Raw genomic sequence first — 121,896 nt, 5'->3', positions numbered from 1 at the left:
TCACGGTACACCGTGATCGTTTTATACTAGTGCGCATGCGCACTAGTAAGCTCCTCTGTTCTGCCATTAGGTATCCGGCGCTCTGAGCATGCGCACTGCTGCGCTGCTCAGATGCTTCTGGCCGGAAGTGACGAGGGGTAGGTAATTCTCACAGGGTAGGTAATTCTCACGGAACACCGGGCCGCAGGTTGGACATGCCTGGCATAGAGCATGCGCAATAGGTAATTTTGTTTGCAACGTCTCTTCCTTTGCATTTTCACATGGGTTGCGTTTTCTGATAGAACAACAGTCAATTAACCACAGCTCATGGAATTCTGCTAGAGAACGGCTGATCAAACTGTGCCCAATATGTGATACATGAATAGAACCCTAACATCCCACAACAAAGATGGCACATCTAGGGGCCTATCACAGCTCCTCCTACAAACCGTGACTCGGAGCTGCTCTGCTATTGGTCAGGCGTTCGGCGCTTGTCAATAGGCAAGAGGGCGGGGAGAAGGAAGTGTACGTTTGGGTTGCCATATCGCCGAGCAGCTTCCGGTGCATGCGCTGTGCTGCCCGCGGTAGTGAGGTATGTATGGAGGCGCTTGTTGTGTGTTGTCTTACACACGGTGTGGTGTTCCGATAGTGAAGTGCTGTCGTTGTGTGTCGTACAGGTGTGATAAGCGATGGAAGCCGAGCAGAGCACAGAGGGCGGACAGAGCCAGGTAAATGTGTGTAATGCAGAGCAGAACTCACCCCGCCGTGTTCCCTGAACACTGCTGACCGCTGTTTTGTTTTACAGGTTTCGGAAAACCCCCATTCAGAATATGGGCTCACTGAGAATGTTGAGGTACCAGGCCATAGCTGCCTTGAAGCTCTGAGTGATCATATCCATTAGCAGTCCCTGTGTGTGCGCTCTGTGCTCCCTTGTAGTCCCTAGACACCCTCCAATCATGCATGGCCTACCCGGTGTTGTAGTTGTGTGGTTAGCAACGCTCTACCTTGTTGTTGTGATTAACCCTTACCTCCAAATCCTGCGCCTGCTATCCTAGGGTGTCCAAAACCAGAAATGTCATATATTGCAGCTTGCTAATTATGAGATGTGATGGCTGCATCAGTTTTCTTGGGCTTTTTTTACCCACTTTGTTTTAAGCTGATTAACCAGTAACACACTTCCTGTATAAGAGAGACCCAACTGGATAAAGGAGCACAGGAGGCACAGCAGCATTGTCTTGGGGGAGGGGGAAGTGTTAAATGTATTAGCATATTTAGATACACTTAACAAATTGAAGCCAAGCTCCAGCTCACACTTTAACCGGTTGCCGACCGCCGCACGACTATATACTGCGGCGGTCAGCCCCGGCCAGGCAGAGTGACGTATGGATACGTCACTCGCCTGTCACTGACTTGCGAGCCAATTGCGGGCGCGCGCCCGCCGCGGCTCGTTCACAGACAAGTCAGTGCGTGTGACCGACGGACTCGATGTCCGCCGGTCACACTACGATCGCTCCTGTGAAGGGAGAAAGGTGGAGCGGCTTATGTAAACAAGCCGCCCGTCATTCTCCCTGGTGTAAAAATGAAGATCGGACGGTTCTACTATGTAGGACCGTTGATCTTTGTTTTTACACCAATAGCAATGTCCCTGCACAGTTAGAATCACGCCCCTAGGACACACTTAACTCCTCCCTGTCCAATAAAGTTAACCCCTTCCCCGCCAGTGTCATTTTTGCAGTAACAGTGCATATGTATAGCACTGATTACTGCAGTAATGTCACTGGTAACCCCAAAAAATGTCAGTCAAGGGTCCGATCTGTCTGCCGCAATGTCGCAGTACCGAAAAAAAATCGCAGATCGCCGCCATTACGCGTTAAAAAAAACACCAAAAATGACAGAAAAATTCCCTTAGTTAGTAAACGCAATAACTTTTGCGCAAACCAATCAAAATACGCTTATTGTGAATTTTTTTACCAAACATAGGTAGCAGAAAACAAATTTTTACATTTTTTTGGGGGGAATTTCATATAAAAAAAAATGTGAAAAATATTGTTGTTTTTTCAAAATTTACGCTCTTTTTTTGTTTATAGCGCAAAAAATAAAAATCGTACAGGTGATCAAATACCACCAAAAGCAAGCTCTGTTTGTGGGAAAAAAAGGATGTAAATTTCGTTTGGGTATGGCGTCGCATGACCGCGCAATTGTCAATTAAAGTCGCACAGCGTCGAATCGCAAAAGGTGGCCCAGACGTAAGACAGCAAAATCCTCTAGTGGTAAAGTGGTTAAGCTGATTAACCAGTAACACACTTCCTGTATTAGAGAGACACAACTGGATAAAGGAGCACAGGAGGCACAGCGGCATTGTCTTGGGGGAGGGGGAAGTGTTAAATGTATTAGCATATTTAGATACACTAACAAATTGAAGCCAAGCTCCAGCTCACACTTTAAAAACAGTTACAGCAGTTTTGTTTTTCTTTTTTTGGATACAGGTTTGACATGAATAAATGCTGATCAGTTTAACCCCCCCCCCCATGACCATGCCCTTATGTGATATGTCATTGCATTACTTTAACTGACAATTGCGCGGTTGTGCAACGCTCTACCCAAGTAAAATTGATGTCTCTCCCCACACACACGCACACATAGCTTTCTTTTGGTGGTATTTGATCACCTCTGTGGCTTTCGTTTTTTGAGCTATAAACGATATATATATAATATATATTCGTAATCGACCGATTATCGGCAACGCCGATATATCGAGGGCGATATGCACTTTGCCCGATATATCGGAATCGGCCTTTTGATTTACTATTGCCGATTATTTCGGGAAAGTGCTTGTACCAGGGTGATGCCTGCAGCTAAAGGCATTACCCCAGTACCGGTGTCCAAAGCCGACGGTCGGCTGTCTTGTAATGACAACCGATGTGGCTGAGAAGCTGCTCGGTTGTCATTTCAAGGAGCAGGAGGGGACGTCCGTTCCCCCCCCCCCCCCCCGCCCTCCTGTCCCACCGGGAGACCCGGGCATCCTACCTTCACCACCGCCGTCTGACTGGGTCTCTATTTCTTTGTATTCTGCGCCGCTGAGTACCCGGAAGTGATGTCATGACATCACTTCCGGGTACTGGCGGCGCCAAATTCAAAAAATTGACAGCATTCAAAATAGCCAAACTTGGAGTTTTGAATGCTTTTAAGTGCAGAGGAGGGGTTTGGACCCCCCCAGATAGACATAAAAAAAAAAAAAAAAAAATATATATATATATATATATATATATATATATATATATATATATATATATATATATATATATATATATATATATATATATATTAAAACCTTGGATTGCGAGCATAATTCGTTCCGGAAGCATGCTTGTAATCCAAAACACTCTTATATCAAAGCAAATTTCCCCATAAGAAATAATGGAAACTCAGATGATTTGTTCCACAACCATTTTTTCGTAAGTCCATATACAAAGATTATAGCATTGCATGGTTGTGTAACCATAAAATGTCCATCCACAAATAGCCGCTTCCACAAGGGGATTAGAAGCGAAATCCAGGAGGAGCTACAGAGTATAAAAGAGAAGAGAGGCGCCTCTAAGTGTAGCAATATGGTTCCATTTAATGAAGGTACAACATTTAGCAACTCACATGGTTGATGAATAAAACAGGCACATCTAAGTATGCAGGAATCTGGATAAAGCTGTCCACATAGACTATCTTCTGCACCGCCGGCTGCCAGTCTGTAATCCTGACCGGGAAGACCACCCTGCAGTAAAGTGATCTGAAAGCGAGGGGCAGCATGGAAGGGATGACGTAGATGGCGGTGCGGAGGGCGGTCTATGTGGACAGCTTTACCCCGGATGCCTGCATCCTTAGATGTGCCTGTTCCAATCATCAACCATGTGAGTTGCTAAATGTTGAACCTTCATTAAATTTAACCATATTGCTACACTTAGAGGCGCCTCTCTTCTCTTTTATACTCATTTTATACTCAGCTGTGACTTAAGGCTACTTGTATATCAAGACATCGCTTGTATATCAAGTCAAAATTTATTTGAAAATTTTGCTTGTCTTGCAAAGCGCTCTTAAACCAAGTTACTCTCAAACCAAGGTTTTACTATATGTGTGTGTGTATATGTATGTATGTATATATATATATATATATATATATATATATATATATAGTCCGAAAATATCGGCAGATATCCAATGACCAAAATATCGGTGGTAAAAAAAACGATATCAGTCGATCCCCCCCCCAAAAAAAAAAAAAATTATATATATATATAATATATTTTTGCTTTCTAATACAAATTTAGGTCAGTATATGTATTCTGCTACATGGTTTTTGGTGAACAAAAACGCAATAAGTGTGTATTGATTTGGTTTTCTCAAAAGTTAGCTTCTACAAACTGGGATATTTAATTTTTATTTGTTTTTTACTAGTATTGGCGGCGATCAGCGACTTGTAGAGGGACAGCGAAAATTGTGATGGACAAATCAGACACTAAGTGACACTTTTGATACTTTTTTGGGGACATATGCACTGTTCCTTTTCTAATGATACGGGCTGGGAAGAGGTTACATGAGGGGTGAGCAAAGGGCTAACTGTGTCTCTAGGGGGTGTTTGCTAACTGTAGGGGGAGACAGAGTTCTGTGTTCCTGCTTAGCAGAAACACATGATCTGTCTTCCCTACTAACAAAATGGCGGTTTGTCTTGTTTACATAGGCAGACCGTTCTGCTTCTGTCGGGAACGGCGATCTGGAGCAGAGCGGTCTTATGCAACGTGTTTGCATAATATCACTATGCTTGGTCCTTCATGTTACTGCACAGAAGTGCACAGATTTGAATGAAGTGTTGGTACACTTCAAATAAAGTTCCTTTAGAAAAAAAAAAAAGAGCAATGTGATACAAATAAAACAAGCCTTGACCCACCACACTGCCCTGCAGCCTAAAACGCTATTCAGGCAGCAGTAGTTTGGGCAGCAGATCAGCGTGAACAGGCCTTAAATGTATCAAAATATGCTAGTTCATCTAACAGTTCTCTACCCCAGACTGACAATGCTGCTCTCCATCCGACGTGGGGGCACTCTCTAATGCAGGAGGTCTGTTAATGGCCAGGCACAGAGGGAAGGCAGCCGCAAAAGGAACTAATGCAGCCACCACATCTAATGATTGGGAACCTGCAATATATTACGTTGCTGGTTTTGATTTTAATACCGCTTTAAAGCTGAACTCTGGATAAAAGAAATGGACAAAGACTTTGTCTAGGGGGAACAGAAAAAGCAACAATACTTCTGTATCCCACGGGGATCCCAACGGGGGCTCTTCTCTCAGTGATCTAGGTTGTGGGCAGGCCTTCACCATTCTCGCTGCAGTGCAGGATTGCTGGTCCTGGGGTGTACGAAATGATGTCCGAGCATGCTAGTGACAGAACAGCAAACGGAAGCAGCTTCAGGGGTGGTGCAGCTCAGAGGTAACAAAATTGCCTTTTTCTCCAGTAGTCTGTCCAGGACAGCACAGGAGATATAGGCTCCACCTCCGGAGACAGGAAACGCAAAGGATCAGGTGAATACGGGGCGGACACCCACCATCTTCCCCAGTCTTTTGTTTCCTCCCCGGAGGAGGAGGCAGGTGTGGAGCTCTGCTGTACCTGTCATGGTCAGAGGGCCTTGAAGGAGGTCAGCGGTGGGGGCCCCCGGTGGTCTACGAGGCCATGTCTGGCGCATTTCCTCCTGAAGCCCGGGGAGGGCTATGTCTGATGCCTGCTATGATGGGGAGTCCAGTCTTCATACCGAGGACTTCCGCATCAGGGAGACGTGTGCGCAGGCCTTGAGTTCCGGCCTTTGGAGCGCATTGGAGGAGGGTGGGGCTTCCGGCGCATCACTTCCGGTTCCGGCTCTCACAGCGGTGATGACGCCGGAGCCATGGCGGTTTATTTGAACTGCTAAAAGTGCTCCAAGTCCGCGAGACTTCCCTGGGCAGAACGCAACGGCAGGATGCTGCAGGAGGAAGAGGCCTCTCTCATAGAGACTGCAGGACACAGCAGTGGTGGCGCCATCCCAGCCCAGGTAGGTGTCACAAGGGTAGGCTACCTACTAGGCTGGGAGAGGGGGGGTGAGTACGGGGGGTGAGTACAGGGACCCATAAAATGCTGTGATTTCCCCTGTTTGTTTTTTACTCCCCCCCCCCCCCCCCCCCCTCAAAGCGGAGTCCGGGCTAAAGAGCCTAGGAACTCTGGCGTAGCTTCTCTGGCAGGGGGAGGGGGTGGCTATTGTAGTTTATCCCCCCTCCTTGTTTTTTTCTGTTAAGGGTCTCACTATTTCCTTGTTTTTTCTCCCCCCTCTTCTCGTCTTCAGGCTCAGCCCAAAGACACAGAGAACCCGGCAGGGAGGAAAAGATGCCCGGCCTGTGCTGCTAAGTTTAAGGAGGGCTGGAATAAACCCCTTTGTAAACCCTGCATAGACAAGTTGGTCTATAAGGAGTCAACAGGGTCATGCAAGGAGTTAATCTCAGGAGTCCAAAAGGAGATGAAAGCGATTAAATCTATGCTGTCTAACAGAGACCCCCAAACAGCCAGCAGAAGCCCCCCTAGTTTCAGCCCCAGAGGAGGGTGTAGAAACAGAGGCAGAGGACTCGGATTCCCTTGAAGAGCTTAGTGAGGCAGCTTCTTCCAGGGAGGTCCTTGAGTTAGGGACTAAATCGCCTTGGTATAAGTTATCACTAGAGGAAGTTGATGCTTTACTAGGAGTGATTTATGAGACCTTAGAAATTAAAGAAGAGCAGGTCTCTCTGTCCCTACATGACAAAATGTACCAAACACTGAAAGAAACTCAGTCTAGGGTGTTTCCGGTACATGACACTTTGTCGAACTCCATTAAGAAGGAGTGGGTGGAGCCTGAAAAGAAGCTGTTTTTCCCAAAAAACTTAGAGGAGGTTTCCCTTTAACGAGGATCCCTCTTGCATTTGGAACAAGGTTCCCAAGCTGGATGCAGCCTTCTCAATGCGTCAAGTCTACAGACCTGGCCTTTGAGGATATGGGTGTCCTTAAAGAGCCTATGGACAAGAGAATAGAGGTTCTACTCAAAAGGTCATGGGAGGCAGTTGTGGCCATAGCTGGCTTTAAGTTAGCCATAACAGTGGTGGCCAGAAATCTGGAGGTTTGGCTGGACCAACTTAAAGCCCATCTGGAAGGAGGGACTTCCCTTAAAGAGATTCTGGATTCCCTTCCTATGCTGTCTAAAGCCGCCGGGTATATGGCAGACTCTTCGGCAGAATCGCCCTGGTGAACTCTTCACGTAGGGCCTTGTGGTTGAAACCCGTGGTCAGGGCACTTGGCGTCCAAGACAAAGCTCTGTGGTATTCCCTTTGAGGGGGACCTCTTATTCGGTCCAGACCTAGAGAAGGTCTTGGACCGAACGGCTGATGGGAAGAAAGCTTTTCCGGCAAAGTCCAAGAAAGCTCCAGAGCGACGTTTTTTTCATCCCCAAAGAACACAAGGGCAAGCTTCCAAGATGCCAACCACTAAAAAACAGTGGAGGAGAGGATAATAAAAGAAAAGTATTCTCTTTTCCTCTCCTAAAAAAAAAAAACCCTAAACCCCAATGACCGGGTCCCGGTGGGGGGAAGGTTGAGTCAATTCCTCCCACAGTGGGAAAGCGCGACCCAAAATGGGTTCATACTGAGGATTATCAGGGAAGGTTATCAGATCCAGTTCCAGGGTACTCCACCCGCAAGAACAGTTCTGACCTCCCCTCCCAGAGATCCCCTAAAGGCGTCAGCACTGCTGTCGCAAATCGGGGACCTTATGGACCAGAGGGTTCTTGTTCCAGTGCCCCAAGAAGAAACAAATATGGGTTTCTACTCGCACGTCTTTGTGGTGAAAAAGCCGTCGGGGAATTTTCCTCTAATCCTGAAACTAAAAACCTCTGAACAGATGGGCGACCTACAAGAAATTCTGCATGGAAACCATCTTTACGGTGAAGGCCATGCTCCCCCCCCCCCCCCCCCCCAAATTGCTTTATGGCTTCCCTGGATCTAAGGGATGCCTATCTCCATATCCCGATTCAGAAGAAGTCTCAAAAACTTTTAAGAATAGCGATAAACTGGGGGAGTGCTGTTCGCCATTTGCAGTTCTTCTCCCAGGATTTTCACCAAAGTTCTGGCAGAAGCACTGGCTCCCTTAAGACTAAGGGGAATCTCAGTCATTCCTTATCTGGACTACCTTTTATTTTTTGCCCACTCCTTTCCCCAGTTGCAAGAGGACTTACGGGGAGCTACCCTGTTCTTGGAGGACCTGGGTTGGTTAATCAACAGGGACAAATCCAACCTGATCCCAACACAAGAGTTGTGCTATCTGGGGTACAGGATAAATTCAATAGAGCAAAAAGTTTTTCTCACTCACTGTCCATCAGGACAGCTATGTCAGGCCTAGGGTTCCTTGGGCAAGGGCCCACTTTCGGTGTCTCCAGGCCAACATCCTAGAGTTTGGGATGGGAGACAACAATCCTTGGACAAGACCATCCATTTATCCCCAAAAGCCAAGCAATCGCTCTGGTGGTGGAGGAAAGAAGGGAACCTCTGGGGGGGCCTTCAGTGGTCCTTCCCAATATCCGTCCGGATAACTACGAATGCCAGTTCCTGGGGCTGGGGAGCCCACTGGGGAACAAGGATGGCCCAGGGAGCATGGTCCAGGAGGGAATCTCGAGAATCGGCAAACTGGAGAGAACTGCGGGCAATCTGGGAAGCCCTAAGATTTTTTTTTTTCCAAAGACCTGAACGGCCACCATGTACAAGTCCTATCGGACAATGTGGTGGCGGTCGCTTATGTCAACAAACAAGGAGGGACACGGTGCCCGTCCTTGATGCAGCTAACGGCGAACCTTTTTTCCTGGGCAGAAGCGAACCTAAGCTCTATTTCCGCAGTCCACCTAAGGGGTGTGGACAACGAGATGGCAGATTTTCTAAGTCGCCATCGGGTATTGGAATCGGAGTGGTCCCTAAACAGGGAAGTCTTCCAGTTGGTGACCCAGAGATGGGGCCTTCCAGACAGATCTGTTCGCCAGCAGAATGAACAACAAAGTCCCAAGGTACTTTTGTTTGGAGAAAGGCGGAGGAGCCATAGGGCTGGATGCCTTAGTTCAGGAGTGGACGTTTCAGCTGAGTTATGCCTTTTCCCCCATTCAAGCGGATTCCTCTTGTTCTAAAGAAGTTCATCCAGGAGGATACCACCTTAATCCTGGTAACCCCGTTTTGGCCAAACAGGCCTTGGTTTTCATCCCTGTGGCGTCTAGCAGTAGCCCCCCCCCCCCTCATGTTCCCAGAGAGGGAAGACCTGCTATCCCAGGGCCCGATACAACTGCCAAAAATCTAGAGAAGTTGGCGGCCTGGTATCTGAAGAAGGTCTTTTGAAGTAAAAGGACTTTCAGATAAAGTGATCCGCACAATTCTTTCTAGTAGAAAGAAGGTCACCCAGGCAATTTGTTTTAAGTATTGGAAAAATTTTTGTTCTTGGCTAAAAACCGATAACAGGGAGGTCGGTATTCCAGCCATTCTTGAATTTCTGCAGGAAGGTGCAGACAAGGGACTGGCCGTTAGCACTTTAAAAGTACAAGTAGCGGCATTATCAGTGTTTCTGGAAAAGTCCCTGGCTTTAGAACCTTTAGTGATGAAGGTTCTTCAAGGGATTATCCAGAATGAGACCAATTCCATTTAAGGTTCTTCCTGAATGGGATTTGTCAATAGTACTACAGGGTTGGATAAAACTTTCGCAGGACATAGACCTGTCGTTGAAGTATATTACCCTTAAGACAGCCTTTCTGGTGGCAATTTCTACAGCCAGGCGCATTAGTGAGTTACAGGCGCTTTCAGTTAAGGAACCTTTTTTTCAGATTTTTGAAGACCGGTTGGTGGTACGTACAGATCCAGGATTCCTACCTAAAGTGGCTTCCAGGTTCCACAGGGTCCAAGAAATGGTATTACCATCCTTCTATTCCTCCCCTTCCAATCCAAGGGAAGCAGAGTTTCATCTTTTAGATGTCAGGGCCTGTGTGTTAAGCTATCTAGAGTTGTCTAAGAGCTTTAGAAAATCCAATGCTTTATTTGTAGTGCATTCAGGGAAAAATAAGGGGCAGCAGGCTTCAAAGAATACTATAGCCAGGTGGATTAAACAGGCGATAGTCAACGCTTATAGAAGTTTAGACAAAGCGTGCCCTTTTTCTCTGTTGGCCCACTCCACGAGGGCGTTATCTACCTCTTGGGCGGAGCGAGCAGGGACGACACCAGAACAAATTTACAAAGCAGCCACCTGGTCTAGCTTCTTGACATTTATCAAGCACTACAGACTGAACCTTCTGTCTGCACAAGATCAAGCGTTTGGAAGGAAGGTCCTCCAGTCGGTAGTCCCACCCTAATCTGGTAAGTTCTCGTTGATCTCTCCTGTGCTGTCCTGGACAGATGACTGGAGAAAGAAAAACCGGAGTTAGACTTACCGGTAACTCTGTTTCTAGGAGTCGTCCAGGACAGCAGGGATTCCCTCCCTATATGCTGTTATAACCATGGGTGAGTGTTTTTTGTCTTGTTGCAGATGCCATGTCCGGGGAGTTGTCGGATAAAGACTGGGGAAGATGGTGGGTGTCCGCCCCTTTATTCACCTGATCCTTTGTGTTTCCTGTCTCCGGAGGTGGATCCTATATCACCTGTGCTGTCCTGGACGACCCCTAGAAACAGAGTTACCGGTAAGTCTAACTCTGGTTTTTCTCTTTCATTCATTGACAGACACAGCCCTGGATCTTCATCTGATCTGATTGGGTTATACTGCCCCCTACAGGAGTAGGACACTAGGCAGAAAGTCTTGCTACACCTATGGGCATTCCCAGGGGGTATACTCCCTCTCTCTGCTATAGGTACTCCGTTTTTTTTTTTTTTTCCTGCCTAGTCAGGAGTAAGGACCTAGTTTCTTGCTGGGATCTCTGGTCCTTGCAAAGGGTTTTTTTTTTCCTGTGAGATCTATAATTAACTGCAGGACTGGACAACGGGCTGGATAATCTAGATCCAGTGGTCATTCCAGTCTGGCTAGTGAGCGCGCACAGACCTCAGCTCCGTGCTAGTTTGGCCACGACATAGCCCCACTGGACAGGGGTTGGCCTGCGAGTTAAACGCCTTACGAGATCGTATACGACTGGGTCTCGTCCCGAGTCGCAGCAGTCCTGGCCAACAGCCCCTCCATTTTGATGGTGAGGGGTTCTGTCTGGACCGGTGCCTGTCTGGTTCCTGGTATGGTGGGTAGTCTTCCCTCAGAGGTTTTTGGGGTGGACGTGGGCCCATCTATGGGACAGTCAGACCTCCGGGTTCCCCTCCTTCCCGTCAGACACCCCCCTCATCCCCCTGGTGCTGACTCCTGGATGCTTTCTTTTCCTGATCACTGCTCATGCAGTGCAGATTCTCCTGGTGGCTTCATGCCTGATTTCTGCAGGGTGGTGAGTTTGGTGGGGTCCTCTCCCTCTCTCCTGAGGATCGATTGGTGCTCTTACTGGCAACGGGGTGGAGCTGCCAGAGCGGTTGGGTTTGTCCCTTAGCAGTGTGTAACTTTTTTGTTGGGTCCCCCTGGTGATTTATGGAGTCTTTGGAGCACATCTCCCCCACCTAATCCCCTCTCTGAGGCTGTGGGTCCCTACCATCAATTAATACACTGATGGCAGTCCTGGAGTCTTTTGTGTCCCTGGTAGAGGTGGCTTTTGGGCAACGGGCGGGCAAAAAGCGCCCCCTGCCTCATCTGTCTCATCGGATCCTGAATCTGATTCGGCCTCCACAGACGTGGGTCACCCTGATGGGTCTGCAACCACGCACCCTGAATCCTCAGATAGTGAGGATGATTCCTCCACTTCTGCAACTGCACGTGAAAAGGCACTGGTGGATGGACTGATTTGTATCTGTGCGTGAGACCTTAAAGATGGAGGATGCATGTACCCTTTGGCACTTACAAGCCATCCACAGCGGCAAAGGTGTTCCCTTTCCCCTCCTATTGTGACAGAATTGTCCTTAAAGAGTGGGGATGGCCAAAGCGTCCCCTTGGGGTCCCTAAGCAATTTGCTAGGCGATATCCCTATGAGGAGTCCCTTCTTAAGATGTTTCCAGATTAAACAAGGCAACCATTAAGAGTCCTCGGCCTTAAAAGCGGAGTTCCACTCAATTTTTTTTAACTTACTCCAAATACAATCCCCATCCTCAATTCGCTTTTAAATGGTAACTATTTTTATTTAATTTTTTTCTAAATACCTGTAATTCCTGATTTTTGTGGAACACTTCCTGCTTTGGCCGCCTAGGCGATTAGGTCATTAGGCGCTTCCCATGTACACCTGGGATATCGGTGTCATGTATCCCAGGAGTCCATGGGAGTCACCTAATAACTAAATTTCGCACTATTTTCTGAACGGAAATGACGCGAACAGGAGTTGCTATTGCAACATGTCAGGAGCAAGGAGGGCTGCGTGGTGTCATTACCGCGCAGGCGCGAGATCAGGAGGTGCATGCTGGGTAGCCAGCGGCACCTAATCCCGTAAAGAGATACAGGCGGGCTTCAGATGCCCTAAATGGACATGGACCCTGCCACCTTCTGATATTCAGGTACTTTTATTCAATTTAAACGTAAATAAAAAAAGACTAAATTAACACTAAAGATTGCGTATAAAGTGGACCAAGTTAGAGTGGAGTCTTTAAAAAAAAAAAAAAAAAAAAATCAAATTTGGGGACCGGAAATCCGCTTTAAGGACCTGGCTGACAGGAAGGCGGAGGCCGTGGCCCTCAATATGTACACTCTAGCTGGTTCAGCACTGAGGCCGATATTCACTATTGCCCTGGTGTAGCTGACTCTGACCAAATGGGCTAAACATTTGCGCTGTGACCTGGAGGGGAAATAGCTCCCCTCTGCCTTTGCTAAGCTGGCGGGCCAGCTGGTCCAGAGGCTGCAGTTTATCTGTGATGCCTATTTGGATGCAGCTCCTCTAGTGCCTCGGCTCTCTGTTTCAGCAGTGGTCCTTCGGCGTATCTTTTGGCTCAAATGTTTTTCTGCTTTTCTGCAGGCCAGACTTCTAAAAAAAGTCCTTTCAAGGAGATCGCCTGTTTGGTGCTACCCTGGATGACATTATTAAAGGTCTCACAGGGGGGGGGAAGAGTACCTTTCTTCCACAGGCTACCAAGGGCAAGGACCCTCACCGTAGATGTGGGCCCTCCTCGGCTCATAAGAAGTGTTTTTTTTTTTTTTCTCATTCCTCAGGGTCGACTGACGGGATCGAAGCCCTTTGGGGGGCCTCCTCTGGAGGATCCAAGCGGACTTGATCTGGCAAGTCAAGAGTGGGCTTCTCCAGACCCACAGGCAAGGCCCCTTCAGTATGAAGGTGTGCCCCACCCGTATCTAGGGTGGGGTTATCGTCTTTGCTGGTTCCCGGACCCGTGGACATCCCTGGTACAAGACAAGTGGGTCCACAAGGTCATACAGGCCGGCTACAAGATTGAGTTTTGATCTTGCCCTCCTGTAAGGTTCTTCCTTCCAACGTGCAGCTGTCCCTGGTCTGCTTACAGGCTCTTTTTGGGGCGACGCAAGACCTTTTACTTCAAAGGGTGATGGCTCCGACTTCAGAACGTTTTCAGGGGTTTTACTCAAACCTGTTTAGTGCTCAGAAAGGCAGGCAATGTGTGTCCAATTCTGGACCTCAAGGCGCTGAACTACTTTGTGCGGGTGCAGAACTTCAGAATGGAGTCCATTCACACGGTGGTGGCTTCCCTGCATCAGTGGGATTTTCTTGCCTCCATCGACAGACGCTTACCTTTACATTCCAATATGTGTCGGTCACCAGCACTTTTTTCGCTTTGCTGTGGGAGAGGAGCATTCAGTTTGGGGCCTTACCCTTTGGTCTTGCCTCCGCTCCTCGGTTCTTCACAAAAGTGTTGTCCACAGTGCTAGCATTATGTCAGTGGGGGATCGCGGTCCTGGGCTACTTGGGACGACCACATTCTGCGAGCAGAGTTCCCTACTGGGCTGGTGAAAAACCTGGAAATCCTCATACAGACCATGAAGGAATTCTGAAGATTCAGAATCCAGCTCAAGTCTGCCTTGGTTCCTTCCACAAAGCTACTAAACTATCTTGGGCTGACTCTGGACTCAGACTTAGCCAGAGTATTCCTTCCTCTGGACAAACCCCAGAAACTGCAGGCTGCAATTCGCCTCCTGCTGTCCAGCTGATGGTCATCCCTCCGGACTTGCATGCGAGTGCTGGGCCTGATGGTGTTGACCTTCGAGTAGGTCCCGTTTGCACAGTTCCATACGAGGTCCCTGCAAAGAGAGATTATGATCAAATGGAATAAGAATCCGCAGTCTCTGGACAACCAGATCCAGATGAGCCAGGGTACAAAAGGGTCCCTGATCTGGTGGCTTCCTTCTCCGGCAGGGCAAATCCTTCCTTCCCCTTGTATTGGACGGTGGTCACCATGTATCATTTACAAGGACATAAGCTGTGGCTTATGTCAATCAATAAGGGGGCATAAGTGTCCTGGCGGCTCTGGAGGTAGCCGGCATTCTCAGGTAGGCAGAGCGTTTTGTTCTAGCCCTTTCCACTGTACACATTCCCGGAGTGGAAAATTGCCAGGCGGGATTACCTCAGTCGGCAGGTGTTGGACCAGGGGGACTGGTCTCTTCATCCAGAGGGGTTTCATCAGTTGTCTCCGGTGGTGGATCTGTTGGCATCTCGGCTCAACAGGTGCAGAGGTTCGTGGCACTGTCACGGGATCCTCTGGCAGACGTCATAGATGCATCTTAGTGGCCCTGGACTAGCCTCGCCGGGTCTGGTACATGGTTCTGGTGCGGCGGGTCGCCGACATTCCTTGGAAGCTTCTTCTTAGGGAAGATCTGCTGTCCCAAGGGCTAATATTCCATCTTGCTTTACAGTTGCTGGCTTTGACGGCTTGGCTGTTGAGCGACAGGTGCTGAAGGATAGGGGTTTGCCTTTGCCTGAATATGTGATTCCGTTATAAGCTAGGAAATCTACTTCCAGGAAGATCTAACCATCGTATGTTGGAGACGTACATTGCAAGGTGTGAGTCTCTTGGGGTTCATCCTCGCTCCTTCTCGGTGGCTTGCATCTTGACCTTCCGTCAACAGGGGGTGTAGCAGAAATTGCCCTTGAGTACCATCAAGGGCCAGGTGTCGGCTTTGGCGGTCGTCTTCCAACGACCCTTGGCCACACACTCCTTGGTGCGTACCTTTCCTCAGGTTGTTTCACATTTGGTTCCTCCAGTGTGGTGTCTGTTGCCGCCTTGGGACCTCAATTTTGGTGCTTTCAATCCTCCAGAAGCCTCCCTTTTGAGAATCTTTGGGAGATTCCCTTGCTTACGCGGTCTCAGAAGGTGGCTTTGGCTGTGCGCAGGTGTCGGAACTGGCAGTGTTATCCTGTCATTCACCTTAGGCTCCATGTACACGGGACGTTAGAAAAAACGTGCTGCAAAGCTAGTTCTGACGCCGGGAAAAAGCAGCTATTAAACGTGCTTTCAGTAGCTTTTTCCATTGGCGTTATTGCACGTTTGGCCACGTTGCTTTTAGCAGCGTTTTTTTCTGCCTCCATTCAAAATCAATGGTTCCCTGTGGGAGCCGATTGATTTGAATGGAAGTCGCACCGTAAGCCGGATCAGAATGATCCGACTTGCTGTGCGACTTGCGCTGTGAGAATCTTGAGGGGGAACTCCATGCCAAAAATGGGGGGGGGGGGGGGGGCTGCGTGGGGGTCCCCCCAGGTTGCAAACCAGGCCCCTCGGGTCTAGTATGTAATTTGAGGGTAGACCACTCCAAAAAAACGGCGTGGAGTCCCCCCCCAAAATCCATACCAGACCCTTATCCGAGCATGCAGCCCGGTAGGGCAGGAAGAGGGAGGGGACGAGCGAGCGGCCCCACTCCCCCCTGTACCATACCAGGCCACATGCCCTCAACATAGGGGGGTGTTGGTGCTTTCGAGCAGCAGGAGCTCTGCACCCCCCACCCCAAAGCACCTTGCCCCCATGTTGATGAGGGCAAGGGCCTCATCCCCACAACCCTGGCCGGTGGTTGTGTGGGTCTGTGGGCAGGGGGCTCATCGGAATCTGGAAGCCCCCTTTAACAAGGGGGGGCCCCCCAGATCCCGGACCCCCTCCCTATGTGAATGGGTATGGGGTACACTGTACCCCTACCCATTCACCCCATAAAAGGCAGTGTATGTAAATAACGACAGGAGACGTTTTGGAAAGTTTATTAAAAATCTTCATCCGGTCTTCTCTGCTCTGGTCTTCTCCCTCTCCGTTCTTCTGCTGTCCGCTCTTCTGCTCTTTTGCCCTCAGCTTTTCTTTTTCCTCCGGTCCTCCAAAGACGATGTCTCCGGTGATTATGCTGGTCTCTGCAGCTTGTTATATAGCCATTAGGGACGTGGCCTCCCTATGACATCCCTGGGAGACTCCGCCCCCTTTTTTACAGATGACGTCATCTGTGACATAAGGGGGCGGGGTCTCCCGGTGATGTCATAGGGAGGCCACGTCCCTAATGGCTATATAACAAGCTGCAGAGACCGGCACAATCACCGGAGACATCGTCTGAGGAAGAAGAGCGGACAGTGAGAAGACCGGATGAAGATTTTTAATAAACTTTCCAAAACGTCTCATGTCGTTATTTACATACACTGCCTATGAGGTGAATGGGTAGGGGTACAGTGTACCCCATACCCATTCACATAGGGACGGGATCTGGGGGGCCCCTTGTTAAAGGGGGGCTTCCAGATTCCGATGAGCCCCCTGCCCGCAGACGCCCACAACCACCGGCCAGGGTTGTGGGGATGAGGCCCTTGTCCTCATCAACATGGGGGCAAGGTGCTTTGGGGTGGGGGGTGCAGAGCTCCCGCTGCCCCAAAGCACCTACACCCCCCCCCATGTTGAGGGCATGGGGCCTGGTATGGTACAGGGGTGGTGGGGCCGCTCGCTCGTCCCCCTCCCCCTTCCTGCCCTACCGGGCTGCATGCTCGGATAAGGGTCTGGTATGGGTTTTAGGGGGGGGACCCCACGCCATTTTTTCGGAGTGGGTCTACCCTCAAATTCCATTACTAGACCCGAAGGGCCTGGTTTGCAACCTAGGGGGACCCCCACACAGTTTTTTTTTTTTTTTTTCCCATTTCTGGCGTGAAGTTCCCCCCTCAAGATTCTCACAGCGCAAGTCGGATCATCTTGATCCGACTTGCAGGGCGCTTCCATTCAAATCAATAGGCTCCCATAGGGGAAAAAAAACGTATAACTTGGCTTAACGTACTTCATCACGTTCGGTCCTATTTTTGCGTTTGAAATGCCGGGGAACACACGTTCGAAAGCAAATGACTGTAAACGACCCTGTGTACATGGACAGATAAGATAACATGTAGGTGGGTTCAGGGACTTCTGAAAAAAACGCCCACCTGCTCCTAAACGGCCATTTACAACGTCCCGTGTACATGGAGCCTTACTTGGTGATTCAGAGATAAGGTGGTTCTTCGCCCCTGTTAGTTGTTCCTTCCAAAGGTTGTCTCTGATTTCTCTTTGAATGAAGACAAGTGTTGCCTTCCCTGTGTCCCAGGCCAAAACATCCTAAATAAATTGCCTTTCATGCCTTAGATGTGGTTCGAACAATGAGGGTGTTCCTAGCAGTTACGGTGTCTTTTAGGAAGTCGGACTCACTATTTGTGCTTACGAATGGGCCTCGGAAGGGGTTGTCCGCTTCCTCTTTGACCATTTCCGGATGTATCAGACCTATTCCATCAGGGGTCAGGTTCCTCCTTTCCCTGTGAATGTGCACTCTACTCGGGCTCTCAGTGCCTCCTGGGCCTTCCGTCATCTGGCACATCGGTGATGCAGGTTTGCAGGGCAGCCATCTGGTCGTTGGTGCACACTTTCACAAAGTTATGTAAAGTGTATGTGTTGGCATCTGCGGATGCGTCTTTTGGCCGCAAGGTTTTGCAGGCTGCTGTTTAGGGGTCCTGGTCCTTTTTTGAGGGTGTATTGTTGTTTTCAGGTGGGCTCCAGTTTTGGTTGAGCTCCTGTTTAGGCTTGGGAATTTTTTGCTGTTCCCACCCCTCATGTTTAAAACTGCTTTGGGATGTCCCGCTGGTTGTGTCAATGAACGAAATAGAAAATGGGATTTTTGACTTAACATAAAATCTTTTTCCTACAGCAGAGAGAGGGATTATACCCCCTGGGACTGCCCATAGGCATAGCCAGATTTTTTTTTTTCTTCCTAGTGTCCTACTCCTGTAGGGGGCAGTATAACCCAATGGTTAAGACCAGGAGCTGTGTCTGTCAATGGAAAGTCAGAAAAATGGATTTTACAGGAAGTCAAAAATCCAATATTTTTTGTTTTTTACAAAATTCCACATGTGCTACTAAAGGAATCCTAGAAAAAAAAAATATCAAAGTATATTTAAAATGCTGCTCATGCTTTTCTTTACATATGCAGCTTTTCTGTGCCTCTCCATAGAAACTGCTGGCATCTCAATCCCACTCACTCCTTCCTGCCATCTGCAGGATGGGATAGATGCTACAAGTGCCTGTCCAAACAGGGCATGTGTAGTGCGCTCTCCTCCTCTTCTCTAGTTGTAGCAGGGGATCAAGAGGCCAGCAGTTTCTTTGGAGAGGCCCGCCAAGGCTGCATATATAAAGGAAAGCAGGAGCAGCATTTTAAAATGAGGACCTCCTGTGATGAACTACTTATAGGATCTAGAAAAGCAAAGGTGGAATGTGTTTTTAAAAAGTTACTAAATTTGAACTTCAACCCTTGCAGTACTGGGGGAATGCAAGCATCAATTTGTTTTTTTTTTTTTTTTTTATATGGAGTTCAGCTTTATAGCTTCTTGATAATGTAGAATAGTTGCCTCGCTGATTCAGTTTCTCTTCTTGTGCAATAAAATACAATGGGAGTCCTTTATCAAAGTGTCCAAAGCCAGGACTGTTTTCCCCATACCTGCTAACCAGATTTGAGTGGTAGAAACTTAGAGAAGCATCTGAGTGGTTAAGGAACAGCAATAGTTGAGACAAATTGACTCATTTATCTTTTGTCTTAAAGTGAACCTATCACACTTTTGAATTGGTACTAAAATTTCATCACAATTTAAAATTCCTTAGTATTGCCTCTGCATTCGAACTGCTCAATATTCAAATTTCAAACCCATTTATAAACAAGTTTCCTGTTCTACATTCTTACCTCTGTTTCATGTGGATTACTTGAGTTTTTTTTCACTTGTGGTTTAGCTGCAGATGTACGTTCAAAATTGGACATGTGACTGGCTAAAACTACAATTCCCACTTTCCCATTTGCGCATTCCAGAATCAGCCTCTTAGAGAAGCAGCAACACAGATGAAATTGGTTTGTGCATCGCCTCCTTCATGCACTTGATATGTTGAGATGGAGACAGGGCATGGACAAGCTGTGAGATAAAAAGCAGCTTGTGATGAAGATCAGACATTCGTGGGCACGGTCAATTGTAGTCTACAGCAAGGATGAGCACCCAGTGTTGACAACCAGGATACACGGGGCAAGGTAAGCAACACGTAAAGGGAAAAAAAGAGCCTTTAGATACGCTAACATCTTATTTCAAAACCCAGGCAATTGAAAAAAAAAAATACTCTTGTAGTGCTGTTTCCTCACCCACACTGAAAGTGTTAAAGGAGAAGTACAGCCAAAGCTTGTTTCGCTGTACTTCTGTGGTGGATCGCAGGCGTGAAGATCGTTCTCAGCGGGCTGAAGCCCCGTTGTCCACTGACGTCAGCCGGGCCAGACTTGGGAAAGATTGCGACCATTTGGTCGGGATCCACCCACATGTCTGGACTGGCACCTGGCTCAACCTCTCATCAAGCTTTTGACCCCTGAGCTGGCCAGTTCTGCCCCTCCACAACCCAGTGCCCCAGTGAGCATGGGGGGTGGCAAAGCAGAGAGCCATTGACTGACAGTTACCAGTGCTCTGCTCACGGAGCACTGAGAACCGAGCGATCAGCGGAAGAAAATGTAGTGAATTTGACCTAAAGACAGCTTCTTGCAATTCTTTGCACAACAGAATTGGACTTGAAAAGGGAGAAGCTGCAAAAGGAGCTGGTTGGTTGCTCTGTGGTGCTCAGAGAGCATGCTGATAGAGAGAAAGAGCAGGATAATAGGAGTTCATCAGTGGTGGTTTTCTTATTCCCCAGTCTAGTCACTGTCTGGGGCGAGTGACAAGACCTGTAAAGCTGGATACACACTATACAATTTTTTTTCTTTAGATTTTTTTCCTTTAGACTTACCAAAACCATATAATATGAGGTCAAACCTAAACACTTTCAATTTGTATGCAATCTGGCAGGCCCTTGCACTACATAGAAAAGGTAAATCTGAATGAAATCTAACCACCAAAGTTATATAGTGTGTATCCAGCTTAAGTCTTACCTGCAGAAGACAAAAAAAAAAAAAAAAAAAAACAGGTCTCCTTCACTTCCAGATAGAGCATTGCTGTGTGGCAGAGGTGCATAGACCTCAGGACTTGTGACAGTAATACAAATCCTTTGTATTTGTAACAGTGATCCATCTGAGGCCAGAAACTGACACCCTTCTATTTCCCAACCTGTACTTGAAAAGTAGGCATGTCCGGGAGCTGCACAATAGCAAGGATGTAAGAATCCATTGCTGCAGGGCACCCCAGCATCATCAAATTATTGCACCATATACTGTATATGCATAATGCATATCTTTGCCTTTAGGATTATCAATACTTAGGCAGGCTCCCAGCACATCTTGCAACTAAATGTGAGTCGTCAAACTGTTGAGGCAACCGGCATTGTTTTGTGAAATGAGCCGTGAACTTTGTGCCAACACCTCTCAAACTAGCTGCATACTACAACCCCCTCTGGATTTCAGGGCCTCCTGAGTTACATAGTTGCAATACATTCTAAGGTCACTGGTACCCATTAGCACCTGCCGGTGCCTGCATTTTAATATACAGTGGGTACAGAAAGTATTCAGACCCCCTTACATTTTTCACTCTTTGTTATATTGCAGCCATTTGCTAAAATCCTTTAGGTTCATTCTTCTTCCTCATGAATGTACACATAGCACCCCATACTGACAGAAAAACACAGAATTGTTGATATTGTTGCAGATTTATTAAAAAAGAAAAACTGAAATATCACATGGTCCTAAGTATTCAGACCCTTTGCTCAGTATTTAGTAGAAGCCCCCTTTTGATCTAATACAGCCAGGAGTCTTTTTGGGAAAGATGCAACAAGTCTTTCACACCTGGATTTGGGGATCCTCTGCCATTCCTCCTTGCAGATCCTCTCCAGTTCTGTCAGGTTGGATGGTAAACGTTGGTGGACAGCCATTTTTAGGTCTCTCCAGAGATGCTCAATTGGGTTTAAGTCAGGGCTCTGGCTGGGCCATTCAAGAACAGTCACGGAGTTGTTGTGAAGCCACTCCTTCGTTATTTTAGCTGTGTGCTTAGGGTCATTGTCTTGTTGGAAGGTAAACCTTCGGCCCAGTCTGAGGTCCAGAGCACTCTGGAGAAGGTTTTTGTCCAGGATATCCCTGTACTTGGCCGCATTCATCTTTCCCTCGATTGCAACCAGTCGTCCTGTCCCTGCAGCTGAAAAACACCCCCACAGCATGATGCTGCCACCACCATGCTTCACTGTTGGGACTGTATTGGACAGGTGATGAGCAGTGCCTGGTTTTCTCCACACATACCGCTTAGAATTAAGGCCAAAAAGTTCTATTTTGGTCTCATCAGACCAGAGAATCTTATTTCTCACCATCTTGGAGTCCAGGTGTTTTTTTAGCAAACTCCATGCGGGCTTTCATGTGTCTTACACTGAGGAGAGGCTTCCGTCGGGCCACTCTGCCATAAAGCCCCGACTGGTGGAGGGCTGCAGTGATGGTTGACTTTCTACAACTATCTCCCATCTCCTGACTGCATCTCTGGAGCTCAGCCACAGTGATCTTTGGGTTCTTCTTTACCTCTCTCACCAAGGCTCTTCTCCCCCGATAGCTCAGTTTGGCCGGACGGCCAGCTCTAGGAAGGGTTCTGGTCGTCCCAAACGTCTTTCATTTGAGGATTATGGAGGCCACTGTGCTCTTAGGAACCTTAAGTGCAGCAGAAATCTTTTTGTAACCTTGGCCAGATCTGTGCTTTGCCACAATTCTGTCTCTGAGCTCTTCAGTCAGTTCCTTTGACCTCATGATTCTCATTTGCTCTGACATGCATTGTGATCTGGAAGGTCTTATATAGACAGGTGTGTGGCTTTCCTAATCAAGTCCAATCAGTATAATCAAACACACCTGGACTCAAATGAAGGTGTAGAACCATCTCAAGGATGATCAGAAGAAATGGAAAGCGGGGGCGTGGCCTGGCGCAGCATGTGAGAGGACGTGTGTGAGAGGAGCTCCGCCGGACCGATATCCTTCACCGCTAATCCTGCAGCCCTTCGGGCACGATAATCCTTCCTTCACCTCCCGCACACCCGCGGCACCGACCTCCGCATGTCTCCGCCGAAGAAAGGCTCTGAAGCTGCGGCAAAACTGGCTGCATTCCGGAGGCTGGAGAAGGAGGCCCCGATCCAAGATGGCGCCGGCCCGTCGCTCGTGGTGGAGGAGCCTGAGAGCCCTGCTACATCCAAGGTTTTGGAAGCGATTGCTACTTGCCAGACCATGCTGACTACTAAAATCGAGGAGGTGAAGGTAGATATATCTTTGATGCGTCAGGATATGCAGAAGCTGAGGGACAGAGTTGGTGAGGCTGAACACAGAATTAGTGAGGTGGAAGACTCCCTCCCCCCATTGCAAAGCTCCTCAGACAGGCTGCAGCAACAAGTACACCTTATCCTCCAAAAGCAAGATGACATGGAGAATAGGCTGCGCCGCTGTAACCTGCGGTTCATTGGCCTCCCGGAGGGCTCTGAAGGTGCTGACCCCTCATCCTATTTGGAACAATTGCTCACTCAGACTTATGGCAGAGAATCCTTTTCACCCACTTTTGTTGTGGAACGTGCACATCGCCTCTCAGGGCGCCCCCCCCCTCAGGGTGCACCCCCCCGCACGTTCATCGCTAAATTCCTGAACTATCGGGACCGAGATGCCATATTGCGCCTGGCCAGGGTTAAGGGGAACATTCCATTTGGAAATCACAAAATAGCGATTTTCCCCGACTTCTCTGCTGAGGTCCAGAGGCGCCGCAAGAGCTTTTTGGAGGTCAAACGCAGACTGCGTATCAAGAATATCAAATACTCCATGTTGTATCCGGCCCGTCTTAGAGTGGAGGGCGAGGACCGAGCCCACTTCTTTGAGGATCCGGAAGCCGCCATCTCCTGGCTAGAAGGACTGGAAGCTAGAGCCTGACCACCTTGCCCTGGCGACTTCATGATACTTTCTCCCTGATGGCCTATACCTTAAGCTGCTGCAAGGGTGGAGGAGGGGTTTTGTAGATCCTGTGGAACTCAAGACTTTGCATCCCCCTTCCCCCCCCCCTCCCCCCTCATTTTCCTGCACTATTGCTCCTGTGTTTGACCGGCGGAGCGCCCTAGCTCCACAGATGGAACTGATTTCTCTGTTCTCTTCCTATGGACTTCCACCTGCCCATAGGCTTTGCTACCCAGCGATACACCTGTTGGTTTTCGCCCCCTACACCCGCTAAGGCGTGTGTTTGTGCCCAACTCCCCTGTTGCCCCCTGCGACTTCTGCTGGACCTGGGCCCCCGGGCCCCCTTGTTTATTCTATTTGTATTTTGCTGTATTTTTGCTGCATACCTTGGGGGTCCCTGGCCTCCTGATCTTGCTCTTTCCCAGTCGCATGTGGGCCTGTTCTGGTTGAGGCACTTGTTTGGGAACATGCCCGCACAAGTTGGGGTTGGTGCAGGGCAGGGAGGGGGGATTGGGGTGTTACCATTGTTTATGGTTTATATTTGGTACAATCTCTATACTGTTTCTGTTTTATGCACATTGACCTCAAGTAATAATTATTTGCTCCTTTGCTGCCGTTTATCGCCGCTGGTGTGTGACCGTGGACTTGTTGGTTCCGCGGCCTTACTGCCTGAGATCCTGGGAGCCTCCGCTCCGCGCTCTGTACTACCCCTGCCATGGCCGCATTGAAATTGTTGACGTGGAATGTCAGGGGTATGCGTGATAAGATTAAACGAACGGCTGTCTTTAATGTCCTACGCCGTGTACGGGCTGATATTATAGTTCTGGTGGAGACACATTTGGAGGGCCGTGTACAACAGTCCCTCAAACGTCCCTGGGTTGGTTGGGTGCAGCACTCTGCTTATAGCTCACACTCCAGGGGTGTGGCGCTACTGGTGGCCAAATCGGTACATTTCCAGCTCCTAGGATCTCAGGTCGACCCAATGGGTAGATATGTTTTTCTCAAAACGTCAGTCTATGGGGAATTGATGCTACTGATGGCTTTCTATGTGCCCCCCCCTTACTCTGCTGTGATTATTATGGAGGGACTGGCGTTTATGGCACAGAGCCCAGGGGCCCCGGTGATCTGGCTGGGTGACTTTAACAATGTGATGGACTCGGGTCTGGATAGGTCCGGTGGCGCCTCCCAGGTGCCGCCGGGGTCGTCCCCGACCAGGTTCTCCCGATTGTTGGAGAGCTTTGGTTTGGCCGACTCTTGGCGCAGCAAATACCCCGCGCAGCGCGCGTACTCCTGTTTTTCGGCTGCACACCACTCTATGTCACGCATTGACCTGATATTGCTGTCTCGAACCCTGCTCCCCAGGTTACTGACGGCAGGCTTCGCCCCACGGACTCTGTCTGATCACTGCCCTTATTGGATACTGTTGTCCTTGCCCTGCAATAGACCTCCCCCGGCCTGGCGCCTGAATCCCGCCTGGCTCCCCTTGGTGTCGGATGGGAACGACATTGAGGGGACCTGGACACAATTCTTTTCTGACAATGAGGGCACTGCCTCTCCGGCTGCGGTGTGGGAGGCGTTTAAACTGTTCGCCAGATCCACTATGATTTCCAAAATCAAGGCTGTTAGAGCGCGGGCTGCCGAGGAGATCTCCAGGGCAACGACAAATCTAATTGAAGCTGAACAGGCCTTTATGGGGGACCCGACTCCGGCACGTGAATCTCAGTATAAATTGACCTCTAAAGTCCTTTCCCAACTTGACTACGAGAGGGCGAAATCTAAGATGTTTTTTCAGAAGCAGAATCTGTTTGCACATGGTGAGCGGGCGGGGAAACTCCTCGCATACTTAGTTCATTGTGAGGATAGGCCCCCGGTAGTTATTACTTTGAAGGATGACCTGGGTAATGAGATCGCTGATCCTGCTGCGGTGACACAGTGTTTCCGCTCATTTTTTAGTACTCTTTACACCTCTAGGGCTCCCGCTGACTGCACTGACATGCACGACTTTTTGGACTCTGTTGACTTTCCCACTTTGACACCCGACCAGTTGGCGACCCTCGAGGCACCCATCTCTGTGGAAGAGATTGCAGCAGCCGTGTCCAAGTTCCCTAGGTCTAAGGCCCCCGGCCTGGACGGCCTCCCGATTGAATTTTTCTCCCAATATTCGGAACTCCTTTCTCCTAAATTATTGGCTTTGTTTCAATCTCTATTCAAAGATGCAACCCTACCCCCTTCTATGCGGGAGGCGCTAATTGTGCTCATTCCCAAGCCGGGCAAGGATGTACACGCCCCAGAATCTTACCGTCCCATCTCTTTGCTCCCAGTAGACACTAAAATCCTTGCGAAAATTTTATCCCTCCGCCTTAACAAGGTGATCCTTTCACTCATACACTCGGACCAGGCCGGGTTCATGCCTGGGAGGAACACCTCATTTAACCTTCGCCGGTTATTTATGAATCTCCAGGCACGGCACGACGGAATGGGTGGCAGGGTGGTGGTCTCATTGGACACGGCTAAAGCATTTGACTCGGTAGAGTGGCCGTTTCTGTGGACCTGTCTGGACCGGTACGGCTTTGGACCTAATTTTATTAAGTGGGTCAAACTTCTATATAGCGCCCCGGTAGCTAGGGTCCTGGCAAATGGCTGGCAGTCGACCGCCTTCCCTTTATCCCGTGGCACTCGACAGGGGTGCCCCCTCTCCCCCCTGCTGTATGCCCTGGCCGCGGAACCTCTGGCGATGGCCATTAGAGCACATCCCGGGATTCGAGGTCTACGTAAGGGACCGTTGGAGGAGAAGATCAGCATGTATGCAGATGACACTTTGTTATATTTGGAAGACTCTCGGGAATCCCTACTCACGGCCCTTTCTTTAATTGAACGGTATGGACGATTCTCCGGTTTTCAGATAAACTGGGATAAGTCACAAATTCTCCCGCTTGACGAGAGCCCACAGGCAATCACCCCCGCAAGCCCAGCCCTACAATGTGTATCCCGCATTAAATACTTAGGGATTCAAGTGACAGCTAACTCAGCAGATTATGTCCCGGATAACGTTCAACCCCTGTTCCCTCTGCTTAAGGCTAAAATTCAAGTATGGTCCAAATTACCTCTGGGAGTGATGGGTAGAGTCAATTTAATTAAAATGATTCTCCTTCCCAAAATACTTTGTTGTATGGCACTCTCCTATTTACCTGCCACTCAAGCTGTTTAAGCAGATGGAATCACTCCTCAAGACCTTTGTTTGGGGTGCTAACCGGCACAAGATCTCCTGGCGCAAACTCAAGAATCCTACAAACCTAGGGGGATTGGCCCTGCCGGATTTTAATCTGTACTATCTGGCAGCTCAGTTGTCCCAGTTCTTTCACATAGATAAAACGGATAGAGAACGTTTTTTGACCCTGCTCTGCCCTGGGTGGGCTCATCCCCTCGGGGACCCCCTCCTAGTTATCCTTAGGGGTGTCAGGGGCTCGCCGGAGCCCTTGTGCCCCAGATCTCTTCTATACCACTATTGTCGGATCTGGGAGGTGGTAGCGTCCAGGCTTCGGTGCCCTCCATTTCACACATTCACCCCTCTGTGGCATAACAGCGCATTACGCGAGTTCCTTTCCATCCCTGACCTGTCGATATGGAGCGGGAGGGGTATTCTTCTCCTTAGCCATATCTCCACGACCACTGGTCTGCGGTCTTACGAGGCCTTGCAGGACCAGTTTGCGATCCAGGGCCCCATGCACTACAGATACTTACAGCTCTCCCATGCCTATAGATCTCAATTCCCTGATGGCCCTCCTGAGCTAGAATCGGTTACCACCCTTGAGATTGTTAAAAGTACAGCACCCAGTCACCTTATTTCCATGTTCTACTCTGAACTTCACACACCTTCCTCGACCACCTTGGCTTTTGCACTTAAGACCCGCTGGGAGCGCAGTGTGGGGGCCATGGAGGATGAGGAATGGGAGGATGCCCTGGAGACGTGCCGCAGAGTGTCGCCAAAACTGTCGGATCGCCTAACTCAGACCTTTATAATACACCAGGCTTATCTCACCCCACTTAGACTGTCCAAATATCACCCTGACTTGGTCCCTTCTTGTCCTATGTGTGGAGACCCTGACGCCTCCTTCTTTCATCTCTTGTGGAGCTGTCCCCAATTACAGACTTTATGGCAACAAGTAGTCACATTCCTCCATGACAAGATGGGGTCTCCTCTGCAACTCTCCCCTAAGGAGTGTCTCCTGGGGGTTTACCCAGATGGAGAAATGCCCAAATCCACTGTCATATTTCTTCAGGAAACTTTGTTTATAGTACGTAAACTGATAGCCAGGAGGTGGATGAGACCTACTCCTCCTACTCTAGGTTTGTGGATTAAGGAGGTTAATAGTGTCATCCCATTTCATAAACTTTTATATAAACATAGGGGGTGCCCTCAGAAGTTCAACAAGATTTGGGACAAATGGGTGCAGTGCCCTGATACGGCTCGGTAATGCAGTGGGTAACTATTCTATGTTGACCGCCCCTGGTAAATCAATATTTTCTGTTCGAGGGTTGGATCGACGGAGAGCCACTGACTACTGTTTTGTTTTTTACTATGTCTGTTCTGTCTCTCGGTGCTGATCATTTTGTATATTTGTATTTTTGTACCCCAATGTGTTATGAACCTGATTGCAGTTTCAATGCACGGTTTATTTTTGTATTGTACCAAAATTTCAATAAACCTCACTGTTTTGAAAAAAAAAGAAGAAATGGAAAGCACCTGAGTTAAATATATGAGTGTCACAGCAAAGGGTCTGAATACTTAGGACCATGTGATATTTCAGTTTTTCTTTTTTAATAAATCTGCAACAATGTCAACAATTCTGTGTTTTTCTGTCAGTATGGGGTGCTATGTGTACATTCATGAGGAAGAAGAATGAACTTAAATGATTTTAGCAAATGGCTGCAATATAACAAAGAGTGAAAAATTTAAGGGGGTCTGAATACTTTCCGTACCCACTGTATAAGGTTGGTTTTGGGTTTTTATATGTACTGATGGGTTTACTTTAAGACAAAATGTATTTGCTTTATTTATCTCCTCAGAAATGTTTTGGACTCTTGGAGGCTCAATGCTGTAACACTGGCATTATCTGCCCTAGTGATCATTTGAAGTAATAATCCTTTAAAACTTAGAAAATTGAGCTTTGCCGTGATACAAAGTAGCTTTACTGTCTTGATTTGGCCTTAGTTTTGTACCCTGGTGTGATTTTTATATATTCATTCTTCTGTAACATGCTTTCAAACTTTGTTCACAGGTAAGTTTCCAGTGGATGGATCTACTCTTCTTCTTAACCTTGTTGTGTTGTTTGTTTCTTTTTTTTTTTTTTTTTGTGCATTGACTTGATTTTTTTGTTTGTCTCTTGTTGGGCCTGTTAGTTCTTTGTTCGATGTCTTTTGTTAGGCGAACTGACATTATACTCCTTAACCACTTCAGCTCCGGAAGATTTTACCCCCTTCCTGACCAGGCCATTTTTTGCAATGCAGCACTGCGTTGCTTTAACCGATATTTGCGCGGCCGTGCGACGCTGTACCCAATAAAAATGTTTTTTTTCTCTCTTCGTTTTCCAGGATGGCCCAACAGTGAGAGATGATAGGCTCCTCCTGGAAACACAATCAATTTACAACTTGTTAAAAGGCCCCACCCTTCCCTCAGGCCCTCAGTTTAGATTGTGTTTCTTCCTACAACGGAATGTTTGTTGTGTTACTGACCTGCAGACTCTGTGAGTTGAATGGTACCACTGTAAGCCAGGTTCTGCAGAAGGCCACGGATTCCCTCCGGGGTCCTTACGAGCAGAGCTTAACCTGCTGCCTGTCCAGGCTTCTTACAGGTCGCCCACAGATGTACAAGCCGTTGGTCACCTGCGGTGTTTCCTTCAGGGCTTGTTTTCCGGTATCGGCAGCGCTCCTCTGCAAAAGATTTTGAATTTCTCGCCAGACGGGCGCTTCAAGCCTCGTCTCCAAACCGGAGCTTCCGGTACAACGTCACAGCCGCTACAAAGTCAGACGCGTGCGACATGGGCAAGAAGAAGAACGTGGAGGAGACGCCGGAACCACTTACTAGTGGAAAAGCAGACTCCAAGGCTTGTTCATACATCACAAGCCACAGCCAATCACAGAATCACGCCCCTAGGGACACACATAGCTCCTCCCTCGAAAAAAAGCTAACCCCTTCACTGCCAGTGTAATTTTACAGTAACGGTGCATATGTATAGCACTGATTACTGTAGAAATGTCACTGGTAACCCAAAAAGTGTCAAAAATGTCAGTCGAGGGTGCGATCTGTCCGCCGCAATGTCGCAGTACCGCAAAAAAATGACAAAAATCTTTCCCTTTGTTAGTAAACGCGATAACTTTTGCGCAAACCAATAAAAAATTCTTTTTTTTTTTTTTTTTTTTTTTTTTTTCCAAACATGTAGCATAAAACAAATTGGCCGAAAATTTTACATTTTGATTTTAACATTTTTTTTTTTTTTTTTGGGGGGGGGGGGGGGAAATTTCATATAAAAAAAAAAAATGTGAAAAATATTGTTATTTTTGCGAAATTGACGCTCTTTTTTTGTTTATAGCGCATGATCAAAAAAATCGCACAGGTGATCAAATACCACCAAAAGAAAGCTCTGTTTGTGGGGAAAAAAAAGGACGCCAAATTCGTTTAGGTACAGAGTCACACGACCGCAATTGTCCGTTAAAGTCACGCAGTGCCGAATCGCAAAATAGGCCCTGGTCAGGAAGGGGGTAAAATCTTCCGGGGCTTAAGTGGTTAATGCAATCAAAAAGTACAAAACTAAATGCTTACTAAATATCACACTGTGTCATACCAAATTTCTATTAGTACAGTGGTACCTGTGTAAGTCATAGAATACAAAGTGGTTAGCACCTCTGCCTGGCAGCACTAGGGTCGTTGGTTCAAATCAACCATGGCACTGCCTTCCTGGAGTTTGCATGTTCTCCCTGTGCCTGCGTGGGTTTCCTCTGGGCATTCCTGTTTCCTCCCACACTCCAAAGACATGCTGGTAGCCCCTGCCTAAATTGGCCCTACTAGGTGTATGTAAGAATGTGAGGTCAGGGACCTTAGATTGTAGGCTCCTTGAAGGTAGGGACTGACGAGCATTTTATATATATATATATATATATATATATATATATATATATATATATATATATATATATATATATATATATATATATATATATATATTGTGTGTGTATAGATATATATATATATATATATATATATATATATATATATCACTGCGTAAAAATGCTGGTGCTATATAAATAGCTGTAATAAGTATTGTACGATAGACCTCCCCTCCCCCCCATATAGTGAGTAGAAAAAAAAAAAATGAAAAATTCCCAGTTCAACTCACCAACCAGTCTGCTTAACTGAATGAGCCTAACAATTTGTGTTTAAAAACAGGGGTTTAGTTGGCACACACTTGCAACCACATGCGTAAGCTGCAGGGCCACTTCACAGCACCCTGTATTACTTGCAGTCCTAACTCCTTTACATTTTATGAGAGTCTCCACAATGAAAGCACATGCATTCTAATGGATAGAGGGCAGGTGGGCCTGGAGGTAGCCCAGTCCTCAAAGGCACCTTAAGCACCCAGCACATAGCACAATGGCAGCAAAGGCATCCAGTGTGTCCCTTCACCAGTATACATAAACAAACAAATTTACAGGAGTTAGGACTGTGGGTAATACAGGGTGCCGTGAAGTGGCTTTGTAGCTTAAGCATGCGTTTGCAAATGTGTGCTAACTAAACCCCTGTTTTTAATGTTTATTCAGTTAAGTATAATGGCCCATCTGTTGCCGGCACTTCCTCCTCTCACCTTTTTGGTGATACTAGCTGACACGGGAGTGGCCAGACTTTAGTGGCCTGAAAATAGGTAAGTATACAGATCTGTTGGGAGGGGGAACCGGACAGTTTTAAGAGTAGTTAGGGTTATCTCACCAATAAAATACATTTGTTTTTTGGCTGTAACATGACAAAATGTGTAAAATTTCAAGGGGTAGGAATACTTTTTTCATGGCACTGTATAGTGTCCCTTTATGAATAAGCACTTTGTGCAAAATGCGTCACAGGAACGGGTTCCCTAACTGAATGATTTTCCCCTCCAAAAAGGCCTATAATAGCAGAGACTTGTAGTTCCAAGTCTGTTAGAAGCGGGGCAGTATAGTGCTGAGCAGCCTGAGGTGACATGGTGGTAAGTAGGATATAGAGGTGCTGATGTTGACCACTCCTGCAGAGCACATTAACTACTACTTTCCTATCAGGAGGTATGACCTGGAGCCCACTTGAGCTGCCCCCACACATACGCATTCTGCCGGGTTTAACTAATGCTGGAAATAATCCCAGCACAGAACTGGGAGGCTCAGGTATAATACATGGGAACCAATGTACACCTGGAGCAATGCTCTGAGGTGCTGAAAAGGGAAGCAAATGGAGGAACCCACTCCTGTCCACCTCCAAAGTCCTACCTACCCACTACTAGGTATGCATTTGTCAACTCCAACTTATCCCACACACGCGGTCGTGTGGTAGTGATGCCATTTTATTAAAATGGAACTTTACCCATTTTTGCAAGGTCCCCTGCCCTGCTACCTCCCCTCTCTTCTTACACATTAGCACAAAATTTGAAAAGTAAAAAAAATTTTTTTTTTTTCCTCTCCTCTTCCTAAATCCCGATTCTGGCCAGGATGATCGCCTTCCATATATGCAGACATGCCATGGGACTCTGCCAGATCTCTAGCAGATGCCCCGCAGTATGTGTGTGTATACATGCACAACAACTTTTTAATTGCCTTTTGGGATGTGATGTAATCCTCCTAGGTGTCGTTTGGGAAATGTAGACCATGTGCATACGCCTCGGGTGCTGTCAGTACATGGCAAAGAATTCCATGTATGTGAAACAGTGACCACTTTTCTTTGGACTTGCTCTATATGTAGGATATTTCGTCAGGAATATGCTGATTTTATTTTTTTTTTTTGCCCACGGCCATGCTGACTACATAGGATTTTCTAACAGGCACATGCTAAGCATAGGGGACATACTGACCCCTAACAATTCAGTGTACTGACAGTTTATGCATTTATTGTTCTTGAATTCTGATGTTCTGTGTGGGTGCCATATTAGTTGTTTTCTGATGTACTGTTGACCTGCTTTTGTATTGCTATAATAAGTGAGCCTCTAGTTGGTTTCCAAGACTGCTTGGTCTGACTCCTATCACCACAGCTGATCATGGATGTGACATTCTAAAATGAATCAAGGCCCTGTAAAGGCTTTTCTCTAGTTGAATATAAACCTAGGGAAAATTGTGGAGGGGGAGGTTGAGGCCTTTGAACAAAAAGAAAATATAATGGCACCTTCCCCCATGTAAGTTACAAAGTGTGCAAAAAAGAGGGGGGTACAGATCAACCATGAAAATGGTGGAGCTGTAACCAAGGGATTTAAATGTGCCTCACAGAATATATGTATATGCGTGTATTTATACAAAATACAAGAGAAGATCTACATTAAAAAAATAACAAACAATTTTTATTTGATACAGTACAGAATGTTAAAATCTACATTGTTTGATCCAAACAGATCATAGCATTAAACAACTCATACAATGTTCACAGTAGTGCGTGACCGTTGCTGGAACTACGCGTTTCGCAGTGGGTGCTTTCTCAGGGTCCAGCAAAAGTGTCTTTACATTAGATCTGTGTAATTGACTCAATACTAATGGTATATAATATATTCATTAGAATTGTAAACAATAATACATCAGTAAATCTTCTTCAATAGAGTAATTTTAATACAGAGATTCATTTATTTATTTTACATTGCTTATTCATATCTGTTCATTTGCAGCTATTCTTTTAAACCTAATTAGATTATACAGCATGTTTCAAAAATACACCGATCTGTTTCTCTTTCTGAAATGGTATAGATAGTTCAATAAGAAGAAAAGGGCCATATAGTTGCCCAGTAAGCAAGCAAGAGTAAGGAAAGAAAAGGGACAAAGGAAAAATAGGGGTGGGGAAGGGGGGGAGAAAAGAAAAAACAGAAATAAACATACAGAAGGGATAGTTGAACAAACAGAATGTAAGGAATGAGTTACCAGACCACCCAAAGGGGGGGGGGGGGGCATATTGGAGAATAAGGCTGCCTCCTGATTAAAGATAAAATCAAGGGGGAAGCCCACCAAAAATGGAGGATAAGGGGCGGGAAAGATGGAGAGCAGGCGCTCATCTCAGATAAGATAAAAACACTGAGTATACAAATAATATTAATAAATAGTCTAGAGAGTCATTTGTTGTTAAAAAAAAAAAAAATATATGAATCTTACCCTTGTTTGGTGATCAAAGTAGAGAATGTAGAATATGCACGTTTTATTTTAAAATCAAAGAGTAGGAAGACTCATGCCCTAGGACCTTTTAAATACGAAAGGGGAGGGAACATCTGTATCAGCTCTCTAATTTGTTCAGTGTAATGTATAGAGGGATAGGCAAAAGATGTATAGGGTATGAAAGGTTGACATTTGAATGACCGAATGATTCCCATTTACTATTTATTTAATTAAGAATATATTATATCTCAATTTTTAATCTAGAATTTCATATACTAAATCATTCAGATTTTCCAAATGTCATTCTATGAGAAGACATGGTATTAAGCCATGTACGTTACGTTCTATTACTCAATATATAAGAAAATTAGATGAAAAAATCGTAGCATCAACTTTAGAGGGACTTACCCTGTTGTGTTTGTAAATATCTTGAAGTGAAGCAAAGTAAAGAAAAAAAGGGGGTGTATGTTGCCGATAGTACTGATTGTATTGATAGACAATCAGTAGAAGCAAGTATAAGTTAAGAGTGCAAAATTAGCATATGTAAATAGAGTGAATTGATATGTATATCCAGGGATTCTATTGGCAAGAGAGTCGACTCGAATAGATGTTTGTCCCAGGTTTCAAACATTGGTCTGAAAAGATAGAGATCAGGGAACAGTGAGTATTAGACTACAGGCATGATTCTATTTGTCACCAAACAGATGGAAGATAACCATTTTGCTTACCAGTATCCAACAAAGCTTGTTTATCTGGGACAGTTGCATCACAGCAGCCTGGATGTAGGCTTACCTGATTCTTATGTGTTGAACTCGTATTATATACCCTCCTGAAATGGCGCCAAACCACCCCTTCCTCCATGTCTCCCGCCCCCCCACCTCCGCCCGCCAAAAAACGTCCACGAGGTGGATGTGCGGGAGGAAGTTCCGCAAACCAGAAGTGACGAACATACGTCATAATAACATGTGACTGACGCTTTTTTCAGACTAAAAATCGGCAACAGGTAACTATCAGGCGCTTCCAATCAACATCAGAAGAACGGCAGAAAAGCAGCCAAACTGGGGAAGGCAGAAACAATGCAGAGGCATTCAGTATCCGCATTAGCAACATCCCTCAGAATAATAGAAATTAGATAGATAGAGATTATATATATATATATATATATATATATATATATATATATATATATATATATAATCTCTATCTATCACATCTAGGAAAATGCCAATCAGTATATTATATAGTTCGCTGTGCATGTTAAACATTACTTGGGGCTCCTACAGTGTTCATAACTTCATAGCTATTATATTGAGGATTAAACAAATTGGCTATTACACTTCTATATTAATCTATTCAACCTCTCTGATAGTAAGACTTCCAGTATGCAGGACAATGGACAGCATGGTACGCAGACCCACAGACAAAATTAGGGAACATGGAGGATGGGAAAAAAAGTAAAAAAAAAAAAAAAATTTTTGTAAAGTTTTATATGTTAATTTATTGTGTATTAAAGAGAAATGGTAAAGTTATTACTCCTCCAAAAAGGGAGCAAAATTTAAATGCTCATTTAAACCAGGGGCAACACAAGCGTTTAGAAGGAAAATCCAACGTGATTCTCTTTGTAAAATTATGTTGTCGAAAGGTCCACCTCTAGGTGCTTGGTGGGTGAATCCTTTCTAGAGCAAACTTAAATTTTGGGCACTTGTATTGATGTGTCTGGGCTATATGCCTCGCTATTGGACTCTCTAGGTCCCCATCTCGTGTATAGGACACATGGTCCTTAATTCTTTCCCAGAAATGTCTCTTCGTCTTCCCCACGTAGAATGCTGGGCATTCACATTTCCATAGGTAGAAGATGCCAATAGTTTGACATGTTACAAAGTGTTTTAATCTGAAAGGATGACCATTTGGAAGGGTTTGTTGAACTTTGGTGGCAATAAATTTGCAGTAGTCGCATAACCCACGTGGAAAAGTTCCATGGGGTAATTTAATACAGGGATCTGTTTTTTTGTCTTTTTGATAGTGACTCGCAGTCACCAGATCTTTGATGGATTTATTTCTCCTGAAAATCATGTTTGGTCTAGTGTCTACAAATTTACCTAGAATTGTATCTTCTGTTAGTAAATGCCAATGTTTGGCTATAACTTCTTTTAGTTGTTTTGATTGGGAACAATATCTGGTAATCATTCTGGTTTTATTGGGAGGAATAGAGGGTTCACCTTGAAAAAGCAGAAGGTCTCTAGGGCTATCCTTAGCTTTTCTATATGCTCTCTTCGTACTCTTTCTACTGTAACCTCTTTGTAGAAATCTAGTTTGTAATTGTGAGGCTTCACTTTCAAATGTAGTTTCTTCTGAACAATTTCTGCGAATTCTGCAATTTTGACCCACTGGTATCCCCTCTATTACATGTTTGGGGTGGCTACTATCGGCATGTAACAAAGAATTTGTGGCAGTCGGTTTCCTGTAAAGTGTGGTGGCTAGCATGTTATCAGGGTTTCTATAGATCTCTAAATCAAGAAATGGAATTTTGAATTGATCATAGACATAAGTGAAGTGTAGATTAAAATCATTTACATTTAAGGCTTCAACAAATTCCTTTAGGGTCTCCAGAGGACCCGACCATAGAACAAAAATATTGTCAATGTATCTTTTCCAAATCTCTATATGTTCGAGAAAACGAGATGGAGATTCTTGGGCAAAGGGCCAACGTTCCCACCCCCCCAGGTACAGGTTCGCGTAGGATGGGGCACACTTAGTCCCCATCGCCACTCCCTGTACCTGGAGGTAGTGGGAACCGTCGAACACAAAGACGCTGTGTGTTAGAATTAAAAATAAAAGATCTAAAATTTGTTTAGTTTTCTATGGTCGAGTCCTCTTTCGTTCAGGAATAGTTCCAACAGTTTCCACACCTTGTATATGTGGTATGTTAGAATATAAAGACTCAACGTCTATCGATACTAAATAAGTATCCTCTTCAATTTGAACGCCATCTATTTTTAAGAGCATATGCATGGTGTCTTTAAGATATGAGGGTAAAGACTCTACATGTGGACGTAGATATGCGTCCACATATGAGCTTGCATTTTGCGTGAGCCGTTTTTTTGGCGGGCGGAGGTGGGGGGCAGGAGACATGGAGGAAGGGGTGGTTTGGCGCCATTTCAGGAGGGTATATAATACGAGTTCAACACATAAGAATCAGGTAAGCCTACATCCAGGCTGCTGTGATGCAAATGTCCCAGATAAACAAGCTTTGTTGGATACTGGTAAGCAAAATGGTTATCTTCCATCTGTTTGGTGACAAATAGAATCATGCCTGTAGTCTAATACTCACTGTTCCCTGATCTCTATCTTTTCAGACCAAAGTTTGAAACCTGGGACAAACATCTATTCGAGTCGACTCTCTTGCCAATAGAATCCCTGGATATACATATCAATTCACTCTATTTACATATGCTAATTTTGCACTCTTAACTTATACTTGCTTCTACTGATTGTCTATCAATACAATCAGTACTATCGGCAACATACACCCCCTTTTTTTCTTGACTTTGCTTCACTTCAAGATATTTACAAACACACCAGGGTAAGTCCCCTCTAAAGTTGATGCTACGATTTTTTTCATCTAATTTTCTTATATATTGAGTAATAGAACGTAACGTACATGGCTTAATACCATGTCTTCTCATAGAATGACATTTGGAAAATCTGAATGATTTAGTATATGAAATTCTAGATTAAAAATTGAGATATAATATATTCTTAATTAAATAAATAGTAAATGGGAATCATTCGGTCATTCAAATGTCAACCTTTCTTACCCTATACATCTTTTGTCTATCCCTCTATACATTACACTGAACAAATTGGAGAGCTGATACAGATGTTCCCTCCCCTTTCTTATTTAAAGGTCCTAGGGCATGAGTCTACCTACTCTTTGATTTTAAAATAAATGTGCATATTCTACATTCTCTACTTTGATCACCAAACAAGGGTAAGAGTCATATATTTTTTTTTTTTTTTTTTTACAACAAATGACTCTCTAGACTATTTATTAATATTATTATTTGTATACTCAGTGTTTTTATCTTATCTGAGATGAGCGCCTGCTCTCCATCTTTCCCGCCTCTTATCCTCCATTTTTGGTGGGCTTCCCCCTTGATTTTATCTTTAATCAGGGGGCAGCCTTATTCTCCAATATGCTCCCCCCCCCTTTTGGGTGGTCTGATAACTCATTCCTTACATTCTGTTTGTTCATCTATCCCTTCTGTATGTTTATTTCTATCTGTTTTTTCTTCTCTCCCCCCTCTCCACCTCTCCCCCCCCCCCCCCCCCCTCCTCCCCTATTTTTCCTTTCTCTTTTCTTTCCTTACTCTTGCTTGCTTACTGGGCAACTATATGGCCCTTTTCTTCATATTGAACTATCTATACCATTTCAGAAAGAGAATCAGATCGGTGTATTTTTGAAATGTGCTGTATAATCTAATTCGGTTTAGAAGAATAGCTGCAAATGAACAGATATGAATAAGCAATGTAAAATAAATGAATCTCTGTATTAAAATTACTCTCTATTGAAGAAGATTTACTGATGTATTATTTACAATTCTAATGAATATATTGTATTCCCTTAGATCTGTGTAATTGACTCAATACTAATGTATAGACACTTTTTCTGGACCCTGAGGAAGCACCCACTGCGAAACGTAGTTCCAGCAATGGTCACGCATTACTGTGAACATTGTAGGAGTTGTTTAATGCTATGATCTGTTTGGATCAAACAATGTAGATTTTAACATATTCTGTACTGTATCAAATAAAAATTGTTTTAATTTTTTAATGTAGATCTTCTCTTGTATTTTGTATAAATACACGCTTGAATATAAACCTACTTTTCTCTTTCGTTCATTGAAGGGCACAGCTCCTGATCTTAACTATTGGCTTATACTGCCCCCTACAGGAGAAGGACACTAGGCAGAAAAAAAGTCTGGCTAAGTCTATGGGCAGTCCCAGTGGGTAAACTCCCTCTTTCTGCTGTAGGTACTTAGTTTTTTTTTTTTTTTTTCTCTGCTTAGTCAGGAGCAAGGACCTAGTTCCTTGCTGGGATCTCTGGTCCTGTAATTTATTTATTTTTTTTTTTCTCTTCTTGTGAGATCTACAATCAACTGGGCGACTGGCTGGATAATATAGATCCAGTGGTCATCCCAGTCTAGCCAGCAAGCGCGCGCAGACCTCAGCTCTGCACTAGGTCGGCCTCGACATAGCCCCACTGGGCGGGGGCTGGCCTGCGAGTTAAGTGCCTTGCGAGATCGCATATGGCTGGGTCTTGGCCCGTGTCGCAGCGTTCCTCCTGGCCGACAGCCCCCCATTTCGATGGGAGAGGAGGTTCTGTCTGAAGCGATACCTGCCTGGTTTCTGCTATGGTAAGTGACTGTTACATCTCCCCTAGAGGGTTTTGGGGTGGACCGTCGGACCCCTGGGTTCTCCTCCTTATTGTTAGGCACCCCCCTCATCGGTCTGGTGGTCTCTGGGCCATTTCGCCCATCCCCCCCCCCCCCCCACCCTCCTTTACTGATGCTGTGGGGTGGCCTGGTCCACCGCCTGGGGTGGGGGCAGGGTGCTGTTCTGGCGATCGGCTATGGGCGAGGGGGTGTTGTACCTGGTGGGGGCTCCTGCCAGGGGGCCCCCTTCCTGCCGGTCCCATTTTCTGAGGCCTAGGGATCCTTCCTGGGTCCCTGTGAGCCTCGTGGTGCTGCCTGGGGCCACCATTTTGCTGTAGCCTGTGCGCGCTCAATACATAGTGGCCATGTTTGTGTAGTCTGGCAGCCATTTTGCGGTGGTTTGCTTTTGAAAATAGCGGTGGCCATGACAGTAGAGCCCCGTGGGTGGCGATTTGGGCTGGTTTCCCTGGTGCTGACTCCTGGATCTTTTCACTTCCTGATCGCTCCACATGGAGTGCAGATTATCCTGGTGGCTGCAGATGCCTGTTTCTACTGGGTGGTGAATCTGGTGGGGTCCTCTCCCTCTCTGCTGAGGATCGATTAGGTGACCGAGTGGTGCTGCCGGAGCGGTGGGGGTGTCCCTTAGCAGTGTTTTTACACCTTTTCTTGTGGGGTCCTCCTATTGACTCATGGAGTCTTTGGAGCACATTTATCCACCTTATCCCCTCGGAGGCTGTGGGGGCCCTCCGGGTCCCATCCATCCATTGATGCACTGACAGCGGTCCTGGAGTCTGTGTACCGGGTGGCGATGGGCTAGCAAAAAGCATCCCCTGCCGTCTGTCTGCAACTGTGCACGAAAAGGTGCTGGTGGATGCACTGATTGTATCTGTGAGTGAGACCTTAAAAATGGAGGACGCAGCTGAAGCTGCAAGAGGGGCGTCGGTTCGCTTTTTGGCACTCGCAAGCCATCCAGAGCGGCAAAGGTGTTTCATTACCCTGCCTATTTTGACATAATTGTCGCAAAAGAGTGGTAACGGCCAAAATGTCCCCTTGTGGTCCCTAAGCGATTTTGCTATGCGATATCCCTATGAGGAGTCCTTTCTTAAAAAGTAGACTGTTCCTCTGTTGGTAGACCCTCTGGTCTCCAGAGCAACAATGAGTTCCCGGCCTTTAGGGACCCGGCTGACAGGTAGGCAGAGGATGTGGCCCACAATATGTACACTCTGGCTGGTTCGGCAGTGAGGCCGGTATTCACCATTGAGCTCGTTATCGTCTGGCGAAGTAGACCTACGTCGCCAGACATTCCTCCTCTCTCGGCGGCGCGCTCCCGCTTTATTCAGTCACAGCGGGAGTCGGGCCAGAGGAGGAGCGGCGGTGATCACCGCTGCTCTTCCCCGATCGTTGGGGATCGAGTGTGGAGATCGCCCGCTTGTGTAAACAAAGCGGGCGGATCTCCTAAGTGACAGGCGGGGTCAGATTGCAGGGTTCAGCATAGCTGAACCTGCGATCTGTGCCTGTGTCACCTAGTCTCCTCCCCCCACACACGTCAGTAAGCACCAGGCATACATTAACCCCTTGATCACCAATAAAAGTTAACCCCTTCCCTGTCAGTCATTTTTACAGTAACCGTGCATATTTATAGCACTGATTACTGTAGTAATGTCACTGGTACCCCCAAAAGTGTCAAATGTCAGTCAAGGGTCCGATCTGTCCGCCGCAATGTCGCAGTCCTGCAAAAAATCGCAGATCGCCGCCATTACTAGTTAAAAAAAAAAAACAAAGCATGAAAATGACATAAATTTCCCGTAGTTAGTAGCTGCGATAACTTTTGCGCAAACCAAAATACGCTTATTGCGATTTTTTTTTTTCCAAAAATATGTAGCAGAAAACTGGCCTAAAATGTTAAATTTTTTTGGGGGGAAATTTCATATAGAAAAAATGTGAAAAATATTGTTTTTTCAAAATTGTCGCTCCTTTTTTTGTTTATAGCGCAAAAAAGTAAAAATCGCACAGGTGATCAAATACCACCAAAAGAAAGCTCTATTTGTGGGGAAAAAAAAGACGTCAATTTAATTTGGGTACAGCTTCGCACGACTGCGCAATTGTCCGTAGTAAGTAATGCAGTGCCGAATCACAAAATATGGCCTGGTCAGGAATGGGGTAAAACCTTCCGGTCTTAAAGCGGTTAAAAATACGCTCATTGAGATTTTTTTTTTGTCAAAGGCATGTAGCTAAATACATTTTGGCCTAAATATATGGCTGTTGTTTTCCCTGCTTACCGAAGCCGCTGGTAGCAGGAAAAATTATCCGGCCCTTCCATGCCCCAGGCAGGAAGTCGAGTGAGGGTAAGATGGCCCCCACTCGACCCTATGGCCTTGGAGGACCGGCGCAACGTCATACATGGCTTCCTCTCAACAGCCTTAAAGGGCCTTTTTTTTTTTTTTTTTTTTTTTTTTTAAATAACTTGCTTTTAAGGGTAGATGTGAGATCAAAGATCTATTCGAGCCCCAGATCTCACATTAAAGAGGGCCTGTCCTGCTTATTTCTATTACAAGGGATGTTTACAATGTTTAGTAATGAAAGTGATAAAAAAAATTTCAAGTGCCCCGTCCCTCTGAGCTCACGCGCAGAAGTGAACATGCACGCAGGTCGTGCCCACATATGTAAACTGTGTTCGAACCACACATGTGAGGTATGGCCACAATCGTGGGAGTGAGAGCAATAATTCTAGCCCTAGACCTCCTCTGTAACTCTAAAAATTTCTACAGGTTACCAGTATAAACGTTGCCTGTGGAGATTAAGTACCAATGTTTGTTGCCATTCCACGAGCATGCGCAATTTTTGAAGCATGACATGTTGGGTATCTAGTTACTCGGCACAACATTCTTTCACATTATAGAAAAAAATTGGGCTACCCTACTGGTTTTTTTTTTTTTTTCTTATATTGTTTTTTTTTTCTTCGTTTTTTTTTTTTCAATTCAAAGAAGTGTATTTTTAATTTTTTTTTCCATAAAAAATTGCGTTTTGTAAAACCGCTGCGCAAATACGGTGTGACATAAAGTATTGCAACAATCTCAGTTTTATTCTTCAGGGGGTCTGCTAAAAAATGTTTGGGGGTTCTAAGTTATTTTCTAGCAAAAAATACTGATTTTTAACTTGTAAACAACAAGTGTCAGAAAAAGGCCTGGTCCTTAAGTTAAGGGTCTCACAGGAGGGGGTGGGGGGTGGGGGGGGGGGGTAGAGTACCTTTCTTCCGCAGGCTACTAAGGGCAAGGACCCTCGTCGTAGACGTGGGCCATCCTTATCAGCTCATTAGAAGTTTTTTTTTGTTTTTTTTTGTCCCTCTGGTGACTGACAAGGGATCAAAGCTGTTCAGGGACTCCTCTGGTGGATCCAGGTGAACTTGGTCTGGCGCAAGTCCAGAGCGGCCTTATCCAGACCTACAGACAGGGCTCCTTAAGCATGAAGGTGTGCTCTCACCCGTATCTGAGGTGGAATGTCTTCGCTGTTTTTTTTTTCCTTTGACAGCTGTAAGTGAGCAGAGAACGGCTCCTGTAAGAATCGAGGAAATGCCATTTTAGGATTGTGAGGGAGGGTGAATCGCGATTGCGAATTATTTTTTTTTTCTTTTACGATTAATCGTGCAGCTCCACCTGTCAGTCTTTCCTTGCAAAGGTTGTCTCTGATTTTTATTTGAATGAAGACCTTGTGTTGCCGTCCCTGTGTCCCAGGCCAAAACACCCGATGGAAATTGCTTTGCATGCCTTGGATGTGGTCTGGGCGATTTTAGGTTGTAACTGGCAGCTACGGAGTCTTTTAGGAGTCTTCTTTTTTTTTTTTTTTTTTTTAGTCTGCGACCATTTCCGGATGGATCAGACAGACGGTGGTTCAGGCCTATTCCATCAAGGGTCAGGTTTTTCCTTTCCCTGTCGAGGTGCATTCTACTCGGGTGCTCAGTGCCTCCCGGACCTTCTGTTATCAGGCGTCAGTGATGCAGGTTTGCAAGGGGGCCACCTGGTAATCAGTGCACACTTTCCCAAAGTTTTAAAAAAAGTGGGTTGTTTTGGCATCTATGGATGCTTCCTTTGGCTGCAAAGTTTTGCAGGCTGCGGTTTAGAGGACCTGCTTCTCTTTTGAGGGTGTATCTTTTCAGGTAGGCTCCAGCTGTTTTTGATTGAGCTCCTGTTTACCTGGTTGGCTATAGTTTTACCCTTGGGAATTTCTTTTTCACTGTTCCCACCGTTCATGTTTTCACACTGCTTTGGGATGTCCCAATGGTTAAAAAGATCAGGAGCTGTGTCCGTCAATGAACGAAAGGGAAAATGTGATTTTTTTATTTACCGTAAAATCCATTTCTCTGATGTTCAATGATGGACACAGCACCCACCCCTCTGTGGTGTTGTAATTATTCTGACACTGCTTGTAACTAAACTGAGTGCCTATAGCAGAGAGAGGGAATATACCCCCTGGGACTGCCCATAGGCGTAGCCAGACTTTTTTTTTTTTTTTTTTTCTCTCTGCCTAGTGTCCTACTCCTGTAGGGGGCAGTATAACCCTATGGTTAAGAAGATCAGGAGCTGTGTCCGTCAATGAACATCAGAGAAATGGCTTTTACGGTAAGTCAAAAATCCCTTGAGAATCTTCGACAGTAAATTGTTCACTTCAGTTATCCAGTCAAGCAAAAGAGAAGTAAAAATGGATTTTTCACATAGTTGTATAATTGAAGTAAATGTGTACTCATTTTTACTGTGTAAAGATTTCCTACTGTAATCTGCCTCAGTCTGTAAGTTTGATTTTAATTAGTTGGCCAATGTATTTGTAGTTTTTCAGTTGAAAACCATGTTAACCTTGTTCATTTTTAAATCTTATGCTTTTATTGTAGAGAATAGTAGAAAATGAAAAGACAAGCACAGAAAAAGCCTCCAAGCAGAAGGTGGATTTACAAGCCTTGCCCACACGAGCATATCTTGACCAAACTGTGGTTCCAATACTTTTACAGGGTCTTTCAGTGCTGGCAAAAGAAAGGTAAGCTTTTAACTGGGTTTCATTATATTATAAGGTTACTGTGTTTGATATATACAATGGGAATAGAATCTCTCCACCTTCGTGAGCAATATCATATACAATTGCAACATGTCATATTGTAATTGAATGTTTAAAAAATTCCTTTTCAATCTGCAGCTCTGTCATTTTCTGTTGAATGCAATGCAATATGTCTACCTGGTGGTGGTCTGAACACAGAACGCCCTCCATATGTAATTTCCTGCTTTTGTGATTGGCTCGCTGATTTTCCCAGAAGTCTGCACTAAGATACAAGTCAGATTTTAGGCATGCCCTGCAGCAAAAATGTCATTTTTGGTAAGATTCTCCCAATAGGAAATCACCTCTAAAGGGATGCAGGCCCAGCAGCTTTCCTCATTCGAGCCCTGCAGGTGCATCACTTGGTTTATCATTACGAAACCATCCCCATTAGACTCATTTCTGCACATAGGCACAGACGGAGGGATTTCTTCAGATTAACAAAAGGTAGGAATCTGCATCAAAGTTTGTCAAAATCCTTATAATGTACATAGATCACCCAGAGGGTGGCAATGTTGTGTAATGTTGTGTGTTTTTTTTTTTTTTCTTTCTTTCCTCTTCCTCAACAAAAATGGAGTTGCACTTTAAAATCACATTTTGTTGGTTCTCAGCCTGAAATGAAGACCGACACAGTTTTTGTTTTAACCAGCAGCATTTACTTAGTTCAACTTATAACACAACATCCAAGTGAAAGATATAACACCAGCATGTCAAACAATAAAAATAAAAAAAATTCAAAAACGGGCTTACTGAGTTGGAAAAGGGATCAATCAACCCCTTGTGTCAGTGTTTTGTTGAACCATTTTTTTCTTTATCTACAGCCTTTAGTTTGTTAGGATATGTCTCAACTAACTGCACATCTAAACCTTGCATTACAGTATTTGCCCATACTGCTTTGCAGAACTTAAGTCCAGTTAAACCCCAGAAACGGTCATCATCAAATTTTAAGTCTGGGCTCTGACTAAACCATGCAAGGACATTCACCTTTCTCTGTCGCTCATTGACAGACGCAGGACTGATATCTTGATATCCGTAGGGTTATACTGCCCCCTACAGGAGTAGGACACTAGGCAGGAAAAAAGTTCTGGCCACACCCATGGGCAGTCCCAGGGGGTATATCCTCTCTCTCCCTGCTATAGGAGGTCAGTTTTTTTTTTCTGCCTAGTCAGGAGTAAGGACCTAAGTTCCTTGCTGGGATCTCTGGTCCTGGCAAGCTTTTTTTAGATAAATCTTTTTTTAGTTAGCTTTTTTTCTCCAGTTGTTCCTGTGAGATCTTCAAGCAATTATGCCGGATCTGCCGCCCAGTGGTCACCCCAGCCGGGCTACGAGCGCGTGCAGACCCAGCTCCGCGCTGGGTCGGCCGCGACATAGTCCCGCTGGACAGGGACTGGCCCGCGGGTTAAACGTCCCGCCGAGTCGCATATGACCGGTCGATGGCCGAGTCGCAGCGTCTCCTTTGGCCGGCACCCCCCCCCCCCACTGGGCGGTGAGGGGTTTTGTCTGGAGTGGTGCCCGCTCTGTTCCTGTATGGTGAGTAAATGCTTCCCCCCTCCTCATGGCTGACTCTGGGGTGGACCCGGGCCCCTCCCTGGGATGGTCGGACCCACACTAATCTGGGTTCCCCTGTGCACCCTCTCCCCCCTACGGGGGGGGGGGGGGTGTTTGTGTGTGTGTGTGGGGTGGCTCGCCGTTAATGCAAGCTGCTAAGGGGCGGGGGGGTCCTCAGTGCGGACGGCTGTTGTGCGGGGGGCTTCCTCCCTGGCTTCCCAGGGCCTACCTGCCGATCGATCATCTGTTAGTGGATGTGGGGACCCCCCCTTCCCACCGCAGTGCGCGAGGCCGCCATTTGTTTGGAGTCCCTCGTGGCTCATGGGGGCGGCCATCTTGGTACACCCAGCTTGTTTTGTTTGCAGAGCTGGGCAGCTGTGGGAGTTACTGAGGGCGTGAGGGGGCGGAGCTCCTCCCTAGACCCGGGAAGATCGCTCCACAGGACTTCCTTGTCATGCAGACAACGCTGAGAGCAGTTTTGTTGAACTCTGCATCGTGTGGTGAGCCTTTTGGGGGTCTCGAGGCACACTGTCTGACCATTGAGGGGTGCTGCAGCGCTGGGTGACATTTTATAAAAAAAAAAAGTTTTTTTTTTTTTTTTTTTTTTTTTTTTCTTCTTCCAATTTTGTCATTTTTTGTTGACTGTTTCCCCTGGTGTTGCCATGCACCCTGCTGCACATGTGTCCCCACCTGATCCCCTCGAGGTGGCCGCAGGGCCCTCCGATTCTCCGCTCACCATTGATGCGCGTTCTGCGGTCCTGGAGTCATTTCTGTCCCGGGTGGAGGTGGCCTGTCAGGGACGGGGGGCTAAAAAGCGACCCCCGCCTACCCCTGTCTTGTCTGATGCCTCAGATTCTGATCCTGAGCCAGTCGCTGCTGCTGCGGGTTCCTCCTCTGGGGCTGCTGTCTTGCGCCCCGTCTCCTCTGATAGTGAAGATGACCTTTCTGCCTCCGCCATAGCGCAAGACAAGGCACTGTTGGATGCACTGATTGTGTCTGTCCGGGAGACCCTAAAACTGAAGGTTGAACCTGCGGATGCAGCTCATATGGAAGGTGACTTTGGCACTCGCAAGCCCTCCAAGGTGGCGAAGGTGTTTCCCTTTCCCAAATGCTTTTACATCATTAAGGAGGAGTGGGTCCGTCCAAAACGACCCCCTGGGATGCCCAAACGGATTGCTAGGCGCTACACATTTGAAGAGTCCCTCCTTAAAAAATAAGGCTACTGTTATCCCGTTGGAGGAGTCCTTTCGGGATCCAGTTGATCGTAGGGCGGAATCTGTGTCCCGTTCCATATTCTCCCTGGCAGGGTCGGCCTTAAGGCCAGTGTTTACCATTGCTCTGGTTTCACAGAGGTTGACGGAATGGGCCAAGCTGTTACGCCATGACCTGGAGGGGAGAAGTCTCCCCCCTGCCGTGACGGATTTGCTGGAGCAGATGGTGCAGGGGCTACAGTTTGTGACGCCGCACTGGACGCTGCTCCATTGCTGGGGCGTGTGTCGATCTCGGCGGTGGACCTCCGGCGCATGCTATGGTTGAACTGCTGGTCGGCGGATCAGGCTTCCATAAAAGCCTTGACTGATCTCCCTTTTCAGGGGGATCGCCTGTTTGGTGCTACCTTGGATGAGATTATCAAGGATCAAGAGCACCTTTCTACCACAGGCTAATAAGGGTAAGGAACCTCGTCACAGACAGGGACCTTCCTTTTCAGCTCACAAGAAGTTTTTTCGCTCCTCCGGGACGGGCGACAAGGCGAAGCCCTCCAGAGCCCCCCCGGGGGGTTTCAAGAGACCCTGGTCTGGTAAGCAAAAATCCGGTCCTTCCAGACCTGAGGATAAGACCGCTTCAGCCTGAAGGTGCGCCCCCACCCATATCAGGGGTAGGGGGGGGGGCGTCTTCGCCGGTTCCCGGACCCGTGGCTCTCCAGGATTCAAGACAAATGTGTTCACGAGGTCATACGGTCGGGATACAAGATGAAGTTTCGATCGCTTCCACAGGCGCGGTTCTTCCCTTCCAATATGCGACTGTCCCCGGATCACCTAACTGCTCTGTTGGGGGCAGTGCAGGACTTGATGCAACAAGGAGTGGAGTCCATTCGCACAGTGGTGGCCTCCATGCATCAGGGGGATTTTCTGGCGTCCATAGACATCAAGGATGCCTATCTTCACGTTCCCATTTACGCAGGACACCAGCGGTTTCTGCGCTTTGCTGTGGGAGAGTACCACTATCAATTTGGGGCCTTACCCTTTGGTCTCGCCTCTGCTCCCCGGGTTTTCACAAAGGTTTTGGCCCCAGTTCTGACGCTGTTGCGGCAGCGGGCATATCGGTTCTGGGCTACCTGGACGACCTCCTCCTCTGTGCGGAGTCGCCGCAGGCTCAGTTTCATACGCGGACTCTCCAAAAGGAGATCCTTCTCAAATGGAACGGGAATCTCGATTCCTTGGACAATCGGATCCGGCTGAGCGAGCGGACCAGGGAATCTCTGGTTTGGTGACTTCGGTCTCTGATGCTCAGTCAGGGGAAGTCCTCTCTTCCGATCTATTGGACGATTGTCACCACGGATGCCAGTCTATCCGGGTGGGGAGGGATGCTCGGCAGGCTGTCTGCTCAGAGGCTCTGGTCCCTGGAAGAATCCAGGTTGCCGATAAATGTGTTAGAACAGAGAGCGATCAGGTTTTGCCTGGTTCACTGGACTGAGCATCTTCGGGCAGTTCACATTCCGGGCGTGGAAAATTGGCAGGCGAACTTTCTCAGCCGTCGGACCTTGGCTCAAGTGGAATGGTCTCTTCATCCAGAGGTGTTTCACCAGTTGTGCCTTCATTGGGGCACCCCGGACGTGGATCTGTTAGCATCTAGACTCAACAGGAAGGTGCAGAGGTTTGTAGCCCGCTCCTGCGATTCTCTGGCGGACGCCGCAGATGCGCTGGTTGCTCCGTGGGGGCAGTATCAGCTGCTGTATGCCTTTCCTCCTCTCAAGTTGCTGCCGAAACTTCTTCGCAAGATAGAGGCGGAGGGAATTCCAGTCATCCTTGTGGCTTTGAACTGGGCTCGTCGGTCAGGCTGGTCGCAGACGCTCCTTGGCTACTTCCTCTCAGGGAGGATCTGCTGTCTCAGGGACCAATCCTCCATCCTGTTTTACGATCGCTGGCTTTGACGGCTTGGCTGTTGAGTCAGGTGCTGACGGACAGGGGTTTGTCTGTTTCAGTTATTCCTACTCTGATTAAAGTGAGGAAAGCGACTTCCAGAAAGATCTATCATCGCACATGGAAGTCTTGTATCGCGTGGTGTGAGTCCCTCGGGGTTCCTCCACGTTCTTACTCGGTGGCTCGGATATTGGCCTTCCTGCAACGGGGGGTTGAGCAGAAGCTGGCCTTGAGCACTATGAAGGGTCAGGTTTCAGCATTGGCGATCTTCTTCCAGAGGACACTGGCTACTCATTCTTTGGTGCGGAATTTCATCCAGGGGGTGCGGCACCTGGCTCGTCCGGTGCGCGCGCCCTTGCCGCCCTGAAATCTTAATTTGGTGTTGTCGGTTCTCCAGAAATCTCCCTTTTGAAAATATTAGGGAGATTCCCTTGCTTACCTTATCCCAGAAGGTGGCCTTTTTGGTGGCTATCACTTCTGCACGCAGGCTGTCGGAACTTGCTGCGTTGTCCTGTCGTTCCCCATATCTGGTGGTTCATAGGGATAAGGTGGTTCTTCGTCCGAATCAATCCTTTCTTCCTAAGGTGGTTTCCGACTTTCACTTGAATGAGGATATTGTGTTACCTTCCCTGTGTCCTAAGCCCAGTCATCCTCTGGAGTTTGCGTTACACTCCTTGGATGTGGTTTGGGCGATCAGGGTGTACTTGGCTACTACTGACTCTTTTCGTAAGGCTGATTCACTTTTTGTGATCACGGATGACCCTAGAAAGGGGTTGCCTGCATCTGCCGCGACTATCTCCAGATGGATCAGACAGACGGTGGTGCAGGCTTATTCTATTAAGGGTCGGGTTCCTCCGTTCCCTGTTAAGGCGCACTCTACTCGGGCTCTTGGTGCTTCCTGGGCCTTCCGCCATCAGGCGTTGGTGCTTCAGATTTGCAAGGCTTGGTCGTCGGTCCATACCTTTACAAAATTTTATAAGGTTGGTGTGCTGGCGTCGGCGGATGCCTCTTTCGGCCGCAAGGTTTTGCAGGCCGCTGTTTGAGGGGACCTTTGGTCTACCTCGGGGGTTTTGTTTTTTTTCGGGTGGGTCTCATCTGCTTGGTTCAATGAGTCCTCTATTCTTCTGGTTGGCTCAGTTTTGGCCTTCTGGATTGGATTTTATTTCTGTTATCCCACCCCTCATGTATGGCACTGCTTTGGGACATCCCTACGGATATCAAGATATCAGTCCTGCGTCTGTCAATGAGCGACAGAGAACTGGATTTTTGACTTGCCGTAAAATCCTTTTCTCTTAAGCTCATTGACAGACGCAGTAACCGCCCCTCTATTTTGAGTTGGTATGAGTTTCAAAAGTCAAAAATTCAGTTTTTTCTCCTTCAACTACTGTGTGGTAATTTTTGCTGTGTGCTTTGAATCATTGCAATGTTGGAAGCTAAACCTTCTTCCCATTGACCACTTTCTGGCAGAGGGCAGCAGATTTTCCCCAAGAATTTGATGGTATTTTTCCATCTACCCTGACAAATTACCACCTCCATGCTTTGCTGTAGGAATGATGTTATTTGGATGGTGAGCTGTATTGGCTTTCTGGCAGACCTATCGTTTGGGGCTGAGGCAAATAATTTTAGTCTAATCTGACACCACCACCTTTTTCCATGTGGCCCCAGAATCTTCAAGGTATGTGTTTTTTTTTTTTTTTTTTTGGCAAAGCTTAGTCATGACTGCATGTGGCCTTTCTTGAGTGGCTTTTTTCTTGCAACCCTCTAATAAAAGCCACATTTGTGGAAAATTTGTGATATTGTTATATGCACACAATGACCACTCATAAATTCCTGCAACTTCTTCAGAGTGGCTGTAGGCCTCATGGTAGCCTTTCTGATCAGTTTCTTCCTGGCTCTTTCATTCAGTTTGGAGTGCCGTCCTGATCTAGGGTGGGTCTGTGTTGTACCAAATAACTTCCACTTCTTAATAGACTTCACTGTGCTTTTAGGCATTGATGAAGCCTTTGATATATACTTTTTTTTTTTTTTTTTTGTTTCCTTCTGACTTTTGCCTGTCCACAACTTGTATCCTTTTAGATCTTTCAACTTTGCATTGTCACCCATAGTTAATTGTTTGCTTCAGTTGCACTACCAGGGACTGAAATGCTCCAGGAAAGCTTCTTTTTTTTTTTTTTTCCCACGCTGAGCTAATCAAAATGTGACCACAGATGATCACCTTTGAAAGTTAAATGGTTTTTTGGGCCATTGAGAAGGTGATTAGCTACACCTGATTGAGTTTACAAGTCATTTTTTAGGAGGGGATTGATCCTTTTTCCAACTCAGTGATTCTTTTTTTTTTTTTTTTTTTCTGTCATTTTTTTCTGTCATGTTACAGTAACACTGAAGAAATTACACTTTGCTACAATGTAAAGTAGTGAGTGTACAGCCAATAACACACAGCCATTAATATCTAAACCGCTGGCAACAAAAGGGAGTACTCTCCTAAGTGACAATGTCCAAATTGGGCCAAAAGTGTCAATTTTTTGTGTGACCACCATTATTTTTCAGCACTGCCTTAAACCCTCTTTGACATGGAGTTCACCAGAGCTTCACAGGTTGCCACTGGAGTCCTCTTCCATTCCTTCATGATGACCTCACGCAGCCTTGTGTTCCTCCACCTTCCGTTTGTGGATGACCCATAGATTCTCTATAGGGTTTAGGTCTAGAGACCTGCTTGGTCAGTTTATCACTTTTACCCTCCGCTTCTTTAGCAAGGCAGGGGTCATCTTGGAGGTGTGTTTGAGGACGTGATCATGTTGGAATACTGCCCTGCGGCCCAATCTCCGAAGGGAGGGGGATCATGCTCAGCTTCAGTATGTCACAGTACATGTTGGCATTCATGGTTCCCTCAACAAACTGTAGCTCCCCAGTGCCGGAAGCACTCATGCAGCCCCAGACCATGACACTCCCACCACCATGTTTGACTGTACTCCTTACCTGGTTGCCGCCACATATGCTTGACAACATCTGACCCAAATAAGTTTATCTTGCCTTTGCTACTTATTTTGAAGACTGCTGGCATGTAATGCTGGTCATGCGGGTAATGCTGGAGGAAGCAGCGGCTGCAGTAGAGCAGAGCCGCTGCTTCCTGTACGGCTCCTGTCACCGCCGGAGTGCATTTCATATTACTCTGCCTGTGACGGAGCCGGAACTATACAGGAAGCAGCGGCTCTGTCACTGACTGCAGACATCCTAAGTCTCCCGCGGCAGCTGGAAGATCGCATAGCAATTGTGGGTGTCTGTGAGCTGCCGGCGGTGGGCCGCATTGCCTGTGGATCCGGGCTGCGGGTTGGATATGCCTGATGTAGAGCATTCATTTTTTTTTTTTTCAGATCCTCAGAGTTCTTTGCCATGAGGTGCCATGTTGAACGTCCAGTGACCAGTATGAGAGAGTGAGAGCGATGACACCAAATTTAACACACCTGAGACCTTGTAACACTAACAAGTCACATGGCACCGGGAAGGGAAAATGGCTAGTTGGACCGAAGTTGCACTGAGTAACTACAGCTGGATAAAACAAAAACGGTGTTTGTGTTAATTTCCATGGTGGTGTTTTTTTTTTTTTTAAAAGCTAGGTTATATGCCAGACTGTGTGCCATTTGGTCTGGTCTAGAATCTGGGATTATTGCGTATACGTTTGTTTAAAGCAGAGCTCCATGTAAAAGTGAAAGCTCCGTTTTGTCTGCCTCCAACCCTCCTCTGCTGCCATTTGGCAACTTTTTGGGGCGGAGGAGCGAGCGGGTACCTGGTTTTGCTGCGGTGAACTGAGCCGCATGTTCGACCCCCCCCCCCCCCCCCCCAACCTTAGTGAAGATGGTGGCGCCAACACCCAATAGCCGATTTAAAGATTCTGCTTGGTTGAGGTCACCACTGGATGCCTGGACAGGTAGGTGCCCTAATAAAAAAAAAAAAAAAATCAGCAGCTAAAGTATTTGCAGCTGCTGGCTTTTTAATTTTTTTTTTTTTTGGGGGGAGCTTATAGCTCCTCTTTAAAAACACAGTGAGTGGAATTTACGAAGAATGGAGCAGCTGTGCATGGCAACCAATTTTGCTTCTAGCTTTAGTTTCAAAGCTTATCTGAACAAGGTGGTGTTGGAAGCTAACTGGTTAGGTTACTTTGCACAACTGCTCCAGATTCGGTCTACTCTCCTTTTGTTAAACTCCAGAAAAGTGTTCTTTCCCTTGCTCTTTTATAGACTGGTACACTTTCATTGACAAAACAAATATGTATTGCCATAACATCTCTACATGTTACGTTATTATGGTTTTAAATTTTAATTTTGCATTATATAGATTTTATACTTTTAGTTAAATATATCATTGTGTGGGGTGTTTGTTTTATTTATTTTTTTTCTTTACAGACCTCCAAATCCAATAGAATTTTTAGCATCTTACCTCTTAAAGAATAAGACTCAATTTGAAGACAGAAGCTAATAAAGTTTTGGGATTCATTCAGACACAATGCATCATGCCCAGCAGCAAAGAACTTATTCTCCTTTCAACATTATTGGACTCCACCAAAATATTTTTTTCAGCTGTAATTGGTTTTATTTCATCTTTTGACATTTTTTTTTTTCCCCCATACCCCTGTGCGTATTTTGTTTTTTCTTTTAACATGTAAAATAAAACCCAACAATGTTTAAGTTTATTAGGCAAGCTTCTAGATTAGTCATTAACATTTCACATGCCGGTTCGATGCCAATAGATGCATTGCTTATAAGCTCCCCCCCCCCCCCCCCCCATCACTTTTCCTAGAAATCCAATAATGAGAGTTCAAATTTCTTGTCACCTGTCTTTAACAAGATGTCCCCTAGGGCTACAGCTACTGTGTGTGTTGGTGGATGTGGCAGACATTTTATTACTTTATTACAGTCAGGTCCATAAATATGGGGACATCCACACAATTCTGATCTTTATGGTTCTATGCACCACCCCAATGGATTTGAAATAAAACCATCAAGATGTGCTTTGACTGCAGACTTTCAGCCTTAATTTGAGGGTCTTTACATCCATATAAAGGTGAAAGGTGTAGGAATTACAACAGTTTGTATATGTGCCTCCCACTTTTTAAGGGACCAAAAGTAATGGGACAATTGGCTGCTCGGCTGTTCCATAGCCAGGTGTGTGGTTTTTCCCGCATTATCCCATTTACAAGGATCAGATAAAAGGTCCAGAGTTCATTTCAATTGTGCTATTTGCATTTGGAATCTGTTACTGTCAACTCTCAATATGAGATCCAAAGAGCTGTCACTATCAGTGAAGCAAGCAATCATTAGGCTGAAAAAAACAAAACCACCCCATCAGAGAGATAGCAAAAACATTAGGCATGGCCAAACCAACTGTTTGGAACATCCTTAAAAAGAAAACGCACCGGTGAGCTCAGCAACACCAAAAGACCCGGAAGACCACGGAACACAACTGTAGTGGATGACCGAAAAATTATTTTCCTGGTGAAGAAAATACCCTTCACAACAGTTGGCCAGATCAAGAACACTCTCCAGGAGGTAGGTGTATGTGTGTCAAAGTCAACAATCAAGAGAAGACTTCTCCAGAGTGAATACAGAGGGTTTACCACAAGATATGTAAACCATTGGTGAGCCTCAAAAACAAAAAGGCCAGATTAGAGTTTGCCAAACATCTAAAAAATCCTTCACAGTTCTGGAACAATATCCTATGGACAGATGAGACCAAGATCAGCTTGTACCAGAGTGATGGGAAGAGAAGAGTATGGAGAAGGAAAGGAACTGCTCATGAGCCAAAGCATACCACCTCATCAGTGAAGCATGGTGGTAGTGTCATGGAGTGGGCTTGTATGTCTGCCAATGGAACTGTTTCTCTTGATGATATGACTGCTGACAAAAGCAGCAGGATGAATTCTGAAGTGTTTCGGGCAATATTATCTGCTCACATTCAGCCAAATGCTTCAGAACCCATTGGACGGTGCTTCACAGTGCAGATGGACAATGACCCGAAGCATACTGCGAAAGCAACCAAATAGTTTAAGGGAAAGAAGTGGAATGTTATGCAATGACCAAGTCAATCACCTGACCTGAATCCGATTTGAGCTTGCATTTCACTTTCTGAAGACAAAACTGAAGGGAAAATGCCCCAAGAACAAGCAGGAACTAAAGACAGTTGCAGTAGAGGCAGAGCATCACCAGGGATGAAAACCAGCATGTTGTGATGTCTATGCGTTCCAGACTTCAGGCTGTAATTGACTGCAAAGGATTTGCAACCAAGTATTAAAAAATGAAAGTTTGATTTATGATGGTTAATCTGTCCCATTACTTTTGGTCCCTTAAAGTGGGAGGCACATATACAACTGTTGTAATTCCTACACCGTTGACCTGATTTGGATGTAAATACCCTCAAATTAAAGCTGAAAGTGTGCAGTTAAAGCACATATTGTTTCATTTCAAATCCATTGTGGTGGTGTATAGAGCCAAAAAGATTAGAATTGTGTGGATGTCCCAATATTTATGGACCTGACTGTATAAAGAATGATCAACTTCCAAATGTCTGGATAATTCTGGGAAAGTGAGAGGAGAGCGATATGGTATCTCAGGGCCCTTTCAAGTAACCTTTAAAAGCTCCTAGAAGTTGATTTTGTAGCGATAGTGAGGGAAGGATAAAAAAAGCAGAGAGAGAGAGAGAGAAGTGGCATTATGGGAAGGAGCATTGCAGAGATTCTTAGGACCATAGCTCATTGATGCGTAGATTGGTCTGGGTTGCAAAGATCCACTCGAAAGCGGTCAAAACTCAAGATTCACAAGTCCAAAGTTTTATGAAAGCTACACATCAGTAAGTTTAGCGGTCGTTTGTTAATGAGCATCCAATGGATTTCGGAATTATACTGCTGACAGAGTGAGGGAATCCCACAGCCACACATTAGCAAATGGCTATGATTTGTTTAGTGGCCAATAAAATATGGGTTGGTTGATTGATGTTTGGAAGCCAATGAGGTCTTGAATTTAGTGCTTCACTAGGGAGCATTGGGATATTGATGCCAAAGAAATTTCATACCATGTCCTAGACCTGGGCCCATAGGACATCCTCCCATCCATTTAAGTAGTGATATGTCCTGTTCAAGATGGCGCGCATAAAGCTAGGGTGTCTTGAAGTTTATATGGGAAATCTATAAAAAGGTACAAATGTTAATGTTTTAGGAGCTATACAACACAAGACATACTTTGCTTGCCTGGTGTGCATTCACTCTTGCTTACCAACCTAGTACAGAGTTTGAAGCCTTTTTTCTCCTATGTCCTCTGACAGTGGCAGCCCGTTCGGTATACCTTCACGAGTGGGTAATGGTGCCCTCTGCAGGAGTAAGCTAGGCAGTGAAGGGTTAATAAAAAAATTCATACTGAGACACACCTCTAGGGGGCCGTCCCTCAGCCATTATCCTGACACAGCTAGCATTGGTCTCCAGTTTCATGCTGCCTAGCGTCAGGAGTAGGTCTAGGTCTTCCTAGCTGGGACCTATGTCTTGGTTCTTTTGTTTTTTTTTTTTCCTTCTAAAAACTTTTGTTTAAAATTGTAAAAAAAAAAAAAAATTTATTTGGTTTTGCATAAACAAACACAAAAAACATGACAATTTCAATATTGTGCAATATGCGCAAATAAAACAAAAATACACAGGATATGGTTATCAAATGTAAGACAGTAACTCCAGACAGTCAGAAAAAATATCAAAATCTATTGTTAATATGAGGAACATGGTAGAAGAGCCTCTTAGACCCAAAAGAAGATAATATCTTGTTGAAGCGGGTACTAACTGTACAAGAAGGGAGGGAACAGCGGCTTCCCGACCAGGCCCCATCTTAAGGCGCCAACCTCTAGTAGAAAGTGAAGTTATCAGTCAGTTTTGTTACCCTCTAAAGTCAGTCCACATCTTCCATCTGTTATCGAAGGCTACACATGAGCCCTGATTAATTGCTAGTAGGCGTTCAAACAGGTGGTTGTGATTAACCGTTAATCTAACGTCTGATATCTTAAGTGAAGTTTAAGTGCCACTAATAATACATGACATACAACTTGTCTCATAGATAATGGAATCTTATCGATCCCAAGATTAAGTAGGGCCAGACCCATGGGAGGGTTTTTGTATAATCCCTGTTCAGGAGGAAATCCTTTTAAAGATAAGCTTCCAGTATCCCGTTAGACATGGACATTCCCACATAATATGGGTTAAATTTCCCAGCTGTCCACATTGTCTCCAACATTGGTCAGAATGATGGGGTGAGAATTTGAAGAGTTTGTACGCCACCTGTGAAGCAATTTAAGCATTGTTTCCCAATGTCCCACACATTTAGAAAAGCTATAGATTGAATCGCCCTCTGCCAGTCTGACTGAATATGATGAGTCCAGATCTTTATTCCATTTCTGAATAGCCACTGAAAGTTGGAATTCTGATTTCTATTGGAGAGCATTATAAATAAGAGCGATTCCACCTTTCTTGTGTGTTGAAGCCGTGAAGAAAGCCCAAACAAGAGGAAAGACATAAAACGGATAAGGGGTATTTTGACAAATATTGTGAAATGCGAAAGCAAACAAAATCTAGCCTAGGAGGGAGAGAAAAATGACTCTGCATATCTGACCACTTGCGTGTATGGCCATCTGTGTAAAAATCTTGAACATATTTGATCCCATGGCTGAATAGAAGTTTGGTATATAGAAAGGGTATTCTGGATTCTAAAATTTGTATTGGTATAGGTGGAATAACGATAGGGGGGTTCTCTATTGGCACTGGTCATAACATGGCGCCATGCCATTACCGAAGCTTCCATGGGTGGAGAAATGGAGGAAGTATTTCCAGGGACTAAATGATCCATATAAAGGACTGATGCCAGATCCGGAGCGTTGCAGAATGACATCTCCATGTCTACCCATCGAGGTCTATCTGATAACTTGAACCAGTAGCCCAATTGTTCTAAGATGACCGCTAACCTGTAGTCGTGTAGATTCGGGAGCCCCATACCTCCTGTTTTCTTATGAGCAATAAGATGTTTCCTTGCGCACTATCACAGGCCCTACTTCCCTTGGCTGCTTACTCCATTGCCTGCCCCCCCACTTTGCTGTCCCTCTCCCCTCCCCTCCCCAGCAAGGTGCCTGAATGTCTGCTTCTCCGCCTTCATGCTTACTGTGGACAAAGAACACACTCCTTGTTGGCCTCAACGGAAGGACCTCTATCCCAGCCTCCCAGTGACTGGCTGACCCCCACGGCGCCCAATCCTTCTTGCGGAGTGTACAGTGTTCATCCCCTTGTTCCACCATACCCGGCAGCAGGACCCTCAGTAGGTGAGCCTATTACCACAAGTGCCTCCAAGGAGACCTGCCGAGGTCCCCTTTGTCAGCACTTGTAAAATAAAAGGGGGAGGGGTTGTCACAGGCCCTACTTCTCCCCCCTTCTTTTCCTTTTTCCTGCACCCCAAGTACTTTGCCATCTTCCCCAGCATGGGATTCTTCCCTCCCCCCTGGCTGCTCACTCCATTGCCTGCCCCCCCCCCCACTGTGCTGTCCTTCTCCCCTCCCCAGCAAGGCGCCTGAATGACAACTCCTAAGATATTTAGCTGAGTGAGAGTCCCTCCTGCGTTGTTCATCTCTGATGTTTGTAAGAGTGTGTGTCACTGGGCTGCGGCCGGACAACACAGACTCCCCTATTGGTTCCTGCGGGCCTCTTCAAACCTGCCTGCCAACCTGGATTTTGGATTTACCCTGTCCCTTCCTACAACCTGGATTTAGGATTTATCCTGTACCTGCCTGCTGGTAAGTGGATTAACACTGGGCCTACCAGGACTTTGTCACTTCATTGTTTGCCCTGATCCGTGTGTGACCCAATCCCTCGCTGGCCAGGACTTTGCCCGTTCTATCGGGAGCCCCCTGTTACGGACTACCCCTGTTATCTTAAACTCTGTCCTACCCACGTTGGGTCTGACCCTGGGCACCTTTGTTTTGGCCCCTTTCTTTGTGAGCCTACCCGCTACCATTCAATAAAAGGCTTTGTCTGCACCTCCTGCTCTCCATGTGCGTTCTGTCCCACCTACACTTCCGTTGCATGCACCTTGGTTTTTTGTGTAGCCAAATGAACTGGGTTAACAATTTTGTGAGGGTCGTTATGTACTTTTTCGGAATGGGGATGGGAAGGACTCTGAAGAAGTACAGGATCTGTGGGAGGATATACATTTTATATGCCGCTATTCTACCTACCCATGATATAATAGAGCGTGTCATGTTATTCAGTTGCGAGTGAATTTTAGTGATCAAGGGTTCGTAGTTCGCGCGGGCCATTAGGTGTATTTTGGGAGTTAATGTGATCCCCAAATAGGGGATCCCGTCCTGCGCCCAAGTGAATGGGTAGGAAGACTTTAGCTTGAGTTTCACTTTGGGGGCCGTTCCCAAGTCAAGAAAAAGAGATTTAGAATAATTAATTTTATAATAGGATATAGAACTGAAAACATTGAGTAAATCGGTCGCTGCTGGTAGGGACTTTTCTGGTTCGGTCAAAAGGAGGATCATGATGTCATCAGAAAAAAAGGCTGACCACATTATTCTCCTCTCCAATCTGGAAACCAGATATTGAGGGGTGCTGACGAATGGACTCAGCCAGTGGCTCAATCATGAGATCGAAAATAATGGGCGAGAGCGGACACCCTTGGCGAGTACCATTAGAAATTAGGAAGGATTTAGATAGGAGCCCAGATGTGTATACTCTGGCTGATGGGCAAGAATACAGGGCCATTATAGCAGACTTAATTTCCCCACATAACACCATGTCCATGTAATGCCATTCCACCCTATCGAACGCCTTCTCTGCGTCAAGGGATAACAGAGAAGGCGTTTGGGAGGTCTCTGCATAATGTATCACATTCAAAATTCTTCGGGTTGGGTCCAAGGGCTGCCTCCCCTTTACAAACCCTTGTTGGTCATTCTTGATCAAAAGTGCAATAATGTCTCGTAGTCTAAGGGCAAGAATTGTTGCATAGACTTTAACGTCTGAATTTAAGAGTGGTATGGGTCTAAAATTAGCCTGCGTAGTTTGCTCTTTCTCGGGTTTGGGAATAGTTACTACGTAGGCTTGCAGCATTTCCTTGGGAAAGGCAGAAGAGGCAGCCGCTCGGGCAAAAACCGATGACATATTGTAAGATTCTGGTACCTTCGGTACCCTTATAGGTCATTTCCTTCTTCATATTGCGTCCCACCTTTTCAGCTAGGTGGAACGCATATACCTTTAAGCCGCATGACGTCATCACTAAGCGCCGCTCTGAGCGGCTATTTCAATCGCCGGCTTCTCTCTCACAAGTTGTTCGTTTAAACCGCATGGTATACAGCCTTGTCTTACGCTGCCGGAGCCTCCAGCTATTGCCATACCTGGATAGACCGGAACCTCGCTATTGATCCCGTATCTCGCTACCCGATCATTCACTCATTACCGGACCCTTCAGCTTACTAATCTAACTAGTGATAAGTACCCCACAGGGGATTCCTTCCTATCAAACTTACACTATCTACTTCTGCATACTAAGGACTGTTACTATCTATGCATTACTATTTCTATCATCTGCACTGTTACATAGATTGCTAGCTCTTGAGTCTACTACCATCTATATCCTTGCACTAAGTTAGCCTCTCTTGTACACTCCATCTGCTGTCCCCTACCACCTGTTATTGCACATGATTGCTAACCTATCTACCATCATCTACTACTCTCCTGAACATTACTATTGAGTACTCATCATTGCTATCACAACTCACGCCTGTCCTTTCAGCACATCACCTCTATACTATCATATACAACCTATCACTCCAGGAACATCTTATTGAGTGTTTGTATATTGTATGCTGAAGCAGGCTGGCCACAATGATGAGTCTGGAGAGTTGGACATGGTGATTCAACACATCTCTGCACGACTACTGAGTGGAGATTCTGCAGCTGCAAATCCAACTCTCTAAACAAACGCTAGAGCGTTACACATATGAGGAGCAAGGATCGTAGAAAAAGATTTATAGTACTCGTTGGGTAGTCCATCAGGACCAGGGGATTTACCCTGTGGGAGAGATGCTATAACTGCAAATTTCTTGCTCTGAAATTGGGTCACTCAGTAGTTGCACCTGATGCGGGGTCAAAGAAGGAAGGTTAAGAGTATTCAAAAAAATCTGAAATTTGGGATTCAGTAGTGTGAGACATAGTATTATCGTCTCTTAAGTTGTATAGGGTACCGTAATATTTGGCAAAGTGGTCTGCTATATCTTGGGGATTATGAATTTTTTGTTTAGATAAAGGATGTATAAGAAACGCAATCCTGTTTTTAGTTCTAGCGGTTAGCGATTAGCCAGGTATTTACCAGCTCTATTGGCATTAGCATATGTTGTGAGTTTCTTTTTTTTTTTTTTAACACAAAAAGGTGCTTTATTGAAGTAATTAAAATACAACAAAGAAAAATTTCAACATACATTCGTGGACATATATATCGTAATACAGGGTTATATAAGTAATTCCGGGGAGATATGAAAGAATAAAATACAGAGGCATAGTATTCACAATAGCCCCGTAACCCCTAAACCCAATAAAGGCAAACAATTTCAAACCTATCTTCAAAAAATAGTAAATTATTACATCCGTATCAGAAGAAAGAGATAGTCCAGGATGCAATATAAGTTATTGGGCATCGTAGATAGTAGACGTTGAATTATGGCTTTAGCTTCATCTCCCTGACGAGGGTAAGATAAGGCCTCGCCAGGTTGGTGAAGTGTAGGTGAAGAAGAAGAGACAAGAAAGAGAGACAGATAGACAGACATGATAAGGGAGGGGCAAGGGAAGGGGGGGGAGGGAAAAAAGGGGGATGGTGTAAGGCCTTCAGAATGGGGGGATATTGATCAATAGGCACACCGAGTGCGCCAAAAGTCCTCAGGTGCAATGGTCGAGTGGTCATCATCCAGTAAGCATCAAAGGGGGAGAGTTTCTTAATGCAATTACTTTACAAGGAGAATTTTAGTGCATGGTATTCCTGTGAAACAGTGAATAATTTCCAATTAGCCCACAGCTTGTGAAATGGATCATTTCTTTCGTATTTCATAGCTACTGTCCTTTCCATTTCATAAAGTTGGTCAAGTTTCATGATCCAATCTCTAATTGAGGGAACATTGGAAGAGTTCCAGTGCAAAGGAATTAAACTCTTGGCACTGTTCAACATATGCCTAACCAAGGAGGACTTGTATTCTTTATATGAGAATGAATTTATATGGAGCAGAAATGTCAATGCGTCATGATCTAGTTGGTTCCCTGTTACATGCTTAATCCAATGGGAAATTGACATCCAGAAGGGCTTGATCTCAGGACAAGACCACCATATATGTAGAAAGTCGCCTTGGTCAGTATTGCAACGCCAACATCTGTCTGAGGCATTGGAGTACCATTTTTTAAGGGTCGCCAGTGTTCTATACCACTGAGTTCTGACTTTGAATGCATTCTCTTGCAACTTCGTACTAATTGAACACTTGTACGAGAAAACGCATGACTTCCTCCATTGAGTCTCAGAAATATTTTTTCCGAGCACTTTTTCCCATTTGCGTTTGTAGGGGTCAGAAAAGTTTCTAGTTGTGGCATTAAGCCATTTGTAGGCCAGTGAGGTAACTCCCCTTTGTGGGGTTTGGTGCAAGCAGTACCTCTCAAACTCAGTGGGTTCTCTAAAGAGAAGTGCTCTGGTCTTGTTGTTTTGGAGGAAGTCATGGATCTCCAAGTAGTTCCAGTACGTCAGAGAGTGGTTTGGGGAACACTTTGTTTTTAGCGACTCAAAGCTCAGAATTTTACCATTACGGAAACAGTCGGCAACATATAGCGGTGTCAATTTACCATTAGTAATCCTCAACAGAGACTTATTCTGAAGTCCCGGCGGAAAGTCCGGGTTATTAAATAGGGATGTGAGTGGGCTAGGCTAGGAGAGGATGACAAGTTATGTTTTGACATGCATTTACGGAAGAGATCAAGAGTAGGGTATATCAGGGGATGGGCTCTAACTTCTTTTGGGTAGGACAGATGGCTGGACCATAGTAGATGTTGAGTATGAAAACATGTCCAGTACTTTTCAATGTTTACCCAGTCCTTTATTTTGTTGTGGCAATGCCAATCAATAACCCTCGTAAGGTGAGTGGCTATGTAGTACTTGTAGAAATTTGGTATACCCATCCCGCCTTCCTCTCTGCTTCGTTGTAGGTAGCCAAAATTGATTCTTGGGTGCTTATTCGCCCAAATGAATTTTCTTTGAATGTTAGTTAGTTTCCGGAAGAAGGAACTGGGCAGGTGGATCGGGAGAGCATGGAACAGATATAATAATCTAGGCAAAAAAAAATAACCCCTGAGGATTGGGACTTTCAACGGCAAGAACCAGGACTTGAGTATGAAAATATATAAATTTATATATTTTCATACTCAAGTCCTGGTTCTTGCCGTTGAAAGTCCCAATCCTCAGGGGTTATTTTTTGTTCCATATTCATTAGGGATGTTGGCAAGATTCCAGGTTTAAAACACAGAATCCGAATTTATCTTTTCTAATAATCTAGGCAAAACCGCCATCTTAATGATTGCAGCTCTCCCGAACCACGAAAACTTGCCTCTATCCCATCTCCTGAGATCATCAGTCAACTTTTTTAATAGCGGGGAGAAGTTAGCATCGAACAAATCTTTGGGGTCGGGTGTGAGCTTTATCCCTAGGTATTTCAAAGAGTGCTGCTCCCATTTATATGGACAGTTAGCCCTGGTGAGGTTAATCATGTGGGTGGGAAGTGTCAGGTTCATTGCTTCAGACTTAGAGTTGTTGATCTTGAAATTGGATAAGTATCTGAAATGATTGAATTGAAAATTAAGATTGGGTATGGAAATATGAGGTTGTGCGATGAAAAGGAGTAGATCGTCCGCGTATGCAGCTATTTTGAATTCTTTTTGGGGTAATTTAATTCCTTGGATAGAGGCATCCATGTTAATGGAACGAATCAGGGGTTCGAGGGTTAGGATGAAAAGGAGAGGGGAAAGGGGGCAACCCTGTCTAGTACCATTTTTTAATTCTATTGGATCAGAAAAGACCCCATTCACTTTTACTTTGGCCTTAGGGGACGAGTAAAGAGCTCGAATCCAGGCCATTGCATTATCTCTGAGGCCCAGGTGTTCGCATGTGGCGAAGAGATAATCCCAAGCAACGCGATCGAAAGCCTTCTCCGCGTCCATAGACAGGAGAAGGCCCTCGAATCCAGCTCTGCGAGCTCCGTGTATCAGATTAATCGCTTTAATGACATTGTCTCTGGCCTCTCTACCAGGCATGAAGCCCACCTGGTCTGGTCCAATAATTTTTTCTAAAAGGGGTCTCAACCTGTCCGCCAGAATTTTGGCCAGGAGTTTTAAGTCGGTGTTAAGTAGCGAAATGGGTCTGTAATTGGCGCAAGAGGTATCATCTTTGTCCGGTTTAGGGATCACGGTTATGTGGGCCAGTAAAAATTCGTTAGAGGGCGTGTGATTATTCTTAATAGAGTTTAGGGCATTAGCTAGAGAGGGGGCAGAAGATCAGCAAATATCTTATAGTATTGAGAAGTGAAGCCATCTGGGCCTGGACTCTTCCCGGGTTTTAGGGATTTAATTGCCATTATAATTTCATCTACCGTAATCTCCTTCTCTAGGTTATTAAGGCTTTCCTGATCTAGTGTTGGCAGGCCACTTCCTATTAGGTAGTCTTTGATGGCTTGTGATCTGTGGGTTGTAACATTCGCAGGTTTATTTTGAGCAGGAATATTATATAAATTAGCATAAAATTCTCCAAAAGTGTTTGCTATGTCTTTAGAATCTTGTAGAAGGTGACCATGAGTATTCTTAATACCATAAATGTTGTTGGCATATTGTGTCTCTTTAAGTGCCCTGGCTAGGATTTTCCCTGATTTGTCGCCTTGCTCATAGTATAGGGACTTTTTGAAGAACAGGATACGCTTTGTGTTGGTATCCAGTAACTCTCTTAGTTCTTTCCTCGCGTGAAGAAGTTCTTCTTCCGCTTGTTGTGCCAAAGATTGCTTATGTTTAGTCTCAAGGTTTTTAATTTTAGTTATCAACTTGGTCTTAAAGTGGAGTTCCACCCTATTTTTATACTTACCTCCATCTTCTCGCTCCGGGTCACCTGAAAAAGAAATGGATAATCGCATATTTTTTTTTTTTTTTACTTACCTCGTAGCGAAGAAAATATACTTACCTTACTTCCTTCTTCCTCCTTCCTCGGCCGCGGCCCGTCGTCACTTCCTGGCTCTGCAATGATTCCTGGGAGCTGGACGTCATAGCTCCCAGGAATCATTGCGCCTGCACCGGCCCCGACGTCAGTTCTGGGTCGCGAGCGTCATCCCCTTCTAAACAGCTTCTGGGCATGCCCAGAAGCTGTGGAGGGATGACGCGCGCGACCCGGAAGTGACGTCGGGGCCGGCGCAGAGCATCGTGGGACCAAAGAAGGCGGAAGAAGATGCCGAAGAGGACGCGCTGGCTTCAAGCTGCCCACATCTGAGATGGCAGCGCTGGACAAGACGTTTGCAAGGTAAGTATTTGTCCTAACAGGTAAGTGCAACCCGGGACAGATCAGAGGCTAGCCATTGTGGAATGCACTAGCCCTGACTGTCCCGGGGGTATTAAAAAAAAAAAATCCAGGGTGGAACTCCGCTTTAATGTCCTCCCTTTCTTTTTTCCTTTGTGCGCCAATGCGGATCAGCTCTCCTCTGGACACTGCTTTATGTGCCTCCCAGACAGTCAGGGGAGGGGTCTCCTCTGAGGTGTTTTCTGTGAAATAATTTTTCAAAAGTAATTGAATATGGTTTTGGGTGGGAGTGTCTAGTAGCAGAGAAGGATTCAGACGCCAAGAGCGATCGCATTTCCACCTAGAGGAAATCTGCATGTGTAGGGAAACAGGTGCATGGTCAGTGACAGAGATGACTCCTATCTCCGATCTCGTCGCCTCTGCAAGATCTCTTTGTTTGATAAAAATCATATCAATCCTTGTGTATCTTTTGTGCGGTGCAGAATAATAAGTATAATCTTTTGCGGAGGGCTGAAGCGTTCTCCATACATCTATGAGGGTGACAGATTGTAACAGGAGTTTTATTTTTCTAAGGATGGTATATGAAACACTAGATTTACCCGAGGAGGTGTCAATCAGGGGGTTAAGGGGTATGTTAAAGTCCCCACCCAGTATCACACAACCCCGAGCAAAGCTTTTAAGCTCCGTGATCAATTGGACACAGAAGGTCAAATGCGCTTTATTTGGGAAATACACGTTCACTAAAGTTAACGGTTTGTTGTTCAATATACCCGCAAGAAAAATGTACCTCCCGTTTGGATCTGCCAGGTGCTTTTCATAAACAAAAGGTGTGTCCTTATGCAGGAGGATTGCTACCCCTTTTGTTTTAGCAAGTTCGTTGGTTGCATAATAAGCTGTGGGGAAATACCTATTAGTCATTTGTGGGTGTTCTGTTCTTTTAAAGTGCGTTTCCTGGAGGTAAACTATCTGCGGTCCGCTTTTTTTTAAGTTCGCCTAAGATTTTCCTCCTTTTCTCTGGCGTATTGAGACCATTCATGTTGTGAGAAATCAAAAAAGGGTTCTTACCCAAATGTGAGTACACCATGATGTCCGTCAATGGGTCCCCTGAGTCGGGAATCTGAACTTAGCGAGGCCTAGTGGTATGGGACGAATAAAAATCTGATTAAAACAAAGGTGGATTGGGGGAGAGGTAAGTATGGGGAAGTGGGAGTCACACGAGGGTAGAAAGAAAGTAAGAAAAGTAGAGATAAAGAGGAAAGACTCTAGGTGGTGCGATGTCAAACTGGACCCGCAGGGGTTCCGTTGAGATCGCTGTTATAGAGGATAAAATACAACAGTTCAATAATGTGAGAAAAACACTAACTATCCTGGTGAGGTCGTGGAAGACAGTTCAAGAGATTAATCAATCTAATATACGTATAAAATGTAAAGTGTTCAGTAAACGGACTGAAAACAATCCGTGTCTCCAGAATGTGAAACGTAAGGAAAAGAAAAAAACAACAATTATGGTAACAGAACTAGAAGGCAGCAGCATTTCTCTGGCGTTAACCACTCATAGTATGAGAATGCTATAACAGAGTAAACTTAGGACACTTATAGGCATTGTAGTTTCTCAACGCCCCATTTTGTCAATGCCCAGTATAATACACCCCTCAGGCACCATTAGGGTGGGGTACAGCCATATTCGACGTACAGTAAACATATGATTTCTACAACATAGCTGCATAGCCTGGTATGAAATACTCAAATATATCAGCTTTGAAAAAAAAAAAAAAAGGACTTATGGCAGTCATTTTGTCCATCACCCCTGTCAAAAGGACCTAGGCCAAGAATCCTGTCAGGTGCTTGCTATTCTATAAGGTTGTATGAATAAAGGCCCTGAGCAGCCTCTGTCTTTGGATCTAATATCTGCCATTATCTCAAAGACAAGTATAGAGTCTACTTTCTTTAGTTGTAAAGGGTAGTTGCCCGTTGAGTGACAGTGCATGGACAAATTCAAACGTATATTTAGGCTATCCGTTAGGTAACTTCACAGTGTCCGAAGACCCTTGGGGAAGTAAAAAGAACCAGGTTCAAACTCAGTGATGAAATACTGTATTGACTTCAGTTTCAGGGAAACTGATTGAGAAACAAACTTGTGAACGTCTGCTGCCCTCAAGTGGCCAAACCATGAAATGAAATAATCGTATAACATGAAAGATCTCGGGCAAGCAATGTGAAAAATTCAAACAGGTCAGACATGGGCCGTCTGTATTAATATTAACTGTAAGGCATCTGTGGGTATTGAAAAAAGAAGGAAAACATTTTGTAGAGCATCTAGTAACCCATAGACGTAATCCGCAGTGAAGGAGAGATAAGAAAGTAAAAAGGTTTCTCAAGGACGATCTCTGGCTTTAGGATTTTTCGGTGTTTTGGGGGTTTTGGGTGAGGCCCCAAAAAGCGAATCCAGTTCGCGCCTCCTCTGGAATTTCCCCCGTTTCTTATGAGGAGAGCGGGGTGGCGGAAAATCATTCCCTTCATGTGAATGGCCCGGAGAGTGGGGCAGCAAGAATTCAGCATACCATTCGGGTAATTCTACTTCGCCAAGTCTTAAATTTGCGCAAAAATCTGGCAGGTCAGCCGGGGTGCGGATTAAATGTTGCCTCCCTCCATGCGTGACTTGTAAAGCAAAAGGAAATTTCCATTTGTATTGCAGTTCCTTCTGTCTGAGGACCTCCAGCAATGGTCTAAGTGCCCTTCTATTCTTCAATGTTATAGGGGAAAGGTCTTGAAATAGCAGTATATTTTGCTCGTTAAATAAGATGCGATCGTTCTGTCTCGCCTTCATTAAAATTTCTTCCTTCAACGGATGACTCGAGAGGCAGCAAATTATATCCCTCGGGGGGGGGGGGGGCATCGTCTGGAGCCTTGGGGCGCAGTGCTCTATGAGCTCTCTCAAAGTCAATGGGGGATTCCTCTGGTCTTTCAAGCAGGCTGTTAAATATAGATCTTAGGGCTGGCTTGATCTGCTCTCTAGCAACCGATTCGGGAATCCCCCTGACACGCACATTATTTCTTCGACCCCGATTGTCCAAATCCTCAATTTGCCTATTCATGGCTATGAGGTGCGAGGAATGGGAGAGGGAGACGTCTTCCAATTTTTTAATGGCTCTGTCTCTGTGTCTACCCGCCTTTTCTACAGCAGACATCTGATCAGAAAGCCTGTTGATGTCTGCCTTCAGATCGATGATTGCAGCAGCGAATGAATTCTTTATGTCTGCAGCTATTGCAGACATGCTTTTAAAGTTTAGAGGGGGATCTGAAATTTCAGGATCTCCTACCGTGTCCTCAGTATCTGCCACAGAGTCGGTGTCGTATTCTCTCTCATCCTCCTGGGATGCAGCCCGCGCCATCTTGTGTCCCTGAGAGCCTCTTCTGCTGGATCACTGTGAGGAGAAGAAATCCGGTATTTGCTTTGCAGCGCTGCTGGTTCCGGACCTGGAGGGTTTGGTGCTGTGTCCAGGTTTTGTCGTTCTGCCCATATTTGAGTGCTTCAGTGCCAGAGATGGCTAAGGAGACCGGATCGTTCTCGGAGCTCCTTGTTCAAGCGGCCATCTCCTGCCCGTGCCAAGCCACGCCCCGTCGTGAGTTTCAATCGTCTAAGGTGCGTGTCATACTTCTGCGCAAGATGGAGACGGAGTTCCTCCCTCAGTCGCAGAAGAGTTTGTGAACGTGCCTCTGACGATTTCCGTTTGTTCTGTTGTTCTAGGGTATGAATATCATCTAAAATCGAGTCAAGGCGAGAGTTATAGCATCTCCATAATCTGGCCCCCTGTTGCAGCAACATGCCCCTAATATACGCCTTATGGGTATTTCATAAGGTAAAAGCATCAGAGGTGGAGGGGGCATTGAAACGGAAGTACTCAGTAAGGTTAGCGGATAATTGCTTAATACATTCAGGGTTTTGCAATAGTTTAGTATTACATCGCCAAACTAGATTGGGATTACCGCCCTTCGGACCATCAGAAATGGAGATCAAAATGGGTGCATGGTCAGACCAAGTAATATCAAAAATATGTGATCTTGCAAACTTTTGGAGCAGCCATTTGTCCGTTAGGAACAGGTCTATTCGGGAATACGAGCTGTGTCTGGGAGAAAAGAAGGTGTAGTCTCTCTCATTGGAATGGTTGCATCTCCAGACATCAAATAGGTCCTCTCTGTGGAGCAGACTACCAAGTTCCTGGTGGCCTATAGAGGGGCCTTTGGAAGCATCCAGAACTGAATCAGGTACAGCATTGAAATCTCCGCTAACAATAATTCCACCGTATTTAAGACGTATTTTTTTGAAAAGCTTATTGAGGAAACTTATCTGGTGGACATTGGGAGCATAGTGGGATACAATCGTGTAAGGTTTGGAGTTGATATCACATGTCAGTATGGTGAATCTTCCATTTTCGTCAATGGTGGAGCTACGAAGGTGGAAACTTACTGTATCTCGCACTGCAATTAAGACTCCTTTTGTTTTATTGCTCGCACAAGAGAGGAAAACATGGGGGAAGTTGTGATTAGAGCAAATGGGACTTTTAGAGGCTTCAAAATGTGTTTCTTGAACACATAAAATGTCCACTTTATGTGCGAGGGCTTCTTGCCACATGGAGCGGCGTTTGGCGGGATGATTTAATCCCTTAGCATTAAGTGATAGGCATGTAATCATCACAGAAAAGATGGATCCAAGGCATGCAGTGGGAGATTTCTCATCACTGTTGTCTGGTAGATGTGTAGTTGAGTGTCAGGGCCTGGGTCACTTGGGATAGATGTTGACTAAGGAATCCCATGTAGACTGGGTAAGGTATCCTGTGTTAAGACAATGAACAAAAACAAAAAGAGCAAAGAAAAAAGCAAAATCAAAAACAGAACAGAACGGGGCATATACTGACTGATATTCTTAGGAACATGGGGTATGGTGGAAGAACCACTAAGAGCTGCTGAGATTAGGTGGAATGTTGAGGAGTGGAAGAGGGCCCCGCTTCATGTCTCATCCTGTGTGGATGTATTGAGATGTACTTCTAGGTTGGATGGGAATGAAGTTTGGAGAGGAAGACATTTCAGGTATTATGTCCCATTGCCGTAGGAAGGCGAGACCTTCATCCAATGTAGAAATAGGGACAGCAGTACCATTATGTGATATAAGCAGTGTTGCGGGGTATTTTCACTTGTGAGAAATTTGGTGATTTCTCAATGCCTTGGTTATACTAGCCAATTGTCTCCTACGTTGAAGAGTGTGGTGGGATAAATCGGGCAAAATCTGGACAGATGTGTAGGCTGGGGGTCTCTGATCTATTTTACGAAATTGCTCCATAATGGCTTCTTTTGTTTTATAATAGTGTACCCGCAAGAGGATGTCTCTAGGGATGTCATCAGCCAAGAAAGAAGGTTTGGGGATTCTATGCACTCTGTCCACAATAAGATCTTGTTCAGAAAGCGAAGGGACAATCGCACGGAACATCTCCTGGACATACTGAGGAAGTTGGGACTGTAGAACTGTTTCTGGGACTCCTGAGTTTTAAATTGTTCCTACGGGAACGGTCCTCCAGGTCCGCCAATTTATCTTTTATACGTAGTATGTCTTCTGTTTGGGCACTATGGGCATCAACCAGTGTATTGTATGAAGTGGAATATTCACCCATGGCCTGTTCCATTTGGTCAACTCTCACCTAATTCATATACCTCCTTGCGACATCTTGCGACTGAAGCTGTAAGGTCATTATGAATTGAGTCCCCAAGGGACATTAACATGTCTTTCAGTACTATGTCTGAGACCGGCTGGCCCGTTGTAGGGAATCCAGCAATAGGGTCAGTGATGGAGGTTGCTTATTGTTGCTGAGGTAAAACACGGCTAACCTCCATGTCAGGGTCCCAAGTGTCACCTGCTGTGGGGTCTATTCTCTGGCGGGACCTTGCAGGGCTCCTAGTAGATGGAGTATTGGTCCCTGAATGAAAACTCCCCTCACTGTGTGGGGTGGGATGTGTGTGAGCCCCTAAATTAGCAGTAGAAATTTGAGTTACCTCAGGACCCTGTCTTTGCAGGCCGCTGCCATTTTGAGGCCTGTGGAGCAGTCCTGAGCCAGAGAATGGCGGCAGTTTGTGAGGCTGACTTTGCCCTCCTTTCCTTCTCTGCGGCATTCCTGAGGGATGAGGGAGGCTCACTGACCTTTTTTGCCGGTTTGTAGGTAGGTGGGAGCCCTCTATGCGGCAGATATCTCAGCGGTCCGGCTGAGCTCTGTGATTAAGCTGCCATCACCGAGCTTGGAGCCACGCCCCCCTTAAAACACTTTTTTCTTTCAAAATTAGTCTTTTATTTTCTCTTTCACTTACTATCGCTAGCTACAAGCGACAGCAGAGCTGGGCCTCGCACTGGATAATCTAGATCCTTATGGAGTCCCAGCCTGCCAACGAGCATCGCAGGTCATTTGTGCGTCCAAGCTTCGCAGCGACGGTGCCCCTGAGGACGGGAATGAGCCTGCGGAGATCCATCTTCACCGGGATGTCTCCACTTCGAAACGCCCGTGTGTTGCTAGCATCCCTTCCTGGCTGACGGAACCCCTACTCAGGGTGGGAGGTGTTCCGTATTGGAGCGGAGCCCGCTATCCGTGGTATGGTGAGTGATGCTACCCTCGTGTCCCTGGGACAGTTGTCTGTGGGGTGTTATGTGGGCCCACTCCTGGGGGATGGCAGAAAAAGGTGGTCCCTGTTGTATTCCCCCTCCTGGCCGTTTTGTGCGGCCCCTACCTCCCTGCCCCCGCTGGGGGCGCACTGTGGTATACACTATGGATGGGGGGTGTGGGGGCTTAGTGCATTCCCCGGATAACAAATTCCCCGCAGACCTGGTCGGTGTTTAAGGAACCCCTGAATCCTCTTCCATGGCCTCCTTATCTGCTGCACTGGCGACTTTGGCATCCAAGGTGGATCTGCTGATGTCTGAACGCACTACTAAAAAACGGCCGATGCCCTCTTTCTTCTGACTCAGAGCCTGATTTGGTTGCCACAGACAACGTCGCCCCTGAGGGGTCCCAGTCCTCACATTTGGAGGGGGAGGAGGAGTCCTCTTCTACTGCGCCGCTGGAACACGCTATAGTGGATGCACTCATTAGCTCCGTCAGGGAGACTTTAAATATTGATGATGAGCCCACCCAGTCAGGTAAGCGGGTTTCCTTCAGTTCTCGCAAAGCCCAGAAGTCGAGTCAGGTTTTTCCCTGTCCAGAGGAGTTTCACGAAACTTTGAACCACCAATGGTGTTGCATCAAACATATGCTGGCTGTGCCTAAGTGGTTTAAATACCACTATCCCTTTGCGGATCCTGTAGACAATCTTTGGACGGTGTCACCAAAGGTGGACCACACTGTTTCTAAGTTGAATAAATCCACATTGATGCCTGTGGAGGACTCCCCGGTATTTAAGGATCCGGCAGATAGGCGCGTGGAGACGCTTTCTCGCCACATGTATTTGGTGGCAGGCTCCTTGCTAAAGCCTGTGTTCGCTTCGGTGATGGTTACTCAAGCTGTCACGGAATGGTCCAAGGTGCTTAGGCGCACCTTAGTGGCGGATTCGGCTTCTCAGGCTGCCCTTGACATGGTGGATCACATGGCACAGGCTGTGATTTACCTGTGTGATGCGACCTTGGATGAGGCTCCTTTAGTCGCAAGGTTGTCTGCGGTTGGGGTCGCAATCCACAGCATTATTTGGTTAAAAAGTTGGTCGGCTGAGCACGCTTCCAAGAAGATGGTGTCTGATATCTCTTATGTGGGTAATTGCCTTGGATGAGTTGATCAAAGGTCTTATGGGTACAAGATCGAGTTTAGCTCTCGCTCCGCAGACAGGTTCTTTCCATCAAATCTCCATCTGACTCCCGATCGTTTAAGGGGTCTCAGAGGAGTGGTGCAAGATCTTCTCTCCCAGGGTGTTATTGTACCAGTCCCTCAGTGGGACAGGTTTCGCAGGTTCTATTCCAACCTGTTCATGGTACCCAGAAAGGAGGGCAAGGTGCGTCCAATTCTGGACCTAAAGTCGCTAAACCGCTTTGTGCGGGTAAAAAAGTTCTGGATGGAATCCATCTGGTCTGTGGTGGCATCATTGAGTCCAGGGGAGTTTCTGGCCTCCATCGACATAAATGATGCGTATCTGCACATCCCCATCTGCGAAGGTCATCAGCGGTATCTCCGCTTCGCAGTGGCAGAGGAGCATTTTCAGTTTGCGGCATTTCCATTCGGTCTCGCTTTGGCTCCCAGGGTATTCACCAAGGTTTTGGCTTCGGTGCTGGCTTTGCTGCGCATGAAGGGGATTGCGGTCCTCTGTTTTCTGGATGACCTCCTGTTAAGTCATGGTTCACACGTTCCAGGAGTTCGGGTGGGGACCATCAACTTTCAGAAGTCGGCTCTGACCCCGTCAGTTCGCCTCAATTACCTGGGGATGGTCTTGGACTCCACTTAAGCAAAGGTTTTTCTCCTGGAGGAGAAACTTTGGACCCTACAGGGAGAGATCAAGTCTCTCAGGGACAACTATCTATCCTCTCTGCGGGCCTGCATGCGGTCTCTGGGTCTGATGGTTTCGGTCTTCGAAGCCATCCCGTTCGTTCAGGTTCACACGAGAACTCTGCAATTAGAGATTCTTGCCAGGTGGGACAGAAAACCTCAGTCGTTGGACAGGAGGATATCTCTGAGCCACCTCACAAGGATGAACCTTTCGTGGTGGCTCCTGTTGCCAGCTCTGACACAAGGCAAGTCTTTTTGGATTCCTCTGCCTGTGTTGTCCCAGAAAGTTGCCTTTCTGGTGGCTATCACCTCTGCTCGCAGAGTGTCTGAGTTGGCCGCTCTGTCTTGCCGCGCTCACCTTATCTGGTAGTTCATAGAGATAAAGTGGTCTTGAGACCCAATCCATCTTTTCTTCCCAAGGTGGTATGTGCCTTCCACCTAAACGAAGATATTGTCTTACCTTCGCTTTGTGCGAAACCCAAGCATCCCAAGGAATTTGCCTTACACTCCTTGGATGTGGTCCGGGCGATCAGGGTTTACCTGTGTGCCACGGAGTCTTTTAGGAAGGCTGATTCCCTGTTTGTCCTTCCTGAGGGACCTCGGAAGGGTTCAGCTGCGTCCACTGCAACCATCTCCAAATGGATCAGACAGACTATTTTTCAGGCCTATTCACGAAAGGGTCAGGTGCCTCCTTTCCCTGTGAGGGCTCATTCTACTAGAGCTGTCAGTGCCTCTTTGGCGTTTCGCCATCAGGCTTCTGTGGCTCAGGTGTGCAAAGCGGCGACCTGGTCGTCCGTGCACACTTTCACAAAATTTTACAAACTTGATGTAATGGCATCCTCGAATGCTTCCTTTGGCTGCAAGGTTTTGAGTGCGGCGGTTGTTTGAAGAGACGTGTTGTTACGTTTCTTTTCTGGGGTGTTTTTTTGTTCTGGGATAGTGCCTGTTGAGCTGCTGTTGCCCTGTTGGCTCGTTTTTTTTTTTTTTTTCCGGCCTGGTTGACACGTTGCCTTTTTTTTTTTTTATTGGTTGCGTCTTCCCACCTCTCACACCTGCACTGCTTTGGGATGTCCCACTCGTGAAGGTATACCGAACGGGCTGCGACTGTCAGAGGACGTTGGAGAAAATAGAGTTTTTGTAAGAACTTAACGTAAAACTCTTTTCTCTGAGCCCTCTGACAGTCGCACCCCCCACCCCCCCCCCCTCTGTTTTTTTTTTTTTCTTTGGGGTTGATGCCTTCCGGCATTGCTTGCTACGAAACTGGAGAACAGCGCTAACTGTGTCAGGATAATGGCTGAGGGACAGCCCCCTAGAGGTGTGTCTCAGTGTGAAGGGTTTTTTATTAACCCTTCACTGCCTAGCTTACTCTTCCAGTGGGCGCCATTACCCACTCGTGAAGGTATACCGAACGGGCTGCGACTGTCAGAGGACTCGGAGAAAAAAGTTTTACAGTAAGTTCTTACAAAAACTTTTTTTTTTGTGTATTCTATTTACATAGCTTCTGATCCTTCATTAGGGCAGTGTGGGGCATACATTTAGTTTAAATTGCACTCACCTGAAAATATTCTATGACATCTGTTTAAAGTAGAATAAAACCCCACATTTTTGTCAAATTTTCATCAATCTTATCCTTTTTCCTCCAGGCCTTTTTTATTTTTTTTTTTTTTGAGCTGTTTTGGCCTTCTGAATCTGCCAGTGCCAGCTTTCTCTCCTAACTTCACTGCCTGCTGCAGTAAAAGATGCTGTTCTGACGCACAGTCAACTAGTTCTGTGATCTGGGCACTCTTGTCTGACAACCGACCCAGATACTATGTTTTGTTTTTCAGCACTGCTTTAAGAGCACTGAAATCTAAATCCACCATGACGACGTAGTTCGTCTGCTTATTCTACCTATAGGCATGTTTACTGTCAGGACATGTACAGGCAGCAAAGCCTGATTGGCTTCTACTGCTTCTGTACAGGGTATTCTGTGAGGCCATCAGCCAAGCTGGCCAAATAAACTATTTATCGTCCAATGACAGACGCAGCCTTATCTTCATGAGCTGTGTGGGTTATGCTGCCACCTGCAGGAGTACTCTAGGAAGTACGTTAGTACAAAGTTTTTACAATTACACGCCCAAGGGGCTGTCCCTCCAGACATAACCCTCATAAACACAGCCGAGCACATCAGTTTGTTTCTGCCTAGAGAAGGAGTAGGACCTAGTTCCTGCTGGGACTCCGGTCTCAGTTTTTTTTGTATTTTCAGAATATTTTTTTATTTCACTTTACTCACTTACTAGCTAGTGTTCAGGGAAGAATTTCCTGGTGATCTGCAAGCAAAGATGCCGACTGGGACTTCGCACTGGATAATCTAGATCCTTATGGTCCCCCAGCCTGGCCAACGAGCGTGAGCATGAGCAGCCTAGCCAAGACGGTCCCCCTTTTCCAGATAGGGACAAGCCTGCGAGCGAATGCCTCGGCGGGACAAGATGACCTGGAATGCCCTGAGTCACGGCGTACCCCTCGGCTGGCAGCACCCCCATTTCGGGTGGAAGGCAGTCTGCCCGGAGCGGAGCCCACCCGGTCCATGGTATGGTGAGTAAATGTGCCCCCCTTGCCCCTGCTGGCCTTGGCGGGGATGTGGGGCCTCTCCTGGGGATAATGGGGTTGTACTTCCTGAAACATCCCCCCTGGCATGCCATGTCTGTGTGTCTACCCCCCTTTTCCCTCTTCCTGTGGGGGCTATGTGTTTGGGGTGCCTGGGGGGGATAGCATGGTACCTTGGGCTTGCTGGTTCCTGTTGTGGATCCTGAGGCCTTCACAGTGTCGGTCCCTGGCATCATGGCTCGCCGTGGGTGCCGCCATTTAAGTGTGGGCAATATAGTTTTTTCCCCATAGACTTGTATAGGGCAGCTATTTTCCCTGAGCTTCCCATTGAGACTATATGGGCAACCATGTTTGTGTAGCATTTGTGCTGCACTGAGCAGCGTGACCTTTCATTCAGGCAAGATTACTTCCTGTGCTCTGTTTCCTGCTGCTGGCTGAGGTTATTTCCTGTCTCTGCATGCTGCTGAAACGATCAGGAGGACTTTTCTCTGAGGTGGTACAGTACTGGGGTCCCTGCAGAGATATCTCAGCATGCTCTGCTGTTAGATTCGTTTAAAGGGGATCTCTGCAGACCACTGTGATCTGTGGTGGGAACCACGATCGGCGCTTCTTAAAGCGACAGTACTCTGTTTTTTGCAACTTGCAATATGGAGTCCCAAACTGTGAATTCACCCTCAGACCCACTCTGTGCGACTCCCGGACAGTCCGGATTGCAGTCGCTGGCCGCGATTTCAGCAGCTCTGGAAAGCCTGGCGACAAAAGTTGATTTAGTCATGAAATAGGTTGATAGTCAGAAACTGCCGCTGCCTTCTCCATCTATGGAGGTGTCCTCTGATTCAGAGGATGGTGAGGTTGCCCCGGATGCTCCCCTTCCTGAAGGGTCGCTATCCTCGCAGTCAGATGGTGAAGAGGACCTGTCCTCTTCAGCCGCAGCACGGGAACGTGCTTTAGTGGAGGCCCTGATTATTTCTGTACACTTTAACCACTTGCTGACCGCTACAAGTACATATACTGCGGCGGTCAGCCCCGTGCAGGCAAAGTGACGTACCTGTACGTCACGTGCCTGTACGTCACGTGCCTGCGAGCCAATAGGGGGCGAGCTCGCGCCACCGGAGGCACGCTCCCGCCCCCCGCTCGCTCACTGGGATCCCCTCGCGAGTGACCGGCGGACCCGATGTCCGCCGGTCACTCGCGATCGTCAGTTACAGAGGGAGAAAGGCAGACGGCTAATGTAATCAAAGCCGCCTGTCATTCTCCTTTGTGTAACTGCAGAGATCATACGGTTATGCTATGTAGGATCGTAGATCTCTGCTGTTACATGAAAAGCCACATCCCTGCACAGTAAAAAACACGCCCCCTAGGGACACACTTAACCCCTCCAATAAAGTTAACCCCTTATACAAAAACTGAAAAAACACTGCGCTTTAGGAGAAGCAGCTAACACCTGAAACAATAGTACAAGTTCCAAAAAAAATAAAAAATAATAAAAACAGAATGGTGTAGCGCTAAATTATGAATGACAAACACTTATACTGAATCAAAGTATGATGTCAACATATACAGTCCAAAAAATTAACACTGAAATCCACAAAGGAAGGTATTGGCTGAAACAGATTCCTAGAAAAGGGAAAGCTCCAAACAAGGTGTAGATCAGGTGTGCCCAGGAGTAGAAATTAATCCACCAGACAATATAGTGAGAGATGGCTCCTTACCAAATAGCTCTTGCCACTAGATTATAGGTGGCTGAACGCTCATATGAAAGAGAGATCCTCCAATGTAGTGGAATGGCCAGGCAGGAGCATAGGTCACTCTCTCCGGGGACAGCCAATTATAGGTCACAGGGATATCCAGTGTATAACCATGGAAATAAAAAGGGGAAACACTCCCATAGTGCATTACCAATGTATAACTTTAATAAAAAGGGATGCACTCACATGTAAAAACTTTGTATGTCAGTGGAACAAACAATGACATGCAGCCGCAGCGTTCCTGCAGAACATTCCTCCTCGGATCATAGGTCACCCGGCAGTATGGTGGAGAGCTAACGCTGATGATCCATCTAAACACCAGGGGACCAATACGAACTCTCGCGCCATCAGGATAAACCACTACATGTTTCGTGATAACTCACGTCCTCTGGGGGTTGGTCCTAGGCGGCACTGTGCGAGGTCAGGGGTTTAAATTGGCTAAACCGCCATATTGGATACTGGCAGTTTGCCCATAAACCACCCGAAATGAGGAAAAACACAAACAAAAATACTCAGGGACAATAAAAATATAAATATATAAATACACTTCCATAAGATCACTACCTGCTGCTAAATGCATCCATATGGTCACGCAAACGGGACCAGGGAGAATTAAGTAGTCATGACAACATACCAATAGATAAGCAGCAAAGATGATAGTGAAGAAGCCTCAAATATTAAAAAATTGTTAAAAGGGTGAACAGATCCAAAAGGATTGATACCCTCTAAAATGAATGTGAAAACGGACCTACCTGAAGGTAAGACCCTGGAGGAATGTATAGGCAATCGGACGCTGCGACATCACAAATAATGGGACAAACATAAAAAATACATACAATAAACGACAAAAGATATATATATATAATGAAAAAAAAAACGCAGAATAATAAAAACGCAGAAAAAATAAATAAAAAAATGCAGAAAAAATAAATAAAAAGTAATAAAACAAAATAAAAAACTACAGAGATAAATCAAGCATTATTAATAAAACAATTGATGTCCCAGTCGATATTTAAACCGAACGGAGCGAAAGAACGCATTTCAAAGATCCAACTGGTCTCAAGGCGAGAAATCACCCTAACTAAATTGGTGCCCCTCCAATTAGCTGTAATCCTGTCAATGGCCAGGAAAGAGGTACCCGATGGATCTTTGTTATGACATTTGTCAAAATGTCTCGATAGACTGTGACCTTTAAACCCTCGTCTGATATTGCCAACATGCTCTGAAAGGCGAATGTGCAGTTCTCAGATCAGCCTTATACTTACTGGTAGGAATAGATGCCAGTGGGATATAGGTGGAGCAGTCTGAGAGGAGTCTATTCATCTCTTGGATATACTCACTCTTGTCCAAAAGGACAATACCACCACCCTTATCCGCAGGTCGGAACAATCAAGTCCTTCCTTTCACAAATCTGCTTAATGCCCAAACGAAGAGTGGAAACAGATTTGGACCTGGGGATTCTCAATTTTTCTACGTCTTTTAAGACCATTTCCTTAAAAACTTGCAAAGACGAGGCCGTATTGGCAGGGGGGTTGAACAAAGAAGCATTTGTTAGATTAGTATGCTTAAAACCAAGGGAAGCGGTGTTACACGTGGAGAGGTGCATGGGATTAGCCAAGAAATGCCTTTTGATCCTGATCTTACACACAAACTTATGGACGTCAATATACGTCTCTAACTTATTAAGTTGGCGTGGAGGTACAAATTTCAAACCTTTGCTTAGGACCCTTTCCTCCTCCGGAGTTAGAGTCACCGAGCTTAAGTTGAAAATACCGTTTGTATCTAGTATCTTCTCCTTTTTATGTCGGAGCCTCCTCACCAATCTGGTGTCTCTTTTCCCTCGAACCCCCTTTTTATCTGGGAGTTTTTCACGGGAAGAAAATGTGGCTGTTCTCTCCCCCTATTGTTTTGTGGGGTATTGTAATAATCATCCCCGTTGGAGACCGGATAGTTAGACTCATTGGGATGTCTAGTCATGACCCGATCGTCATCCCAAGAGTCACGTCTCTGGTTACGTAAGGGAGTAAATCGATTACGTAACGGAATATTTTGATTTCTTGGTGTAGACCTAACATTATTAGCACCCCTTTGGGGGGCTTTGGGCCTGGTAATATATCCCTGATTACCATGGTGAGAAGGTTTAGATCCCTGACCCCTAGCTGTGTTCCCTCTATTGGAATAATCAACCTGATGATCATCCCTAGAATGATATTGTTGGTCACCATTATGCCTAGGATTTTTCCTCCGTGGTTTGCGCTGTCTCTGTTTACGTGGCGCATAACCAACAGGTCTAGCAGTTGGTGCAATAGAGGTAGAAGAGGGTGGTGGGGCTTGACCCCCAGTCCCAGTGGATGTAGATGTAGAGCCTGTTAAGTTGGTCTCTTCTTTATTAATCTGCCAATTAAAAAACAACATTAGAGGAGTAATCAACCATATCACGGTTGTACTTTTTCTTTTTCTTAGATCTTTGATCCATCTCCTCCTTCTCCAAATGCTGTTTCAACTGGTCAGATTTAGTCTTATATACATCCTGCTCCTTAAAAGGATCCAATTTCTCCTTAATTGATGATATTTCATCATTTAAGGATTTCAGTTTAGTTAACCCCTTCCCTGCCAGTGCCATTTTTATAGTAACAGTGCATTTGTATATCACTGATTACTGTAGTAATGGCACTGGTACCCCCAAAAGTCTCAAAAATGTCAGTCAAGGGTCTGATCTGTCCGCCGAAATGTCGCAGTCCTGCAAAAAAAAAATCGCAGATCGCCGCCATTACTCGTTAAAAAAAAAAAACAATAAAAATGACAAAAATTCTTTCCCTTAGTTAGTAAAGGCAATAACTTTTGCACAAACCAATTAGAATACACTTATTGGGATTTTTTTTACCAAACATATGTAGCAGAAAACAAATTTTCCTAAAATGTAAAAAAAATTTGATTTTTACATTTTTTCTGGGGAATTTCATATAAAAAATGTGAAAAATATTGTTATTTTTGCAAAATTGTCGCTCTTTTTTTGTTTATAGCGCATGATCAAAAAATCGCACAGGTGATCAAATACCACCAAAAGAAAGCTCTGTTTGTGGGAAAAAAAGGACGTCAATTTCATTTGGGTACAGCGTCGCATGACCGCGCAATTGTCCGTTAAGTTCACTCAGTGCCGAATCGCAAAATACCCCCTGGTCAGAAAGGGGGTAAAATCTTCCGGGGCTTAAGTGGTTAACTTCCCTTGCGGTATGATTCTTTCGGATTTTAGGTGCTGAAAGCGGTACCATTATTTTGCATGTAATTCTTAAGAATGATCAGCCCAAACCAACTATTTATATATGATTTCTTTTTTCTGTGCGTTCTTCTTTACAACATCCCGGGTATGATAAAGTTTGAAACACAAAATCCTAAATTATAATATAATAAATAACTATAAAATAATAATAACACTTTTTTTCCAAAAAAATAACACTTTTTATTCAATAAATTATAGTAAATAACGTAATCAAAAACACTGACTTTTTTTTTTGTCAAACAAGGATGCAATATTTTTTTTTTTCCCCAAAAAGGATGCAATATTAGTGGTCATATTGCTTCAATAAACGTCCCGGGTGTGGAAAATTTTGAAACCGGGTACAGCGCAAAGTCTAACGTCACATTCTGGACAGTAGTACCGCGTTTCTTTTCTGATTTTCCGTCCGGTGTCGTCGCGCTTGGAACAGCAAACCACAAACATCCTTGTGGGTGCAGACTTCTTCTCCGTCGGTGGAATGTGGTCCATAAAATGACGACCGGTCAGGCGTTCGGATCTACTTACTGTTGGTGTTTGGTGCCTGAGAAATATGAGCTCAGCAATTTTCCACACAAAGTCTGCATGAACCACAGGCCTGTCACTCTTCTTTTTTAGGAGAATGAATGCATTCCACAAACATTGTTCCAGGAGGTGCCTGAATATTTTTTTATAATATTTTTTCTGTTGTTTCCTCATTGCCGGATAGAAAGTCATGGCCTGGTCAGCTCTGTCCACACCTCCCATGGTGTTGTTATAATCCAGGATCAGTTGCGGTTTCAGAACATCTTTTCCCCCTTTTGTATGTACCATGACAGTAGCGGTGTTGTGGATGGTACTCATCAGGCAGACATCTTTTTTTGTCACGCCATCTCAGTGCTAACATTTTTCCTTTCAGCCAGGCAACTAATCCTCCGGGCTTCAGCTTTTTGTTGGCAAAGCTGGGGGGCATGTCACGCCGGTTAGCTCTGACGGTCCCATACTCCTCTGTCTTGTGTTGTAGGAGGAACTCAAACAGTTATGGGGATGTATAGAAATTGTCTGTGGTGACACAGTACCCCTGATTCAGCAGAGGCTCAATCAGCGTCAGAACTGAAGCGGTTGCCATCCCATAGCTGCTGAACCTTTCATTGAACTTGGTTCCTCTCCCGGTGTATAGGACCAAATTCCAAATATATCCAGAGCTGGTTTCACACAGCATAAAATATTTTATTCCAAAGCGTGCTCGCTTGGACGCAATATATTGTATCCAGCTGAGTCTCCCTTTATAGGCCATTAGACTTTCGTCTATACAAATGTCTCTTTCTGGGACATAGGACTCCTGGAAATTTTTCAAAATTAGTTGGTAAATGTCCCAGATCTTTTTGAGCTTCAGAGCTGGATGAGAAGTCTCATCAAATTCGACAAAGTGCAAATACTTCACAATGAGCGAAAATTTGTACTCCGACATAACTGTGCCAAAAAAAGGAGTGGCCAATAATTTGTTGGTGGTCCAATACCACTTCTCCAGGGGTTTCCCCACCACTCCCTGCAGAATAATTAGGCCCAGAAATGTCCAGATGTCCGCTCTGGTCACGGGTTCCCACATCCTGCTCTTTGAAAACCGCCGATGCGCTGCGGCTTGTTGCTCCTGATACCGATTGGTTTCCGCAACAATTTTTTCGATAACCTCATCGGTCAAAAAAAGTTGCAGGCATGCCAAGGGGTTGTCCTCCTCAAAATCCACTTTGATACCAGGTGCTCCGGTAAACGGGAACCTTGGGGGGGGGGCTACGTGCTCCGTACCGCAGTCGATCACACACCAAGTCCCCACATCGCTCGGCACAGTCACAGCATCATCACTGAAATCACTTTCTGCGCCGGATGACGAACTTCCCCACAAATCGCTGTCACTCCACTCTGCAAGCGATTCAGTATCGCTTTAGCTCTCGCCTAGCAGGTCATATACCGCTTTTGAGATTGCGGCGCGCTTGTTTGATGCCATGGTCGCTCTGCAGTGTCCAGACACAAGGTACAGGAAAAATGCAGGAAGCGCAATGGAGAAAGCACTGGGGGGGCAATCAAAGGTCAATTTATTTTATTTTGGCAATGTAATCCAATAGGATTAGAGTGTATCAGTGTGTTTGTGCATATACTTTTTTGAATTTGCCGCCGGTTCCACCCCCCTGCGGATGTCACGTCGCAGGAGACGGAAGCCGGGGCTCACAGACGATCAGGAGGAATCTCCGCCGTCGCTCACCGCCGAGATACATCGCTGGATCCCGGTGACAAGGTAAGTAAAACCTCTACCAGGATCCAGCGATCTTCCTAGCGGTACCCTGAGTGTGGCTCGGGGTTACCACTTTTGGCTCTAAAAGTTAACCCTGAGTCACGCTCGGGAATACCGCTAGGAAGGTTAAAATTGGCTGATGAGCCAACGTCGGCAGGGACGCGGGTGGCTTTTGGCTCGGATCTGGTGGACAGGCGGGTGGAATCTCTTTCCCACCATCTTCACACGTTGTTGGGTTCCATTTTGAAACCTGTGTTTGTGTCTGTTTTAGTCTCATAGATGGTGACGGAATGGATTAGGGGTTTGCGGGAGTCTTTGGACCCTGAAACTGTTCCTCCAGAACAGCTGGAACTGTTGAACCAGGTGATCCAGGCTCTGGTGTTCCTGTGTGATGAGTCTATGAATGCGGCTCCCCTGGTGGTCAGGGTTTCGGCCATGGGCATGGCCTTGAGACACATGGTTTGGCTGAAGAGCTGGTTGGCTGAAATCCCTAGCTGACCTCCCTTTTATGGAAGAGCTTTTGTTTGGCGACTCTTTGGATGAGTTGATCATGGGCTTGACTGGCGGGAAGAGTACTCTTCTTCCTTGATCCTCCAAGGGTAAGACTCCCCCGTACAAAGTGGGGTCCCTCTTTTTCTGCTCACAAGTGTTTTTTTTCGTGCCTCCGGGGCGCAAGAAAAAGGTAAGCTGTTCCGAGCTCATGGAGGGGCTAAAAAGCATTGGGGCAAGCCCAAGGCCAGTCAGTCCGGTGCTGCTGACAAGTCCTCTTCAGCATGAAGAGGCACCCGACTCAGGGGTGGGGGGTTCAGGATGATTGGGTTTGCAAACTGATTTGTTCCGGGTACAAGATCGAATTCCCAGGGGACAGGGGACAGGTTTTTTCAGTCAAATCTTTTCCTGTCTCCAGAGCGTTTGAAGGATCTGCAGGAGGCTGTGCAAGATCTCCTGGCTCAAGGGGTGATTGTGCCGGTTCCTCAGCAGGAACGATCTCAAGGTTTCTATTCAAATCTGTTCATGGTGCCCAGAAAGGAGGGAAAGGTGCATCCCATTCTGGATCTCAAGGCTCTGAATTGCTTTGTATGGGTGCAGAAGTTTTGAATGGAGTCCATTCAGTCAGTGGTGGCATCCTTGAATCAGGGGGATTTTCTGGCTTCCATTGATCTCAAGGATGTGTATCTCCATGTCCCCATTTTCGAGGGGCACCAGCGATTCCACCAGCGATTCCTCCGCCAAGTCCCCTGTGCTGGCCTTGTTACATCGGCGAGGTATCTCAATTGTGGGGGATCTGGATGATCTCCTGTTGTGAGCAGTCTCTCACTCAGATCTGTTGGGCAACATGTCTATCACGATTCAGACCCTTCAAGAATTCGGGTGGACGATCACGAAATCTGCTCTGACGCCATCAGTACGGGTCCCTTATCTGGGGTTGACTCTCGACTTTGCACTGGTGAGGGTCTTTCTCCCCCTGGACAAACTTCAGAAGCTGCAAAACGGAGTCAGGTTGCTGGTGGAGACTGATCAGTCCTCCCGGTGGGCTTGCATGAGGGCCTTGGGTCTGATGGTATCTGTGACGGTGGCGGTATCAGACCCCTGCCCTTCTCACTAACTCGTGACCGAGGACCAGGCAATCTCACACCCTGCCGTCACTTGCATAACAATGCCACTCTCAGCTGCACCCGACACAAAGATTTTCCAGCTTGCGGGACCACAATCTAGATGCCAGCAGCCTGAGTGCGATTGTCACCGGGCTAATTAAGCAATTAACCCTTTCTCTGCCACCACCGCTACGTTTGAGCCCAGCAGACGCTCGTAATTTTAGAAACACCAATTATGACTTTAGAATAATCATCTGTAACATGCGCTGTCACCGCAGACAGGAGTGTCCAGAGGATGTATTCTAGACAGTAGCGCTCTTCAAGAGACAGGTTCTTTGGGTAGTTTGCGTTAAGAGCTTAGAGACAAAATTAACACTTTTCAAAAAAAGGTTTTATTATAAAAAAGGTTAAAATTGGTGCAAATAAAAATATTTACAGAAAAATGGGTTAAAAAGAAATAGAGACACAATTCAGCAATGTAGAAAAATCAGATAAAGAATTTGAAATGAAGATACTTGCATTCAGCATGCTTGTATTATCAGAGTTCAGAAGCTGAGCCAGTTCCCAAAGTGATAGATAGATGTTTCTTCCTTGATGTTAATATGAGAACTGAGAACTGATCTGCTTCTCTCCTTTTTCTCTGAGACCACAGGGGGTGTCACCAGAGGTCCTTGACCAATAAACACAGTGGCCATGGGCGGCCCTAAGGCTCAGACAACCACCCATTTAGACAGATTTATAACATAATTCATATCTTCCAATGTCTACCAGTTGCCTTCTTGAAACTGATATATTCTTGTGCAGTATTGAATTCTATTTTCATAGACACCAAACACAGGTTATCTCCTAATAACCTCTGACCCGTAAGACATCTGACAGCTAGCTTGTCTTCCATAGCAGCGAACGTGATCATGTATGATCTTAATTCAATCTGTATTTTATTTCTCATCCAAATATATACTTTCTGATAATGTGTCATGTTCCTGTCTGCATTTATGAAATGGGTATAAATTGTTAATGTATGGGTACATCTCTAATTAACAATTTGGCTGTGGAATTTATGAGGCGGCTCTGGCCAGCCTTAGTGGACATCTGCTCAGATTATGACCTGGCCTGTACATCTGCCAGGGTTGGTCTGTGGAGATGAGTTCTTTGAAGTGCCAGTTCTTCGAAGTCGGCTTGTTTGAAGCCCAAACTTCCTGCATTCCTACATTAATTAGCTCAAGGAGGGGGCTGGGTGAATGAGTGTCTTTAAAACTGCTGGAGTGACACAAAATGGTTGCTTGATAAAAATGGTGTCCCAGTGCAGGATACCATTACAGTATCAACCTTCAAAGCAGTCCCATTTGCTCAGTCTCACTCGGGACCTTTGCAAAAGGAGATTCTGGCAAAATGGAACAGAGCTCCTTGGTCATTGGACCAGAAGCTTCGCTTGAGTCATCTTACAAAGTCGGCTCTTTCTTGGTGGCTCCGGTCACCTGGAGCTGAGAGCGATCAAATTCTGCCTGCTTCACTGGACGGGTTGGTTATACAGTTCTCCGGTTCGGATACAGTCGGACAATGCCACGGCCGTGGCTTACATCAATCAAGGGGGCACCAAGAGTGTCCTGGCGGCCAAGGAAGTGACCAAGATTCTGTTTTAGGTGGAACAACATGTCCCGGCTCTTTCCGCAGTCCACATTCCGGGGGTCTAAAATTGGCAGGCGGATTACCTGAGTCGGCAGGTGTTGGATCAAGGGGAATGGTCCCTTTATCCGGAAGTGTTTCATCTCCTGCGTGCCCGGTGGGGGACTCCGGAGGTGGATCGGTTTGCGTCTTGCCTCAACAGGAAAGTTCAGCGGTTTGTGGCCAGGTCTCGGGATCATCTGGCCAACAGCCAGTATTTCCTGATTTATGCCTTCCCTCCGCTCGTACTCCTGCCAATGTTTCTTCGCCGGGTGGCACCAAACTGACCTCGGTGGTCTTGGTACGCAGACCTTCCATGGAGACTTCCATTGTCGGGAAGATCTACTGTCTCAAGGACCGATCTTCCATCCTGCTTTACGGCCGTTGGCTTTAACGGCTTGGCTGTTAAAAGGAAGGTGTTGAGGGATAGAGGTCTGTCTGACTCTGTGATTTCTACCCTTTTGAAGGCTAGGAAGTCGACCCCCAGGAAGATCTATCATTGCACGTGGAAATTGTACATTTCATGGTGTGAATCGCTGCAGCTGCACCCTCGCTTGTTTTCTATAGCTACGATTTTGACCTTTTTACAAACAGGGGTTGAGCAGCGCTTGGCATTTGGTACTTTCAAGGGCCCGGTGTCGGCCTTGGCTGTTTACTTCCAACGTCTGTTGGCAACTAATAGCTTAATTCGCACTTTAATCCAGGGGGTGCGTCATCTGGCTCCTCCGAATAGATCTCTGTTGCCTCCGTGAGATCTTAATCTGTTTTTTTCTGTTCTTCAAAATCCTCCCTTTGAGAACATCAGGGAGACTTCTCTGCTTTCCTTGTCACAGAAGGTTGCCTTCTTAGTGGCTATTACTTCTGCTTGCAGAGTCTCTGCTTTGGGACGTCCCACGCAGCTCATCAAGATGAGGCTGCGGCTGTCAATGGACGATAGATAAAATAAGATTTTTGTAAGATCTTACCATAAAAATCTTTTTCTCTTATGTCCATTGACAGACGCAGCACCCGCCCCTCTGATGGGGATGTTTTTTTTGTCTTCACTGCTTGCAATTAAACTGATGTGCTGGGCTGTGTCTGTGAGGGTTAGGTCTGGAGGGACAGCCCCGTGGGCTTGTATATGTAAAAAATTTGTACTAACATACTGCCTAGACTACTCCTACAGGTGGCAGCATAACCCACACAGCTCATGAAGATGAGGCTGCATCTGTCAATGGACATAAGAGAAAAAGATTTTAAGGTAAGATCTTACAAAAATCTTATTTTCCCTCTACTAATACATGGTCGCTGTCAGTGGTGTATAAAGTATTTACAGCACTGCATTCTGACAGTGGTATGGGTATTTCTGTCCCATTCATTGAACAAAATAGTCGTGCTGAGCTCTGCTCATTCACAGGAAGCTTTCTATTTTATGAATGAATACAAGGCTTCCTCTGATTGGAAAGTTGAGAGGTTGATGTTGCACGTAATGGAAATAGTTTTTGTGCCAGCTTGACCCAAATTATTTAAAGTGAAATTGAACATAGAATTGAACTGAAACTCGTATCCCTCCTATAATCCCCTGCACAGCAGCACTAGAAGCCAATAAGGGTTTTCCTGCATGTACATGCCCTGACAGTAAACATGCTTACACTGGGGCAGCCACATTTCTTAGCAAAGAAAATATTTTTTTTTTGGGCCGCCTTGGCTCAAACAAACTATTTAAAGTGATTGTAAAGTCTTTTTTTTTTTTTTTTTTTAAAGCACAAACCTGTTATACTTACCCCCTCTGTGCAGTTGGCTTTGCACAGAGCAGCCTGGATCCTCCTCTTCTTAGGCCTGTCAGAATATTTATACTGGTCTGAATATAACAGTGTCTATTTATGTCAATAAGCAAAGATCTGTAAGGTAGGAGAATCTAAACTTATTTCCACAAATCAATATGTAGCGAATTATTTTTAATTGATTAATTTCTTTTTAAAAGCATATACCAATCTTAATGAATACAGTCTACAGTAAGGAATATATAAAAATATTTATTCACAAGACATGCATTCACAATAAATGATCAAAATGGAAATGACACAAAAAGATAACTTTACATAAAATACAAACTTCAAACAATCAATGCAATGTGATATGTAGCTCTATAATGAAAGTAAAACTAAAGTAAAATGAAAGCAAGATTACCTTTTCTCCAGGTAAAGCATACACCATAGGTAAGTGTTCTATATAAACAGACCACAATTGTCTGCGAATTGCTTATCCGAAAGTCACTCCACTGCAGATGGAGCGAGAATAAGCTATGCAAAACGAGAGATTAAAATAGCAAATAATGCGCTAAATCTGATATTAATAGAAATTTATAAAAACAAAAATCAGCCTTTTAGCGAAATATCTACTATGGTTTATACGGCTGGGATTGTAATCTTATTTATATGTAGTGTGGGGTGCGCTAAACAACAAATAAATAATGAATATATAACATATATCTATATGTGAACCAAATCAACAAAAGTAAATATATAACATATATCAATCTGTGAAGCCAATTAATAATACAAATCAATTGGTGCATAAACATAAAAGTTCATAAGTGTCCATAAATATTGTGCAGGTGAGTAGAATTGTATTCTATCCAAATAATACGTGTATCCACCACCGAGTGAAATTCATCCTTACCAAACGGAAATAAATAAGGTGCAACTATATTTTCTTGTGCTGAAAAAATATCCAATCTCCTTGTGAACAAACACCACGTGTAAATCACCAAGAATTAGCCTCTTACCAGATGGTAATAGGTATGCACTTGTTCAGTGAAACCACCGCCTTGCTTCCTCTTTAAAATCCTGAAGTGGGATGTAGAACCGCTCTACCTTTCTTTCTCCACTAGATGGCAACGAGTACCAGCAAGAAACACAGCCTCCTCCTTCTTCACAAGCTCACAAAACCACCGCGTATTAAAGGAAAAAGGAGGACTAATAGTGTATTACCCTTGAGATTTATTAAAAAAACTGTTGATATTGCACTTACAATTAGATGTCTTGTATTCAGCATAAACATAGGCATACGAATTCCTGCAAAGGCTTGCGGCCGGCTGCAGCACGGACCGCAAGTTGTGTGTGACGTGTGCGCCTCCTAATCTGACCGGTTTCTTCCCATAGGACTTCTACTGAGACAGGAGTACTGGCGCATCGTCACTTCCGCTTTATTTATACAGGTGGAAGCAAATTGTCTAACTTCCGGTGTCTGCAGAGCAGGTAGTATAAAAACATTGATCTATAGCACATCCTGATGACACAGGAAGTAAACACTTCCTGTCTGCAGAGCAGGTGTCTGCAGAGCAGGTATGCTTTGGAACTTCTGGCTGATAGCAATTTAAGGTAAATTACTTAAATATGGGTAACTTTCCTTATGTTAAAAGGAATGTATAAAAACATACTTTATTATTTGTTAAAAACAAATGTATAAAAACATCGATCTATAGCACATCCTGGTGACACCGGAAGTAAACACTTTCCTTCCTGTCCCACAACACACTGCTTTAGGAGCGTAGTGGGAAAGGGGTGACACTGGAAATATGTGTATAATAAAATGTATTGAACTATATTAAACCATATGCTCCAATACAAATTTAAAATAAATGTTAAAAGATAACTAAAATATAAAACCTGCCAAAATATATGTGGGGATCAACAGTTATTAATGTGTGCGTTTATGTCCCACTCTATGTTGAGTCCCCGGGGTCTGGAGCAGCCGAGCTCATATATCCAGAAGGTTTCCCTCCTGGATATAGACCTCCTCAGATTGCTCCCCCTCCAGTGTGGTGTATATTTCTCAATAACAATGATTTTTTAACCTCTTGGGATTTTTTCTGTGACATTGGGCGAAGTGTTGGGATACACTATGCCCAGGAAAAGCTTTGTGTATGTTGGTCAGATGTTCTCCAATACGTATGGCGGCAGTACGTATGGTTCTTCCAACATACTGGTAATTGCACTCACACTGTAAAAGGTATACAACCCCTTTCGTATGGCAGGAAATAAAATTTCTAATAGGGTACTCTTTACCTGTCACAGTTGAATGAAATTTATTAGTCCTGATAGTTTGGGCTTCTTTACACACTCTGCAACTCCTGCAGGGAAAGAAGCCCTTCATATCAGGAAAAAATTTTGGGATGGTAGGAGGATCAATGGGATTGGGGGCTACCAGATCTCGTAAGTTCTGTGCCTTCCTGTAAATAATAGGTGGAACTTCTGGTAGCATGGGTCCTAAAATTTTATCTTTCTGTAGGACTCCCCAGTGTTTCCGGAATACATGATTTAGCCACTTGTAGTTTTGTGAGAATCTCGTAATGAAAGCAAATTCAAACTTGGAACTGGTTTTTCCTGGGTTCTGAACTTCCTTAGGTTGTATCAAACTTCTTTGCTCAACTAACTCCAGGGTCTGAATTTCTTTCTCTAGCACTTCTGGTTTGTAGCCTTTTTCCAGAAATTTTTCTTTCAGGACCATAGCTTGTTTCCGGAATACTTGGCTGTCGGTACAATTCCTTCTGACTCTTCTGAATTGTGATTTGGGTACAGATCTGAGCCAGGCTGGATGGTGACAGCTGTCCAGGGCTATAAAGCCGTTCCTATCAGTCGGCTTATAATAGGTATGGGTGGAAAAACTGGAACCTACCCTGGATATGACTAGGTCCAAGAAGTTCACTGAGGTCTTGCTAAATTCATAAGAAAACCTGATCTTGTAATCTTATTACCCTTAAATATGCAATATAAAACATAAGGAAGGAAATAAACAATTGCTATATAAAGTCAAATAAACAGCAAGGCATAGTTACCACATTTAAGATGGCTGCTAGCTTCAAATGGTCGTTACCAGAGTCCTTAAGATGGATGCCTTCCCAAGATGGTGGCCAATGAGGGAGGAGTTTTGTTTGGCATCCCTCAAAGTTTTAGATAAATGATGGAGCAAGATGGAGTATGTTTTAGATGAGTATATAGATGGATGTAGTAGTGTGTATGTTGTAGGTGTAATGGGTGTTGTCAGTATGTGTAATAATGTGTCCCATTACATCTGGGTTCTCCTTTTTATATGGTATTGAACAAAGGACTATTAAAATTACCATAAGTTAAACCCAGAGGGAGGAACATTATCCCCATTGGTTGAGATATTCTACCCATTAACTGGTGATGTCATAGGCACACCTCTCCTAATAATCCAATATTTTGGATAATAAAATTAAATGATAATTTCTTTATATTTAAGAGTAATCATAAAAGCAATATATAAACTTGTCCATACTCTCAGTACATACATAAATGTCCATCTATATCTCCATCACTCATCTTGGCAATTATTGGATCTGGTAAGCCATTTATAATATTATATATTTAATACAATATATATATTTATATTGGAAAATACTGAATTCCCCCAGGACTGCATTTAGTAGTATCTCCAAAGGGGGCAGTATTGTACTGTTATTTAGATTCAGTATTTAGAACATACATTAAGACCACTATTTAAAGATAACCTCTGACCTGTTGGCTAGTGAAAGTCCATTAATTATTTGAATTCTGCCATTACTGTCAAACATAGTGTCTGGCTTGTAGGATTTATATGGCCATAAAAACTTAAACACAAACTTACATAAAATGAGGTAATTTAAGTGGAATTAGTATTCACTCCAAGTAAGATTACTATGTGTAAGAATATAAAACCAAAATGTGATATAACATTCCTAAATATATATGTATACATATACATATAATTATTACTCATATTTTCTTACATATGATATAACGTTTTAAAAAATATAGTTTAAATGTCTGATGAATACCTGATTAGAATCCCTGGTTGTAACTCTGACTTCTTACCACTGGGCAGGGGAACTAGACAGGGTTGCCCCCTCTCCCCCCTCTTATTTGCCCTTGCCTTAGAGCCCCTTTCGATCGCTATTTTACAAAACCCAAATATTCTGGGATACGACAAAGGTAATGAAACTTTTAAACTTAATTTATATGCAGATGACACCCTTCTATTTCTCTCGGATCCCTGCACATCGATCCCGAACTTACTACAATTACTAAACTCATTTGATGTCCTCTCAGGTCTTCATATTAACATATCTAAATCAATGGCCCTTCCGATCAATTTTACACAGTTAGTGGTGGAATCTCTGAGAAATCAGTTTCCATTTACGTGGCCCACGGACTCAATTATGTATTTAGGAATTCAACTAACTAGATCTTACGATTCTCTTTTTCAACATAACTTTCCCCCACTAGTGGACAAAATTCGAAACACCCTACAAACGTGGTCCTCATACTCCCTTTCCTTCCTTGGGAAAATTACCGCCATTAAAATGACCATACTCCCTAAAATCCTTTACCTGTTTAGATCTCTTCCAATTGCCCTTTCGAAGGGATACATCTCTAAGATCCAATCAATCATAAACAAATTTGTCTGGAACAGCAGGAGGCCTAGATATAATAAAGCCATACTTTATCAATCCCACAGCTGTGGTACTATTATATCTCATGCAGATTGTTCCAGTTAACCCAATGGAGTATCCATTCCCCGACTGCCCCTTGGATTAGATTTGAGAAGCAGTCAGTAGCCTCCTTTCATCTCCTGAGTATACTGTGGTCCACAGGTAATTGGGTGGGTCGGATTGCTACGCAAAATACTATAGTTTCAGACTCATTAAAACTTTGGAATAAGTTTAAAAAGGAGGGATCTCTGATCTCAAACCCTCCTCCGGGAGCCTCATTCCTAGGAGACCCCAGATTTGTGGAAGCTTTTGTCTCCCCTTCAGATTTTTCACAATGGATAGATAGAAATCTGAAATTTTAACAATATTTCTATCACGGAGGAGTATTTTTCTTCCTTTTACCCATTTTTCCAATTCATACAACATGCCAGATTCTGAGAAATCAAACTATCTACGAATTAGACAATTTTTTGAATCATCTCTCCCTAAGCCCTCCGGTTCTCCAGTAACAGGCTTTGAACATATCTGCTCTACAACAACCGGGGGCAGAGGTCTCATCTCTATCATATACAATGATCTTAACTCTCAATACTTAGATGTTAAATTATCATATATGCTGAAGTGGGAGACAGACCTTGATGTGGTGTACTCGGTTGGTGAATGCAATCAAATGTGGTCAAACTTGCGCAAATGCACCAGATCCCTTTCTATTAGAGAGACGGCAGTTAAGCTATTCACCAGGTGGTACTGGACGCCGGTCCAATTAAATATATTCTTTCCAGACACCTCCCCTCTATGTTTTCGTGGTTGTCCAGAACTTGGAACACTTTTACATATATTCTGTGGCAGGGTCAGACAAATATGGTCTGAACTGTTCAAGATTGTGGACAAGATGGCCGGTAGGAGTCTTTACCTGACACACTTCCATTGCATATTTTTCCAGAACATACATGATACACCCTCCCATTTCCAACAACTTGTCCACACGATCTGTGTTGCCGCTCACTGGACAATCGCTCTACACTGGAAAAAAAATTTTGTTGCCTTCTAACACCAAACACATATATGACCTTAAGTGGAACCCTTGGCTCACGTACAAAGCTTCACAAATTGATGCACCTCCAGTCAATCCCTAATACTATATGTTAGCATTAACCTTTACCTCAATATACCGTTTGTTCATTTCTGAGTCCTATTGACATTGATATACTTAAATATCTTGCTATTACTGATATTACTGTTGGTTTTTCTAAAAAGAAGAAGAGAACCTTTATTTTTTTGGATTCATATTTTCATATTTATATTACAAAACTATATATATGATGTATGGATGTTTTATTATGCATTGTATATTTTGTACCGAAACACTTTCAATAAACGTTTTTAGACAAAAAAAAAAATGTCTGATGAATACACTATTGTCCATTGTTAAATACAGATAGACTAATGTCTGGACATCAGTGACTAGTATGGTGTCTCGCTAATTGACTCTTATCTGATGAGATGTCCATGTACCACTTATTTATGATTTAAAAGAAATACAAAGATCTCAGTTGAATTTCTAGATTCTCTTGTAAGAGACATTTTGCAAAAGAACATATATGAACTTTCATTCACCTCCAAAACAAGATGGAAGCTGCACTGTTCAAAATCTATATGCATAAGATGGAATATACATGGCTTTTCAAATCCATTTTTTTTTCTATTATTTAATCACCCCAATAAACCTGACTGGCCCCTCGTTGCAGCTCCTAGCCCCTCCTATCGAGTGCCCCACACAGCAAGCAGCTTGCTATGGGGGCATCTGAGGTGAGCTGCAGCTCCGTGTATTCATTCAGACATGGAGCTGCCGTTCGGCCCCGCCCCCTCTCTCTCCTGATTAGCTAACTGACTTTGACAACCGCAGGAGCCAATGGCGGCGCCACGGCTGTGTCTCAGCCAATCAGTAGGGAGAGTCCCGCATGGCCGAGGGACTCGTGCACAGAGATGGGGCACATTTAATTATTAGGGGGGGGGGTGCTCGAGAGGCTACTACACACAAGGCTTTTTATCTTCATACATAGAATGCATGAAGATAAAAAAATCCTTACTTTACAACTCTTTTAATTCCTTCCTGCCCGGCCTCTTGTTATCCCAGATGAAAGTCATATGTCACACAAACTGTACACTCACTACTTTACATTGTTGCAAAGTGTAATTTCTTCAATGTTGTCACATGAAAAGATATAATAAAATATTTACAAAAATGTGAGGGGTGTACTCACTTTTGTGAGACACTGTCCCTGTCACTAACTATACCATGACTTAGATAAATGAGAACCTTCACAGACATTTAATATGATGTACATTCTCTCTGCGTCCAGTAGGAGTCAGCCTAAGATTGTTTATTCCAAGTAGTCCTGGAACCTTTCTTGACATTTTGTTAGCAAAAAATGTTTCATTTAACAAAACTGTCAAAAGATTAAATTAGGGAAATTTACATTGCAAAATAAAGACAGAATTTCTGAATTTTTTATTTACTTTACTATATTTTTTCATGATATGAATTATTGTTTTTGTAAAAATTAGGAAATATTATTAAAACAATGCAATAGAAAGTACACCCATGGTGAATGAGCATCAAGTCTCCCTCCCATCCTTCTCATGATAACTCATTGAGCAGCCAATACATACACATTAGGGTGATGTTAGATACAGTGTGTAGAAAAAGCAGGTGAACCCCTTGGAATTACCTGTTTCTTTTTGTTCATTGGTAGACACAGCTTTATATCTTCTTTGGCCCTTGGGTTATGCTGCTCTCCATAGGCGTAGGACTAGGTGGAAAAGGAATTGACTACACCTATAGGGCAATCCCAGAGGGGTATACTCCCACTTCCTGCTCTAGGACTTCAGTTTTTTTTTTCCTGCCTAGTAAGGACCTGGTTCCTTGCTGCGATCTTTGGTCCTGGCATTTTTTCCTTTTTAAACTGTTTTATTTTTTAATTTAATTTTCTGTTCCTGAGAGAACTACAATCAAGAGCCGGACTGGGCGACGTCCTGGATATTCTAGATCCTTAGGGTATTCCCAGTCTGGCCAGCGAGTGCGACCCAAATTTAGCTTTGCGTTAGGTTGGCCGCGATGTAGCCCCAATGGGCAGGGGCTGGCAGGCGAGTTAAACGTCTCACGAGGCCGCAGAGCCCTGGTCACGACCTGAGTCGCAGCGTACCTCTGGCCCATAGCACCTTCATACTAAGATGGTGCAGTAGACTGCCTGGAGTGGTGCCCGCTTGGTTCCAAGGTGCGGTGAGTAGTGTCCCCCCCTTCTCTCCTCTGTGGAATGATTGGGGTGGACGCGGGCCCCTTTCGCGGGTTTGTAGGCCCCCTATGTGCCCTTCCTTCCCAATGGTGCCCCCCACTAGCGGGGTCCTCCTGCTCTACTATCCTCCCCTATCCCCCTTAGTCCCCCCTCCCCCCCAGGGGTGGCTAGGCTATACTTTAGTGTAGGGTGTTATGTGGTGATGGGCTGGAGGGGGGTGGGAGTGCGCCACTGGAGGCTCACATTGACATTATTTCTGAGATAAAATATCCTGGGGAAAGAGGGGGGGTCCCTGTTAGGGTACCCCTGACTGACTGCATGTACCAGAGGGGCCATTGGGGGTCCCAGGAGTCGTGCAGCACCGCCATTTTCTTGTGGATGGCTGCTATTGAGCTTAGTGGGCATGTTTGTGTAGTCCGGCGGCCGTGTTTTTGTAGTTTCCCATTAAAGTCAATGCGGCGGCCATTTTCTTGTCGATCTGTGGAGCGGAGTTTGGCGTGGGCCTCTAGGGATGGTGCCTCCTCTTTCTTTTTCCTTTCTTATTCCCGCACAGCATGCAGCTTGGCGCTCTTTGTCCTTCCTGAGTCGGTGGTGGTGAGTCCCTGGGGGTGTGCAATCTCCCTCTCTCTGCTATAGCAGCGCTTGGTGCGCTGGGACCTGTGGTGCCATTCCTTCAGCGGTGGGGGATATATTACAGAGATTTTTTTCAGAATTTGCTGGCGGTCCCCGGATTAACCATGGAGTCCCTGGAACATGTCACCACCTGACCCACTCTCAGAAGCTGCAGGACCCTCTGGGTCACAGTCCACCCTGGAGGCCATGACGGCGGTTCTACAGTCACTGGTGTCCAAAGTTGATATGCCTCTTAAAAAGAGCCCAACAAAAAGCACCCACCCGCCTTCACCTGTATCCTCTGCCTCCTCAGATGCTGAAGTTGATTTGGCCGCCGCAAATGCAAGTCAACTCACTGGGTCTATGTTCGCGCACCCTGAGTGCTCTGAAAGTGAGGATGAGTCCTCTTCCACTACAACCGTGCGTGAAAAGGCGCTTGTGGAGGCACTGATTGTATCAGTGCAGGAAACGTTAAAATCGGAGGACACAGAAAATGCTGCGTCGGCTGCGCCAGTGCAATTTGGTACCCGCAAACCATCCAAGGTGACTAAGGTGTTCCCTTTTCCTGCCTATTTCGATGATATTGTTGCAAGTCAGTGGGGTTCCCCAAAACGCATGGTTGGGATACATAAGCTTTTCGCTAGGTGGTATGCTTTAGAGGAGTCCCTTTTGAAAAAACTGACAGTTCCTCCGGGGGTGGATTCTCACATTTCCATATTGAATAAAGCAACACTGCTACTGGTGGAGGACTCCCCGTCCTTTAAATACCCGGTGGAAAAGATACCTTTTTACCGTGGCAGGTTCAATTTTGAGGCCAGCGTTTGCCATAACCTTGGTCTCCCAGACCTTAACGGAAAGGCATTACCATAAGGAGAGATCAAAACCCGAATCATTCTTATGACTACTGTCACTGGAATAATGCTTCTGACAGGAGGCACAAGACATTCTAGACTGCCTCAATAACGCCATTTTGGAACTACGATACTCTAAAGTTTGGTTGTGGAAATCTTTTAAAAAAATATTTATACCCTTGAGCTGATCTGTTATCCAGCTCAAATGATTATCCAGCATTTCCCTATGTTTCTCCTAAAATAGGCGAAAATGTACGCTTTGTTCCTGATCAAATATTAACTGTTCCCTGTTTAGATTCCTAGTTCTGCAGATGGTCCGGCTTCTCCTTCTTTCTGCTGTCTGTTCCTTTTCTGGCCTTCTTGATATTGTTGGAGCTGTCACTACACTTGTGGTTTGTGTCATTGAAACATCACCTCCAACTGCGTTATCCTCGATGAGTGTTGTAGGAGGAAACGACAAAACTATTTCATTGTCAGACGATTCTTATTGCAAATCTTCCCTATCGGAAAAAAAACAGCAATGTGCCTGGATCAGCATTGGAATCTGTAAAAGAAAATGGCATGTTAGTAATGTGACAATTGTACTCAATAGTTTGGCTAAAAACACTTGTATGATATTTCCAATCATTCTACAAAGTTGTCTTTTAAAAAGTAAACTTATTGATCTCTCCCACGTTGTGTAATCAACAGTATTCTTACCTAGCTGTCCTACATTGTCCAATCAACAGTATACTCGCCTAGCTGTCCCACCTTGTCTAATCAACTGTCTTCTAAATAGTATACTTACCTAGCTGTCCCACATTGTCTAATCAACAGTATACTTACCTAGCTATACCACATTGTCTAATTAACGGTATTCTTACCTAGCTGTCCTACATTGTCTAATCAACAGTATACTTACCTAGCTATACCACATTGTCTAATTAACGGTATTCTTACCTAGCTGTCCTACATTGTCTAATCAACAGTATACTTACCTAGCTGTCCCACCTTGTCTTATTAACTCTGTCTTCTAAATAGTATACTTAACGAGCTGTCCCACGCTGTCTAATCAACAGTATACTTACCCAACAAACATTTGTATGGTATTGTTGCAAGTAAAAACGATTCGAACAATAAATAACAATTAAAAAAAATAATTTTTTAAAATAACCAGCATTACTCAACTTTGGAAGAAGACTCCGTTCTCTGTCTTGTGAAAGACCCTAAAGATGGAAAAATACAAATAAGTATTTTGTTAAAATACTCAACAACATTCATTTATGTACCTCCATTATATCCACGTTTGTAGACTGCTGCATCTGCAATATATATTAAAAAAAAAAAAACCCACACATTGGTTACAGGTATAGATCAGAGTATGCAGTGAATGTAGTGTGCAGTGTTGGAAGTAACTGCGTTTAAGTAAACGGCGTTACTTAACGCAGTTACTTTTCAGGGTAACGAGTAATCTATCAGATTACTCATTGTCTCCCTGTAACTCCGCTGCTGCTACTTCCGGCTGCGTTACGCCGTTACCGCAATTACATCTACCGCCACTAGATGGCAGTAGATGTAATTGTATTCCCCCTCCCTCTCCGAGTCCTCTATGACCGCTGTCCGCGGTCCTGGAGAGAGAAGAGGAGGTGACTCATCGAGTGAGTCACGTGACGTCACGTGGCGCTGTCTCACAGGCACCGCACGGCAGCAGCAGAACAGCGCGCCAGGCAGCAGCAAGAGGACAGGGGAGAGCGGGCATAGAGTCCAGTCCGGCGGCGATCCTACCCAGCCAGGCCCATTGCCGCCCACCCACACAGTGCCAGTCTGAGTCTGCCAGTGCCAAATAAAGTACAACAACAAGTACTAGTACTTAGTCAACCAGTGGCAGCAGGGCAGTAAGTGTTACAGACCACCAGCAGTCAGTTTTAAAACAATATTGTCCAGCCCAGGCCAGGAGGAGACTCCACCACCAGTCCACCACAGGGCAGTGGGCAGCAGCCAGCAGGAAGACCACCACCAGTCCACCAACGAGTCCAGTCCAACACACACAGCCAGCCCAGAGGAGGAGACAAGCAGGCCTGAGGCCTGCAGGAGGAAGGAGCCAGAGGGACCCGGACAACAGTGTGCCTGCCAGGCCAGAGGCCACACCACCACCAGCAAGCCCAGCACAGCAGGTAACAAAAAAAACAAAAAAACTCACAGACGGTCAGGACTCAGACCCCCCACCAGCCACCACCACCCACCCACCACACCACCACCAGTGTGCCACGTCACCACCAGTGTGCCAAGCGCCCACGCCACCAGCAGCCAGGCAGCCGCCCGCCACCAGTGTGTCGCCCAAGTCACCACAAGTGTGCCAAGCGCCCACGCCACCACCAGTGTGCCAAGCACCCACGCCACCACCAGTGTGCCACGCCACCACGAGCCAGGCAGCTGCCCCCCACCAGTGTGCCACACCCACGTCACTACCAGTGTGCCACACCCACGTCACCACCAGTGTGCCACGTCACCACCAGTGTGCCAAGCGCCCACGCCACCACCAGCCAGGCAGCCGCCCACCACCAGTGTGCCGCCCACGTCACCCCAGTGTGCCAAGCGCCCACGCCACCACCAGTGTGCCACGCCACCACGAGCCAGGCAGCCACCCACCACCAGTGTGCCACACCCACGTCACCACCAGTGTGCCATCTATGGCAGGCTGCAATCTATTGAGTTCGGTTAAAATAAATACCAAATGTTCTAAAATACTGTATATAGTGTTTTTATTCTTCAATCAGTTAATATAAACATCTTTGCTATTAAAGATGTTATAGAACGTAATTGCATTATAGAATATTAAAAAAAAAGTCACAGTTACTTTGCTGAGTAACTAATTACTTTTTCTATGTGGTAACTGAGTCAGTAACTCAATTACTTTTTGGGAGAAGTAATTTGTAACTGTAACTAATTACTTTTTTAAACTAAGATGAGCAACACTGGTAGTGTGCAGTATTGATGTGCAAGCAGAGTGACATACATGGTGGATGCTAACCCAGATTGACCTGTTCCCTTATTGCATAATATTGCTAGTCTAGCATTTATTGGGATAATTGTGATGTGTACATGTGTGGCCTCTGGGACATTCTTTTGTACAGTATAGACCACGTTGTCTTTCTTTTATTGGTGATGGTGGATGGTTTCTGTTTCCATTTTTATAACTGACATTTTTGTACTTAATAAAGTTAGTGATACTTTTCATAGTTCTATTTTTGCAGTTGATGTTTTTGTAAACATTCCTCAGTGGCTCAAAGATATGGTCCTTAGGGTAGCTTTGTCTGTCTGCCTATTTTGTATATGGATGCAGTATTGCTGCAATGGTGCATGCATGCATGCAGAGAGGGGCAAAATGCAAAATGGATGCTATATTACTGCACATGGTGCACAAGCACATGGAAATGATGTAGTTAAATGTGGATGATTTATGCAGGATTAGTGATGGTGTACATACATACCATGTCCATCCCCTTATGACTACAGTGTATCCATGTTCTAAGGGCTACTTCCAGCAGGATATTGCCCCATGTCACAAAGCTCAAATCATCTCACCACTGGTTTCTTAAACATGACATTGAGTTCACTGTACTCCAATGGCCTCCACAGTCACCAGATCTCAATCCAATAGAGCACCTTTGGGATGTGGCGGAATGGGAGATTCACATCATAGATGTGCAGCCGACAAATCTGCCGAATCTGCGTGATGCTATGTCAATATGGACTAAAATCTCTGAGCAATGTTTCCAACACCCTAATTCTACGCCACAAAGAATTAAGGCAGTTCTGAAGGCAAAAGGGGGCCCAACCCGATACTAGCAAGGTGTACCAAATAAAGTGGCCGGTGTATGTACATTCCACATTAATATTTATGCAACCTAAATTAGTGTGTGCTATAAATTGCCTCTAGCATTGCTCCTCTTTCTTCTTGCTGGAGGCAGCCAATTTGCTAAAGCCCAGAGCCCCTGAATAGGGATTTTAATAAAATCATAAAGGGATTTAACGGTTTCAAAAAACAGTTTCATTCCCTGAATGCTGGGAATGCTAACTGTCACATTTCCTTGTTTCCTCAACCAAACTGTCAACCCATCAAATGACTGATCACATGTGCAGAACCATGGCAGTTGCAGATCAAACAGAAGCAGCTTCCTTGGCTGTAAGGGATTGGGGGTTTAATTACACTTTAATGCTGTCAGCAGATCGGCCTCTACAAATCCGGCAGTGCCTAAAAATAGAGAGAAACTGAGCATGTGCAGAGCAGGGTGAGACCGTGTATTACTGTATTTTAAACAGTATAGGCACTTATTTTTAATGTTTTATATAGCTATACCTACCAAAGGGGCCATTCGTAAGTGATCTAGCAGGACTTAATTTTATGACTAAAGTTCCACTCTAAAGGGTGTGGTATCGTTATCTGTAATATCTTTTCCCCTTTAAACAAAAATACATGTTTTTTCCAGGGCAATCAGGAAACTCTACTATGAGTCAGGGTGACCTGGATGGCTGATCGCTGCAGCTTTGTGTGGTCATGGACCTTGAATTGCAAGGTCCATCTTCCAGTATTATCAGAGATTGTCAAGATAAGACAATGAACGACTTTTCCTTCCTCTGCTGCTTGCTCCAGAACTTTGAGTTTGACCATAGCTGCTGCTTTTTTTCTTTTCTTTTGAAGGGCTTTGAACTGTGCTTCAGCCTCAGTTTGTTTTCTTGCAGATTGTGCCTTAGGAGCCGCTTCCATTTCAATGCAAGGGGCTTCTGCCTTTGCTGCTTCTGCTTCAGCATGGGCTGTTACGAATTGGCTACTCAATGAAGATTGCTGAGACCTTGAGCTAAGCGTTGATCACTGTGAGTGAGACCTTAGAGGTCCATAAGACACCTTTGAGTGCATTCAAGAGGTGGAGTGGCAGCACATACAGTAGTGTCATGCAATGTTGATATCTTAGTGTATATATATATATATTATTCAGCGCAAACATTTAACAACCTTCAATCAAAAGCTTATGTGGTAAATAATAATAATTGTGAACAAAATAAACAATACTGTGAAAAATTAATAGATTCAAACCACATTAGTGAATCTGCAATAAATGCTGCCAGTACCAAAAAGTGTTTTCAACTCACTTTTAGCAAACAAACCTCCAAAATGGTGCAGCACAATTATTTCTTAAAGTGCTAATGCCAAATTATTAACGTCCTAATTAATACAACACAATAATTTGTCTAAAATGCAAGTGCAAAATATCTAAGTATTTCAAAATATTCCATTCAATCAATATAATTGTCCATAACAAAAAAACATTTGTGCCGATTAATAGCAAAACGATCTCTTAAAATCGTCCATAAATCAACTTCTTCCACCTCTGTGCAAAACATCACAAAAGGTAAAAATGTGCCTGTGCAATCTGCCACGAAAGCACGTGCTTTCTGGCAGTTCACCTCCAGTTATGACTCATGTTTTACCAGAGAGTCACAACTTGTTGTTCCCCTTAGGGGTATAACCAAATCTGTGTAGGTAGGCATCCTCCAGTTATCGTAACCCGGTGTCTTGTCGAATAGTGACTCTCGTCGGATAGTGCCCCCGACGGACTGCGCATGCTCCGTAAGTGACGTCACTCCATCTGATTTCTTCGATCAGCTGGGGTTGACGTCATTAGCGCGTGCGCAGTCCGTCGGGGGCACTATCCGACGAGAGACAGAGCGGGAAGAATCTAATGACAGATTCTGACTCGCTCTGTAGCGCATGCGCAGTCCGTCGGAGGCATTTCCCGACGAGAGACAGAGCGGGAAGAATCTAATGTCAGATTCTGACTTGCTCTGTACGATCAGTACTCATATTTGCGTATCAGTACTCATATTATAAAACACAGTCACACAGCTCGTAGCGGGACACATTAAATGGGCACTCTGGAATACTATAATGGGGCACTCTGGAATACTATTAACAGGCACTATACTATAAAGGGGCACTCTGGAATACTATATAGGGGCACTCTGGAATACTATTAACAGGCACTATACTATAAAGGGGCACTCTGGAATACTAAAGGGGCACTCTGGAATACTATAAAGGGGCACGCCGACTGCAATAAAGGGGCACGCCGACTGCAATAAAGGGGCACTCCGACTGCAATAATAAAGGGGCACTCTGACCGTGGGTCATAAAGGAGCTATGTGACCGGGACACATTAAGGGGCACTCTGATAGGGACACTGATGTAAAGGAAGACTCTAACGGGGACACTGGATGTAAAGGGGGACTCTGACGGGGACACTGGATGTAAAGGGGGACTCTGACGGGGACACTGATGTAAAGGGGAACTCTGACGGGGACACTGATGTAAAGGGGGACTCTGACTGGGACACTGATATAAAGGGGGACTCTGATGGGGACACTGGATGTAAAGGGGCACTCTGATGGGGACACGGATGTAAAATAGGACTCTGATAGGGAAGCACTGGATGTAAAGGAGCACTCTAATGGGGACACTGATGTAAAGGAGGACTCTGACAGGGACACACTGGATGTAAAGGAGGACTCTGACAGGGACACACTGGATGTAAAGGAGGACTCTGACGGAGGCACAGACACAGGCCGAATTACGGCGGGGGGACATGAACTGCATGACGGCGGGGACACAGGGTGGATGACGGCAGGGACGGGCTAAATAACAGGGGTAAACAGGCTGCATGATGAGGGACACACTGATGATGAGGCACAAATGAGGAGGCACTCATGGGCATGATTAAGGTACAGGTGGGCATGAATGAGGCAGAGATGGGCATGGATGAGGCAGAGATGGGCATGGATGAGGCAGAGATGGGCATGGATGAGGCAGAGATGGGCATGGATGAGGTAGGGGTGGTGCCCATCGGTGTGTATAGCGTGCGAGGAGAGAGATAAACCAGACATGCAGCGATCTGTTGACAAATGATCGCTCTGTCATTGGATGGAGCGATCACATGTTAAATGGCCCCTGTCGTTGGCCCTTTAACACAATCCGTGGGAAGCGCGATTCGGGGAGGATGTATCTGTACGCCCTCCCAAAATAGGCCGACCACGCTGTAGCCATCATTGGGCTATGCCCTGGTCAAAAAGTAGTTAATCCCCATAGTCTTAGCTATCCGATATTACCGATATATCCGATATAAAGTGGGGCTTTGCATTACTTATGTTCTGCAATATTTGGCCAAACTCAATCACCATGCCAGTCTCTGTGAAAATTAGGCGTTGCCCCCAAAAAATGTGTGTGGCTACTGGAGGTCCTCTAGTATAAGTTTGCCAAGTATGGTGCCCTGAACCCCCGTGGTTTGGGCTCTACATGTATAGTAGCTTGGCCTGCTATGTTAATCTATGGCAGAGTCTTAGTCTGGAAATTTGAGGGGCTACAGCTAGGACCCCAAATTAGTCCGGGGGGCATATTTGGCACAGAGGTAGGGGGGTCCTTCCTTTACCACCCCAAACATTTTGGGGTTTGTTAGTTCAAAATTTCCTGATCAACTTTTTCTAGGGCCCCTTGAGAGTATGTGGCCCCCGGGCCATACGGCACAGCAGGGAGTGCTGGATACCGTAGGACTATTCTGCGGTGGTCAGCTAAAGTCTACCCCAATGCAGGTCCCTGTGAAAATAAAGCATTGGCCCCAAACAAATGTACAGTGGGTACGGAAAGTATTCAGACCCCCTTAAATTTTTCACTCTTTGTTATATTGCAGCCATTTGCTAAAATCATTTAGGTTCATTCTTCTTCCTCATGAATGTACACATAGCACCCCATACTGACAGAAAAACACAGAATTGTTAACATTGTTGCAGATTTATTAAAAAAGAAAAACTGAAATATCACATGGTCCTAAGTATTCAGACCCTTTGCTCAGTATTTAGTAGAAGCCCCCTTTTGATCTAATACAGCCAGGAGTCTTTTTGGGAAAGAAGCAACAAGTCTTTCACACCTGGATTTGGGGATCCTCTGCCATTCCTCCTTGCAGATCCTCTCCAGTTCTGTCAGGTTGGATGGTAAATGTTGGTGGACAGCCATTTTTAGGTCTCTCCAGAGATGCTCAATTGGGCCATTCAAGAACAGTCACGGAGTTGTTGTGAAGCCACTCCTTCGTTATTTTAGCTGTGTGCTTAGGGTCATTGTCTTGTTGGAAGGAAAACCTTCGGCCCAGTCTGAGGTCCAGAGCACTGAGGTCCAGAGCACTATCCCTGTACTTGGCCGCATTCATCTTTCCCTCGATTGCAACCAGTCGTCCTGTCCCTGCAGCTGAAAAACACCCCCACAGCATGATGCTGCCACCACCATGCTTCACTGTTGGGACTGTATTGGACAGGTGATGAGCAGTGCCTGGTTTTCTCCACACATACCGCTTAGAATTAAGGCCAAAAAGTTCTATTTTGGTCTCATCAGACCAGAGAATCTTATTTCTCACCATCTTGGAGTCCTTCAGGTGTTTTTTTAGCAAACTCCATGCGGGCTTTCATGTGTCTTACACTGAGGAGAGGCTTCCGTCAGGCCACTCTGCCATAAAGCCCCAACTGGTGGAGGGCTGCAGTGATGGTTGACTTTCTACAACTTTCTCCCATCTCCTGACTGCATCTCTGGAGCTCAGCCACAGTGATCTTTGGGTTCTTCTTTACCTCTCTCACCAAGGCTCTTCTCCCCCGATAGCTCAGTTTGACCGGACGGCCAGCTCTAGGAAGGGTTCTGGTCGTCCCAAAAGTCTTCCATTTGAGGATTATGGAGGCCACTGTGCTCTTAGGAACCTTAAGTGCAGCAGAAATCTTTTTGTAACCTTGGCCAGATCTGTGCCTTGCCACAATTCTGTCTCTGAGCTCTTCAGGCAGTTCCTTTGTCCTTATGATTCTCATTTGCTCCGACATGCATTGTGATCTGGAAGGTCTTATATAGACAGGTGTATGGCTTTCCTAATCAAGTCCAATCAGTATAATCAAACACAGCTGGACTCAAATGAAGGTGTAGAACCATCTCAAGGATGATCAGAAGAAATGGAAAGCACCTGAGTATATGAGTGTCACAGCAAAGGGCCTGAATACTTAGGACCATGTGATATTTCAGTTTTTCTTTTTTAATAAATCTGCAACAATGTCAACAATTCTGTGTTTTTCTGTCAGTATGGGGTGCTATGTGTACATTCATGAGGAAGAAGAATGAACCTAAATGATTTTAGCAAATGGCTGCAATATAACAAAGAGTGAAAAATTTAAGGGGGTCTGAATACTTTCCGTACCCACTGTATGTGGTCCCTGGGGATCATATAGTATCTCTGTGCCAAATTTGGTGCTCCTGAGCACCGTGGTTCGGCTACCACAGGGCCCTACAATTAGGCTAGCCTGGCCCGTTATGTTAATCTATGGTGCAGCCGCGATCAGAATTTGAGGGGCCACAGATTGGGCCCCGAATTAGTCCAGAGGCCCAAATTTGGCACAGAGGTAGGGAAGGTCTTCCTTTACCACCTCTACATTTTTGAGGTCGCTAGCCTGAAGTTTTATGGTCAGCTTTTTAGGGGGCCCCTTGGGAGTGTGTGGCCCTCGAGCGTTAATGCGGAGTGGGGATTGATGAGTACTGCAGGAATCTCTGGACTCTTAGCTATTTAACAATATTTGCAGAGCCTGGCTCTGCAGTTCCTATGTCCTGCGGTAGTTGGGCAAATTCCACCCCCATGAAGGTCCTCATGAAAATTAAGCATTGGCCCCAAAAAAATGTTGTGGCCCCTGGGGGTCCTCTAGTAACCCTATACCAAGTTTGGTGCCCCTGGGCAACATCGTTCCGCTACCGTGGGGCCCTAGATTTAGGCTAGTTTGGCCTAGTCTATGGTAATATATGGCGCAGAAGGGAATTTTGGAGGGGCCACAGCTTGGGCCCCAAACATGTTCAGGGGCTTAAGCTGTGGGAACCTGGACTCTTTCAGGGCCTGGGCTGTGGCCCCTCAAATTCCCACCCGCAACCGAGTCATGGATTAACATAGCGGGCCAATGTACCATAAATTTAGTGCCCTGTGGTACCCAAATCACGGGGGGATATGGTCACCAAACTTGGTACAGGGATACTAGCTGACCCCCAGGGTCACACACATTTTTTGTGTGGACGATGCCTAATTTTCACGAGGACTGGCATGGGCGTCAAATTTGCACAAATACTGTAGAACATGGGTACCAGTGAGCCCTGCTCCGCAGGTAACATTGGATAGCTAAGAATATTGAGATTAATATGGTACCCAGCAGTCCCTTCTCCACAGTACTGCCCCAGGGCCACACACTCCCAAGAGGCCCCTGAAAAAGTTGACCAGAAAATCTCAGGCTAGCTACTCCAACATTTTCAGAGTGGTAAAGGAAGATCTCCCCTACCACTGTGCCAAATATGGTCCCCTGGACTTGTTTGGTGCCCGAGCTGGGGCCCTGCAACTGTGCCCACTCGAAGATTGCCATACAGCACCAAGCTGACCAAAATTATGGGCCTAGTGGTACCTGAACCCTGATGGCCTCAAACGTGGCAGGGGCCACATGCTTTTTTCAGGACCAATGCTTAATTGTTACAGGGACCTGCACAGGGGTCGATTTGGCTAACCACTATGGAATACAAGAACTGCAGAGCAGCGCTATACTGCTAAATAGCTAAGAGTCCAGGGATTCCTGCGATACCCAGCACTTCCCGCTGCATGGTACGGGCCGAGGGCCGCAAACTCTCAAGTGGCCCTGGAAATAGTTGACCAGGACATTTTGGGCTAGCGACTCCAAAATGCTTGGTAAAGGGAGACCTCCCCTACCTCCGTGCCAAATATGGCCCCCCAGACTAATTCGGGGCCCGAGCTGCAGTCCCTCAAATGTCCAGACTATGACAGTGCCAAAGTTTAACTTAGCGGGCAAGCTACTATAAATATAGGGTGCTTAACCACGGGGGTTAAGGGCACCATACTTGGCAAACTTATACTGAAGGAAATCTAGGAGCCACACAAATTTTTTGTGGCCAATGCTTCATTTTTACATGGGCTTGTATGGGGATCGACTTTAGCCAAATACTGCAGAACATAGGTAATGCAAAGCCCCACTTCACGGATAACTAAGACTATGGGGGTTAATATGGTACCCAGCACTCCCCGCTTTGTGGTATTGACTGGCAGCCATATGCTCCTAAGTGACCCCATAAATATTTGACAAAGATATCTTGGTCTAATGACTTTTTGGGATGGTAATGGTAAACCTCCCCTACCTCCCTGCAAATTTTGGACCCCCTGGACTTGTTCAGGGCCCAAGCTTTGGCCTTGCAAATGTGCCCACTCCAAGCTTGCCATACTGCACCAAGCTGACCTAACCCCAGGGGCTAGGGGCACCAAATTTGGCACAGGGATACTAGAGGCCCCCCGAGATAGACCTCCCCTATCTCTGTGCCAAATGTGGGACCCTGACCCCTCAAAGTTCGCCTACTGTGACTTCACCTATAGTAACATGATGGGCCCCCCACTCCTTTAACCGCTTATTCTACCACCCCCCCCCCCCCCCCACTGACAGATGCCCCATCTTCATGCTACAGCCACTGTGAAATCCCCAGGAAAAAGCACTGACTGTATCCCTCATCATTCAGCCTGTGTCCGTGTCCCCGTCAGAGTCCTCCTTTACATCCGTGTCCCTGTCAGAGTCCTCCTTTACATCCATGTCCCCATCAGAGTGCCACTTTACATCCAGTGTGTCCCCATCAGAGTCCTCCTTTACATCCAGTGTGTCCCCATCAGAGTCCTCCTTTACATCCAGTGTTTCCCTATCAGAGTCCTATTTTACATCCGTGTCCCCATCAGAGTGTCCCTTTACATCCAGTGTCCCCATCAGAGTCCCCCTTTATATCAGTGTCCCCGTATTTAGTATTCCAGAGTGCCCCTTTATTATTGCAGTCAGAGTGCCCCTTTATTGCAGTCAGAGTGCCCCTTTATTGCAGTCAGAGTACCCCTTTAGTATTCCAGAGTGCCCCATCGGAGTGCCTCCTTACATGAGTGTCCCCCATTGGAGTTTCTCCTTACATCAGTGTCCCCCATCGGAGTGCCCCCTTACATCAGTGTCCCCCATCGGAGTTCCTCCTTACTTCAGTGTCCCCCATCGGAGTGCCCCCTTACATCAGTGTCCCCCATCGGAGTGCCCCCTTACCTCAGTGTCCCCATCGGAGTTCCTCCTTACATCAGTGTCCCCCATCGGAGTGTGCTCCTTACATCAGTGTCCCCCATCGGAGTGCCCCCTTACATCAGTGTCCCCCATCGGAGTGCCCCCTTACCTCAGTGTCCCCATCGGAGTTCCTCCTTACATCAGTGTCCCCCATCGGAGTTCCTCCTTACATGAGTGTCCCCCATTGGAGTTCCTCCTTACATCAGTGTCCCCCATCGGAGTGCCCCCTTATATCAGTGTCCCCCATCGGAGTTCCTCCTTACCTCAGTGTCCCCCATCGGAGTGTGCTCCTTACATCAGTGTCCCCCATCGGAGTTCCTCCTTACATCAGTGTCCCCCATCGGAGTGCCTCCTAACATCAGTGTCCCCCATCGGAGTGCCCCGTTACATGAGTGTCCCCCATTGGAGTTCCTCCTTACATCAGTGTCCCCCATCGGAGTTCCTCCTTACATCAGTGTCCCCCATCGGAGTGTGCTCCTTACATCAGTGTCCCCCATCGGAGTCCCTCCTTACATCAGTGTCCCCCATCGGAGTGCCTCCTAACATCAGTGTCCCCCATCGGAGTGCCCTGTTACATCAGTGTCCCCCATCGGAGTGCCCCCTTACATCAGTGTCCCCCATCGGAGTGCCCCCTTACATCAGTGTCCCCCATCGGAGTGCCCCCTTACATCAGTGTCCCCCATCGGAGTGCCCCCTTACATCAGTGTCCCCCATCGGAGTGTGCTCCTTACATCAGTGTCCCCCATCGGAGTGCCTCCTTACATCAGTGTCCCCCATCGGAGTGCCCCCTTACATCATTGTCCCCCATCGAAGTGTGCTCCTTACATCAGTGTCCCCCATCGGAGTGCCCCCTTACATCAGTGTCCCCCATCGGAGTGCCTCCTTACATCAGTGTCCCCCATCGGAGTTCCTCCTTACATCAGTGTCCCCCATCGGAGTGCCTCCTTACATCAGTGTCCCCCATCGGAGTCCCTCCTTACATCAGTGTCCCCCATCGGAGTGCCTCCTAACATCAGTGTCCCCCATCGGAGTGCCTCCTTACATCAGTGTCCCCCATCAGAGTGCCTCCTTACATCAGTGTCCCCCATCGGAGTGCCCCGTTACATCAGTGTCCCCCATCGGAGTGCCTCCTTACATCAGTGTCCCCCATCGGAGTCCCTCCTTACATCAGTGTCCCCCATCGGAGTGCCTCCTAACATCAGTGTCCCCCATCGGAGTGCCCCGTTACATCAGTGTCCCCCATCGGAGAGCCCCCTTACATCAGTGTCCCCCATCGGAGTGCCCCGTTACATCAGTGTCCCCCATCGGAGTGCCCCCTTACATCAGTGTCCCCATCAGAGTCCCCCTTTATATCAGTGTCCCCGTATTTAGTATTCCAGAGTGCCCCTTTATTATTGCAGTCAGAGTGCCCCTTTATTGCAGTCAGAGTGCCCCTTTATTGCAGTCAGAGTACCCCTTTAGTATTCCAGAGTGCCCCATCGGAGTGCCTCCTTACATGAGTGTCCCCCATTGGAGTTTCTCCTTACATCAGTGTCCCCCATCGGAGTGCCCCCTTACATCAGTGTCCCCCATCGGAGTTCCTCCTTACTTCAGTGTCCCCCATCGGAGTGCCCCCTTACATCAGTGTCCCCCATCGGAGTGCCCCCTTACCTCAGTGTCCCCATCGGAGTTCCTCCTTACATCAGTGTCCCCCATCGGAGTGTGCTCCTTACATCAGTGTCCCCCATCGGAGTGCCCCCTTACATCAGTGTCCCCCATCGGAGTGCCCCCTTACCTCAGTGTCCCCATCGGAGTTCCTCCTTACATCAGTGTCCCCCATCGGAGTTCCTCCTTACATGAGTGTCCCCCATTGGAGTTCCTCCTTACATCAGTGTCCCCCATCGGAGTGCCCCCTTATATCAGTGTCCCCCATCGGAGTTCCTCCTTACCTCAGTGTCCCCCATCGGAGTGTGCTCCTTACATCAGTGTCCCCCATCGGAGTTCCTCCTTACATCAGTGTCCCCCATCGGAGTGCCTCCTAACATCAGTGTCCCCCATCGGAGTGCCCCGTTACATGAGTGTCCCCCATTGGAGTTCCTCCTTACATCAGTGTCCCCCATCGGAGTTCCTCCTTACATCAGTGTCCCCCATCGGAGTGTGCTCCTTACATCAGTGTCCCCCATCGGAGTCCCTCCTTACATCAGTGTCCCCCATCGGAGTGCCTCCTAACATCAGTGTCCCCCATCGGAGTGCCCTGTTACATCAGTGTCCCCCATCGGAGTGCCCCCTTACATCAGTGTCCCCCATCGGAGTGCCCCCTTACATCAGTGTCCCCCATCGGAGTGCCCCCTTACATCAGTGTCCCCCATCGGAGTGCCCCCTTACATCAGTGTCCCCCATCGGAGTGTGCTCCTTACATCAGTGTCCCCCATCGGAGTGCCTCCTTACATCAGTGTCCCCCATCGGAGTGCCCCCTTACATCATTGTCCCCCATCGAAGTGTGCTCCTTACATCAGTGTCCCCCATCGGAGTGCCCCCTTACATCAGTGTCCCCCATCGGAGTGCCTCCTTACATCAGTGTCCCCCATCGGAGTTCCTCCTTACATCAGTGTCCCCCATCGGAGTGCCTCCTTACATCAGTGTCCCCCATCGGAGTCCCTCCTTACATCAGTGTCCCCCATCGGAGTGCCTCCTAACATCAGTGTCCCCCATCGGAGTGCCTCCTTACATCAGTGTCCCCCATCAGAGTGCCTCCTTACATCAGTGTCCCCCATCGGAGTGCCCCGTTACATCAGTGTCCCCCATCGGAGTGCCTCCTTACATCAGTGTCCCCCATCGGAGTCCCTCCTTACATCAGTGTCCCCCATCGGAGTGCCTCCTAACATCAGTGTCCCCCATCGGAGTGCCCCGTTACATCAGTGTCCCCCATCGGAGAGCCCCCTTACATCAGTGTCCCCCATCGGAGTGCCCCGTTACATCAGTGTCCCCCATCGGAGTGCCCCCTTACATCAGTGTCCCCCATCGGAGTGCCCCCTTACATCAGTGTCCCCCATCGGAGTACCCCCTTACATCAGTGTCCCCCATCGGAGTGCCCCCTTACATCAGTGTCCCCCATCGGAGTGTGCTCCTTACATCAGTGTCCCCCATCGGAGTGCCTCCTTACATCAGTGTCCCCCATCGGAGTGCCCCCTTACATCATTGTCCCCCATCGAAGTGTGCTCCTTACATTAGTGTCCCCCATCGGAGTGCCCCCTTACATCAGTGTCCCCCATCGGAGTGCCCCCTTACATCAGTGTCCCCCATCGGAGTGCCCCCTTACATCAGTGTCCCCCATCGGAGTGTGCTCCTTACATCAGTGTCCCCCATCGGAGTCCCTCCTTACATCAGTGTCCCCCATCGGAGTGCCTCCTAACATCAGTGTCCCCCATCGGAGTGCCCCGTTACATCAGTGTCCCCCATCGGAGTGCCCCCTTACATCAGTGTCCCCCATCGGAGTGCCCCCTTACATCAGTGTCCCCCATCGGAGTGCCCCCTTACATCAGTGTCCCCCATCGGAGTGCCCCCTTACATCAGTGTCCCCCATCGGAGTGTGCTCCTTACATCAGTGTCCCCCATCGGAGTGCCTCCTTACATCAGTGTCCCCCATCGGAGTGCCCCCTTACATCATTGTCCCCCATCGAAGTGTGCTCCTTACATCAGTGTCCCCCATCGGAGTGCCCCCTTACATCAGTGTCCCCCATCGGAGTGCCTCCTTACATCAGTGTCCCCCATCGGAGTTCCTCCTTACATCAGTGTCCCCCATCGGAGTGCCTCCTTACATCAGTGTCCCCCATCGGAGTGCCTCCTTACATCAGTGTCCCCCATCGGAGTGCCTCCTTACATCAGTGTCCCCCATCGGAGTGCCCCGTTACATCAGTGTCCCCCATCGGAGTGCCTCCTTACATCAGTGTCCCCCATCGGAGTCCCTCCTTACATCAGTGTCCCCCATCGGAGTGCCCCGTTACATCAGTGTCCCCCATCGGAGTGCCCCGTTACATCAGTGTCCCCCATCGGAGTGCCCCGTTACATCAGTGTCCCCCATCGGAGTGCCCCGTTACATCAGTGTCCCCCATCGGAGTGCCCCCTTACATCAGTGTCCCCCATCGGAGTGCCCCCTTACATCAGTGTCCCCCATCGGAGTGCCCCCTTACATCAGTGTCCCCCATCGGAGTGTGCTCCTTACATCAGTGTCCTCCATCGGAGTGCCTCCTTACATCAGTGTCCCCCATCGGAGTGCCCCCTTACATCATTGTCCCCCATCGAAGTGTGCTCCTTACATCAGTGTCCCCCATCGGAGTGCCCCCTTACATCAGTGTCCCCCATCGGAGTGCCTCCTTACATCAGTGTCCCCCATCGGAGTTCCTCCTTACATCAGTGTCCCCCATCGGAGTGCCTCCTTACATCAGTGTCCCCCATCGGAGTGCCTCCTTACATCAGTGTCCCCCATCGGAGTGCCTCCTTACATCAGTGTCCCCCATCGGAGTGCCCCGTTACATCAGTGTCCCCCATCGGAGTGCCTCCTTACATCAGTGTCCCCCATCGGAGTCCCTCCTTACATCAGTGTCCCCCATCGGAGTGCCTCCTAACATCAGTGTCCCCCATCGGAGTGCCCCGTTACATCAGTGTCCCCCATCGGAGTGCCCCGTTACATCAGTGTCCCCCATCGGAGTGCCCCCTTACATCACTGTCCCCCATCGGAGTGCCCCCTTACATCAGTGTCCCCCATCGGAGTGTGCTCCTTACATCAGTGTCCCCCATCGGAGTGCCTCCTTACATCAGTGTCCCCCATCGGAGTGCCCCCTTACATCATTGTCCCCCATCGAAGTGTGCTCCTTACATCAGTGTCCCCCATCGGAGTGCCCCCTTACATCAGTGTCCCCCATCGGAGTGCCTCCTTACATCAGTGTCCCCCATCGGAGTTCCTCCTTACATCAGTGTCCCCCATCGGAGTGCCTCCTTACATCAGTGTCCCCCATCGGAGTGCCTCCTTACATCAGTGTCCCCCATCGGAGTGCCTCCTTACATCAGTGTCCCCCATCGGAGTGCCCCCTTACATCAGTGTCCCCCATCGGAGTTCCTCCTTACATCAGTGTCCCCCATCGGAGTGCCCCCTTACATCAGTGTCCCCCATCGGAGTTCCTCCTTACATCAGTGTCCCCCATCGGAGTTCCTCCTTACATCAGTGTCCCCCATCGGAGTTCCTCCTTACATCAGTGTCCCCCATCGGAGTTCCTCCTTACATCAGTGTCCCCCATCGGAGTGCCCCCTTACATCAGTGTCCCCCATCGGAGTGCCTCCTTACATCAGTGTCCCCCATCGGAGTTCCTCCTTACATCAGTGTCCCCCATCGGAGTGCCTCCTTACATCAGTGTCCCCCATCGGAGTGCCTCCTTACATCAGTGCAGACTTGTATAAAGTACTCAAAATTTCTACTTGAGTAAAAGTACAAGTGCTCGATCAAAAAATTACTTGAGTAGAAGTGGAAGTGCTCGCAGAAAAAGTTACTTAAGTAGAAGTAATAAAGTATTCAACATTTTTTTTACTTAAGTATTGCAAGTAGTTTTTTCAAAAAAATTGCTACTTAAGTACTAAAAGTAAAAAGTACCAGTAGTTTTGAAAAAAAATTTCTACTCAAGTACTGAAAGTAGAAGTACAAGTACTGTGTTATGTAGTTATTAAAGAAAGAAGTCAAAAGTATGAACATCATATTGTTTTTATTATTTCAAATGATTTATTCAAATGATTAACCTGTGTTTGTTAGTAGTTTCTTGATGCACTTTAAGCGCTGTAGCACCATTTATTTGTTTGTTTCATATTTTCTTTTTATTGGAAAGATTTGGTATAGCAGCTTTTATTATACACAGCCTTTATTTTCGTATGCGCTGATTTACAAATGACATTATACACATTTTTTTGAGCTTTATGCAACCTGCCATCTACTGTTCTGGCAGTGGTAATTTTTTAAAAAGTAACGAGTAACTATGCAGCACAAAAAAAAAATACTTGAGTAGAAGTATCGAAATCATCGAAAAAATGTAGTGAAGTAAAAGTAGAAGTAGGAGAAAAAAATTCTACTCTAGGAAAGTACAGATACCGCATTTCGGTACTTAAGTACAGTACTTAAGTAGTTCTACTTCGTTACTATACATCTCTGCATCAGTGTCCCCCATCGGAGTGTGCTCCCTTTGGTCAGAGTTCCCCTTTAATGTGTCCCGATCAGAGCTATGTTTTTGTGTTCTCTATCAGTAAATATTACGCCATTCCTCACATAAGCACAGGCTGCACTGTAATCCGATCCGTCCCCATAGTGCAGAGAGCGAGGCAGAATCTGACAACAGATTCTCTCCCCTGTCGTGTCGAGGAATGCCCTCCGTCGGATAATGCCCGGGTCGGACTGCGCATGCTCCGTAAGTGACGTCACCCTGTCAGAACAGCTGATCGGCTGGGGTTGGCGCATGCGCAGTCCGTCGGGGGCACAATCCGACGAGAGACAGAGCGGGGAAGAATCTAATGTCAGATTCTGACTCGCTCTGTAGCGCGTGCGCAGTCCGTTGGGGGCATTTCTCGACGAGAGACAGAGCGGGGAAGAATCTAATGTCAGATTCTAACTCGCTCTGTACGATGATTACACATATGAAGATTCTAACTCGCTATATGTAACTATATATATATACACTATACTATATATATATACTATACATATACTATATATAGTATATTATATTATATATATTATAGTAGTATAGTATACTATAGTATATTATATAGTATATTATAGTATATATATATAGTATAGTATATTTATATATATATATATATATATATATAGTATATATATACTATATATAGTATGTATATATATATATATATATATATTAAAATATAAATATATATATATATATATATATATATATATATATATATATATATATATATATAGTTACTATATATATATATAGCTATATATAACTCATTAAAGGGGCACCCTGAAATACTATGATCAGTACTCATATAGTATATTATAGTATATATATAGTATAGTATATTTATATATATATATAGTATATATATATATATATACTATATATAGTATGTATGTATATATATATATATATATATATATATATATATATATATATATATATATATAGTTACTATATATATATATATATATAGCTATATATAACTCATATGGCACACATTAAAGGGGCACTCTGAAATACTACGATCAGTACTCATATGGGACACATTAAAGGGGCACTCTGAAATACTAAAGGGGCACGCCGACTGCAATAATAAAAGGGCACTCTGGAATACTAAAGGGGCACGCCGACTGCAATAATAAAGGGGCACTCTGACCGTGGGTCATAAAGGAGCTATGTGACTGCGACACATAACGGGGCACTCTGATAGGGACACTGATGTAAAGGAGGACTCTAACGGGAACACTGGATGTAAAGGGGGACTCTGACGGGGACACTGATGTAAAGAGGAACTCTGACGGGGACACTGATGTAAAGGGGGACTCTGACTGGGACACTGATGTAAAGGGGGACTCTGATAGGGAAGCACTAGATGTAAAGGAGCACTCTAATGGGGACACGGATGTAAAGGAGGACTCTGACAGGGACACACTGGATGTAAAGGAGGACTCTGACAGAGGCACCGACACACGCCAAATTACGGCGGGGGGACATCAACTGCATGACGGCGGGGACACAGGGTGGATGACGGCAGGGACAGGGGCTGAATGACGGCGGGGAAAGAGGCTGAATGACAGGGGGATACAGGCTGCATGATGAGGGACACACTGATGAGGCACAAATGAGGAGGCACTCATTGGCATGATTTAGACACAGATGGGCATGAGACACAGGTGGGCATAAATAGGGCAGAGATGGGCATGGATGAGGCAGAGATGGGCATGGATGAGGTAGGGGCGGTGCCCATCGGTGTGTACAGCGTGCGAAGAGAGAGCTAAACCAGACATGCAGCGTTCTGTTGACAAATGATCGCTCTGTCATTGGATGGAGCGATCACATGGTAAATGGCCCCTGTCGTTGGCCCTTTAACACAATCCGTGGGAAGCGCGATTCGGATGTCTCTGTACGCCCTCCCAGAATAGGCCGACCACGCTGTAGCCATCATTGGGCTATGCCCTGGTCGACAAGTACTTAATCCCCATAGTCTTAGCTATCCGATATTACCCGTAAAGCGGGGCTTTGCATTACTTATGTTCTGCAATATTTGGCCAAACTCGATCACAATGCCAGTCTCTGTGAAAATTAGGCATTGCCCCCAAAAAATGTGTGTGGCTACTGGAGGTCCTCTAGTATAAGTTTGCCAAGTATGGTGCCCTGAACCCCCGTGGTTTGGGCTCTACATTTATAGAAGCTTGGCCTGCTATGTTAATCTATGGCAGAGTCTTAGTCTGGAAATTTGAGGGGCTACAGCTAGGACCCCAAATGAGTCCGGGGGCCATATTTGGCACAGAGGTAGGGGGGTCCTTCCTTTACCACCCCAAACATTTTGGGGTTTGTTAGCTCAAAATTTCCTGATCAACTTTTTCTAGGGCCCCTTGAGAGTATGTGGCCCCCGGGCCATACGGCACAGCAGGGAGTGCTGGATACCATTGGACTATTCTGCGGTGGTCAGCTAAAGTCTACCCCAATGCAGGTCCCTGTGAAAATAAAGCATTGGCCCCAAACAAATGTATGTGCCAAATTTGGTGCCCCTGAGCACCGTGGTTCGGCTACCACAGGGCCCTACATTTAAGCTAGCCTGGCCCATTATGTTAATCTATGGTTCAGCCGCGATCAGGAATTTGAGGGGCCACAGATCGGGCCCCAAATTAGTCCAGAGGCCCAGAGGTAGGGAAGGTCTTCCTTTAACACCTCTACATTTTTGAGGTCGCTAGCCTGAAGTTTTATGGTCAGCTTTTTAGGGGGCCCCTTGGGAGTGTGTGGCCCTCGGGCACTAATGCGGAGTGGGGATTGGTGAGTACTGCAGGAATCTCTGGACTCTTAGCTATTTAACAATATTTGCAGAGCCTGGCTCTGCAGTTCCTATGTCCTGCGGTGGTTGGGCAAATTCCACCCCCATGAAGGTCCTCATGAAAATTAAGCATTGGCCCCAAAACAATTTTGTGGCCCCTGAGGGTCCTCTAGTAACCCTATACCAAGTTTGGTGCCCCTGGGCAACATCGTTCCGCTACCGTGGGGCCCTAGATTTAGGCTAGTTTGGCCTAGCCTATGGTAATATATGGCGCAGTAGGGAATTTTGGAGGGGCCACAACGTGGGCCCCAAACATGTTCAGGGAACCTGGACTCTTTCAGGGCCTGGGCTGTGGCCCCCTCAAATTCCCACCCCCATCAGAGTCATGGATTAACATAGCGGGCCAATGTACCATAAATTTAGTGCCCTGTGGTACCCAAATCACGGGGGGATACGGTCACCAAACTTGGTACAGGGATACTAGCTGACCCCCAGGGTCACACACAAATTTTTTTGTGGACGATGCCTAATTTTCACGAGGACTGGCATGGGCGTCAAATTTGCACAAATACTGTAGAACATAGGTACCAGTGAGCCCTGCTCCGCAGGTAACATTGGATAGCTAAGAATATTGGGATTAATATGGTTTCCAGCAGTCCCTTCTCCACGGTACTGCCCCAGGGCCACACACTCCCAAAAGGCCCCTGAAAAAGTTGACCAGAAAATTTCAGGCTAGCTACTCCAACATTTTCAGTGTGGTAAAGGAAGATCTCCCCTACCACTGTGCCAAATATGGTCCCCTGGACTTGTTTGGTGCCCGAGCTGGGGCCCTGCAACTGTGCCCACTCGAAGATTGCCATACTGCACCAAGCTGACCTAAATTATGGGCCTAGTGGTACCTGAACCCTGGTGGCTAGGGGCCTCAAACGTGGCAGGGGCCACATGCTTTTTTCAGGACCTTAATTGTTACAGGGACCTGCATAGGGGTCGATTTGGCTAACCACTATGGAATGCAGGAACTGCAGAGCTGCGCTATACAGATACTGCTGAATAGCTAAGAGTCCAGCTAAGAGTCCAGGGATTCCTGCAATATCCAGCACTCCCCGCTGCATGGTACGGGCCGAGGGCCGCAAACTCTCAAGTGGCCCTGGAAATAGTTGACCAGTACATTTTGGGCTAGCGACTCCAAAATGCTTGGTAAAGGGAGCCCTCCCCTACCTCCGTGCAAAATATGGCCCCCCAGACTAATTTGGGGCCCGAGCTATTTCCAGGGCCACTTGAGAGTTTGCGGCCCTCGGCCCGTACCATGCAGCGGGGAGTGCTGGATATTGCAGAAATCCCTGGACTCTTAGCTGGACTCTTAGCTATTCAGCAGTATCTGTATAGCGCTGCTCTGCAGTTCCTGTATTCCATAGTGGTTAGCCAAATCGACCCCTATGCAGGTCCCTGTAACAATTAAGGTCCTGAAAAAAGCATGTGGCCCCTGCCACGTTTGAGGCCCCTAGCCACCAGGGTTCAGGTACCACTAGGCCCATAATTTAGGTCAGCTTGGTGCAGTATGGCAATCTTCGAGTGGGCACAGTTGCAGGGCCCCAGCTCGGGCACCAAACAAGTCCAGGGGACCATATTTGGCACAGTGGTAGGGGAGATCTTCCTTTACCACTCTGAAAATGTTGGAGTAGCTAGCCTGAAATATTCTGGTCAACTTTTTTAGGGGCCTTTTGGGAGTGTGTGGCCCTGGGGCAGTACCGTGGAGAAGGGACTGCTGGAAACCATATTAATCCCAATATTCTTAGCTATCCAATGTTACCTGCGGAGCAGGGCTCACTGGTACCTATGTTCTACAGTATTTGTGCAAATTTGACGCCCATGCCAGTCCTCGTGAAAATTAGGCATCGTCCACAAAAAAATTTGTGTGTGACCCTGGGGGTCAGCTAGTATCCCTGTACCAAGTTTGGTGACCGTATCCCCCCGTGATTTGGGTACCACAGGGCACTAAATTTATGGTACATTGGCCCGCTATGTTAATCCATGACTCTGATGGGGGTGGGAATTTGAGGGGGCCACAGCCCAGGCCCTGAAAGAGTCCAGGTTCCCTGAACATGTTTGGGGCCCACGTTGTGGCCCCTCCAAAATTCCCTACTGCGCCATATATTACCATAGGCTAGGCCAAACTAGCCTAAATCTAGGGCCCCACGGTAGCGGAACGATGTTGCCCAGGGGCACCAAACTTGGTATAGGGTTACTAGAGGACCCCCAGGGGCCACAAAATTGTTTTGGGGCCAA

The 121,896-nt window shown here is 46.1% G+C and overlaps 1 protein-coding gene across 1 annotated transcript; it reads left to right on the top strand.

Annotated features, from left to right (window-relative positions):
* The first annotated feature begins 476 nt into the window (after positions 1-476).
* On the top strand, positions 477-53,581 carry DPY30 (dpy-30 histone methyltransferase complex regulatory subunit). Its single transcript, XM_082251247.1, has 5 exons — positions 477-571; positions 657-707; positions 785-832; positions 44,070-44,212; positions 53,355-53,581. Exons 2-5 carry the CDS (start codon positions 669-671, stop codon positions 53,425-53,427), a joined length of 303 nt encoding a protein of 100 aa, XP_082107373.1. The 5' UTR covers positions 477-571; positions 657-668; the 3' UTR covers positions 53,428-53,581.
* Positions 53,582-121,896: the final 68,315 nt, after the last annotated feature.

This window comes from Pelophylax lessonae, assembly GCF_965119305.1.
Source record: "Pelophylax lessonae genome assembly, chromosome: 3".
Taxonomy (NCBI): Eukaryota; Metazoa; Chordata; class Amphibia; order Anura; family Ranidae; genus Pelophylax; species Pelophylax lessonae.
This window is presented reverse-complemented; position numbering and strand designations above follow the sequence as displayed.

Coding starts and splice junctions, on each gene's coding strand:
- DPY30 (XM_082251247.1), top strand. CDS start 669: ATGGAAGCCGAGCAGAGCACAGAGGGCGGACAGAGCCAG. Junction 708..784: donor CAGAGGGCGGACAGAGCCAG/GTAAATGTGTGT, acceptor TTTGTTTTACAG/GTTTCGGAAAACCCCCATTC. Junction 44,213..53,354: donor TCAGTGCTGGCAAAAGAAAG/GTAAGCTTTTAA, acceptor TTTTCTTTACAG/ACCTCCAAATCCAATAGAAT.